Raw genomic sequence first — 143,871 nt, 5'->3', positions numbered from 1 at the left:
GAACCTGGGTATCGCTGTAACTGCAGTAGATGTACCTGGGTATCTCTGTAACTGAAGATGCTGTACCTGGGTATCGCTGTAACTGAAGCTGTACCTGGGTATCTCTGTAACTAAAGATGCTGTACCTGGGTATCTCTGTAACTGACGAAGCTGTACCTGGGTATCTCAATAACTGAAGCTGTCCCTGGGTATCGCTGTAACTGAAGCTGTACCTGGGTATCTCTGTAACTGAAGATGCTGTACCTGGGTATCTCTGTAACTGAAGCTGTACCTGGGTATCTCTGTAACTGAAGAAGCTGTACCTTTGTATCTCTGTAACTGAAGCTGTCCCTGAGTATCTCAATAACTGAAGCTGTACCTGGGTATCTCTGTAACTGAAGATGCTGTACCTGGGTATCTCTGTAACTGAAGAAGCTGTACCTGGGTATCTCTGTAACTGAAGCTGTACCTGGGTATCTCTGTAACTGAAGATGCTGTACCTGGGTATCTCTGTAACTGAAGCTGTACCTGGGTATCTCTGTAACTGAAGAAGCTGTACCTGGGTATCTCTGTAACTGAAGCTGTCCCTGGGTATCTCAATAACTGAAGCTGTACCTGGGTATCTCTGTAACTGAAGATGCTGTACCTGGGTATCTCTGTAACTGAAGCTGTACCTGGGTATCGCTGTAACTGAAGCTGTACCTGGGAATCTCTGTAACTGAAGATGCTGTACCTGGGTATCTCTGTAACTGAAGCTGTCCCTGGGTATCTCAATAACTGAAGCTGTACCTGGGTATCTCTGTAACTGAAACTGTCCCTGGGTATCTCAATAACTGAAGCTGTACCTGGGTATCTCTGTAACTGAAGCTGTACCTGGGTATCTCTGTAACTGAAGATGCTGTACCTCGGAATCTCTGTAACTGAAGCTGTCCCTGGGTATCTCTGTAACTGAAGCTGTACCTGGGTATCTCTGTAACTGAAGATGCTGTACCTGGGTATCTCTGTAACTGAAGCTGTCCCTGGGTATCTCAATAACTGAAGCTGTACCTGGGTATCTCTGTAACTGAAGCTGTCCCTGGGTATCTCAATAACTGAAGCTGTACCTGGGTATCTCTGTAACTGAAGCTGTCCCTGGGTATCTCTGTAACTGAAGCAGTCCCTGGGTATCTCTGTAACTGAAGATGCTGTACCTGGGTATCTCTGTAACTGAAGCTGTCCCTGGGTATCTCTGTAACTGAAGCTGTACCTGGGTATCTCTGTAACGGAAGAAGCTGTACCTGGGTATCTCTGTAACTGAAGCTGTCCCTGGGTATCTCAGTAACTGAAGCTGTACCTGGGTATCTCTGTAACTGAAGCTGTACCTGGGTATCTCTTTAACTGAAGCTGTACCTGGATATCTCTGTAACTGAAGCTGTACCTGGGTATCTCTGTACATGAAGGTGCTGTATTTGTGTTTCTCTGTAACTGAAGCTGTACCTGGGTACCTCTGTAAGTAAGGTAGTGGTGTAAGTGGACAGCTGTAAACTTCTCACTCATGTCAGTGCATGTGACAATAAAGTTCATTCTAATCTGAGCAATGAAAGGGAGACCATTTGGGTATAAAAGTATCAATTGTTCGAGTCATTCACTGGTTGAGAATGAGGTAATCCCACCACAGAACATTCCAGCATTGGAGGAGGCCATTCAACCCATCATGACTGCTCCAACCTTCTGACAGAACGACCAGTTAATCAAACTAACTCTGATCTTTCCCCATAAGCTGCAATCTTTCTTTGAAGTATTTATAAAAACTCTTTGTTATAACATTATTCAGGAATCCCCTTCCATCGCCTCTTGAGGAAGTGTATTCCAGATCACTGATGGGAGACAATCCTCATCATCTCCTCTCTGATTCCTCACCTTACTTCTTCACTATCCTATCTACCTGCGACTCCACTTTCAAGGAGCTATGAACATGCACTCCAAGGTCTCTCTGTTCAGCAACACTCCTCAGAACCTTACTATTCAGTGTATAAGTCCTTTTCTGATTTGCATTTCCAAAATGCAACACCTAGCTTTTATCTAAATTAAACTCCATCTGTTGCTCCATTGGCCCACCTGATCAAGATCCCATTGTAATCTGAGGTAACCTTCTTCACTGTCCATTATACCTACAAGTTTGGTGTCCTCTGCAAACTTACTAACCATTCCTCCCATGTTCTCATCCAAATCATTTCTATAAATGATGAAAAGCAGTGGACACAGCACCAATCCTTGTGGCACATCGCTGGTCACAGGCTCTTCTGAGCTATTGAAAGGATGAGCAGGGAACTTTGAGACAGTCTGCTTTGCTGTTTTTTATCTCTCAGTGAACGCCATGCAGAATGTCAGATTATCCAATTGCTACGACTCTGCTGCTTGTGGGATCATGCTGTGCACACATTGGCGGCCATGTTTCAGACGTTCCTATGGCGAGTACACTTCAAAGGCAGTTCATTGATCCTGAAGAGCTGTTAGATATTCTGCAGTCTCTAAAGATGCTGGATAATTGCTGCTTTTTCTTTTGAAAAAACCCTCAACCACAACAGAAAGCCCGAAGCTGTGTTCGAGTAATTAGCACAGTTCGCAGTTATACAGAGAGAGAGAATGATGACACATCAAAGGCAACGGTTCCTGAGATTTATTTTAAACCCACCTCCGACCAATCCCCAGCTTTACCTGTCAAAGTAAGTTACCACAGCGTTGTCCCTGCACCATTTGTTGCATAACTAGTACCACTTCCAATTTTGCCCTCGGTTTAATAATCCTCCTTCACTCTGGTTCTGTTTTCACTTGTATTTGGAAAAGAATGAACTCATTAGGGATAACGTGACAGTGCACAGTGTTGGACTGGGTTGGACGAGGTCACCTGGTTCTAGTCGAACAGATTCATTTGAAATCACAAGCTCTCAGAGCGCTGTCACCTGATGAAGGGGCAGTATGTGACTTCTGACTTTGTCCACCCCAGTCCAACACTAAGCGGCTCTGCATCATAATTGTCTCCATGGACTTTACAAAAGCATCTGACACCCTCATGGCAGGCTGGTTCAGAAGATTAAGTTGCAAGTAATCCACAGTGAGTTGGTAAGTTGGAGACAACATTGGCTTGCTCATAGAAGACAGAGAGGGTGGTTGTGGGCAGCTGCTTTTTCTGACTGGAGGTCTGTGACTGGTGGTGTTTCACACGGATCAGTGCTAGGATCTCTGTTGTTTGTTATATACACGGAAATGATTTGGATTAAAATGGAGGTGGGCTGATCAGTAGGTTTGCAGATGAAAGCTAAATTGGTGAAGTTGTAGATAGTGAGGAAGGTTGTCAAGGGATACGAGAGGAGATAGATCGGTTGGAAAGTTAGGCAGAAGAATGGCAGATGGAATTTGATCTGGTCAAGTGCATGGACAGGTTGAACCGAAGGGTCTGTTTCCATGCTGTACATCTCTATGACTCTATGAGTGCCGCCCCAACAATACTCAAGAAACTTGACACAGGGCAGCACGATGGCTCAGAGGTTAGCACTACTGCCTCACAGTTCCAGGTTCGATTCCAGCCTCGGGCGACTGTCTGTGTGGAGTTAGCACATTCTCCCCGTGTCTGCGTGGGTTTCCTCCAGGTGCTCCAGTTTCCTCCCACAGTCCAAAGATGTGCAGGTCAGGTGAGTTGGCCATGCTAAATTGCCCACAGTGTTAGGTGCATTAGTCAGAGGGAAACGGGTCTGGGTGGCTAACTCTTTGGAGGGTCGGTGTGGACTGGTTGGGCCGAAGGGCCTGTTTCCACACTGTAAGGAATCTAATCTTAAAAAAAATGTGTGGGGTGATGTATTTTGGGAAGTCAAATACAAGAGGAATGTCTACAGTTAATGGCAGGACCCTTAGGAACATTCTTATACAGAGGGATCTTGGGGTACAAGTCCATAGCTCCCTGAAAGTGTCAGCAAAAGTGATTAAGATGGAAACAACACGTCTTACTTTCATCAGTCAGAGCATTGAGTGTAAAAGGTGATAAGTCATATTGAAACTTTAGTGAGGCTGCGTTTGGAATACTGCATACCGTTCTGGTCACAGCACCATCGGAAGGATCTGGAGGCAAGGGAGGGTTACCAGGATGTTGCCGGGATTGGAGTGTGTTGGCTCTAAGGAAAGTTGGACAAACTTGGATTGTTTTCCCCCAAATGTCGGAGGCGAAGAGGTGACCTGATAGAAGTGAATAAATTTATGAGGGGCTTGGATATGATGGATTGTTGGAATCATTTTCCCAGACTGGAAATGTCAAAAAATGAGGGGCAGAGGTTTAAGGTGAGAGGGGAAAGTTTAAAGGAGATGTGCAAGGTAAGTATTTCCCACAGAGGGTGGTAGGTGCCTGGAACACGCTGCCCAGAAAGGTGCTGGAAACAGGTACAATAGCAACGTTTAAGAGGCATTTAGAGAGACACATGAACAAGGACTAGAGGGATATGGACCATGGGCATAGTTTGGAATTAGTTTGATGGGATTAGTTTGGAATGGCATCATGGTCAGCACGGAAAGGGTGGGCCAAAGGGCCTGTTCCTGTACTGTTCTCTATGTTCTACACTCTATGTTTTTTGTTCTCTGCTCTATGTTCTGTGCTCTATATTCTATGTTCTATGCTCTGTGTTCTCTGCTCTGTGCTCTATGCTCTATATTCTATGGTCTATGTTCTACACTCGATATTCTGTGCTCCATGTTCCGTGCTCCATGTTCTACGCTCTACGTTCTATGCTGTGTATTCTGTGCTCTATATTCGATGTTCTATGCTCTGTGTTCTCTGCTCTGTGCTCTATATTCTATGCTCTATGTTCTTCAGGATTCTCCTGTAACCGCTCCTGACCCCAACTCTAGCACCTGATCCCTGATCCCTGGGCCTGAGTCCGAAACCTTAACCAATACACAACCTGGTTGATACTCCCAGCACAGGACAGGCCTGAGGCCTGCAGGAGCTGAAAGCTGAAATCTCCAGGGCGGATGGCAATGATCTGATCGATTTGGGATTGGGTGGGAATAAAGGTGTTGGACTGAGCCAAGAGGAAAGGTGACATGGGGAAGTTCCAGGGATATGTTCGACTTGATTAGGTAACTCCTGGGGTTCAGAATCTGTGACTATCCAGGTCTTCAAATATGGGCAAGGGTAAGGGTAGATTATTCCCTGATCCACCTACCCCTCGTTACCCCTGTCCTTCTCTCTCCCTCTGCCACTTATATTCCCCATATCATCTCCACATCACTCCCTTCCTCATCCTTCACGCACTCCTCATTTCCCTTCCCCTATCCATAATACTCTCCCTGTCCCCCTTTTTCAAAAGGTCCTTATTCTCCCTCCCTCCTCACTTGCCTCCACCACATAGTCCCACTGCCCCTCCACATCATTGCCCCCTTCCAGTGACACTGGAAATTCTGGGTCATTGTACATCATCATTTCTTGACATGGATGATCCATGTGACACTGTGTCCAATCACAATGGGCCCCACAAAAGCTGTGACCATTTTAATGAACACCTGCATCAACCAATCTCACTGCCCCGTGGCCGAACACTATAACTCCCCCACCCACTCCACTGAGGATATGCAGGTCGTGGGCCTCTTCCTCAGTCGCCACTCCCTCACCACCCGACGCCTGAAGGAAGAACGCCTTATCTTCTGCCTCGGAATACTTCAACTGCAGGACATCGATGTGGACTTCACCAGTTTCCTCATTTTCCCCTTCCCCACCTCATCCCAGTTCCAACCTTCCAGCTCAGCACTGTCCCCATGACCTGTCCTACCTGCCAATCTTCCTTCCCCCCTATCCACTTCACACCCCACCCTTACCCCCACCTCCATCCACCTCTAGCACTCTTAACTACCTTCTCCCTAGCCCCACCCCCCCCTCCCATTTATCTCTCCACCCCTTGAGGCTTCCAGCCTCATTCCTGACGAAGGACATTTGCCCCAAACGTTGATTCTCCTGCTCCTTGGACGTTGCCTGACCTGATGTCCTTTTCCAGCAACACACTCTGCCAAATTTGAATTGATGTATCCTGGAGTAGGCCATTCAGCCCCTTGAGCCTGTCCCTCCAGCCGATGAGATCATGGCTGAAGTGTGATTTGACACCACAAAATCATGGACGTATCATATCATTGGGTCAGTCAGCATTTACTGTCGCTGTCCTGTCCCTGGACGAGGTGGGGATGAGCTGCCATCTTGAGCCATAGTCCAAAAATGGAGGGGAATGGGTCTGGGTGGGTTTCTTTCGGAGAGTCAGTGTGGACTTGTTGGGCTGAAGGGCCTGTTTCCACACCGTAGGGAATTAAATTTAATCTAATAGATACCTGCTATTCAAATGCAATGACGGAGATGAGGCAAAAGCGACTTTGTGGTGGCAAATCACACTTCAGCCATGATCTCATTGGATGGAGGAACCGGCTCAAGGGGCTGAGTGGCCTACTCCAGGATACATCAATTCAAAGGAGAGAGGGGTTCAGATGTCCTGGGCTCCTTTGCTCTGGGGACCTGATTTTATTTCCTTTCCAGTTTCCCTACCCCCCCCCCAACTCACCCCCATCCTTGCTGACTGTGGTTCCCCAGATACACAAACATTGATGTGTAAACATATATGACCACACGCAAATATGAAAGAACCAACTACATGTGCACACATAAACGTGGACACATGATCATGTATAGGACACACAAAACACCTGAAAATATTGACATGTAAAAGCACACAGACATTTATGAAGAAACACTTACATACAGTATGGCGCACAATGTGCTAACATAAACACACACGTCTACATCTTCACAAACATAAAATCACATACATACACAGAAAGTCCCTTTGAATCTCACTCAGTTCCTCAGTGATTTTTATCCTTCATGCATTATGTCATTTCGTTAAAAATTAACTGCAGGCTGAATTTAAATAAATCTTTGAACCTGATGCTCATTGTATTTTTTTCAGCTTTCCCACAGAATATCAGCCAATTGCAATTTCCCAGTTGGAGGCTGGAAGCCTTGTTCTGAATGTGGAGATTAATGAGACGATACGTTCCCTGTCTCTTTGGTTTACTGGATATTGAGGTAAAAAGGTAAACTAGTTCCTGGATATTGAGTCTGGTGCTTATCTGTTTGGAATGCTGCTGATCACCTGGAAACATCTGCTCATGAATTCAAATTTCCGAGTTTGGCAAACCCAACATTGTGGGTGGCACGGTGGCACAGTGGTTAGCACTGCTGCCTCACAGCGCCTGAGACCCCAGTTCAATTCCCGACTCAGGCGACTGACTGTGTGGAGTTTGCACGTTCTCCCCGTGTCAGCGTGGGTTTCCTCCGGGTGCTCCGGTTTCCTCCCACAGTCCAAAGATGTGCGGGTCAGGTGAATTGGCCATGCTAAATTGCCCGTAGTGTTAGGTAAGGGGTAAATGTAGGGGTATGGGTGGGTTGCGTTTCGGCGGGTCAGTGTGGACTTGTTGGGCCGAAGGGCCTGTTTCCACACTGTAAGTAATCTAATCTCGGAGCCGCTGAATCTGACTCGATTTTGGATCCACAGCTGCTTCACCCAAACTGACTCCTGAACCTTCAGTTCTTTCTAAGATATTCCAGCTCGGTTGGTGCAAACATTCCAGAATGAGGCTTTGCCAAACATCCTAGCCTGACTTCCTGGTCACTGCCCATTTTAATTCCCATTCCCTCTCCGAAACAACCATCCTCGGCCTCCAAATCTCAGATCGGAGGAACAACACTTTATCTTCTGCTTGTGCAGCCTACAGCCCAGATGACTCAACATTGAGTTCTCCAATTTCAAATAACCTCCCTTCCCCATCCCCTGACTCCCTCTCCAGGCCCCCTCCCCCTCCCTTCCATTCCACCTACTGACCCTTTCTTCCACCCACCAATTGGATCCATTCCTCCCATTGACCAACCAAGTCGTACCCTCTGCCTGTTTTCATCCCTCTCTCCCCCACCACTCCACCCCTCTCCCCACCCAAAACCCTCCCCTGCCCCCCTTCATCTGTGGCTCCCCCCACCCCTGAAGAAGGGTTGCACCTGAAACATTGACTTCCCCACCTCCTGATGCTGCCTGGCCTGCTGTGTTCTTCCAGCCTTCAGCCTGTCTACTGAAAACAGTGTCTCCTTATTTCCTCCCGGTGATATTGAACTCTTTTTAATCCCCTTCTCTGCAGTGAGTAGAACACTCCCAGCTTCTCCATTATCATGAATGTTCCACATCCCGGTTAGCTCAGGGATGTTGCTTTGGGTACAAACATTTACAGACATAAGGACTAGGATGGGGGTAGGCCGTCAGGCTCCCTCTCAAGCCCGCTCCACCACTCAATAAGATCATGGCTGATCTCTTCATACCCTCAGCTCCACCTACCCACCCGCTCACCATAACCCTTAGTCCCTTTACTCTTCAAAAATCTATCTTTGCCTTCAAAACATTCAGTGACATCTTCAGTTGACCTCAGGCGAAGCAATGCTGAAAATTTCTGCTTTCCATTTATATGTTTGGGCTTCTTTGGAAACATATAAATAGAAAGCAGGAACTGTCAGCATTGCTTCGCCTGAGGTCAACTGAAGATGTTACCAAGCATGGTGACGAAACGTCTGGAAATGAACCTTCCAGCTCAGCGAGCAAACCTACATCCAGAACCTCAACCTGAGCTACAAATCTTCTCAAAGTTCGCTAATCTCTATGACTCTAAGTAGTTGATGCTGAGCGAGGGCCAGCGATGGAAGGTCTGTGATTGGTGCTGTCCAAGGATATTAAAGGTTCTGAAGTCCGAATGCCGATGAATGAATTCACACTAATTGGTAAAGATACTCAGCAGGAAGTCTGGCAGCTTCTGTGGCGTTAACATTTCGGGGAGTCACTGGACTGCAAACATTAACTCTGCTTTCTCTCCATCGATGCTGCTGGGTCTGGTGAGTTTCCCCAGCAACCTCTGCTTTTGTTTGCTTCGTATTTCCAACAACTGTAGCTCGATGGGAACAGGACGGACCATATTGTGGAAGAATCACTCAATATTCTGTAAAAGCAATTACCAGGAGACGCAGAAAATCCTTCACAAAATTAGACTTCAATCTTGCCAAACCAAAGCTGTGACAGACAGAAAATGTCTTCCCTGTCTGCGACCTTTGTCTCTCTGCAGTTTATAGTCTTAGGTTTCCTGAGCTTGTCTGATAGTATTAGCGCAGCAGGTCAGGCAGCTTCCGAGGAGCAGGAAAATCGACGTTTCAGGCAAAACGTTCCTGTTGAAGGGCTTATGCCCGAAACATCGATTCTCCTGCTCCTCGGATGCTGCCTGACCTGCTGTGCTTTTCCAGCACCACACTGATAGAACATAGAAAAATACAGCGCAATACAGGCCCTTCGGCCCTCGATGTTGCGCCAATCCAAGCCCACTGATCTCCAGCATCTGCAGTCCCCACCTCTGCCTGATAGCATTAGCATTACCCAATCATACTGGCTTGCTTCGCCTTCCTACCCTCATCATCTTCTGCCTCACTGGTTCCCTATGTTTCACTTAACCTGTCACATTACAACACCATCGCCTTTAGTATTAGGTTATCTATCAGTGATTTAACTAGCCTATCACAGTGCACTACCATTATCCGTTACTGGAGCCCTGTAATATGATCCTGTGCATGCATTACAAAGTTAGCTACATAAAGTTAGCTACATAACTACCAAATTAACTTCCATAACCACAGATGCTGGAAGTCAGAGCCAATAGATGTAGAGGTGGAAAAGCACAGCAGGTCAGACAGCATCTGGGGAGTAGGAGAGAGGAGGTTTTGGGTTGAAATGTTGATTTTCCTGCTCCTCGGATGCTGTCTGACCGGCTGTGCTTCTGTGTTTTAGTGTTTAATTTAGTGTTTTTGCTACTGTCTACCTATTATTTACTTATCTATGCTACTTAGCTCTGTGATCTGTCTGGATTGCTCGCAAGACAAAGCTTTTCACTGTTCCTCGTACACGTGACAATAAATTCAATTCAATAATTCAGTCATTTTCAAATTGAGTAGTGGCTTAAGGGTCGCTGTAGCCTCCTGCACTTTTCCCACTGAGGCTGCTCTGAAATATTGGCAGTTCAATCATTCATGACTCTTAGGACAGATTTCAAAAGAAATAAGCAGTGGAACATTTTAGTCGGCAAGTTGAATGTATTTTTAAAAATTTATGCATTCATGAGACATGGTCTCCTGGAGCGCATCCCTAATTGTCCTGGAGTAGGTGGGGGTGAGCTGTCTTCTTGAATCACTGTAGTCCTTAGGGTATAGTTCTGCCCAGAAAGCTGTTATGAAGCAAGTTTCAGGATTTTCCCCCAGCAGCAGTGAGGGAAGGAATGGTGCTATACAGTATTTCCAAGTCAGGATGGTGAGGAGCTTCGAAGGGAACTTGCAGAACTGGTGTCCCTATGTATCTGCTGCCTGTGTCCTTCTAGATGGAGCTGAAAATATGTTGCTGGAAAAGAGCAGCAGGTCAGGCAGCATCCAAGGAACAGGAAATTCGACGTTTCGGGCATAAACCCTTCTTCAGGAATGCCCGAAATTCGGGCTCATGCCCGAAACGTCGAATTTCCTGTTCCTTGGATGCTGCCTGACCTGCTGTGCTTTTCCAGCAACACATTTTCAGCTCTGATCTCCAGCATCTGCAGACCTCACTTTCTCCTCCTTCTAGATGGAAGTGGTTTTGGGTTTGGAAGGTGCTGCCTGAGGGGCCTTGGTGCAGAGTAACTTGTAGATAATACACACTGCTGCTACTGTACACTGGTACTGGAGGGTGTGAATGTTTAAGGTGGGTGAAGTATTTGGAGGAAATAGGCTGCATTGTCCTGGATTAACTGCGTACTGTTCTGCTGTATAGATGGTATTCCCCTGCCGAGGTATTAGCTCATTAAAAACAACACAGCACGGCAGGCCAGTGGTTAGCACTGCTGCCTCACAGCACCAGGGACCTGGGTTCCATTCCACCCTCAATCGGCTGTCTGTGTGGAGTTTGCATATCTCCCCGTGTCTGTGTGGGGTTCCTCTGGGTGCTCAGGTTTCCTCCCACAGTCCCAGGATTTGCAGGTTAGGTGGAGTGACCATGGGAAATTCCCCATCGTGTCCAGGAATTTGGAAGTTAGGTGGATTAGCCATGGGAAATACAGGATTATAGGGGAGTGAGGTGGGATGCTCTTCAGAGGGTTGGTATGGGCTGAATGACTCACTTCCACACTGTAGGGTTTTGACAAACAATTGTGGATTCATCCAATAAACTATGAGCAACCATTTCCCTGTCAGTTACAGCAGGGTTGGGGTGTTTAGGATTAGAAGTTTGAGCAACTGAGATTTTCGTTTTGATATTCACCCTCTACCGGAAATGTCCGACTGTGAGTTTAGAGATAGAACGTCATTCAATCATTCCCCCCAAATTCTCTGGGACACCGGCACCAATCAACCGCACCGCCCCGTGGCTGTACATTTCAACTCCCCCTCCCACTCTGCTGAGGACATGGAGGTCCTGGGCCTCCTTCAGCGCCGCTCCCTCACCACCCAACGCCTGGAGGAAGAACGCCTCATCTTCCACCTCGGAACACTTCAATCCCCAAGGCATCAATGTGGACTTCAACAGTTTCCTCATTTCCCCTCCCCCCACCTTACCTCAGGCCCAATCTTCCAATATGGCACCGCCCTCATGACCTGTCCCATCTCTCCATCTTCCTTCCTACCTATCCGCTCCACCTTCTCCTCCGACCTATCACCTTTACCCCCACCTCCATCCAACTATTCCACTCCCAGCTCCCTTCCCCTCTCATTTATCTCTCCATCCCCCTCTCTCTTGCCTGAAACGTCGAATCTCCTGCTGCTCGGATGCTGCCTGACCTGCTGTGCTTTTCCAGCACCATTCTCTTGACTCAGTTGCCCCCCAAAATGTTCACTGCGTTTTCATGGCCTTAGTCTCTGAATTAAATTAATGCAGCCTTAAATCTCAGCATAACTTGATGAAGAAAGACAGCTACAGGAATTACAATTTAAATCCATTTGCAAATCATCACTGAAAAGTAATTGTTTATTTTCCCTTAAAGAAGAATGCGTTTGACAGTCATAATGTTTAACAAGCGTTTAATTGCCAGTACAGCCTTTTCATCCCTCAGATTTAGCTCCAAGGATGCTGTCAGAGTCAATCAGTCTCAGGGTCAATCTCCCACTCAGGACCTAATTAATGTCGCATTCAATCTGACTGGGATAATGGCTGTTTCCCTCTTAATTACAATGTTAATGAAGCGAACAAGAAACCCCTTCTCACAGGCACCAGGCTGACATAAGCTGCTTGTATAATTACAGATGAAGAAGGATTACATTTAAGTAGCACCTTTCGTGACCTCGGGATGCCCCGAAGCGTTTTCCACTCATTGAAGGACATTTTGATGTGTTAGGATATGGCCATGAATTGTGGGAGTGCCCCAGTGTTGGACTGGGATGGACAAGGTCAGAAGTCAGACAACACCAGGTTAGAGTCCAACAGGTTTGTTTGGAATCACAAGCTTTTGGAGCGCCCCCCTGCATAAGGGGAGGCAATAGCCTAGGGGTATCATCGCTGGACTGTTAAACCAGAGACCCAGCTTAATGTCCTGGGGTCCCAGGTTTGAATCCCACCACGGCAGATGGTGGAATTTGAATTCAATAAAAATGTGGAATTAAGAATCTAATGATGACCATGAATCCATAGACAATTGTCAGAAAGACCCATCTGGGTCACTAATCCCCTTTAGGGAAGGAAACTGCCATCCTTACCTGGTCTGGCCTACACGTGACTCCAAACCCACAGCAACGTCTGAACAATTAGGGACGGCCAATAAACTCTGGTCTAGCCAGTGACGCCCTCATCCTGTGAATAAAGGAAAAGCTGAAGACTTCACCTGGAGAAGGCACCAGTGCTGTGAAAACTTGTGATCTCAAACAAACCTGGTGGACTCAAACCTGGTGTCGCCTGACTTTGTGTAGAGTAAGATCCGAAAAACAACCAGCAGGTGTGATAACAAACAGATAATACAATTCTGGGTGAAGTGGCGAAGTTGTCAATGCTTTTTGGTGGTTCGGGGGAAAGGATTAAAGCTTGGGGAGTGAGGGGAGTGCTGTTTGAGAGGGTGGGGGTCTCACCGTGCTCAGTGAAGGGTCAATACTGGTTTTTGACCAACATACGGGTAGCCAATCCCATATCGCCCAAAGTCAAAGTTACTCTCCGAACCTCCACCTATAAGTGTGTGTCATTGTCAGTTACTTATTACCAAGGATGTGGAGTTGCTGGTGTTGGACTGGGGTGGACAAAGTTAAAAAATCACGCAACACCAGGTTATGAAGGGCTTCCTGATGAAGGGCTTATGCCTGAAACATCGACACTCCTGCTCCTCGGATGCTGCCTGACCTGATGTGCTTTTCCAGCACCACTCTCTCAACTCTGATCTCCAGTATCTGCAGTCCTCAATTTCTCCAACACCAGGTTATAGTCCAACAGGTTTATTTAGAAGCACTAGCTTTTGAAGTGCTGCTCCTCCATCAGGGAGCTGTGGGGCAGGATCATAGGACACAGAATTTATAGTAAAAGATCACAGTGTCATACAACCGATGCAATATTTTGAATAAACCCAAATTGCTGTTAAGTCTTTTTACCAAGGACGTTGCACAGCCCCCACTGGGTATTGGTTAGGGACCTGAGGGGTCTCACTGGATCTGCTCTTTCACTCAGTGAGAAACGCTATAAAAATAACCTCCACTCTAAACCTTCAGAACTGACCATATCACAAACAGCAAAGACACAGACCATTTTAATGACCGGAGATGGAATATTCATTCTCAGAATTGCCTCAGGCTACAGTACAGGCAGCCAGTGTGTGAGTGGATCATCTTTCATCCAATGTTTACCAGCAGCCTCAGGGCAGCACAGTCTCTATATTCCTTGGAGTGATACACACAGCACAGAAATAGGCCATTGAGATCAGCCCAATCCTCTCTGCTGCTATTGATGTTCCCCACAAACCTCACCCCACCTTCCAGCAGCTGCCAGCCAAATATTTTATCCCTTTCCTAGGGTTAGATACAGAGTAAAGCTCCCTCTACACTTTCCACCATCAATCACTCCCAGGACAGGGGCAGGATGGGGTTAGATACAGAGTAAAGCTCCCTCTACCCTGCCTCCCATCACTCTCCCAGGACAGGGGCAGGATGGGGTTAGATACAGAGTAAAGCTCCCTCTACCCTGCCTCCCATCACTCTCCCAGGACAGGGGCAGGATGGGGTTAGATACCGAGTAAAACTCCCTCTACCCTGCCTCCCATCACTCTCCCAGGACAGGGGCAGGATGGGGTTAGATACAGAGTAAAGCTCCCTCTACCCTGTTTCCCATCATTCTCCCAGGACAGGGGCAGGATGGGGTTAGATACAGAGTAAAGCTCCCTCTACCCTGTCTCCCATCACTCTCCCAGGACAGGGGCAGGATGGGTTAGATACAGAGTAAAGCTCCCTCTACCCTGTTTCCCATCACTCACCCAGGACAGGGGCAGGATGGGGTTAGATACAGAGTAAATCTCCCTCTACCCTGTTTCCCATCACTCTACCAGGACAGGGGCAGGATGGGGTTAGATATAGAATAAAGCTCCCTCTACCCTGCCACCCATCCCTCTCCCAGGACAGGGCAGGATGGGGTTAGATACAGAGTAAAGCTCCCTCTACCTTGCCACCCATCCCTCTCCCGGGACAGGGGCAGGATGGGCTAGATACAGAGTAAAGCTCCCTCTACCCTGCCTCCCATCACTCTCCCAGGACAGGGGCAGGATGGGTTAGATACAGAGTAAAGCTTCCTCTACCCTGCCTCCCATCACTCTCCCAGGACAGGGGCAGGATGGGGTTAGATACAGAGTAAAGCTCCCTCTACCCTGCCTCCCATCACTCTACCAGGACAGGGGCAGGATGGGGTTAGATATAGAGTAAAGCTCCCTCTACCCTGCCACCCATCCCTCTCCCAGGACAGGAGCAGGATGGGGTTAGATACAGAGTAAAGCTCCCTCTACCCTGTTTCCCATCACTCACCCAGGACAGGGGCAGGATGGGTTAGATACTGAGTAAAGCTCCCTCTACCTTGCCTCCCATCACTCTACCAGGACAGGGGCAGGATGGGGTTAGATACAGAGTAAAGCTCCCTCTACCCTGCCTCCCATCACTCTACCAGGACAGGGGCAGGATGGGGTTAGATACTGAGTAAAGCTCCCTCTACCCTGCCTCCCATCACTCTCCCAGGACAGGGGCAGGATGGGGTTAGATACAGAGTAAAGCTCCCTCTACCCTGCCTCCCATCACTCTCCCAGGACAGGAGCAGGATGGGGTTAGATACAGAGTAAAGCTCCCTCTACCCTGTTTCCCATCACTCTCCCAGGACAGGGGCAGGATGGGGTTAGATACTGAGTAAAGCTCCCTCTACCCTGCCTCCCATCACTCTCCCAGGACAGGGGCAGGATGGGGTTAGATACAGAGTAAAGCTCCCTCTACCCTGCCTCCCATCACTCTACCAGGACAGGGGCAGGATGGGGTTAGATATAGAGTAAAGCTCCCTCTACCCTGCCACCCATCCCTCTCCCAGGACAGGAGCAGGATGGGGTTAGATACAGAGTAAAGCTCCCTCTACCCTGTTTCCCATCACTCACCCAGGACAGGGGCAGGATGGGTTAGATACTGAGTAAAGCTCCCTCTACCTTGCCTCCCATCACTCTACCAGGACAGGGGCAGGATGGGGTTAGATATAGAGTAAAGCTCCCTCTACCCTGCCTCCCATCACTCTACCAGGACAGGGGCAGGATGGGGTTAGATACAGAGTAAAGCTCCCTCTACCCTGCCTCCCATCACTCTACCAGGACAGGGGCAGGATGGGGTTAGATATAGAGTAAAGCTCCCTCTACCCTGCCACCCATCCCTCTCCCAGGACAGGAGCAGGATGGGGTTAGATACAGAGTAAAGCTCCCTCTACCCTGTTTCCCATCACTCACCCAGGACAGGGGCAGGATGGGTTAGATACTGAGTAAAGCTCCCTCTACCTTGCCTCCCATCACTCTACCAGGACAGGGGCAGGATGGGGTTAGATATAGAGTAAAGCTCCCTCTACCCTGCCTCCCATCACTCTACCAGGACAGGGGCAGGATGGGGTTAGATACTGAGTAAAGCTCCCTCTACCCTGCCTCCCATCACTCTCCCAGGACAGGGGCAGGATGGGGTTAGATACAGAGTAAAGCTCCCTCTACCCTGCCTCCCATCACTCTCCCAGGACAGGAGCAGGATGGGGTTAGATACAGAGTAAAGCTCCCTCTACCCTGTTTCCCATCACTCTCCCAGGACAGGGGCAGGATGGGGTTAGATACTGAGTAAAGCTCCCTCTACCCTGCCTCCCATCACTCTCCCAGGACAGGGGCAGGATGGGGTTAGATACAGAGTAAAGCTCCCTCTACCCTGTTTCCCATCACTCACCCAGGACAGGGGCAGGATGGGTTAGATACAGAGTAAAGCTCCCTCTACCCTGTTTCCCATCACTCACCCAGGACAGGGGCAGGATGGGTTAGATACAGAGTAAAGCTCCCTCTACCCTGCCTTCCGTCACTCTCCCAGGACAGGGACAGTGCGGCGTTAATGTAACAGCACCATCCAGTGGCCATATATAAATACAGATACAGCAGATTACAATCGATTTTGGAGGGACATCTTTTCTGCTTCCCCTTGAGCACTGACAGCAACAAATGTTTCATTTACTCAAGTTGGTGATATGGCCAAGTGTGTTGGGTGTGTTAACCTCAGTATGAAATACTAATTCGTCTTCATCTACCTATCACCTTCCCAGCTACCTTGTCCCCTGCTCCAACCCCCCCCCCTCCCATTTATCTCTCCACCCCCTCAGCTCAGAAGCCTCATTCCTGACGAAGGGTTTGTGCCCGGAACGTCGACTCTCCTGCTCCCCGGGTGCTGCCTGACCTGCAGTGCTTTTCCAGCACCACACCCTCCACTCTGACCCTCCAGCATCTGCAATCCTATTAAATACTGATTTTTGTTGGTCAACAATTAAATATTGGTTTATTATCAAAATATTTACTTAGAGTCATAGAGCTGTACAGCACGGAAACAGACCCTTCAGTCCAACGTGTCCATGCCGATCAGATATCCCAACCCAATCTAGTCCCACCTGCCAGCCCATATCCCTCCAAACCCTTCCTATTCATACACCCATCCAGATTCCTAATTGTACCAGCCTCCGCCACTTCCTCTGGCAGCTCATTCCACACACACACCACCCTCTGTGTGAAAAAGTTGCCCCTTAGGTCTCTTTTATATCTTTCCCCTCTCACCCTAAACCTATACCCTCTAGTTCTGGACTCCCTGACCCCAGGGAAAAGACCTTGTCCATTTATCCTATCCATGTCCCTCATAATTTTGTAAACCTCTATAAGGTCACCCCTCAGCCTCCGACGCTCCAGGGAAAACAGCCCCAGACTGTTCAGCCTCTCCCTGTAGCTCAAATCCTCCAACCCTGGTAACATCCTTGTAAATCTTTTCTGAACCCTTTCAAATTTCACAACATCTTTCCGATAGGAAGGAGACCAGAATTGCACGGAATATTCCAACAGTGGCCTAACCAATGTCTTGTACAGCTGCAACATGACCTCCCAACTCCTGAGGTCAATGCTGTGACCAATAAAGTTAAGCATCCCAAACAGCTGTGTTGCACACTGTAGCTAGGTTGACTGAATACCTTGGTGATTGTCTTGTGATGTGAAGCTTGCTGCTTTGTGAAGGATCTTGTTCCAGTTTACCTTTAGGAGTTTTATCCCATTCCCTGTGAGCAAGGCCGGTTTCCCAACCCTCCCTCGGACAATTCGGAAAACACACGGCCCCTTGTTGGTGATGGAATTGTTCCCTTTCCCAATATGGCAATTTTACCCACTCTATAACTCTTATCATTCTGTGTAATTATACTTCACTGGGGCAGTGCTGAAAATCAGGCTTTGCTATTCTTAGAATCATCACAAACATTAATGATTTTGAAAGGTATGCAGAATTCCCCACTTTACCCAGGTTGACAGGTTTGTGTATTTAACAAGAATCACTATTTATTGCTAATAAATGAACCCAAACTGCAGATAAACAATTGAACTCCTGTTGGTGTATAACTGTGCTAGTTAAAGCTCAAACCCCCATTGTAAAGTTGCTTGCTACACACACACAGACTAAAACACACACAGACTAAAACACACACACACACACACACACACACACAGACACACACACAAAAGGGAAAAAAAAAACATGGGTGTTATGGATGGAGGGGAAACTGTGAAGTAGTTCGATGGTATCTGTTCCCAGGATCTGCTGGGATGGCTCTTGTGTTGATCAGAATTTCTCAGTACTCCTTCACCAGATATTTTCACTTGTTATCAGGAGGGACAGCGTGACTGGTTCACACTTTGAAAGGTCTCTGACTTACTCTTAAAAGGGAGTGAATGTTGAAGATGGTAGATGGGGAGCTACTCAAACTGGCTGTTTTGTCCTGGATGGTGTCCAACTTCTTGAGTGTTGTTGGAGCTGCCCCCATCCAGGCAAGTGGGGAGTATTCCATCACACTCCTGACCTGTGGGCACCTTGGAGATGGTGGGCAGGCTTTGGGGAGTCTGGAGGTGAGGAACTGGCCATACGATTCCTCGCCCTTGACCTGCACTAGTAGCCACTGTATTTTTTATGGCCAGTGCAGTTTAGTTTGTGATCAGTAGTAATGCCCAGGATGTTGATAGTAGAGGGTTCAATAATAGAACATAAAACAATATAGTGCAGAACAGGCCCTTTGGCCCTCGATGTTGCACCAACCTGCGAACTATTCTCAACTCATCCCCCTACACTGTCCCAAAATCATCCATGTGCTTATCCAAGGATTGTTTAAATCTCCCTAATGTGGCTGAGTTGACTAATTAGTAGGCAGGGCATTCCACGCCCTTACCACTCTCTGAGTAAAGAACCTGCCTCTGATATCTGTCTTAAATCTATCACCCATCAATTTGTAGCTATGCCTCCTCGTACAAGCTGACGTCATCATCCTAGGAAAAAGACTTCCACTGTCTACCCTATCTAATCCTCTGATCATCTTGGATGTCTCTATCAAATCCCCTCTTAGCCTTCTTCTTTCCAATGAGAACAGACCCAAGTCTCTCAGCCTTTCCTCATAAGGCCATTGAATGTCAAGGGGCGATGGTTGTTGAAGATGGTCATTGCTTGGCACTTGTCTGATGCAAATGTTACTTGCCACTTGTCAGCCCAAGGCTGGAATTTGATCAGATCTTGCTGGATCGAACATGGACTATTTCAGTATCTGAGGAGACACAAACGGTGCTGAACATGGAGCAACCATCGGCCAACATTCCCACTTCTGACCATACGATGAGTGAAGATCATTGACGAAGCAGCTGAAGATGATTGGGTCTAGGACACTATCCTGAGGAACTCCTGCAGAGATGTGCTGGAGTGAAGGTGACAGACCCCCAATAACCATAACCATCTTCCTTTCTGCTAAATCTAGCTCCAATCAATGAGAGATCCCCCAGTTCACATTAACTCCAGATTTTGCTTGGGGCTCCTTGATGTCACACTCAGTCGAACACAGCCTTGGTGTCAAGGGCTGTCCCCCTCCCCTCCCCTCCCCTCCCCTCTGGAATTCAGCTCTTTCATCCAAGCCTGTATCAAGGTTGTAAAGAGGTCAGACGCTGAGTGGTCCTAGCACAGCCCAAAGTGAGCAGGTTTTGTGCTTGCAATTCCTGCTTGATATCATTGTTGAGAATCCCTTCACCGTACTGTTGATGATCAAGAGGAGACCGATGAGACAGTAAGTGGCCAGGTTGGATATGGTCTTGCACATGTTTGATTATCTTCCATAAAGTTCAGCAGATGCCAGTGTTGTAGCTCAGCTCGGGTTGTAGCTAATTCTGGAGCAGCACAGCACAGGAACAGGCCCTTTGGCCCACAGTGTTGTGCTGAACATGATGCCAAATTAATCTAATCCCTTCTGCCTGCCCTTGGTCCATATCCCTCCATTCCTTGCACATTCATGTGTTTATCCCTTAAATGCCCCTATCGTATCTGCTTTCACTATCACCTCTGGGAGTACACTCCAGACTCCATATCACTCTATGTGTCAAAATCTTACCCCTCACATCTCCTTTGAACTTTCCCCCTTTCACCTTAAATGCATGCTCCCTCATTTTTCCCAGAAAAGGTTCTGAACATCAAACCTATCCACGCCTCTTATAATTTTATAGACTCCCCTCAGCCTCCATCATTCCAGAGAAAACAACCCAGGTTTTTCTAGCCCCTCCTTATAGCTCCTACCCTCTATTCCAGGCAGCATTGTGGGAAACCTCTTCTGCACCCCCTCCAAAGCCTTCCTGTAAAGCAGCAACAAGAATTGAATGGAATACTCTTAAGTGTGGCCTAATCGAAGTCTTATAAAGCTGCAACACGACATCCTGAGTCTTGTACTCAATTCCCCGACCAATAAAGGCAAGCACGCCATATGCCTTCTTTACCACCATATCTACTTATGTGGCCAGTTTCAGGGAGATGTGGGCTTGAACCCCAAGATCCCTCTGTATGTCAATGCTGTTCAGGGTCCTGGCATTAACTGCACCTTTATCTTTAACATTTGATCTCCCAAAGTGCAGCATCTCACACTTACACAAATTAAACTCCATCTGCCATTTCTCCATCCAGATCCAAATCCTGTTTTATCCTTTGACAACCTTCTACACGATCCACAACTCCACCGATCAATACTTCAATTATTCTTTTTTTTTGATGTCCATTCATAGGATTAGGACTTATTTGTTGCAATTCCCAGAAGGTATTTAAGAGCCAGTGTCAGAGGAACCTCAATTATCCGAAGGGGAGTATTTTGTTCGGTGGATGGAATTCCAGATAATATAATATAGCCAAGCATCGGGACTTTGCAAATCTTTTTGGGATAATCTGAAATTCGGTTATTTGAATGGCAGATAATTGAGGTTCCTTTGTAGATTGCTATGGGTTTGGAATCAATGTAGGCCAGTCTAGGTAAGGAGCACATTAATGAATCAGATGGGTTTTTCCCCAGCAATTGACTCATGGACATCATTAGACTCCTAATTCCAGGTTTGTATCAAATACAAATTCTCCCACCTGCTGTGGTGGAAATCGAACTCGGGTTGCCTGGGGACACTGGATTAACAATCCAGGGATGATACAACTGGGCCATTACCTCCCCTTAGGTTTGACATTCTTGATATTATCAAGTTGAAAACGAACATCTGTGATGCTGCGGATCTCTGCGGGAGGTTGGTTTGGATCAAAACTAAATAGGTTGGGACTCTACTCACTGGAGTTTGGAAAAATGCAAGGTGAAACTTATCAGACTCTTAAGGGGCTTGTCAGGGTCAATGCTGAGAGGATGTTTCTCCTGATGGGAGAGTCGAGGACCAGGGACTATAGTCTCAGAACAAAGGGGCCAATTTAAGGCTGAGACAATGAGGAATTTCTGCTCTCAGAGGTTGGGAGTCTTTGGGATCTCCTTACCACAGGGAGCAGGAGGGGCAGAGCTATAGAGTCAAAGAGATGTACAGCACAGAAACAAACCCTTCAGTCCAACCCGTCCATGCTGACCAGATTTCCCAACCCAATCTAGTCCCACCTGCCAGAACCCAGCCCATATCCTTCCAAACCCTTCCTATTCATATACCCATCCAAATGCCTCTTAAATGTTGCGTTTGTACCAGCCTCCACCACATCCTCTGGCAGCTCATTCCCATATACACACCAAACTCTGCGGGCTCAGACGGAGAGATGTCATGACCCACAGTCTGCGATTGGGAGCTACTGACTGAGAAGGGAATATCTGAGGGAAAAATGCAAAGTAAAGGAAACAGAGTAGGAGAGCAGAGTTTAAGGTGTGAAATTGTTCCAATCTCAAATCAAAAGATGAAGCACATTTCCTGAAGGTTATGTCGATTGTCACTGGAGTGGTGCAGCAATCAGAGGGGAGAGAGGTCAGGCTGAGGGTGAGACAACCACCAGTGGATTAGAGTCATTCCCCTCTGAATTCCCATTGCCCTCTGACCTCCCAATGCCCTCTGACCTCCCATTGCTCATGGAGCTCCCATTGCCCTCTGACCTCCCATTGCCCTCTGACCTCCCAGTGCCCTCTGACCTCCTATTGCTCACTGAGCTCCCATTGCTCACTGAGCTCCCATTGCCCTCTGACCTCCCATTGCCCTCTGACCTCCCTTTGCCCTCTGAGCTCCCATTCCCCTCTGAGCTCCCATTGCCCTCTGAGCTTTCATTGCCCTCTGAGCTTTCATTGTTCACTGACATCCCATTGCCCTCTGACCTCCCATTGCCCTCTAACCTCCCACAGCCCTCTGAGCTCCCATTGCCCTCTGAACTCCCATTGCCCTCTGAACCCCCATTGCCCTCTGACCTCCCATTGCCCTCTGACCTCCCTTTGCCCTCTGAGCTCCCATTCCCCTCTGAGCTCCCAAAGCCCTCTGAACTCCCATTACCCTCTGAGCTCCCATTGGTCTCCGAGCTCCCATTGCCCTCTGAGCTCCCATTGCCCTCTGACCTCCCTTTGTCCTCTGACTTCCCATTGCCCTCTGAGCTCCCATTGTTCACTGACATCCCATTGCCCTCTGAACTCCCATTGCCCTCTGAACCCCCATTGCCCTCTGACCTCCCATTGCCCTCTGAGCTCCCATTGCTCTCCGAGCTCCCATTGCCCTCTGACCTCCCATTGCCCTCTGACCTCCCTTTGCCCTCTGACCTCCCATTGCCCTCTGAGCTCCCATTGCCCTCTGAGCTCCCGTTGCTCTCTGACCTCCCATTGCCCTCTGACCTCCCATTGCCCTCTGAGCTCCCATTGCCCTCTGAGCTCCCATTGCTCTCTGAGCTCCCGTTGCTCTCTGACCTCCCATTGCCCTCTGACCTCCCATTGCCCACTAAACTCCCATTGCCCTCTGAGCTCCCATTGCCCTCTGAACTCCTATTGCCCTCTGAACTCCCATCGCCCTCTGACCTCCCATTGCTCACTGACCTCCCATTGCCCTCTGACCTACCATTGCTCTCTGAGCTCCCATTGCCCTCTGAGCTTCCATTGCCCTCTGAGCTCCCACTCCCCTCTGAGCTCCCACTCCCCTCTGACCTCCCATTGCCCTGAGTTGCCATTGCTCACTGAGCTGCCATTGCCCTCTGACCTCCCACCCCCCTCTGACCTCCCATTGCCCTCTGACCTCCCACTCCCCTCTGACCTCCCATTGCCCTCTGAGCTCCCACTCCCCTCTGAGCTCCCACTCCCCTCTGAACTCCCATTGCCCTCTGAACCCCCATTGCCCTCTGACCTCCCATTGCCCTCTGAGCTCCCATTGCTCTCCGAGCTCCCATTGCCCTCTGAGCTCCCATTCCCCTCTGACCTCCCTTTGCCCTCTGACCTCCCATTGCCCTCTGAGCTCCCATTGCCCTCTGAGCTCCCGTTGCTCTCTGACCTCCCATTGCCCTCTGACCTCCCATTGCCCTCTGAGCTCCCATTGCCCTCTGAACTCCCATTGCTCTCTGAGCTCCCATTGCCCACTAAACTCCCATTGCTCTCTGAGCTCCCATTGCCCTCTGAACTCCTATTGCTCTCTGAGCTCCCTTTGCCCTCTGAACTCCCATCGCCCTCTGACCTCCCATTGCTCACTGACCTCCCATTGCCCTCTGACCTACCATTGCTCTCTGAGCTCCCATTGCCCTCTGAACTCCCATTGCTCACTGAGGTACTATTACCCTCTGACTTCCCATTGCCCTCTGACCTCCCATTGCCCTCTGAGCTTCCATTGCCCTCTGAGCTCCCACTCCCCTCTGAGCTCCCACTCCCCTCTGACCTCCCATTGCCCTGAGTTCCCATTGCTCACTGAGCTGCCATTGCCCTCTGACCTCCCACTCCCCTCTGACCTCCCATTGCCCTCTGACCTCCCATTGCCCTCTGAGCTTCCATTGCCCTCTGAGCTCCCACTCCCCTCTGAGCTCCCACTCCCCTCTGACCTCCCATTGCCCTGAGTTCCCATTGCTCACTGAGCTGCCATTGCCCTCTGACCTCCCACTCCCCTCTGACCTCCCATTGCTCACTGAGCTCCCATTGCCCTCTGAACTCCCATTGCCCTGTGAGCTCCAATTGCCCCTGACCTCCCATTGCCCTCCGAGCTCCCATTACCCTCTGAGCTCCCATTGCTCTCTGAGGTCCCATTGCCCTCTGACCTCCCATTGCCCTCTGACCTCCCATTGCCCTCTGAGCTCCCAGTGCCCTCTGACCTCCCATTGCCCTCTGAGCTCCCATTGCTCACTGAGCTGCCATTGCCCTCTGACCTCCCACTTCCCTCTGCACTCCCATTGCTCTCTGAACTCCCATTGCCCTCTGACCTCCCATTGCCCTCTGAGCTCCCATTGCCCTCTGACCACCCATTGCCCTCTGAGCTCCTTGGATAAATCTGGTCTGGCCCTGGGGACTTATCAATCTTCATGTTTTCCAAAATTTCTAGCACATTATCTTCATCAGTCTTGATCTGGTCGAGACTGTATCTCAGCCCCTCTATGTTTTCATTTACAATGAGTTCCCCTTCCTTGGTGAAAGCCGAAGCAAAAAACTCATTTCGGGCTTCCCCTATCCGCGCAGACTCCACGCACAAGTTCCCTTCGCTATCCCTGATCGGCCCTGCCTTCTCCCTGATCAGAAAACCCTTGTACTCGGAAAAGGCAAACACTGCCCTAACTGAGCAAGGATCTAATGTTCTAGATAGAGAAAGGAATCTTGTAATTGATAGGGCGGCCAGTCCTGATTATACCCATCAGAATGTTTAACTTTTGAATGTTGAACTTGTAAATGTTGACATTTGTAGGGATCTTGGTGTGCTCATATATTGAGCACAGGAAGGTAACATATAGGTACAGCAAACAACTAGGAAGACAAATATCACGTGGGCCTTTAACGTCAGGTAATTAGAATACAGCCATTCCCAGTTTATGAACATTTGACTCCTACTTACAAATGCGATCTCATGTTGGAGTGTAGTTTTAAAGCTGAAAATGTGTTGCTGGTTAAAGCACAGCAGGTTAGGCAGCATCCAAGGAACAGGAAATTCGACGTTTCGGGCCAGAGCCCTTCATCAGGATGAAGCTGTGCTTTAACCAGCAACACATTTTCAGCTCTGATCTCCAGCATCTGCAAACCTCACTTTTTACTTGTAGTTTTAAAGACCAACAGATGAATATTTCCTGCTGTTCCAAACAGCTCCTTTATATTGTCCTGCACTGTGTTCTAACTCATGTCCGGAAGGAAACCTGTTCACAAGTTAGGAATGAAGAGTTCTTGTTAAAATGAGAGACAATTGATGAGACCACACCTGGGGCACGCTGGGTACTTTTCCTCTCTGTGTTTAATGTGTATAAACTAGGATCTGAAGTGGACCATTCGGCCCCTCGGACCTGTTTTGCTATTCAGTAAGATCTATTTGTGTTTTGAATTTCACATTGCCTCTCCATCTGAACACCTCCTGCCTATCAGACATCTATCCACCTTCGTTTTATAAATATTCACTGACCCCTCCTCAGCCTCCATCACCTCCTGGGACACAATTTCAAATTCTCGTAACCCTCAGGGAGAATAATGATCCCTTAATCTCTGTGCAGAAATACAGTATCCCCCACCCCACCCCCATACCCCTCTTCCCCACCCCCCACTCCCTCCCTCACTCCCACACCAAGGTTCTGGTCTCATCCCCAACAGGAAACATCTTTTCTACATCCACCTTGTCAAGACCATTCAGGATCGTACACACTTCAATCAACTTACCCCTCACTCCCTGAACTCAACTGGAAACGAGTCCAGTCCATCTAACCTTTCCCCAAAACTCAGCTCACTCATTCCAGGTCTCAATCCAATAAATCTCCTCTGAACTGACTCCAATTGATTTCTGTCCTTCCTTATACAAGGAGACTGGAACAGTACACGGTATTTGAGAAATGAGGTTAAACGTAGGCTTTATTTTCTCCAGTGTGGAGAATTTCGTTCTCAGGGTTATATTTTCAAGGTAAGCGGAGAGACATTTTAAAAGGACACAAGGGGCTGGTTCACGTGTGGAATGAATCTCCCGAGGAAATGGTGGGTCTGGGTACAATGACAATATTTAAAGACATTTGGATAAGTACATGAATTGGAGGAATATGGGCCAAGGGCAGGTAGGTGGACCTAGTTTAGTTTGGGATTATGTTCAGCATGGATGGGCTGAAGGGTCTATATGATGCAATGTCATTTCCATGCTGTATGACTCTGTGTGCTGTCACCAGTGCCCTGTATAACTGAAGCATCATGTCACCGGATATGGTCAACTCTTTGCAAGCCCCAGCGTGCATATCTAGATTTCCTATTTCCTACAATCGTTCTCCCCTACTGTTGTTAGAATTCTGAATGGACTCACAAACTCTTAATAATCCCACAATCCAGCCCATTCCAATCCCCAATCCAGCCCATTCCAATCCTCAATCCAGCCCATTCCAATCCCCAATCCAGCCCATTCCAATCCTCAATCCAGCCCATTCCAATCCCCAATCCAGCCCATTCCAATCCCCAATCCAGACCATTCCAATCCCCAATCCAGACTATTCCAATCCCCAATCCAGCCCATTCCAATCCTCAATCCAGTCCATTCCAACCCCCAATCCAGACCATTCCAATCCCACAATCCAGCCCATTCCAATCCTCAATCCAGACCATTCCAATCCTCAATCCAGCCCATCCCAATCCCCAATCCAGCCCATTCCAATCCCCAATCCAGCCCATTCCAATCCTCAATCCAGACTATTCCAATCCTCAATCCAGCCCATTCCAATCCCCAATCCAGACTATTCCAATCCCCAAATCCAGCCCATTCCAATCCTCAATCCAGACTATTCCAAGCCCACAATCCAGCCCATTCCAATCCCCAATCCAGCCCATCCCAATCCCCAATCCAGCCCATTCCAATCCTCAATCCAGCCCATTCCAATCCCACAATCCAGCCCATTCCAATCCCCAATCCAGCCCATTCCAATCCTCAATCCAGTCCATTCCAATCCTCAATCCAGCCCATTCCAATCCTCAATCCAGACTATTCCAATCCCCAATCCAGCCCATTCCAATTCTGAATCCAGCCCATTCCAATCCCCAATCCAGCCCATCCCAATCCCCAATCCAGCCCATTCCAATCCCACAATCCAGCCCATTCCAATCCTCAATCCAGCCCATTCCAATCCCCAATCCAGCTCATTCCAATCCTCAATCCAGTCCATTCCAATCCCCAATCCAGCCCATTCCAATCCTCAATCCAGTCCATTCCAATCCCCAATCCAGACCATCCCAATCCCACAATCCAGCCCATCCCAATCCCCAATCCAGACCATCCAAATCACACAATCCAGCCCATCCCAATCCCCAATCCAGACCATTCCAACCCCCAATCCAGCCCATCCCAATCCCCAATCCAGACCATTCCAATCCCCAATCCAGCCCATCCCAATCCCCAATCCAGACCATCCCAATCCCCAATCCAGCCCATTCCAATCCCCAATCCAGCCCATCCCAATCCCCAATCCAGTCCATTCCAATCTCCAATCCAGACCATCCCAATCCTCAATCCAGTCCATTCCAATCCTCAATCCAGCCCATCCCAATCCCCAATCCAGCCCATCCCAATCCCCAATCCAGCCCATTCCAATCCTCAATCCAGCCCATCCCAATCCCCAATCCAGACCATTCCAATCCTCAATCCAGCCCATCCCAATCCCCAATCCAGCCCATCCCAATCCTCAATCCAGACCATTCCAATCCCCAATCCAGCCCATTCCAATCCTCAATCCAGACCATTCCAATCCTCAATCCAGCCCATTCCAATCCTCAATCCAGACCATTCCAATCCTCAATCCAGACCATTCCAATCCCCAATCCAGACCATTCCAATCCTCAATCCAGCCCATTCCAATCCCCAATCCAGACCATTCCTATCCCCAATCCAGCCCATTCTAATCCTCAATCCAGTCCATTCCAATCCTCAATCCAGCCCATTCCAATCCCCAATCCAGACCATTCCTATCCCCAATCCAGCCCATCCCAATCCCCAATCCAGTCCATTCCAATCTCCAATCCAGACCATTCCAATCCTCAATCCAGACCATTCCAATCCCCAATCCAGCCCATTCCAATCTCCAATCCAGCCCATTCCAATCCTCAATCCAGTCCATTCCAATCCTCAATCCAGCCCATCCCAATCCCAATCCAGCCCATCCCAATCCCCAATCCAGCCCATTCCAATCCCCAATCCAGCCCATCCCAATCCCCAATCCAGACCATCCCAATCCCCAATCCAGACCATTCCTATCCCCAATCCAGTCCATTCCAATCCTCAATCCAGTCCATTCCAATCCTCAATCCAGACCATTCCAATCCCCAATCCAGACCATTCCAATCCTCAATCCAGACCATTCCAATCCTCAATCCAGCCCAACCCAATCCTCAATCCAGTCCATTCCAATCCTCAATCCAGACCATTCCAATCCCCAATCCAGACCATTCCAATCCTCAATCCAGCCCATCCCAATCCCCAATCCAGCCCATCCCAATCCTCAATCCAGACCATTCCAATCCCCAATCCAGCCCATTCCAATCCTCAATCCAGACCATTCCAATCCTCAATCCAGCCCATTCCAATCCTCAATCCAGACCATTCCAATCCTCAATCCAGCCCATCCCAATCCTCAATCCAGACCATCCCAATCCCCAATCCAGCCCATCCCAATCCCCAATCCAGCCCATTCCAATCCCCAATCCAGCCCATTCCAATCCCCAATCCAGACCATCCCAATCCTCAATCCAGACCATCCCAATCCCCAATCCAGCCCATCCCAATCCCCAATCCAGCCCATTCCAATCCCCAATCCAGCCCATTCCAATCCCCAATCCAGACCATTCCAATCCTCAATCCAGCCCATTCCAATCCCCAATCCAGACCATTCCTATCCCCAATCCAGCCCATTCTAATCCTCAATCCAGTCCATTCCAATCTCCAATCCAGACCATTCCTATCCCCAATCCAGTCCATTCCAATCCTCAATCCAGCCCATTCCAATCCCCAATCCAGACCATTCCTATCCCCAATCCAGCCCATTCTAATCCTCAATCCAGTCCATTCCAATCTCCAATCCAGACCACTCCAATCCCCAATCCAGACCATTCCAATCCTCAATCCAGTCCATTCCAATCCTCAATCCAGCCCATTCCAATCCCCAATCCAGCCCATCCCAATCCCCAATCCAGACCATTCCTATCCCCAATCCAGCCCATTCCAATCCCCAATCCAGTCCATTCCAATCCCCAATCCAGACTATCCCAATCCCATATTCCAATCCCATTCCCAGCCCTTGTCCATGACCTTGCGGGTCCCAGTGTTTCAGAGCCAGGTTCGGGTTCCCTTTGCACGGGGGGAGGGGGGGGGAGTAGGGGGGGGGGGGGGAGTGGGGGGGGAAGTGGGGGGTGGGGGGGGTTGGGGGAGACGGGTGGGAGGTGGATGGGGATTGAACGGTTCCAGTCCAGCACCGAACCGGCCGGTGAATTCCCGGTGTCCCGCCCCTCCAGGGGCCGCGGCCGGTTACACAGCAAGATCCGGTGGCGCAGTGGTTAGCACTGCTGCCTCACAGCGCCTGTAGACCCGGGTTCAATTCCCGACTCAGGCGACTGACTGTGTGGAGTTTGCACGTTCTCCCCGTGTCTGCGTGGGTTTCCTCCGGGTGCTCCGGTTTCCTCCCACAGTCCAAAGATGTGCGGGTCAGGTGAATTGGCCATGCTAAATTGCCCGTAGTGTTAGGTAAGGGGTAAATGTAGGGGTATGGGTGGGTTGCGCTTCGGCGGGTCGGTGTGGACTTGTTGGGCCGAAGGGCCTGTTTCCACACTGTAAGTAATCTAATCTAATCTAATCCCACACACCCCCGTCGTTGTCGGTCGCTGCTGTCAGGAAGGTGGCCGCCAGGGGGCGGGTGCTGGACATCTCAGCCTTCACTACTGCCCCGATAGGGAAACAGCGGCTGGGGCTGGGGGCGGGGCTGGGGGCGGGGCTGGGGGCTGGGGGCGGGGGCTGGGCTGGGGGCGGGGCTGGGGGTGGAGCTGGGGGCGAGGCTGGAGCTGGGGCTAGAGCTGGGGGGTGGAGCTGAGGGCGGGGCTGTGGGCGGGGTCTGGAGCTGGAGCTGGGGCGGAGCTGGGGTCTGGAGCTGGGGGCGGGGCTGGGGGCTGGGGGCTGGAGCTGGGGCGGGAGGCTGGAGCTGGGGGCGGGGCTGGAGCTGGGGGCGGGGCTGGGGCTGGGGCGGGGGTCTGGAGCTGGGGTCTGGAGCTGGGGGCGGGGGGCTGGAGCTGGGGGCGGGGGGCTGGAGCTGGGGGCGGGGGGCTGGAGCTGGGGGCGGGGCTGGGGCTGGGGTCTGGAGCTGGGGGCGGAGCTGGGGGTGGAGCTGGGGGCGGGGCTGGCAGCTGGAGGCGGGGCTGGGGGTGGAGCTGGGGGCGGGGCTGGGGCTGGAACTGGGGGCGGGGCTAGGGGCTGGAACTGGGGGCGGGGCTGGGGGCTGGAACTGGGGGCGGGGCTGGAGCTGGTGCTGGGGGTGGGGCTGGGGCTGGAACTGGGGGCGGGGCTGGGGTCTGGAACTGGGGGCGGGGCTGGGAGCTGGAGTTGGGGGCGGGGCTGGGAGCTGGAGTTGGGGGCGGGGCTGGGGGCTGGGGGCTGGGGGCTGGAGCTGGGGGCGGGGCTGGGGGCTGGGGGCTGGGGGCTGGAGCTGGGGGCGGGGCTGGGAGCTGGAGTTGGGGGCGGGGCTGGGGGCTGGGGGCTGGGGGCTGGAGCTGGGGGCGGGGCTGGGAGCTGGAGTTGGGGGCGGGGCTGGGGGCTGGAGCTGGGGGCGGGGCTGGAGCTGGGGGCGGGGCTGGGTCTGGAGCCGGGGAGCATCAGTGCTCAGTGGGAGAGAGAAGCGGAGGCGGCGTGGAAGGGGGAGAGTGCGCTGCATTGCGATGGCGCCGGTCCTGGTGGTGCTGCTCCTGTCTGCCTGCAGTGCCCAGGCTGCGATGGATTCCTGCTACGAGCCGGCCACAGGGACAGCGCAGAGGTGTATGCCGGAGTTCTGCAATGCTGCTTTCGGCAGGACGGTCCTGGCCAGCCATGTGTGCGGCTCTCCGGGGCCGGAGGAGTTCTGCCTGCAGACCGGGGTGACGGGGGTCACCAAATCCTGCCACCTCTGTGATGCCCACAGCAGCCACAATGCCAGCCTCCTGAATGACTTCCACAGTGAAGAGGAGCCCACTTGGTGGCAGAGTCCGTCTATGCTGCACGGAGTCCAGTTCCCCAACTCTGTCAACCTGACCCTGCATCTGGGTGAGTGAGAGAGTGAGTGAGTGAGGGACAGCACAGGGCTCCCTGCACTGCCCACCCCCTCAGCAACCCTCCCTCACTCCTTACAATCTCTCAGGGAACTCTCCAGCCACTCACTCATTTGTTGCAGCTTTGGCTCTGTAACAAGTGAGGAGAAAGTGAGGACTGCAGATGCTGGAGATCAGAGCTGAAAATGTGTTGCTGGAAAAGCGCAGCAGGTCAGGCAGCATCCAAGGAGCAGGAGAGTCGACGCCTCAGGCATGAGCCCTTCATCAGGAATGGCTCATGTCCTGATGAAGGGCTTATGCCCGAAACGTCGAATCTCCTGCTCCTTGGATGCTGCCTGACCTGCTGCGCTTTTCCAGCAACACATTTTCAGCTCTGATCTCCAGACCTCACTTTCTCCTCACTTGTTATAGTGCTGGGTAATAATTGTTTCATTTAAAAAAAGCACGGATTCTGGTGTGATGCAGCGGTAGTGTCCCCAGCTTTGAGCCGGGAGGTCTGGGTACAGGTCCTATCTGCTCCAGAGGGGTGTTACGACAGAGAATCATAGAGAGCCATAGAGATGTACAGCACGGAAACAGACCCTTCGGTCCAACCCGTCCATGCTGACCAGATATCCCAACCCAATCCAGTCCCACCTGCCAGCACCCGGCCCATATCCCTCCAAACCCTTCCTATTCATATACCCATCCAAATGCCTCTTAAATGTTGTAATGGTACCAGCCTCCACCACTTCCTCTGGCAGCTACCTCTGTGCAACAGGCTGGTTAAAGAGCGACTGTCCGAGAAACTCAGCAGGTCTGACTGCGAAGGGAGAGAAGCTGAGTTAATGTTTAATGACCAGATGGGTTCGTTTCTCTTTCTGAAATTTCTGAGGAAGGGTCACTCAGCCTAAAATGTTAACTCCGATTTCTCTCCACAGATGCTGACAGACCTGCTGAGCTTTTCCAGCAACTTCTGGTTTTGTTGTTGTATTTATCGTTAAGAGTTTCTGTGGGGAAGTCAGTTATTAAACTCTGGGTAAATTTGCAAACTTTACATCGAGTGAGCGGTTTGTGACAATCGGCAGTCCCTTGTGAAACTTGCTGGTGGCTGGGTGCTTTGTAAAATTAATAATAAACCCAGCTCACTTGCTACAATTCTTGGGTATATTGCAAAGTTTGGAAGTGATTTGAGTACTTTGTTATAACCCTGGGCATCTCGCTGCGATCCATTTGTGAAACTTATTACTGAGAGAGTATTCCAATTTACAGCAAGGACTGGGATTCCTGCACCTTCTTAGACATAAGCTCTGGTGGGATCGGGATGGACAAGGGAGATCCAGTAGATGTAGTGTACCTGACTTTAAGAAAGCTTTTGATAAAGTCCCACAGAGGAGGTTAGTGAGCAAAATTAGGGCGCATGGTATTGGGGGCAAAGTACTAACTTGGATTGAAAGTTGGTTGGCTGACAGGAAACAAAGAGTAGTGATAAACGGCTCCATTTCGGAATGGCAGGCAGTGACCAGTGGGGTACCGCAGGGATCAGTACTGGGACCGCAGCTTTTTACAATATATGTTAATGATATAGATGATGGTATCAGCAATAACATTAGCAAATTTGCTGATGATACAAAGCTGGGTGGCAGGGTGAAATGTGATGAGGATGTTAGGAGATTACAGGGTGACCTGGACAGGTTAGGTGAGTGGTCAGATGCATGGCAGATGCAGTTTAATGTGGATAAACGTATGATTATCCTCTTTGGTGGCAAGAACAGGAAGGCAGATTACTACCTCAATGGAATTAATTTAGGTAAAGGGGCAGTACAGAGAGATCTGGGTGTTCTTGTACACCAGTCAATGAAGGCAAGCATGCAGGTACAGCAGGTAGTGAAGAAGGCTAATAGCATGCTGGCCTTCATAACAAGAGGGATTGAGTATAGAAGCAAAGAGGTGCTTCTGCAGCTGTACAGGGCCCTGGTGAGACCACACCTGGAGTATTGTGTGCAGTTCTGGTCTCCAAATTTGAGGAAAGACATTCTGGCTATTGAGGGAGTGCAGCGTAGGTTCACGAGGTCAATTCCTGGAATGGCGGGATTACCTTACACTGAAAGACTGGAGCGACTGGGCTTGTATACCCTTGAGTTTAGGAGACTGAGAGGGGATCTGATTGAGACATATAAGATTATTAAAGGATTGGACACTCTGGAGGCAGGAAACATATTTCCGCTGATGGGTGAGTGCCGAACTAGAGGACACAGCTTAAAAATACGGGGGTAGACCATTTAGGACAGAGATGAGGATAAACTTCTTCACCCAGAGAGTGGTGGCTGTGTGGAATGCTCTGCCCCAGAGGGCAGTGGAGGCCCAGTCTCTAGATCCATTTAAGAAAGAGTTGGATAGAGCTCTCAAGAATAGTGGAATCAAGGGTTATGGAGATAAGGCAGGAACAGGATACTGATTAAGGATGATCAGCCATGATCATATTGAATGGTGGTGCAGGCTCGAAGGGCAGAATGGCCTACTCCTGCACCTATTGTCTGTTGTCTATTATCAGGGAGATGGAGATCTCCTTTCACACCCCCTTAGCCCTTCCCAGGACCCCGGGAGTTGGAGCAGATTTCCCTCTGATCAGTTTGGCTGCTCTGTTGGTGTGGAGAGGGGTGAATTGCTGTTTGTTTTCTGTTGTTGTTAGACTGGATTTGTGTTGGTGAGAGAGCCCCTGTTTGTTAGCTGCTCCATGTCCCTGTACTTTCTGGAAGTTGATTCCAACCAGACCCCTGCCTCCAAAGTCAAATCTAAAAAAGTTAACGTCAAAATTTTAAATGAAGTAATCCCTGGGAACATTACTGAATGCAACAAATGCTGGAGATTACCGCCAGCATGTCAGGCACCGTGCATGGAGAGAGGGAGAGAGAGAGAGCAACGTGGGCGGCATAGTGGTTAGCACTGTTGCCTCACAGCACCAGAGACCCGGGTTTAGTTCCCGCCTCAGGCGACTGTCTGTGTGGAGTTCGAACATTCTCCCCGTGTCTGCGTGGGTTTCCTCTGGGTGCTCCGGTTTCCTCCCACATTCTTTTTTTTTTTTTTTTTTTTCCCCACACTATCGCCTAACTGCGGTAGTGCTTATTTTCCCCAGCACCCATGGTGTGTGTGTGCAGGTGTGAGACACAGTGAGAGACACAAAGTGCACAAATCTTTAATTTCCACCACCAGGAAGATAGGAAACATCCAAGTGGCCTGTGACAAGCAGTGCCCTTCACATCGAAGGGCAATGCTGTGTGATCAAAACAGTGAAGGGGAGGGCAAGGACTAAATCAAAATAGCGTTGGAGGGGGAAATGATGCACTCCACTCCCTGCGGCGCCCACCTCTCCCTGAACAACTCCAGGGTGTTGGTGGACGCCGCGTGCTCCTTCTCCAAGGACACCCGGGCCCAAACGTAATCGCGGGAGAGGGGCAGGCAGTCGGCCCTAACAACCCCCTCCATCCTCCCACATTCTAAAGATGTGCAGGTTAAGGCGGATTGGCTGTGGGAAATTGTCCATAGTGTTCGGTTCATTAGTCAGAGGGAAATGGGTCTGGGTGGGTTACTCTTCAGACTTGCTGGGGCTAAGGGCCTATTGCACACTGTAGGGAGTCAAATCTAACTGCCAGACTTGAATGGACAATAAGTGGGATGGGGGAGGAAAGAGAACACAAGACATGATAACAGGAACATTACTTGATTAGGTGGTTATTTTTAAAGAATCAATTGGTGACAATCTTCAGACTCAAGAGAGAAGTTAATCAGCGTTAGACACCAAATGGCAGGCACTAGGATCCACGCGGAATACTCAAAACCCTTCACTCAATCAAGGCGGGGCTTTATATAGTGTGGCCTATCACAGAAGGGTATGCAAATAAAATCCTGGCAGTCCAAGCCAATGAGCTTGCATCCAGCAGTCACTTGGTTAATGCCAGGGTACAGGCAACTGGCTCACTGAGCTCCAGGGCCAAGTTGCCACCAGGTGCTGGGCAGTCAGGGTATGGGTGTATCTTTCATGGGAGCTGGGCATCACTGGTGAGGCCATTATTTCATGGCCATCCTTAATTGCCCATGGCTTGTGTTCTGAGAATATCTGCAGTCAGCACCTGGTTCTCAGAGGCTCCTCTTTGGAGATTTTCAGTGTCATCCTCAGCACTCCCTCAGCGCTGACCCTCCGACAGTGCGGCACTCCCTCAGCACTGACCCTCCGACAGTGCGGCACTCCCTCAGCACTGACCCTGTGACAGTGCGGCGCTCCCTCAGCACTGACCCTCCGACAGTGCGGTATTCGCTCAGCACTGACCCTCCAATAGTGCGGCGCTCCCTCAGCACTGACCCTCCGACAGTGTCCACTCCCTTAGAACTGACCCTCTGACAGTGTGGCACTCCCTCAGCACTGACCCTCTGACAGTGCTCACTCCCTCAGCACTGACCCTCCGACAATGTAGCCCTGCGCTGAGGGAGCACCACACTGTTGGAGATCCTGTTTTAAATGAAATTCACTCCATATTGTTTGACTGTAAAGTGGTTCAGATAGCCTGAAGACCCAGATTTTACGAAGGTTAATTTAATTTTAACCAGCATTTCAATAGCACTTTTCCCAAACTCAGAAAATACCGGATCATCTTGAGATCCTCATTGGTTGTCCAGCACTTGATGACCGCACTTGATGACTTGTAAGGGCAGTGGTGCTATAGTAATGCAAGTTTGACCCTTCTTCAGTGAATTAGCTACCCCCATGCTTTCTTGCCTTGGACTCATCTTCAGGTTCCCCCATGTGTCACCCCTCCCCACCCCACCCTACCTTGCTCAGTTATTGGCTACTTGGAGATAACGTGCCCTCTCTCTCCCCCTCCCTGCATCCCTCCTCCTCCCTCTCTCACTCCCACTCCTCTTGCTCTCTCCCTCCCCGGTCCCCTACCCTCTCTCTGTCCTCTCCCCTCGCTCCCTTTTCTCCTCTCTCTCTCTCCCTCTCTCCACCCCCTCGCCCTCTCTCCTCTCCCCACTCTTTCTCCACCTCCACCTGCTCCCCTCTCCCTCCCCCATCCCTCTCCCCTCCCTCTCCCCTCTCCTGGTATATAGCTGTTCTGTTTGAATGGGAAGTGTTTGATCAAACAGCAGTGAATATTCTCTGTGTCGGTTCCTGAGTGAATCCAATTGACATTCCCGGGTTTCCAGTCAGCGTGAAGATATTACCCACAGCGACAGTGAGGCTCATGAGCAAGTCAGGTTTGCTATTTTCCTGATCAGCCACTGAACTGAAAACTGACCGTCATGTAATTTATCAATGGGTCTGGGGGTGAAGGGCTTGTCATGTGAAGAGTGGTTGAGGACTCTGGGTCTGTACTCAATGGAGTTTAGAAGGATGAGGGGGGAGGGGATCTGATTGAAACGTACAGAATACTGAGGGGCCTGGATGGAGTAGACATGGCACTAGTCCGAGACACTAGGACCCAAGGGCACATCCCCGGAGCAAAGGGACAACCCTTTCAAACTGAGATAAGGAAGAATTTCTTCAGCCAGAGGGTGGGGGATGGATGGAACCCATTGCTGCAGAGGGCAGTGGCGGCTGTGTATTTAAGACAGAGATAGACAAGTTCTTGATGAGTAAGGGTTATGGGAAGAAGGCAGGATTAGGATTGGGAAACGAATCAGGAATTATCGAATGCTGGAGCAGAATCGATGGGCCGAGTGGCCTAAGTTCTGCTGCTGTATCTGATGTGGTTGGGACTTGACTGCGTGTAACTTGGCTTGTTTTCCTTCAGAAGTACAGATAGTCGGTTGGCTTGAAGCCCAGCTGAGGAAATGGACCAGGGTTTGCTCCTCTGACCGAATGTCTTGTTTAGATTGTCAATGGGAGACAGACAAACTTCCTCAGCTGTCTGAATGCTGCTTGTTTGTGTGTGTGTGTATGATAATTGAATCCGTCTTGGAGGCCCTGCGTTATTACTTTTACCTCAAGTGAATGAGCCAGCATTTTGTTGTGGTTTAGGCGGAGGGGTCTGTAGTTCAGTGGGGCAGCTGCGGAGCTGGAAGGTGCTGGGTTCAAATCCCACGCCTGATGTTGCCAGTGCTGTTGTTATTGGATGGAATCTACCTTATCTCTCAGGTAAATGACCCACTGTAGAATTTCAAATGACTCACGGTGAGTTGCCTCAGGTCCCTGCCTATCTTTCTGATGGTGTCGCCTTCTCTCGCCCTTCCATTTTGCCTCCGATATCCACCTTTCTCTGAGTTGCATTGTTCTATCTCCAACTCATCCTTCCCTTTTTCAAATTCTCGGTCTGCAATCCCGAGGATAGACAAATAACTGATATTCATTCGAAGCGTTGACTCCCACCGTTACCTTGATGACATCCCTCTTGACTCCCTGTCGTTGTTGATTCCATCTTCCTCTCTCTCTCTCCGTTGTGTCCATGTTGGTGATGTAATCTTCCCCACCAGCAATTATAAGAGGTCTTTTTTAGCCCGAAACAAGGATTTGCAACCCCTGTCCCACTCGGTTGGACAAGGCCTGGGTTTGTCACATTTCCCAAAACCCCCACCCCCCACCGAATCACAAAGGGAGTTCCTCCCTGTCCCTGCTGCCCCCTCTCTTCTGTTTCGTTAAATCATTGTCTGGGATTTCTGCCACCACCAGTGCTCCCCACCAATCACCTCGTTCCCTCCCATCCCCCACCAATCACCTCGTTCCCTCCCATCCCCCACCAATCACCTCGTTCCCTCCCATCCCCCACCAATCACCTCATCCCCTCCCATCCCCCACCAATCACCTCGTTCCCTCCCATCCCCCACCAATCACCTCGTTCCCTCCCATCCCCCACCAATCGCCTCTTTCCCTCCCATCCCCCACCAATCACCTCATTCCCTCCCATCCCCCACCAATCGCCTCTTTCCACCTCCCGTCCTTCACCAATCATCTCATTCCCTCCCACCCCCCACCAATCGCCTCGTCCCCTCCTGTCCCCACCAATCACCTTGTCCCCTTCTGTCCCCCACCAATCACCTCTTTCCACATCCCATCCCCCACCAATCGCTTCGACCCCTCCCATCCCCCACCAATCGCCTTGTCCCCTCCCGTCCCCCACCAATCACCTTGTCCCCTCCCATCCCCCACCAATCACCTTGTCCCCTCCCGTCCCTCACCAATCGCTTCGTCCCATCCCGTCCCTCACCAATCACCTTGTCCCCTCCCATCCCTCACCAATCGCTTCGTCCCCTCCCGTCCCTCACCAATCACCTTGTCCCCTCTCGTCCCCCACCAATCGCCTCCCTCCACCACCCCCCCATCTCCCACCAATCACGTTGGTCCCTTCTCAGTCACCTCCCTTCTCAAATCACCACTCTAAGCAAATTCAGGGGATGTAATATTTACAATTTTACCTCTTCCCACACTGCCCCCCCCCCCCCCCACTCTCCAAGGTCCCAAACATGCCTCCCAGTGAAGCAGTAATGTTGGATTTGATTTATTATAGTCACTTGTACTGAGGTACAGTGAAAGTTTTCTTTGCGTGCAGGACAGATAGATCATACCATTCACAAGTTTTGAGAAGATTTGTAGCTCAGGTTGAAGTTCTGGATGTAAGTTTGCTCGCTGAGCTGGAAGGTTCATTTTCAGACGTTTCGTCACCATACTGGGTAACGTCTTCAATGAGCCTCTGGATGAAGCGCAGGTGGCATGACCCACTTTCTGTTTATGTGTTTAGGTTTCCTTTGGTTGGTGAAGCCATTTCCTGTGGTGAAGTCATTTCCTGTGGTGATGTCATTTCCTGTTCTTTTTCTCAGGGGGCTGGTAGATGGGGTCTAGCTCGATGTTTGTTAATAGAGTTCCGGTTGGAATGTCATGCTTCTAGGAATTCTCGTGCATGTCTTTGTTTGGCTTGTCCTAGGATGGATGTGTTCCCAGTCGAAGTGCTGTCCTTCCTCATCCATATGTAAGGATACTAGTGAGAGAGGGTCATGTCTTTTGATGGCTAGTTGGTGTTCATGTATGCACACATGCAACATTCATACATGAACACCAACTAGCCACAAAATGACATGACCCTCTCTCACTAATATCCTCACATACGGATGAGGAAGGACACCACTTCGACTGGGACAATACATCCATCCTAGGACAAGCCAAACAAAGACATGCACGAGAATTCCTAGAAGCATGGCATTCCAACCGGAACTTTATTAACAAACACATTGACACGGATCCCATTTACCACCCCTTGAGAAAAGGAACAGGAAAAGACACCACAGGAAATGACATCACCACATGAATGACACCACCAACCCAAGGAAATCTAAGCACATAAATAGAAAGCGGGCTATAACACCAGTGCTTCATCCAGAGGCTCACTGAAGATGTGCATTAGGGTAATAGAACAGAGTCAGGAGTACAGTGTTACAGCTGCAGAGAAGGTGCACAGAGAGCAAGGTCAACATTCCATTTGAGAGGTCCATTCGGAAGTCTAGTAACAGCGGGAAAGAAGCTGTCCTTGAATCTCTTGGTACATGTGTTCAAGCTTCTGTATCTTCTGCCAGATGGAAAAGATTGGAAAAGATTATAACCAGGGTGGGAGGGGCCTCCCCAAGACAGTGGGAGGATGGAGTCCATGGAGGGGAGACTGGTTTGGCGATAGTCTGGTCTGTGTTCACAATTCTCTGATGTTTCCTACGGTCCTGGGCAGAGCAGTTGCCGTACCACACTGTGATACATCCAATAGGGTGCCTTTCTATGGTGCATCTGTAAATGTTGGTAGGAGTCTTTATGGCCATACTGAATTTCCTTAGCATCCTGGGGGGTTGTTGTACTTTCTTGACTGTTGCATTAATGTGGGTGGACCGGGACTGATTGGTAATGGTCACTCCAAGGAACCCGTCCATCTCCATCTCAGCCCCATCGATACAGACAGGAATGTGCCCATCCCCTGCTTCCTGAAGTCAATGGCCAGCTCCTTCATTTTGCTGACACTGAGGGAGAGATCATTCTCTTTACATCACACTATCATGCATTCGATCTCTCTCCTGTATTCTGTCTTGTCACCTGGTGTTGCCAGCGAACGTGTAGATGGAGTTCGGACAAAATCTGGCCACACAGTGCTGAGTGTACGGGGAGTACAGTAAGGGGCTGGGTCTGCAGCCTCGTGGGAGGGAGGGTCTGGTGTTGAGGATTATCCTGGGGGAGGTTCTCACTGTCTGCATGTCCTGCTTTCAGTCTCGTCTTCTGCTGGATTCACTGACGACAGTGCAGTCACAAACCCATTGCTTTGACTTTGAAATGGGAAAATGGAAGTATGTAAAAACCTTGGGAAGGGTGATAGCCACAATGGGCTTGTGCAGGAAAGCATCGTTGGCTTCTACTGCTCTGTGACGTTGAAATGCAAAATGAAAAACTTTGAGTTCTTTGTGAAATCTGACAGTGATACCAGGGTAAAAGCACACAGGCGAAAGTGAGGACTGCAGATGCTGGAGATCAGAGTAAAGAGAGTGTGATGCTGGAAAAGCACAGCAGGTCAGGCAGCCTCCGAGGAGCAGGAGAATCAACATTTCGGGCAAAAGCCTTTCATCAGGAATCCTGCCCGAAACGTCAATTTTCCTGCTCCTCGGATGTTGCCTGACCTGCTGTGCTTTTCCAGCACCACTCTTAAAAGCACACAGGAACAGGAGTAGGCCATTCAGCCCCTCGAGCCTGTTCCACCATTCAGTGACTGATCTGTGGCCTTACTCCACACACCTGCCTTTGATCCATACCCCTTCATACCTCCATCAAAAATGTACCTACCTCAGATTTAAAACTAACTAATGATCCTGCATCCTGCATCCCCTGCCATTTGTGGAAGACAGTTCCAAACTGAATACTAGAGGTGGACAAGCAGGAGACTGGGAGAACACAGCAAGGCAGGCAGCATCAGGAGGGACAGGCAGGAGGCTGGGGGAACACAGCAAGGCAGGCAGCATCAGGAGGGACAGGCAGGAGACTGGGAGAACACAGCAAGGCAGGCAGCATCAGGAGGGACAGGCGGGAGGCTGGGAGAACACAGCAAGGCAGGCAGCATCAGGAGGGACAGGTAGGAGGCTGGGGGAACACAGCAAGGCAGGCAGCATCAGGAGGGACAGGCAGGAGGTTGGGGGAACACAGCAAGGCAGGCAGCATCAGGAGGGACAGGCAGGAGGTTGGGGGAACACAGCAAGGCAGGCAGCATCAGGAGGTGGAGAAATCGATGTTTCGGGTATTAACCCTTCTTCACAAAACATCGACTTCTCCACCTCCTGATGCTGCCTGCCTTGCTGTGTTCTCCCAGCCTCCTGCCTGTCCCTCCTGATGCTGCCTGCCTTGCTGTGTTCTCCCAGCCTCCTACCTGTCCCTCCTGATGCTGCCTGCCTTGCTGTGTTCTCCCAGCCTCCTACCTGTCCCTCCTGATGCTGCCTGCCTTGCTGTGTTCTCCCAGCCTCCTACCTGTCCCTCCTGATGCTGCTTGCCTTGCTGTGTTCCCCCAGCCTCCTGCCTGTCCCTCCTGATGCTGCCTGCCTTGCTGTGTTCCCCCAACCTCCTGCCTGTCCCTCCTGATGCTGCCTGCCTTGCTGTGGTCCCCAGCCTCCTGCTTAGGCAGAAGTGAGGACTGCAGATGCTGGAAACCAGAGTTTAGATCAGAGTGGTGCTGGAAAAGCACAGCAGGTCAGGCAGCATCCGAGGAGCAGGAAAATCGATGTTTCGGGCAAAAGGCCTTCCTCAGAATAGAGCCTGCTGCTTGTCTACTTTGGATTCCAGTGTCTGCAGGGTTTTGTTTAGTCTCTAACCAAGTGAATACAAGAGGGAACTGTGTTACATTGCTAATGTAATTGGCACCCAGCCCTCATCCCCCATACAGGATGGATAATGCCGAATCTACTGTAAATACAGACAGTGAAATAAACATAAAAATCATAAATGTGTCCAAATCTCCATCAGGGGTTTGAAGCTCAAGCTCTGTACAAACGCTCATTGTTTAAGTCAACATGACTTTACGAGGCCTGGTAAATAAATTAATAGCTCACATCTGCTCAGATTTCCCGTTCCTTGGAAAACGGTGTACATTTCTGCACCGGTTTGAGTGGTGAGTCGGGCCCTGCTTTCTGGGAATGGACAGTGTGTGGGTAGAGGGTGGGAGATGGCTAAGTGCTCCTTGTGGGACATATCTGCTCCCTTGGCCCCCTCACAGTCTATGTCCTGGGCAAGTCATCTGCCAATCTTCCCTTGACTTTTATAACAGGTACAACACAGGAAAACCCACATTGTCTGTGCAAACTTCCTGCAAGAGAACTTCAGTGAATCCCACTGTCCCCCCCAATCTTCTCCCGGGATACTGGAAATCCCACTTCCAATCCCCCCCTCCCCACCAGAACTCCATTTAAAATGTTACAGGGGGTTAGAAATGAGACCAGCAGATACCCTCCTGAATCCATTCAAAGAAAGACATTCATCTGCTTTATAGGTAGCCCTCCCTACAGGTTAAAATTAGATGAGGTGACTAAGTAACGTCTCAAAGTGTGTCTCATAACACTCAGGTGAAAGCATTTTGACATGTTTAACTACAAGGTGGTTATTTAATGTGAGTTGTTGCAATTTGTATGTCCCACACACAAAGCCATGTTGACTATCCCTAATCAGTCCTTGCCTTTCCAAATATATGTACGTCCTGTCCCTCCAGATTCCCTCCAGCAACTTGCCCACCACCGAGGTCAGGCTCACCGGTCTATAGTTCCCTGGCTTGTCCTTACCACCCTTCTTAAACAGTGGCACCATGTTTGCCAACCTCCAGTCTTCCGGCACCTCACCTGTGACTATCGATGATACAAATATCTCAGCAAGAGGCCCAGCAATCACTTCTCGACCTTCCCACAGAGTTCTCGGGTACACCAGATCAGGTCCTGGGGATTTATCCACTTTTATGTGTTTCAAGACATCCAGCACTTCCTCCGCTGTAACATGGACATTTTTCAAGATGTCACCATCTATTTCCCTACATTCTGTATTTTCCATACCCTTTTCCCCAGTAAACACTGATGCAAAATACTCGTTTTGGTATCTCCCCCATCTCCTGCAGTTCGACACAAAGGCTGCCTTGCTGATCTTTGAGGGGAAAGTGAGGACTGCAGATGCTGGAGATCAGAGCTGAAAATGTGTTGCTGGAAAAGCGCAGCAGGTCAGGCAGCGTCCAAGGGCTTATGCCCGAAACGTCGAATCTCCTGTTCCTTGGATGCTGCCTGACCTGCTGCGCTGATCTTTGAGAGGCCCTATTCTCTCCTTAGTTACCCTTTTGTAAAAACCCTTTGGATTCTCCTTAATTCTATTTGCCAAAGCTGTGACCTGTCCCCTTTTTGCCCTCCTGATTTCCCCCTGAGGTATAGTCCTCCTACCCCGTTGAAAGCTGTTTGCCTCAAACATTTCCTGGTGACTCAGGGACTGAACCAGTCTGTCTGGGCGAAACTTTTCTCCTCGGTCTCAGTAAACATCTTGTATTTCCAGGAGTTTGTTTTCCAGAAGTGAAAACATTGAGTTTGTCAAATCCATTTCTCATCTTGGACGTTGCATCAGGTCACCCAAGTCTCTCCATGAAGAACAAAAAGCAACCATTGGTTCAGAGATTCCCGCCCTTTCCCAGAGAAGTTCCCAATTGGAATGGGACACTCTGTACCTGGTTTTAATCTTTCATAACCCTGAGGCTCCTTGTCACATGGATGTTAAAGACCCCACGGTCCATATTTTGAAGGGAAGGGGAGTTGCCCAGCTGCCAAGTTGCTCTCAAAGAACTTTGCAAACACAGACAAGTGGATTGTTTATCTCACTTCTGTTTATGGCAGCTTGCTGTGCACAACTCGGTTGTTAAGTGACTACACTTCCGAGTGAAGTCCTTCCGAGGATGTAAAAAGCACTTGATAAATACTACTCAGATCTGTAATGTTTTATGGTTAGGAATTAGTTCTATTGCTTTATCGACACTTGCGTGATCGAAGGAGATGTGTAATGTTTTACACAGAATTGTTTCTGTTTTACAAAGTCACCTATCCCTGTGTGGTGGAACCTGGGGTTCTGTAAAAACTGAGCGAATTAACATTCTGTCTCACAATATCCCCTGGGTCTGGCTGATTACCTTCCTCTTTGTTTCTCTCGTTCCCTTTCCCCACGCCTTCCTCTGTCCTCCTGTCCATCCAACTCCCTTTCTTTCCATCTTTCTCTGTCTATCGATTTTTTTTATTTTTATAGACTCCTCTACAGTGTGGAAACAGGCCCTTCGGCCCAACAAGTCCATACTGACCCTCCAGAGGATATCTGACCCAAACCCATTCCCCTATCCTATTACTCACATTTAATCCTAAGGAACACATCCCTGGACACTATGGACATTTTAGCATGAACAATCCACCCTAACCTGCACATCTTTGGACTGTGGGAGGAAACCAGAGCATCCAGAGGAAACCCACGCAGACACTGGGAGAATGTGCAAACTCCACACAGACAGTTGCCCGAGGCTGGAATTGAACCCGGGTCCCTGGCGCTGTGAGGCAGCAGTGCTAACCCCTGAGCCACCGTGTCACTATCTCTACTATTTTGTCTCTCTCTCTCTCTCTCTCTCTCCCCCTGTCTCTCTCAGTTTGTCAGTCTTTCTTTCTCTCTCTCTCTGTCTTTTTCTTCTGCATTTCTCTCTCTCTCTGTTCATCTTTCCTTTCTCTGACTCTCAGATGGAGGTCAGGTTGTTCCCAGACCAGACACACTCCCAAGTATTCACAGATGTTCCCAACGCAGAGGAAATTTAGATTGGACTTCCTGCTGTGAGAGATGAAAGACAAACACTTTGTAATTCCCGAGATCGGGATGTTACACCCACATCAATGATCATGTGTGCTTTTTAATCAGCCTTAACTGTAATGAGAACACAAAGTATAGGGGCCTCCCTCAAACCTTCCCCCTCCCAGTGCACATCCCTGTCATGACAGCGTGTGTTTGCAAATGTGATCTTTCCGATCACACAAGATTCAAACAGCAACAGCTTACCCAGAGGCTATGGCTAATTACTGCTTGAGTTTAAACCAGCCACGGTCTAACCATTGTCTCATGTCTTGGTAAAAATATCTTTAATTACACATAAAAATTACAGAAAAGTTGTTTGTCTTTGTGTTTCAAAGTAAGAGGAACAGAGTGAATGTGTTGAAGATACTTTAGCAGTTCATCTGAGCCTATGTGTGATCTCCTCCAACCCCACCACCCTCCAAGATCTCAGTGACCTTCCAATTGTGACCCTCTGGAGCACCCTCACCCCCACCCCCACCCCACCCCCACCCCACCCCCCAACTTTAATGTGGCTCTCAGCTGCCCCTGATTGAGGGTTTCGGAGGATGGGATGTGGGGAGGTCTGGGATGGAGAGAGGGCGGTGGGTGCTGGTGGAAGGGGCTGAATTTTGTGTCGCTGTGATGGGGGAGTTTGGATCTTGGGGGGGGGGGGGGCATTTTGGGAGATTGGCAGTGACAGTTAGCAGGTGGATATTTAGTTGGAAGTAGATTTTCCATAGGGAGAGGGAAACACAAAATCAGTCATTTTGGGCGGGGGGGGGATGCCGATGAGTTTTTAGGGGGTGCGGGGGGGGGGGGTGAACTGAGTTTCTGAGGGGCAATGAATTTGTCTGGACTGGTAAGATGCAGAAGAAAGTGACCCATTTCGGAAGGTCTGGTGTTCCTCTGGAGGAGGGGTGTGGCTGGGGGTTGGAGAGTTGTGTTTATTTCAGAGCCAGGGTCTGTGTCTGTTTTGTAAGGAGCTGACGTGGGGGAAGGGGAGGGTTTCAGAGGTGGGTGGGTCACCTTGTGCTGAGGCGAAAGTGGGTACTGCAAATGCTGGAGATCAGAGTCAAGATTAGAGTGGTGCTGGAAAAGCACAGCAGGTCAGGCAGCATCCGAGGAGCAGGAGAATCAACGTTTCACATTGTGTCATTCGATGAGTCAACATTTTAAGTCTGGTCTCATTAACTGTCCTGCCAAAAAAACAGACAGAGTGGGACTCAGGATGGTGAGGGGGAGGTGTTTGGGGACAGGACATTCTGTTAATCTGACATTTCAGGCGAGACACCGTCTCCCTGGAGCAGAGACCAGGCTGAAATTAAAACAAATCCAGGCAATCTTCAAATCTGGGCAGGAACCCACAAACATTCCAGGAATGCTCAGTCTGCGCTGTCCAGTACAGACACCAACCCTCAGCGCCTCACTGTCCCACTGCCATTGCCCGTTACAGGGGGCACGGGGAAGGGGCTGAATTTCGTGTTGCCATGACGGTGGTGTTTGGAACTTGGGAATTGGGGAGTATTACTGGGAACATTCGCAATCAGCTTATCTGTAATTTCCACTTCTAAATGAAATAGGAGAGTTATTAATGTTTGTGCACCACATAAAACTAGATTCAGTGGTTAGCACTGCTGCCTCTCAGCGCCAGGGTCCTGGGTTCGATTCCAGCCTCGGGTGACTGCCTGTGTGGAGTTTGCACATTCTCCCCGTGTCTGCCTGGGTTTCCTCCGGGTGCTCCGGTTTCCACCCACAGTCCAAAGATGTGCAGGCTAGGGTGGATTGGCCATGCTATATTGCCCATAGTGTTCATGGATGTGCAGGTTAGGTGGGTTAGCCATGGGAAACGTGGGGTTACAGGGATAGGATTCAGGGATGGGTCTGCGTGGGATGCTCTTCAGAGGGTCAGTTCAGACTCGATGGGCTGAATGGCGTTTTTCCGCACTCTATGGATTCAATGGGCTGAATGCAGTCCTCACTTTCTCAGAATGCATTCTGCATTCAGGAATCTTCTGGGGAAACAGGAGCAGAAATTGCTGGAAAAACTCAGCAGGTCTGGCAGCATCTGTGGAGAGAAATCAGTGTTAACGTTTCAGGTGCAGTGACCCTTCCTCAGAACTTGGGAGTCTTATGGAAGTTTGTCGTGATGGCAATAGCACAAGGATTACTTGTGGGTATGGGGAAGGGGAGGGTGGTGATGTGTTGGGCGGGGGGAGGTGGGGGGTGGGTGGGCTGGGGAGGGGAGGGTGGGGATGGGGTGGAGAAGGAGGGGGTGGTGGGGAAGGAGGGGGAAGGGGATGGGAATGAGGTGGGGGTAGTGGGATGGGGATAGGGTGGGGAAGGTGGGGGTGGGGATAATGGGGTGGGGATAGGGTGGGGAAGGTGGGGGTGGTGGGGTGGAGAAGGGGAGGGTGGGGATGGGGTGGGGTGGTGGGGATGGGGATGGGGTGGGGATAGGGGTGAGGAAGGTGGGGGTGGTGGGGATGGAGATGGGGTGAGGAAGGTGGGGATGGTGGGGTGGGGATAGGGTAAGGAAGGTGAGGATGGGGGTGGGGATAGGGGTGAGGAAGGTGGGGATGGTGGGGATGGTGGGGTGGGGATAGGGTGAGGAAGGTGGGGATGGTGGTGAGGAAGGTGGTGGTGGGATGGGGTGGGGATAGGGGTGAGGAAAGTGGGGATGGTGGGGTGGGGATAGGGTGAGGAAGGTGGGGATGGGGTGAGGAAGGTGGTGGTGGGATGGGGTGGGGATGGGGTGGGGATAGGGGTGAGGAAGGTGGTGGTGGTGGGGATGGGGATGGGGTGAGGATAGGGTGGGGTTAGGGGTGAGGAAGGTGGGGGTGGTGGGGGGGTGGATGTGGGGAGGGTGGGGATAGGTTGGGATGGATGTGGATCCAGGAATGCTGATGTTTGGAGTGCAGTGGGGAGAGGGATAAAGGGAATATTAAGGTTTAGGACGATGGTATGTGGCCCAATCAGGTGGATTTTCAGATTAAGCAGAAGGTTCCTGCTGACAAAGGGTTAAATTACAGAGAGTTTTCAATGGACTGGTCTCCAGTCCAAAAAATCCGAGGCTGATGTAATGACAGGGTTTGGAATGATTATGAAGAAGTTGATGGGGGAAACAGAGCGAAGCGATTTCCTCTCGTGAGGAAGTCTTGATCTTTACAGCACAAACCAGGCCATTCCTCGCAAAACCAGGCAACAAACTCTGGGACTTTCCCCATACAGTTGTCTTATGCCCCAATATCGAGACATTAACTCAGAAGGGAAACAGACTCTCGGAGATTTAAATTAGCACAAACACCAGTTAGATCCTTTCCCCTCTGGATCCTTTGCCTTTTGTGAATCCACCAACACCACCCCCCCCCCCCATCGCTCCCCCCACTCCACCCCACCCCCTTGAACCCTGAATTGTTTATAAACGAACCAATTACAGACCAGAACGACCCAGCGGGGGAATTCTAACGATAACCGACACAACTCATTCTGAGCCATGATGTGGAGGTGCCGGTGTTGGGCCGGGGTGGACAAAGTTACAAATCACACAACCCCAGGTTATAGTCCAACAGGTTTAATTGGGCGCACTAGCTTTCGGGAGCGACGCTCCTTCACCAGGTGGTTGGAGCGACGTTCCAAAAGCTCGTGCTTCCTATTAAACCTGTTGGACTATAACCTGGGGTTGTGTGATTTGTAACTTTAATTTGAGCCACTAAGAGTCCCCATCGACAGCCAGTCACCCTCCCAGCCTGATTGTTATCAACTCCCTTTGTCCAACTATTCTCTGTGTTTGAACTCTAGCTCCACCCATCATGGTCTCCTTACCCCCTCCCCCATCCTAACTTCTTGCCCATGGGGTGGGGGAGCCCAGAACTAGAGGGCATAGGTTCAGGATGAGAGGGGAAAGATATAAAAGGGACCTAAGGGGCAACTTGCTCGCAGAGGGTGGTATGTGTATGGAATGAGAGGATGTGGTGGAGGCTGGTACAATAACAGCATCTAAAAGGCATCTGGATGGGTACATGAATAGGAAGGGTTTGGATGGCTACGGGCCGGGTGCTGGCAGATGGGACTAGATTAGGTTGGGATATCTGGTTACACCGAAGAGTCTGTTGCTATGGAGTACATCTCTCTGACTCTGTATAAACCGACCGTTTCCAAACTACCATCCATTCTGAGGAAGGGTGACCGGACCTGAACCATTAACTCCGGTTTCTCTCCATAGATGCTGCCAGACCTGCTGAGCTTTTCCAGCAATTTGTTTTTGTAACAAAATGGAAGACAAGGATACAGGGTCGTTCAGCTATGACCCGCGTTTAGTTAACGTGAATTCATTGTAACGCAATTGACGAATTGGGGACACTATTTCTAAAGCGCGAACTTTTAAAACGTGTGTTGGCTGTAACGCGATTAAATCACGAGCAGTTTAAGCGTTGGTTCTAAAGCGCGATTTCTCTACAACGCAGGGTTGCATAACAATGCAACCATCTGTTATAGAAGACCTTTGGATGCACCAACCCCTGCAGTGCCCACCATACTGAAAGACCTTGAAGTGAGCAATGGTGTACTTGCTCCCTCAGGGCACCTGGGCACTGACCTAGCCATGAAAGAGAGGCAGGCAGTTGGGAAATTCGATCCCTTCCACCTCCGCTTCCTCGGGCCCATTGGTGGACCCATGAGTGAATCCTGCAACCTGGGGACAGTGAGGTCTGCCGATGTTGGAGATCAGGGTTGAGAGTGTGTTGCTGGAAAAGCACAGCAGGTCAGGCAGCATCCGAGGAGCAGGAAAATCGACACATTCCTGATGAAGGGTCCAACCCGAAACGTCGAATTTCCTGCTCCCCGGATGCTGCCTGACCTGCTGTGCTTTTCCAGCACCACATTCTCAACCCTGAATCCTCCAACCTGCCTGTCCCTCTCGGTACCAGGTTCTGTGAAGTGCAAGCAAAGATAAAGTCAAAGAGTTTTTTCAATTAATTAAAGAGGGCTGCAAAATCCTGCACCCTATATAGACACTGTCAGTCGTGTCCACGTGAGCCAATGACTCATCTTACCTTCCAATTGTAAAGTTCTGCTCCCCACGTCGTCCAGCCCAGTTACCCAGGAGAACTTAGGTCTTTTATTTTCAAAATTAACTGCCATCAAATCACTGAATTAATTCGTTCAACCAATAACGGTCAGCCCTCGCTGCCCACCAGGAATAGTGTCACAGTAGAAAAAATCAAAAAGTTAGGAGTGATGGTGGGGACTGAATCAAGATGGAGTTGTGGGGGATGTAACACACCCAGCCCCTGCTGGGACCCACCTCTCTCGAAAGGCATTGAGAGTACTCGTGTTCCCTGTCCAAGGACATCCAGACAGGAGCCTCATCGTGGAAAAGAGGGAGAAGAACTCATTACATTGATGGGGATCCATGGGTTAGCAACTCCCACTGGGAAGGAGGTCCAAGGGATATCCCAGGGATCCCTGGCCAACATTCCTTTCTGAAACCACCACGGTGAGAGAGGAAAGTGAACCAGGAGAACTGACTGTTCATCTCATCGTGGGATCTTGCTGTGCAGGGATTGGTTGTTGAGTTTGGTGTTATTGCAGCAGTTGCTGCTTCTCTCCTGAGTCACTAAGCATGGAAACAAACCCTTCGGTCCAAAGCATCCAGGCCAGGTGGATATCTGAAACTAAGTCAATACATATGATAGGTCCAGAGACGTTGAATCTGATCGAACGTTCAGCATGCTGGAAGCCATTCGGCCCATCACACCTGCACTGAAAGAACGGTCCAATTAGTCCCCACTCCCCTGTCCTTTCCCCACACCAGTGTCGATATTTCCATCAAACATATTCCAATTCCAATGGTTCCCATTCAACTGCCTCCCACTGCCCCGTTCCCAGACCTTTCTCTCCATGATCTGAAATCTGCGTGCTGGCCCTGTTCAGTTTCTCTTTCTTAACCCCCCCCCCTTCCCCATCATGGTTTGACCAGCGCGGTTATTAATGGGCAGCAGTTGTCAGATCTGGGGCCAAGCACTCTCTCAAGTAGTTGGCTCCTCAGTCGAGATTCTTGTCACAACTCAGTGTAGGAGCTGTCGGAATTCTGCTTTTTTTTTACCTCTTAGAGATGTGTCAGGAGGAGTTCAGACTTGAAGCAAAACCAGAAGGCCGTTTCAGTGGGGGACTGGTTATTGGTGTTGCAAACAGGCCTTGGAGTGAGGTTCTATACACAAGTATCAGCCCGCACAGGGTCAGAGACTTCAGTTCCCTTCTTAGGAATTACCAGAATGTGGAGGTGCCAGTGTTGGACTGGGGGGGTCAAGGTCAGAGGTCACACATTCCAGGTTATAGTCCAACAGGTTCATTTGAAATCACAAGCTTTCAGAGCGCTGCCCCTTCATCAGGTGACATGGTTCATCAAGTGACAGCATTCCGTAAGCTTGTGATTCCAAATGAACCTTGTTGGACTACAACCTGGTGTTGTGTGACTTTGGACTTTGTCCAGAAGCAGTGGCCATGGGTGGGGCATATCAAAATATCGGGACATACATCTGAGCAGAGGCTGTTTCTAGGCAACAGTGGCTGAGTGTTCAGCAGTCTCCTGTCTGAGTCCATTCCAGAGTTTAAGGATCATAATACTGTCACTCCACTCCAAATGCGGCACTGAGGGAGTGCCACACTGTCAGAAGGTCAGTGCTGAGGGAGTGCCACACTGTCAGAAGGTCAGTGCTGAGGGAGTGCCACACTGTCGGAGGGTCAGTGCTGAGGGAGTGCCACACTGTCGGAGGGTCTGCACTGAGGGAGTGCCGCACTGTCAGAAGGTCAGTGCTGAGGGAGTGCGGCACTGTCGGAGGGTCAGTGCTGAGGGAGTGCCGAACTGTCGGAGGGTCAGTGCTGAGGGAGTGCCGCACTGTTGGAGGGTCTGCACTGAGGGAGTGCCGCACTGTCGGAGGGTCAATGCTGAGGGAGTGTCGGATGGTCAGTGCTGAGGGAGTGCCGCACTGTTGGAGGGTCAGCACTGAGGGAGTGCCGCACTGTTGGAGGGTCATTGCTGAGGGAGTGGGCATTGTCGGATGGTCAGCGCTGATGGAGTGGACACTGTTGGAGGGTCAGTGCTGGGGGAGTGCTGTACTGTTGGAGGGTCAGTGCTGAGGGAGTCTCGAAGGTTCAGTGCTGAGGGAGTGTCGGAGGGTCAGTGCTGAGGGAGCGCCGCACTACCGGAGGGTCAGTGCTGAGGGAGCGCCGTACTGTTGGACGGTCAGCGCTGAGGGAGTGCCGCACTGTCGGAGGGTCAGTACTGAGGGAGTGTTGGAGGGTCAGCGCTGAGGGAGTGTCGCACTGTCGGAGGGTCAGTGCTGAGGGAGTGTTGGAGAGTCAGCGCTGAGGGAGTGCCACACGGTCAGAGGGTCAGTGCTGAGGGAATGGGGACTATTGGAGGGTCAGCGCTGAGGGAGTGCTGTACTGTTGGAGGGTCAGTGCTGAGGGAGTGTCGAAGGGTCAGTGTTGAGGGAGTGCCGCACTGTCAGAGAGTCAGTGCTGAGGGAGTGGTCACTGTCACAGGGTCAGTGAGGAGGGAGTGAACACTGTTGGAGGGTCAGTGCTGAGGGAGTGTCGAAGGGTCAGTGCTGAGGGAGTGCCGCACTGTCGGCGAGTCAGTGCTGAGGGAGTGCCGCGCTGTCGGAGGGTCAGTGCTGAGGGAGCGGGCACGGTTGGAGGGTCAGTGCTGAGGGAGTGCCGCACTGTCGGAGGGTGGGCACTGCTGAGCACTGTATTAGCTGACCTAGAATTACTCCCAAGTCCAGGATTTTCACTCATTGAATCCCAACAGTGTGGAAGCAGGCCATTCAGCCCATTGTAACCACACTAACCCTCTCAAGAATATCCACCCAGACCCAAACTATCCCTGTAACCCTATATTTCCCATGGCTAATCCATCTAGCCACATCCCTGGACCCTATGGGCAGTTTAGCGTGGCCAATCCGCCCTAACCTGCACATCTTTGGACTGTGGGAGGAAACCAGAGCACCCCCCACACAGACACAGGGAGAATGTGCAAACTCCACACATCCTGAGGCCAGAATCGAACCTGGATCTCTGGCGCTGTGAGACAGTGGTGCTATGTAAAGCCTATATGAAGTCTTGAAAGGAGTTAGTGAAGCAGAGGGGTGATTTGTCTCCCCTGTTAGGTATGCTTCCTTTTATTGGTCAGAGTATTGAGTACAGGAGTTGGGAGGTCATGTTGCGGCTGTACAGGACATTGGTTAGGCCACTGTCGGAATATTGCGTGCAATTCTGGTCTCCTTCCTATCGGAAAGATGTTGTGAAACTTGAAAAGGTTCAGAAAAGACTTACAAGGATGTTGCCAGGGTTGGAGGATCTGAGCTACAGGGAGAGGCTGAACAGGCTGGGGCTGTTTTCCCTGGAGCGTCAGAGGCTGAGGCGTGACCTTATAGAGGTTTACAAAATTATGAGGGGCATGGATAGGATAAATAGACAAAGTCTTTTCTCTTGGGGTCGGGGAGTCCAGAACTAGAGGGCATAGGTTTAGGGTGAGAGGGGAAAGATATAAAAGAGACATAACGGGTAAAATTTTCACACAGAGGGTGGTGTGTGTATGGAATGAGCTGCCAGAGGATGTGGTGGAGGCTGGTACAATTGCAACATTTAAGAGGCATCTGGATGGGTATATGAATAGGAAGGGTTTGGAGGGATATGGGCCGGGTGCTGGCAGGTGGGACTAGATTGGGTTGGGATATCTGGTCGACATGGACGGGTTGGACCGAAGGGTCTGTTTCCGTGTTGGACATCTCTAGGACGAGAGATTTTTATTGAATTCACATTCCACTGTCTGCCATGATGGGATTTGAACCTGGATCCCTCGAACATTTCCTGGGTTTCTGAGCGAAGAGCCCAGCTGTAATCCCACGATGCCATCACCTCCCCTGTAACGTGCTGCAGGAAACACAATCACCACTTTGTTGACCAGGGCACTGCCTGGACTCTGGGGAAAGATTGGGGAGGCTGGATGGTCAGGATGGGGAGGGGACTAGAGAGAGGTGGAGAAGGTCACGAGGGATGTGGATAGGAAGGCACGTTTTCCATGAGTAAAAGATTTGTGGCCAGGAGTAGGGGGCCGGGAGGGAGTGCAGAGACTTGACTTCACTCACTGTGATGGGAGTGTGGAACTCACTGAAAGGGTGGTTAGGTCCGAAATCCTCCCAACATTGAGGCAGTGTTTGGACATTCCATATTCCATGTTTGACACTGCATTGCCATAGCCTCCAGGTCTATGAGCCAAGAGCTGGAAAATGGGAGTTGTATATTCAGATCTTTGTTGACCAGCACAGACTCAATGGAACAAATGGCCTTCCGTGCTGTAAGTGTCAATGTATCTACAGCAGGGTCTCCCACATGGAGAAATCTGATAATTAGACCTTAAGATAGCAGAGCAGAACCAGGCCATTCGGCCCATCATATCTGCTCCACCATTCAATCATGGCTGATATATTTCTCCATCCCATTCTCCTGCATTCTCCCTGTAACCCTGGATCCCCTTACTCATCAAGGACCGACCTATCTCTATCTTAAACACACTCACTGACTGCAGCAATAAGTCCCACAGATTCCCACCCTCCCCCCCCCCCCCCCGGCTGAAGAAATTCCTCCCCATCACAGTTCAAAAGGGCCGTCCCTTCACTCTGAGGCTGTGTCCCTCAGGTTCTAGTCTCTCCTGCTCATGGAAACATCTTCTCCATGTCCACTCTATCCAGGCCTCTCAGTATTCTGTGTGTTTCAATTGGATCCTCCCCCCCCAAATCTTTCTAAACTCCATCAGAGCTCTCAGCTGCTCCTCCCATGACAAACTCTTCATTCCCCAGGATCATTCTTGTAAGCCTCCTCTGGGCTCCCTCCTACACCAGCACTGTGTGTGAGAGAGGAGACAAAACATGTGGGGGAGAGAGACAGACTGAGAGAGTGTGGGAGAGACAGAGAGAGTGTGTTTGAAAGAGACTGAGAGAGAGAGTGTGTAAGAGAGAGAGAGAGACATAGTCCATGTGGGAGAGAGACAGAGAATGTGTGTGTGTCTGTGTGTGAGAGTGTGTGTCTGTGTCTGTGAGTGTGTGTGTGAGAGAGAGAGAGAGAGAGAAAGAGTCCACGTGGGGGAGAGAGAGTGTTTGTGTGTGTGTATGTGAGAGAGAGAGGAAGGGTCCATGTGGGAGAGACAGAGCATCTGTGGGAGAGAGAGAGAGCGAGAGTGTGTTTGTGCCTGTGTGCGTGAGAGAGAGTGTCTGTGTGGGAGAAAGCATGTCTGTGTTTGTGTGTGAAAGAGACAGAGACTGTCTGTGAGTGTGTGTGTGTGTTTGTGTCTATGTGTGAGTGTGTGTGTTTGTGTCTGTGTATGTGAGTGTGTGTGTCTGTGAGTGTGTGTCTGTGAGTGTGTGTGTTTGTGTCTGTGTGTGTGTGTTTGTGTCTGTGTATGTGAGTGTGTGTCTGTGAGTGTGTGTGTGTGTCTGTGAGTGAGTGTGTGTCTGTGAGTGTGTGTCTGTGAGTGTGTGTGTCTGTGTGAGTGTGTGTCTGTGAGTGTGTGTCTGTGAGTGTGTGTGTGTGTGTGTGTGTGTGTGTCTGTGAGTGTGTGTGTGTTGCGGGGGGGTTGCAGTGGGTTAGAGACGAAGGGTTGGTGTATAGGACAGGTCAACAGATTTTTCCTGTTTCCAGCTCCAACTATGAGCTGTCATCTCCTTCCTGTTGTATTTGAGCAGACTCTCACCCTGTCAGACCCCCCAGTGTGTTAGAGTGAGCCAGGAGGGCTGCGAGTCCTGTTTGTGGCCAGACCCTGTTGGAGGAGTGATGTAAAGAGGGGTCAGGGATCAGAGGGCACTCTCTCAGTGCCCACCCACTGTCATCTCCTCATCTCCACTTCCCCATCACAGTCCTCCAGCCCCCTCCCCCAATGGGATGTGTGCAGTGTAGACCCATTGTTACAGCACCAAAACAGGCCATTCAGCCCAGTGTGTTCCTGCCAGCATTTACGCTCCACACAAATGATGAGGCCATATGATGTTGGGAAAGAAACAGGCCGCTCGGCCCATCGGGTCTGCTCTGCCATTCCCTGTGGCTGGTCTGATGTTCTTTGAGTCCACTTTTCTGCCATTTTGCCCACAACCTCCTGGGATCCTCCTTCAGCTCCCTCGACAATCACATCCTTCCATTCCTTTCTCCCAGTCGGGTTTATCCAGCTTCCCCTTATAGCTTCTGCTGGCTTCTCCATTCAGCTGCACCCCATGGGACTGAGCTCCACACTCCCCCGGGGAATGCAACAACATGGGGTGGGGAACGAGGAGCTGGGGGTGGGAGGGGAGATGACAAGACCTTGGAGTGCAGGGTCATAGCTCCTTGAAAGTGGAGTCGCAGGTCGATAGGATAGTGAAGGCGGCGTTTGGTATGTTTTCCTTTATTGGTCAGAGTATTGAGTACAGGAGTTGGAAGGTCATGTTGCGGCTGTACAGGACATTGGTGAGGCCACTGTTGGAATATTGTGTGCAATTCTGGTCTCCTTCCTATCAGAAGGATATTGTGAAACTTGAAAGGGTTCAGAAAAGATTTACAAGGATGTTGCCAGGGTTGGAGGATTTGAGCTACAGGGAGAGGTTGAACAGGCTGGGGCTGTTTTCCCTGGAGCGTCGGAGGCTGAGGGGGTGACCTTATAGAGGTTTACAAAATTATGAGGGGCTTGGATAGGGTAAATAGACAAAGTCTTTTCCCTTGGGTTGGGGAGTCCAGATCTAGAGGGCATAGGTTTAGGGTGAGGGGGTAAGATATAAAAGAGACCTAAGGGGCAACATTTTCACACAGAGGGTGGTACATGTATGGAATGAACTGCCAGAGGAAGTGGTGGAGGCTGGTACAATTGCAACATTTAAAAGGCATCTGGATGGGTATATGAATAGGAAGGGTTTAGAGGGATATGGGCCGGGTGCTGGCAGGTGGGACTAGATTGGGTTGGGATATCTGGTCAGCATGGACGGGTTGGTCTGAAGGGTCTGTTTCTGTGCTCATTCCATACACAGACCACCCTCTGTGTGAAAAGGTTGCCCCTTTGGTCTCTTTTATATCTTTCTCCTCTCAGCCCTCAACCTATGGCCTCTAGTTCTGGACTCCCTCTCTCTTTCTCTCTCTCCCTCTGTCTCTCTTTCTCTCTCTCTCCCTCTGTCTCTCTTTCTCTCTCTCTCCCTCTTTCCCTCCCTCCCTCCCTCTCTCTCCCCCCCTCTCTCTCTCCCTCTCTCTCTCTTCCCCTCTCTCTCTCTCCCTCTCTTTCTCCCTCTCGCCCTCTCTCTCTCTCTCCCTCCCTCTCTCCCTCTCCCCCTCTCCCTCTCTCTCTCTCACCCCTCTCTCTCTCTCCCCCCTCCCTCTCCCCCGCCCCTCTCTCTTGCTCCCTCTCTCTTTCTCCCTCTCTCTCTCTCTCTCTCTCACCCCCTCCCTCTCTCCCTCTCCCCCTCTCCCTCTCCCCCTCTCTCTCTCTCACCCCTCTCTCTCTCTGCCCCTCTCCCCCTCCCCTCTCTCTTGCTCCCTCTCTCTTGCTCCCTCTCTCTTTCTCCCTCTCTCTTTCTTTCTCTCTCTCTCTCTCACTCTGCGCCTGCAGCCTGACCCACTGTGACCTGTAGTGTGTGTTGCTTCCAAATAGATGGAGAGGTGGACCATGCTTGAAGGGCCGAAAGGCCAACTCCTGTTCCATTTACCCTGGAACATCCTGAGCTTGAGAAAGGCTCCATGTAAATTCAGTTTTGGCCACTTCACATGAAGTGGCCTCAGGTTTTGTGGGACTTGTGGGTGCTGTTTGCTGTTCTGACATTGACAGCTAGGAGGTGCAAGAGAGCAACTCCACCTCCCAGCACCACCGCAGCCCGACCCCAATGTCAACTTTCCAAGGAGGCTAACCTCATGACTTGGAAATAGTAAAAGCCGTGAACTATCACAGACTGAGCAAGGCTACAGATAAAACCAGCCGGCATCAATCCAACCCCCCGCCCCCGCCCCGGGAGATAATTCAGTGATTCCACATGCAGAAAGGATTAAAGACAATGGAAAGTTCCAGACTCATTGCACTCACTTCATGTCCGAGTTACAATGGATGCAGAGAAACTGTGCAGCATGTTTGCTCAGTCTCTGTGTGTGTCTGTGTGTGTGTGTGCCTGTCTGTCTGTGTATGTGTGTGTGTGTGTGTGTGTGTGTCTGTCTGTCTGTCTGTGTGTGTGTGCCTGTCTGTGTGTGTCTGTGTCTGTGTGTGTGATTTTGTGTGTGTGTCTGCGTCTGTGTGTGTGTGTGTTTGTGTGTGTGTCTGTGTGTATGTGTGTGTGTGTCTGTGTGCGTGTGTGATTTTGTGTGTGTGTCTGTGTGTGTGTGTGTCTGTGTGTGTCTGTGTGTGTCTGTGTCTGTCTGTGCATGTGTGCCTGTCTGTGTGTGTGTGTCTGTGTGTGTGTCTGTCTGTATGTGTGTGCCTGTCTGTGTGTGTCTGTGTCTGTGTGTGTGATTTTGTGTGTGTGTGTGTGCGTCTGTGTGTGTGTGTTTGTGTGTGTGTGTGTCTGTGTGCGTGTGTTTGTGTGTGTGTCTGTGTGTATGTGTGTGTGTGTCTGTGTGTGTGTATGTGTATGTGTGTCTGTGTGTGTCTGTGTGCCAGGAAAGGTCACTGTTCAAATCTCAACAGAAACTGCCTGCTCTCAGACTCTTAACCAGAAAAGAAGCCAAACTCTCACTTTGTCCTGAATTTTCCGAACTGTCTGATAATCATCCCACGTTGTCTCAAAGGTCACTCCCTTGGGATAGCGACCAATATTTCAGAACTTATCCCAGGTTACTGTTGAACACTGCTTCATGTCATTGTTGCTGACTTCTTGTCAGTCTGAAGTTAGACGATACCAGGGTTACAGTCCAACAGGTTTATTTGAAATCACAAGCTTTCGGAGCACTGCCCCTTTGTCAGGTGAAGTGGTTCATCAAGCTCCGAAAGCTTGTGATTTCAAATAAACCTGTTGGACTGTAACCCTGGTATCGTCTGACTTCAGACTGACAAGAAGTCAGCAACAGTGACATGAAACAGTGTGACTGTGGTCACGTCCAATTCTGCCAAGGTCACTGTGATGTGCCAAGGAGACATTAAATCAGCTGATCCAAATCACCTTCAAATATGTAGGTTTTAAGAACAGAGGCCTTTTGGCACAGTGGTAGTGTGTCTACCTCTGAGCCAGGAGACCTGTGTTCAAGGGATTATCACTCAACTGGTATTATCACTCAACTAGAATCCGGTCATTCCTGATGAAGGGCTTATGCCTGAAACGTCGAATTTCCTATTCCTTGGATGCTGCCTGACCTGCTGTGCTTTAACCAGCAACACATTTTCAACTAGAATCCGGAGACCCCAGGTTTGAGTCTCTCCACGGCAGGTGGTGGGATTCAAATTCAATTACAAAATAATTTGGAATCTGTAGTTAAATGATGACCATGAAAACCTTTGCCAATTGTTGGGATCAACCCCACCTGGGTCACTGATACCATTCTTACAGGTGACCGCAGACCCCCAGCAATGTGGTTGACTCTAAATTGCCCTCTGGGTAATTAGGGACGGCCAATAAATGGTGGCCCAGCCAGTGACACCCACATCCTGTAAGCCCCACTGATGTGTGAATAACATTCCTGAGCAGGCTCTTTAGAAAATAGTTCAGTTTTAAGAAGCCGTTAGAATGAGGGGATGGAGGTGAACATCATATTGAATCATTCCATGATTGATTATGAGAGTCTGCTCACTGATCTATGCCCTCTGTGCTTGACTGGGTTAGGTCTGGGTGATGACTCAGAGGGGTTACTCAGAGCTGAGCTCAGCTCTGTTCCGAATGTGGACGTCTCGTGATTGAAGAGAGATTTCAAAGCCCTTGGAAATAAATTTGTTGCACGTGTAGGAAGGATTGTCATCGCTGCAGCGCTCTGAGGCAAATTAAACATAAACAGGCCTGAGAAATCGTAGAATCCCTACAGTGTGGCAACAGGCCCTTCGGCCCAACAAGTCCATACTGACCCTCCAAAAAGTGACCCATTCCCCAACCCTATTATTCTACATTTACTCCTAACTAACATCCACATCCCCAAACACTATGGGCTATTTAGCATGACCAATTCACTCTAACCTGCACATCTTTGGACTGTGGGAGGAAACTGGAGCACTTGGAGGAAACCCACGCAGACACGGGGAGAATGTGCAATCTCCACACAGACACCCGAGGTGGGAATCGAACCTGGGTCCCTGGCGCTGTAAGACAGCTAACCACTGAGCCACTGTCCCAAGATCAAGGTGAAGTAGCCTCTGTCTCAGCCAGGGTACAGTCTGTCCTGAAAAACCAAACCGTACCCCCACTGTGTTCGCATGACCCCTATCCTTCACCCCTCCCGCTCCCTCCCCAGACTGCTCTTAATGTTCAGCCCTCCCCCCACCCTCTCCCACCGGGCTAACAAGTCCAACACACTGCCCTAGCAATTAGCTGCCTTGCTCAGACTCCAGGGGAGGTGAGGGCACGGTAGCCAATGGGATGGTCGAGTCTGTAGTGAAGGCCGGAACTGGTGGTAGGTGGATTTCTGAGTGGATTGTGAGGCTGGAGGAGGAGGAGGAGGAGATTAGAGACACAGAGAGAGGTGGGGGGAGGGAAACAGGCATCCGTGGGGGGCGGGGGTGGGTATTTGAATGGGGGGGATTTGGATTTCAGATGCTCCAGTCAAAGCAGTAGCTCATTGCTCAGTGAAACTGGGACTTTGACCGGGTGGCCCTACTGCCTCACAGGGACTCGGGTTCAATTCCAGCCTCAGGCGACTGTCTGTGTGGAGTTTGTCCCCATGGCCTGTGGGGAGCTGCTCCGGGTTCCTCCCACTGTCCAAAGATTTGGGTGGGTTGGCCATGGGTAAATTGTCCAGGGGGATGTGTGGGTTGGCCATGGGAAATTGCCCCATAGTGCTCTGGGACGTGCAGGTCAGGAGAAATGTAGGGTAGGGGGTGGGTTGCTTTTGGGTGGGACTTGTTGGGCCGAAAGGCCTGTTTCCACGCTGTGGAGATTCGATGATAATAACTGAGCAGAGACCATTGTTACTCCTGGCATTTGGCAAACAGCTCCGAGGGAATTCTCACTTTCTCTCCATTGTTTCCCTCTCTCTGTCTGTCTCTCCCTGGCTCTAGGCAAGTCGTTTGAGATTACCTACATCCGGCTGAAGTTTCACACCAGCAGGCCTGAGAGCTTTGCTATCTACAAGAGGACCCATGAGGATGCCCCCTGGACTCCCTACCAGTATTACAGCGCCTCCTGTCAGCAGACATACGGCCAATCCACCGGGACCTTCCTGAGGGCAGGGGATGAGGAGCGGGTCCCGTTCTGCACTGACGAGTTCAGCGATATCTCCCCCCTGACAGGGGGGAACGTGGCTTTCTCCACCCTGGAGGGGAGGCCCAGTGCGTACAGCTTTGACTCCAGCCCTGTGCTGCAGGTAACTCCTTCCCCATACACCCCACCCCCTACCGCAGTACACCCCCACACGCCAGCTGGGTAAGTCATCAAAACGAGAAACCTGCAGACGCTGGAAATCCGAAACAAATACCGACATGGCTGGAGAAACCCGCAGGTCTGGCAGCCTCTGGGGAGAGGGAATCGAGCGTTAACGTTTCCACCGTGCTGACTGTCCCTGGGAAAGACCAACAAACCACTGAAGATGCTGGAGAGCAAAAACTAACAAAGACAGATTGCTGGAGAAACTCAGCAAGTCTGGCAGCTTCTGGGAAGAGAGAAACAGAGTTAACATTTTGGGTGTGAGGCAGGGTCACTGGACCTGAAATGGTCACTCTGCTTTCTCTGTGCACAGATGCTGCCAGACCTGCTGAGTTTCTCCAGCAGCTTCTGATATCAGCTGTGGTTCAGGGAGGTAGCTCTCCCTCGTCTCTGGTCCCCATGCCACGGGAGGGCACTGTACTGGGGGAGGGCTTTGTACTGGGCGAGGGCACTATACTGGGGAGGGCACTGCACTGGGGAGGGCACTATACTGGGGGAGGGCACTGCACTGGGGAGGGCACTATACTGGGGAGGGCACTATACTGGGGAGGGCACTGCACTGGGGAGGGCACTGTACTGGGGGAGGGCACTATACTGGGGAGGGCACTATACTGGGGGAGGGCACTGCATTGGGGAGGGCACTGCACTGGGGAGGGCACTATACTGAGGGAGGGCACCACTGGGCGAGGGCACTGTACTGGGTGAGGGCACTGCACTGGGTGAGGGCACTGCACTGGGGGAGGGCACTATACTGGGGAGGGCACCACTGGGCGAGGGCACTATACTGGGGAGGGCACTATACTGAGGGAGGGCACTGGGAGAGGGCACTGCACTGGGGGAGGGCACTGTACTGGGGGAGGGCACTGCACTAGGGAGGGCACTGGGGAGGGCACTGCACTAGGGAGGGCACTGGGGGAGGGCACTGCACTAGGGAGGGCACTGGGGGAGGGCACTGCACTGGGGGAGGGCACTGCACTGGGGGAGGGCACTGCACTGGGGAGAGCACTGGGTGAGGGCACTGCACTGGGGGAGAGCACTGCACTGGGGGAGGGCATTGGGCGAGGGCGTTGCACTGGGGGAGAGCACTGGGTAAGGGCACTAATGGAATGCCTTGACAGAGCTCTGTCGATGAGATGGGCCCCATCTGCCCATTGAGGCCCCATGCTGAAAATGTGTTGCTGGTTAAAGCACAGCAGGTCAGGCAGCATCCAAGGAGCAGGAAATTCAACGTTTCAGGCATAAGCCCTTCATCAGGAAGGGCTGATGAAGGGCTTATGCCCGAAACGTCGAATTTCCTGCTCCTTGGATGCTGCCTGACCTGCTGTGCTTTAACCAGCAACACATTTTCAGCTCTGATCTCCAGCATCTGCAGACCTCATTTTTTACACTACATTGAGGCCCCATGGTCACTATTTTGACGATGGACAAGTGATGTCTGTCCAATGTACTGGCAAATACTTTTCCCACTGTCAAAATCCCTCAGTCACCGATCACATTCCAGTCTGTGGGTGCTGCCCGGGCTCCAGTTTCCCATGTTATCACATTGATAACATTTATGAAGAGCTGCAGTAATTGTAAAGTGCTATGTGATGTCCTAAGGCTGTGAAAGGTGCTATAAAAATGCAAGTCCTTTATTTTCATTGGTTCTCATTAAATAAAGATGGACATCCCAGCAGGGGATTGGTGTGTTCACCATCTTAAACCTCAGTGTTGGCATCACTGCAGCACTCAGTCAGGTATGACACTGTTCACCTAGATACAGAGTAAAGCTCCTACACCAGAGAGCTGCCGTCCCGAACCGCTGCCGTCCCTGTGCTGTGGGTTGCCCCACAACGCCCTTAGGGAGGGAATTCCAGGATTCTGACCCAGCGACACTGAGGGATGGCGATATATTTCCAAGTCAGGATGGGGAGTGTCTCTGAGGGGGAGGTGCAGGGGGTGGTGTTCCCATGTATCTGCTACCCTTGTCCTTCTAGATGGAAGTGGGCGTGGGTTTGGAAGGTGCTGCCTGAGGATCTCTGGTGAATTTCTGCAGCGCATCTTGTAGATAGTACACACTGCTGTTACTGAGCGTCGGTGGGGGGAGGGAAGGGATGGTACACACTGCTGTTACTGAGCGTCGGTGGGGGGAGGGAGGGGATGGTACACACTGCTGTTACTGAGCGTCGGTGGGGGAGGGAGGGGATGGTACACACTGCTGTTACTGAGCGTCGGTGGGAGGGAGGGGATGGTACACACTGCTGTTACTGAGTGTCGGTGATGGAGGGAGGGGATGGTACACACTGCTGTTACTGAGCGTCGGTGGGGGGAGGGAGGGGATGGTACACACTGCTGTTACTGAGTGTCGGTGGGGGGAGGGAGGGGATGGTACACACTGCTGTTACTGAGTGTCGGTGGGGGGAGGGAGGGGATGGTACACACTGCTGTTACTGAGCGTCGGTGGGGGAGGGAGGGGATGGTACACACTGCTGTTACTGAGCGTCGGTGAGGGAGGGAGGGGATGGTACACACTGCTGTTACTGAGCGTCGGTGGGGGGAGGGAGGGGATGGTACACACTGCTGTTACTGAGTGTCGGTGGGGGGAGGGAGGGGATGGTACACACTGCTGTTACTGAGCGTCGGTGGGGGAGGGAGGGGATGGTACACACTGCTGTTACTGAGCGTCGGTGGGGGAGGGAGGGGATGGTACACACTGCTGTTACTGAGTGTCGGTGGGGGAGGGAGGGGATGGTACACACTGCTGTTACTGAGTGTCGGTGGGGGAGGGAGGGGATGGTACACACTGCTGTTACTGAGCGTCGGTGGGGGGAGGGAGGGGATGGTACACACTGCTGTTACTGAGCGTCGGTGGGGGAGGGAGGGGATGGTACACTGCTGTTACTGAGCGTCGGTGGGGGGAGGGAGGGGATGGTACACACTGCTGTTACTGAGTGTCGGTGGGGGAGGGAGGGGATGGTACACACTGCTGTTACTGAGTGTCGGTGGGGGAGGGAGGGGATGGTACACACTGCTGTTACTGAGCGTCGGTGGGGGGAGGGAGGGGATGGTACACACTGCTGTTACTGAGCGTCGGTGGGGGAGGGAGGGGATGGTACACACTGCTGTTACTGAGCGTCGGTGGGGGAGGGAGGGGATGGTACACACTGCTGTTACTGAGCGCCGGTGGGGGAGGGAGGGGATGGTACACACTGCTGTTACTGAGCGTCGGTGGGGGAGGGAGGGGATGGTACACACTGCTGTTACTGAGCGTCGGTGGGAGGGAGGGGATGGTACACACTGCTGTTACTGAGTGTCGGTGATGGAGGGAGGGGATGGTACACACTGCTGTTACTGAGCGTCGGTGGGGGAGGGAGGGGATGGTACACACTGCTGTTACTGAGCGTCAGTAGGGGGGAGGGAGGGGATGGTACACACTGCTGTTACTGAGCGTCGGTGATGGAGGGAGGGGATGGTACACACTGCTGTTACTGAGGGGGAGTGGGGGAGGGAGGGGATGGTACACACTGCTGTTACTGAGTGTCGGTGGGGGAGGGAGGGGATGGTACACACTGCTGTTACTGAGTGTCGGTGGGGGAGGGAGGGGATGGTACACACTGCTGTTACTGAGCGTCGGTGGGGGGAGGGAGGGGATGGTACACTGCTGTTACTGAGCGTCGGTGGGGGGAGGGAGGGGATGGTACACACTGCTGTTACTGAGCGTCGGTGGGGGGAGGGAGGGGATGGTACACACTGCTGTTACTGAGCGTCGGTGGGGGAGGGAGGGGATGGTACACACTGCTGTTACTGAGCGTCGGTGGGGGAGGGAGGGGATGGTACACACTGCTGTTACTGAGCGTCGGTGGGGGAGGGAGGGGATGGTACACACTGCTGTTACTGAGTGTCGGTGGGAGGGAGGGGATGGTACACACTGCTGTTACTGAGTGTCGGTGATGGAGGGAGGGGATGGTACACACTGCTGTTACTGAGCGTCGGTGGGGGAGGGAGGGGATGGTACACACTGCTGTTACTGAGCGTCAGTAGGGGGGAGGGAGGGGATGGTACACACTGCTGTTACTGAGCGTCGGTGGTGGAGGGAGGGGATGGTACACACTGCTGTTACTGAGGGGGAGTGGGGGAGGGAGGGGATGGTACACACTGCTGTTACTGAGTGTCGGTGGGGGAGGGAGGGGATGGTACACACTGCTGTTACTGAGTGTCGGTGGGGGGAGGGAGGGGATGGTTCACACTGCTGTTACTGAGCGTCGGTGGGGGGAGGGAGGGGATGGTACACACTGCTGTTACTGAGCGTCGGTGATGGAGGGAGGGGATTTTACACACTGCTGTTACTGAGTGTCAGTGGGAGGGAGGGGATGGTACACTCCGCTGTTACTGAGTGTCGGTGGGGGGGAGGGGATAGTACACACTGCTGTTACTGAGTGTCGGTGATGGAGGGAGGGGATGGTACACACTGCTGTTGCTGAGCGTCAGTAGAGGGGAGGGAGGGGATGGTACACACTGCTGTTACTGAGCGTCGGTGGTGGAGGGAGGGGATGGTACACACTGCTGTTACTAAGTGTCGGTGGGGGGAGGGAGGGGTTGGTACACACTGCTGTTACTGAGCGTCGGTGGGGGAGGGAGGGGATGGTACACACTGCTGTTACTGAGCGTCGGTGGAGGAGGGAGGGGATGGTACACACTGCTGTTACTGAGTGTCAGTGGAGGAGGGAGGGGATGGTACACACTGCTGTTACTGAGCGTCAGTAGAGGGGAGGGAGGGGATGGTACACACTGCTGTTACTGAGCGTCGGTGGAGGAGGGAGGGGATGGTACACACTGCTGTTACTGAGCGTCAGTGGAGGAGGGAGGGGATGGTACACACTGCTGTTACTGAGCGTCGGTGGGGGGAGGGAGGGGATGGTACACACTGCTGTTACTGAGTGTCGGTGGGGGGAGGGAGGGGATGGTACACTCTGCTGTTACTGAGCGTCGGTGGGGGAGGGAGGGGATGGTACACACTGCTGTTACTGAGTGTCGGTGGAGGAGGGAGGGGATGGTACACACTGCTGTTACTGAGCGTCAGTGGGGGAGGGAGGGGATGGTACACACTGCTGTTACTGAGTGTCGGTGGAGGAGGGAGGGGATGGTACACACTGCTGTTACTGAGCGTCAGTGGAGGAGGGAAGGCGGGAGGGGATGGAGGTGGATGTGGTGTCAATCAAGCGAGGGCTGCTTTGTCCTGGATGGTGTTGGCTGAGACAGTCTCAGTGTGGAGCTCTGTGTTCCCTGTCCGAGGGAGTGTTCAATGGGAACGGTTTTGGGGAGAGGTTTTACTGACATTATTCTTAAATAGTGGAGCAGCCTGTGCATGGAGCTGGATGGGAAAGATCCCTTGGCTCTGTTTTGCAAATGTCTTGTCGAATCAGTGAATCAAAAACATGGAAAAGTAATAGGGAAATGGTGGGATCTGAAGTCACCAAAATATAAGAAGTGACTTGAAACAAGTGTTTTTCTCTCTCCACAGAGTTAAAAATCACACTACACCAAGTTATAGTCCAACAGATTTATTTGGAAGCACTAGCCTTTGGAGCACTGCTCCTTCAGGTGGCTGATGAAGGAGCGACGCTCTGAAAGCTAGTGCTTCCAAATAACCCTGTTGGACTATAACCTGGTGTAGTGTGATTTTTAACTTTGTCCACCCCAGTCCAACACCAGCTCCTCCACATCATCTCTCCACAGACACAAGAAAATCCCAAAGTTAAGATCCTGAAAATGCCCTGAACAATCATCCTTTGAGCTGTTAGGTCTCAGTATTGACCGCGGGGTGAGGGAGGCAATGATCTAGTGGTATTATTGCTGGACTGTTGATCCAGAGTCACGGACAATGTTCAAAGGTCCTGGGTTCAAACCCCACCACGGCAAGAAATGGAATTCAGAGTCTAATAACCATGAAACCATTTTCCACTGTTAGGAAAACTCATCAGGTTCCCTTTAGGGAGGGAAATCTGCCATCCTCACCTGGGTCTGGCCTACATGTGACTCCAGACCCACAGCAATGGGGCTGACTCTTAACAGTCCTCTGGGCAATTAGAGACAGACAATCCCAGCCAGTGACAATCTCACGCTGTGAATGAAGAAACAAAGTGACTCTGGGACGGTATTGGGTTCTAACCCATGACCCTTTGGGTTTGCTTCAAGCAGTGACTTGACCCAATTCAGAGGTCACCAGCTCTGATTGGACACATTCGTAGTCTTCAGCACATGACATCCAGCCAACCATTGCCTGCCCTCACTCTATCACCATTGGTCACCCAACATGTCCATCATCGCTTTCTCAAAGCCGATTGGATGATTCTTGATTGTCCATCAAACAACCTTTATCTCCCAATCATCAAGAAGTGAAAGAGATCATGGAGGATGAAACAAAAAGTACGTTTTAGTTGTGATGATTTTTTTTTTGGTGGGATTTTCACTCAGACAAATGGTGAAACAAGGAGTGGGAAGAGAGACAGTAAACGTGCAGATGCTGGAATCCAAGTAGACAGGCCGGAGGCTGGAGGAACACAGCAAGGCAGGCAGCGTCAGGAGGGAGAGGGACATAGCAAGGCAGGCAGCATCAGGAGGGAGAGGGACACAGCAAGGCAGGCAGCATCAGGAGGGAGAGGGACACGGCAAGGCAGGGCAGCGTCAGGAGGGAGAGGGACACAGCAAGGCAGGCAGTGTCAGGAGGGAGAGGGACACAGCAAGGCAGGCAGCTTCGGGAGGGAGGGGGACACAGCAAGGCAGGCAGCGTCAGGAGGTGGAGAAGTCAACGTTTTGGGTCAAGACCCTTCATCAGGACTGGATGCAGGCCATTCAGCCCCTTGTGCCTGCATCCTCCATTCCTTCCAACTCAACTTGACCTTCCTGTTCTAGCCCCATATCTCTTAGTCATTGTGCCCAAAAATCTAGGTGAGCTCTGTCTTGAATGTACACAATGATCTGGCACTGATAGCACTCTGGGAAAGAGAATTCTACAGATTCATAACCATTAGAGTCAAGAGGTTTCTCCTCATAGAGTCATAGAGATGTACAGCACGGAAACAGACCCTTCGGCCCAACCCGGCCATGCTGACCAGATATCCCAACCCAATCTAGTCCCACCTGCCAGCACCCGGCCCATATCCCTCCAAACCCTTCCTATTCATATACCCATCCAAATGCCTTTTAAATGTTGTAATTGTACCAGCCTCCACCACATCCTCTGGCAGCTCATTCCATACACATACCACCCTCTGTGTGAAAAGGTTGCCCCTTAGGTCTCATTTATATTTTTCCCCTTTCACTCTAAACCTATGCCCTCTAGTTCTGGACTCCCCCACCCCAGGGAAAAGATCTTGTCTATTTATCCTATCCATGCCTCTCATGATTTTATAAACCTCTATAAGGTCACCCCTCAGCCTCTGACGCTCCAGGGAAAACAGCCCCAGCCTGTTCAGCCTCTCCCTGTAGCTCAAACCCTCCAACCCTGGCAACATCCTTGTAAATCTTTTCTGAACCCTTTTAAGTTTCACAACATCATCCCAGTGTCTTCCCTCTGAAACTAAAACCCTGTGTTTCCCACCCAGCGGGAGTATGTTTACTGTCCTGTCAAACCCTTAAGAATTGTATGTTTCATTAAGATCATATCCCATTGTTTAAAATGTCATGGAAATATAGAGACTGCCTCCTCAGTCCCATCTCGAAGGACAGTTCCCTCATCCCAGGAATCAGTTCTGTGAACTTTCATTGCACTCCCTCTGGGACCAATGTGTTCTTTCCTGTGGTCCTGAGGATTAATCTTCCGTTTGTGTGTGAGATCCTGGGGGGATTGGCAGACTAGAGCAGGGATTTGGATTCCTGACCTGACCTGCTGGTCTCGTTTCTAACCAACCAAACAGAAGACTGTGTTGCACTCAGTGTTTTTGTTGGCAGTCTAACCCCAGTCTCCATGTGTACTGAGTGTTTCTGAGCGATGTGAAGAGGTTGTGTGAAGGTCAGTCAGTCCGTCTGGCAGCACACACCATCGTATAGTAACCCCATGGTCTGTATTCCCATCCACCAACCCCCCACCTACCTGTGGCTAGTCCACCTTCTCTGTATGTGGTTATCCACAGTCAGTGCCCACACACTCCCCACTGTACCTTCTCAGGAGGGCTCTCTGTGTTGTTGTTGTACCTTTGGGATTGAGTTGGGATTATATTCCGGGTCCTTTGCCCTGATGCAGGATGGTTTCTTGCTCAGCTTTTGCTGAAGGCCTTGTTCCCTCTGTTTTATTTTCTTTTTATGACTCAATTTCTTCTGTCACTCTCTCTTACACACACAGTCTCAATATCTATTTCTACATTTCCCATCTCTCCCTCCCTCTCCCTCCCTCTCCCTCCCTTTCTTCACTGATTTCACTCTCTCTCTCTTTCCCATCTGTGCTGTCTTCCCTTCCTCCTGCTCTCTCTCCCCCTCTCTCTCTTTCTCTCTCCACCTTGTACTTTCACTCTCTCACTCTCCTTTGCACTCTGTCCCTCTGTCTCGCATCTCTCCCTCACACTCTCTCTCTCTTCCCCTCTCTCCCTCCCTCGCTCTCTCTCTTCCCCCCTCTCTTCCCGCCTCCCTCCCTCCCTCTCTTCCCCCTCCTTCACTCTCTCTTGCCCCTCTCTCCCTCACACCTTCTCTTCCTCCTCTCTCCCTCACACCTTCTCTTCCTCACACCTTCTCTTCCTCCTCTCTCCCTCACTCTCTTCCCCCTTCACTCTCTCTTGCCCTTCTCTCCCTCACACCCTCTCTTCCCCCTCTCTCCTTTGCTCTCTCTCTCTCTCCCCCTCCCTCTCTCTCTTCCCACCCTCCCTCTCTCTCTCCCCACCCTCCCTCACTCTCTCCCTTCCCTCCCCCTCCCTCTCTCTTCCCCCCTCTCCCCTCATTCTCTTGCTCCATCTTCCTCCCTCTCTCTCACTCTACTGTTGCTGCTCTACCACAAATTTTCTCTCTCATTCTTTGCTTCTACCTCTCCTTTCTGTTTCCCTCTTTCTCTCGCACCCATTCCTCGCTCCCTCGTTCTGACACGATGTTTGTTCTGCCTAGGACTGGGTAACAGCCACCGATCTGCTCATTTCCCTGAACCGACTGAACACCTTTGGAGACGACATCTTCCGGGATCACCGGGTGCTCCGTTCCTATTATTACGCCATCTCCGACTTATCAATCGGTGGCAGGTAATACTCCATCGCTGCCTGGCTTCCTCTACAACAACAAATTACATTTATGTCGCTCCTTGGATAATATCCCAAGGTACCTGACAGGTTACTAACCGAGATTGAGCTGGTTTCTGGCAGGTGGCCTAAAGCTTTGTTGAGCTTATGTTGAAGGAGTGTTATAAAGGAGGAAGTTACGATTGAGAGATTTCCGGAGGGAATTCCAAATCTCAAAGCCCAGGGCAGCTGAAAATAATTGGCTTCACCTAATCTTCCGATCTGCTGAACAGTCTAATCTGAGGCTTTTCTCTAACTTTGTTCAAACACAGTCTCGACAATCGAAAAACTGCGCACGTCTTTTTTGCAATTCACAGGATTTAGATAAATAATTCTTTGAGGTTTCTGTCACATGTATACAGAGGGGTTCAGAAGGCCTTTAGCATGTTTGCCACCATTGTTCAGAGCATTGAATACAGGAGTTGGGATGTCACGTTGAGGTTGTACAGGACATTGGTGAGGCCTCGTCTGCAATACTGTGTCCAGTTCTGGGTCCCCCCGTTATAGGAAGGATATTATTAAACTGGAGAGGATCCAGAAAAGATTTACCAGGATGTTGCTGGGAATTGAGACAGAAAAAAAGACTGGGACTTTTTTTCTCAGGAGTTGAGACGGTTGAAGAGCGACCTCATAGAGATTTATATAATATGAGGGGCATTGATAAGGTCAATGACAAGGGTCTTTTCCCTAGGGGGTGGAGTTCAAAACTAGGGGGCGTATTTTTAAGGTGAGAGGAGAAGGATTTAAAAAGGGCAGTTTTACACAGAGGGGGTGTGTGTGTTGGGTGTTGGGTGTTGGTGGGTGGGTGTGGGTGTATGTGTGTTGGTGTGTGTGTGTGTGTGTGTGTGTGTGTGTGTGTGTGTGTGTGTGTGTGTGTGTGTGTGTATGTGGGGGTGTGTGTGTGTGTGTGGGTGTGTGTGTAGGTGTGGGTGTGGGTGTGTGTGTGTGTGGGTGGGTGTGTGTGTGTGTGTGTGTGGAATGAACTTCCTGAGGAGGTGGTGGATGTGGGGACAGTTACAACATTTAAAAGTCATTTGGATAAGGATGTGGATAGGAGAGGTTCGAAGGGATATGGGCCAGGAGCAGGCAGGTGGGACTAGTTTAGTTTGGGATTATGGTCAGCATGGACTGGTTGGGCCGAAGGGTCTGTTTCCGTGCTATATGACCCTATGACTCCAATATGGGTGACAGTGTGTGAACCCACACACTAACAGGACGATGGTAAATTCACTGGGATAATCCCAGGATTGAGTTTGGAACTGTCAGGAAAAACTGAACAAATTGGAGGTCACTTTGTTCTGGAAAGGGAAGAATGGAGGATGACCTACTCGATGATTATAAAAGCTTTGTAAACAGTGAATATCGAGAAAGGCCTTCCTTACAGTTAAACCCAAACTAGGTGAGAGACCCATGTTAATCTAGTAATAAGTTCAGGATAAACCCCTTTATCCAGCGATGAGTGAGAATCTGGAATTGGCAACATCTCCGACAGTAACTGAGAGGAATAACATCGATGCATCTGGAGGGAAGCTAGATAAATGCTGGAGGGTGAAACAAATAGAGGGATCTGAGGAAATGGAGGAGACTGAACATGGTTCGTTGAAGAGATTGGTTTTAAGGAGTATTTCAAAGGAGCAGAGTGCAATGGAGAGTAAGATCAGGTCTGGATAATCTGCAGGGATCAATATTGGCTGGGACCCATCTCAGCACAGACCCTGGGAGAGTCCGCAGCTGAACAGGGAGTGTTGGCACAAATCAGTTTCCACACTCTCTCCTTCTCTCCTTCACATACTCTGTCCCTCATTTATTCTCTCCCCCTCACCCTCTCTCTCTCACACTCTCTCTCACCTCTCTCACTCCCTCATCCTCTCTCTCACTCTCTCCCTCACTCACTCTCTCCATCCCTCACACTCTCCCTCACTCACTCTCTCGCCCTCACTTTCTCTCTCACTCTCCCACTCTCTCTCAATCTCTCATCCTCTCTCTCACTCCCTCTCACTCTGTCTCTCTCTCACCCCCTCACTCCCTCTTACTGTTGGAGGTTCGGTGCTGAGGGAGCACTGCACTGTCGGAGGGTCAGTGCTGAGGGAGTGCCACACTGTCAGAGGGTCAGTGCTGAGGCAGTGCTGCACTGTCGGAGGGTCAGTGCTGAGGGAGTGGGCACTGTCAGAGGGTCAGTGCTGAGGGAGTGGGCACTGTCAGAGGGTCAGTGCTGAGGGAGTGCCACACTGTCAGAGGGTCAGCACTGAGGGAGTGCCGCGCTGTTGGAGGGTCAGTGCTGAGGGAGTGCCACACTGTCGGAGGGTCAGTGCTGAGGGAGTGCCACACTGTCAGAGGGTCAGCACTGAGGGAGTGCCGCACTGTTGGAGGGTCAGTGCTGAGGGAGTGCCACACTGTCAGAGGGTCAGTGCTGAGGGAGTGCTGCACTGTCGGAGGGTCAGTGCTGAGGGAGTGGGCACTGTCAGAGGGTCAGTGCTGAGGGAGTGGGCACTGTCAGAGGGTCAGTGCTGAGGGAGTGCCACACTGTCAGAGGGTCAGCACTGAGGGAGTGCCGCACTGTTGGAGGGTCAGTGCTGAGGGAGTGCCACACTGTCGGAGGGTCAGCGCTGAGGGAGCCCTGCACTGTTGGATGGTCAGTGCTGAGGGAGTGCCGCACTGTCGGAGGGTCAGTGCTGAGGGAGTGCCACACTGTCAGATGGTCAATGCTGAGGGAGCGAAACACTGTCAGAGGGTCAGTGCTGATGGAGTGCCGCACTGTCAGAGGTGCCTGATCTAACCAGTGCCCCAGCTGTCTGTTTGTGTGGGGTACATGATCCTGTGGCATTGAACAGGGTATCGGATGGTGATGTAAAGGGGAATAATGTGCAGGGTCACGGGGGAAAGGCAGGGGAAAGGCACTGAGTGAAAATGCTCATGGAGCTGGTGCAGGTTTGATGGGCTGAATAGCCTCTGTGTACATTGTAATGGTTCAGTGATCCTGAGCAGCTTTGAAGGAAAAGCAGGACAGCTCTCTCTAGTGACCGAGTCAATACTGATCCCTGTGGATTATCGAAAGCTGGTCCAATCACAGTTAGTGGGATCTTGCTGTGCAGGCACATTAACTGCTGTTTTTTCCATTTCACAACAGCTCAATATAAATAAAACCTCATTTACTGGAGACCCCTGGAGACATGCAGTGATTGTGAGTGTGGAAGTACAAGTCTCTTCACCCATTCATGCTATCTTCAGTCTATTGACATCGAATCAGGGAGAGTCGAGCAGCACAGAAGAGGCCCTTTGGCCCATCAAGTCTGTACTGCCAAACCCACACCAAACCTACATTAGTAACCAGCTTCCCACATCAGGCCCAGAGCCCTCAATGTTATGCCATTTTAACCCTAGTTCCCTCTTGCTCCCTCCCTCACCTTCTGTCTCTCACTTGCTCTATCTGTCTGTCTACACCTACATCTCTCTCTCTCTGTCTTACCACGTCTTGCTGCGTCTCTCTCTAAGTCCACCTCTTGCTCTCTCTTTATGTGTCCTTCTCTCTCTCCCTCTCTCATTATATCCTTCTGTCATTCATTTCTTTATCTCTCTTTCCTTCACTCCATCTTTTCGCTGTCTTTCCCTTTCCGTTCTCTTTCTCCATCACTCCCTATCCTTTGCTCCATCTGTTCCCCCCTCTCTCTTTCTGTGTTGCTCTCTCCTTCACTCTCTTTCTGTGTTGCTGTCTCCCTCACTCCATCTTTTCCCTCTCTTTCCCTCTCTTTCCCTTTCCCTCTCTCTTAGCCCATATCACAGCAGCTGTGTGACCCATGGACAGGAGCCTCCATTCCCGTTCTGCTGACCCCTGGACACTGAGACAGGCAGAAGGGGTCAGGCCCCACGGGAGGGACGCTGAGCTGCTGTTTATATTCAGGACACTGTCACGTTGTTGATTCAGGGGGCAGCCTGGGTAGGAGCCTCTCGTTTCCCCTGGGTTTCGGAGTTTGAGCTGGTGAGCGGTCTCCGGGAAGGCCTTTATGAAATGCCCACCTTTCACCTGGTGGAACGTAGAGCTGGCTCAGGGAGGGTAATCTCACCTAACTCAGTAACACACAGCCGAGTCAAACACTGGGGTGCATAGGTTCAAACCCCACCATGACAGCGGGTGAAATTTCAGTTCATAAAATTCAGCAATTGCAAATTGGTCAAGCTCTCATTGTAAAATCTCACCCGGGGGGTGGGGGGGTGAAGGTGGCATTTGGTACATTAATCTTCATTGGTCCGAGCACTGGGTTCAGGAGTTGGGAGATCATGTTACAGCTGTACAGGACGTTGGTGAGGCCACATTTAGAGCTGAAAATGTGTTGCTGGGAAAGCGCAGCAGGTCAGGCAGCATCCAAGGAACAGGAGATTTGATGTTTCGGGCATAAGCCCTTCTTCAGGAATCCTGCATTCCTGAAGAAGGGCTTATGCTCGAAACATCGATTCTCCTGTTCCTTGGATGCTGCCTGACCTGCTGCGCTTTTCCAGCAACACATTTTCAGCTCCGATCTCCAGCATCTGCAGTCCTCACTTCCTCCTCAAGGCCACATTTAGAGTACTGTGTAGAATTCTGGTCTCCCTGCTATAGGAAGGATGTTATTGAATTGGAAAGGATACAGAAAAGATTCCCAGTGATGATCCCAAGATTGGAGGGTTTGGGTTACAGAGGCTGGATAGGCCGGGACTGTTTTTCCTTGGAGTGTAAGAGTTTGAGGGGTAACTTTATAGAGATTTATAAAATCATGAGGGGCGTGGATAGTGTGAATAGCCAAGGTCTTTTCCCCGAATTAGAGGGCAAAGGTTGAAGGTGAGAGGGGAAAGATTTAAAAGGGACCTAAAGGATAATTTTTTCACACAGAAGGTGGTATGTGTATGGAATGAGCTGCCAGAGGATGTGGTGGAGGCTGGTACAATTACAACATTTTAAAGGCATCTGGATGGGTATATGAATAGGAAGGGTTTAGAGGGATATGGGCCAAATGTTGGCAAATGGGACTAGATTAGAATGGGATATCTGGTCGGCATGGATGAGTTGGGCCAAAGGGTCTGTTTCTGTGCTGGACGACTCTGTTTGGAAATGAATGTCCTGGAAGAAAACCAGAGATCGGATTGGTGAACACTCCTTCCGGACAGACTCTGTCTGGGAAGGAAATCTGCCATCCTTCTCTGGCCTGGCCTACACGTGACTCCAGACCCACAGCAATGGGGCTAACTGCCGTCCAAAATGGCTGAGCAAGACACTCAGTTCAAGGGCAACTAGGGACAGGCAACAAATTCTGGCCCTACCCTCGACCCCCACGTCCTGTAAAAGAACTCAGAAGGAACGTGCTGTGATGGTCTGTTCTGGGACTGGGATTCGGAATGGTGTGTTCCGGAATGGTGTGTTCCGGAGAGTGTCAATAAGACCCTGGGAAGAGAGGCTGGAGGGAGGGGTTGCGAGTAGGGAGTGGGTTTCTGGAAGGGGGTGTTGGGGATAATGGCTGCTGCTTTCATGAAGGACCTGCCTCTTCCCCTGTGCTTTGACCTCCCCACCTACTCACCCTCACCTTGGGCTTGAGCTAGTCTCCTGGTGGTGGATGGAGGAAGAGCCACATTGTCCCGAAATGTGGGATATCTTGTGGGATATCTCCGTCAGAGCGGGAGAGAGAGTGGAGAAATATTGAGGAATTCCTGTTCTCTGTGGGAGAATTTCTCAGAGGATCGGAATTGTCAGTTCGGCCTGAAGGCAGTGAGACATCATCCGTCCAAGGCCTCCTTGGGACAGCACTGTGGCACAGCGCCAGAGACCTGGGTTCAATTCCCGCCTCAGGCGACTGTCTGTGTGGAGTTTGCTCATTCTCCCCGTGTCTGCGTGGGTTTCCTCCGGGTGTTCCAGTTTCCTCCCACAGTCACAAAGATGCGCAGGTTAGGTGAATTGGCCATGCTAAATTGCCTGTAGTGTTGGAGGAAGGGGTAAATGAAGGGGAATGGGTCTGGGTGGGTTGCTCTTAGGAGGGCTGGTGTGGACTTGTTGGGCCTGTTTCCACACTGTAAGGAATCTAATCTAAATCCTCCCTATTGACTCCTCGACATTCCTGGCTTCCTTTGCCTGACTGAACACCCCTTTAGATATCAATATCGTGAATCAGACATTCCCATTTCCTGGAGAAAGTGAGGGCTGCAGATGCTGGAGATCAGAGCTGAAAATGTGTTGCTGGAAAAGCGCAGCAGGTCAGGCAGCATCCAAGGAGCAGGAGAATCGACGTTTCGGGCATTCCTGAAGAAGGGCTTATGCCCGAAATGTCAACTCTCCTGTTCCTTGGATGCTGCCTGACCTGCTGCGCTTTTCCAGCAACACATTTTCATTCCCATTCCCACTCAGAGCTCCAGCTCCACAAATCCCATTCTCTGCCTTGAGGGTCAGTTCCTGTGTGGCCAATAGTAACGCGCATCAGCAAATACCTTCCCCCCCACCCAGTGAATGTGTTGCAGTGTTCACCAGACAGTAGAACCAAGGTTGAAAATGTGTTGCTGGTTAAAGCACAGCAGGTCAGGCAGCATCCAAGGAACAGGAAATTCGACGTTTCGGGCATAAGCCCTTCATCAGGAATGAGGGAAGTGTGTCCAGCAGGCTAAGATAAAAGGTAGGGAGGAGGGACTTGGGGGAGGGGCGATGGAGATGTGATAGGTGGAAGGAGGTCAAGGTGAGGGTGATAGGCCGGAGTGGGGTGGGGGGCGGAGAGGTCAGGAAGAAGATTGCAGGTTGGGAGGGTGGTGCTGAGTTGAGGGAACCGACTGAGACAAGGTGGGGGGGAGGGGAAATGAGGAAACTGGAGAAATCCGAGTTCATCCCTTGTGGTTGGAGGGTTCCCAGGCGGAAGATGAGGCACTCTTCCTCCAACCGTCGTGTTGTTATATTTTGCCGGTGGAGGAGTCCAAGGACCTGCATGTCCTTGGTGGAGTGGGAGGGAGAGTTAAAGTGTTGAGCCACGGGGTGGTTGGGTTGGTTGGTCCGGGCGTCCCTGAGGTGTTCTCTGAAGCGTTCTGCAAGTAAGCGGCCCGTCTCCCCAATATAGAGGAGGTCAACCAAGGGACAATATCTACACCTTTGATGACAGAGTTGTCATGGGAATGTGTTTTGGTGTCAGGTGTCACGGTGTGAATAGGTTGAAGTGTGCAGTCTTTTTAATTTTCGTTGTTGTTCGATGGGTCGCAGAGCCAGGAGATGGTGAGTTCAGACCTCCCTGACAGGGCAGCACTGTCTGAGGGGGCTGTGTTTGAGATGAAATGTGAAACTGAGGCTTCCTCAGGTGGTTGTTAAAGATCCCGTACTGGAATTCCAGGGAACTATGAGGGAGTTCTCCCAGGGCCAAACTTTATCCCTCAGCCAGAAAAACAGAAAACATTCAATGGTCACAATCACCTTTGTGGGATCTTCCTGTGTAGACCATTCCCTGCATTACAGCAGTGGACAGGCTTCAGAAAGACTGTGTCATACCATCTCTGGGATGCCCTGAGGTTGTGAAAGGCACTACAGAAATGCAAGCTTTCCCTTTGAAGTGAGTGAGGTTCGATTATCCTAATGTTGATCCATGAGGATTCCACTGAACAGCTCAGCGTTCCCTCTGACATCAAAAGGCAGCTGTACAACATCTGGACCTTCCCATTCTGATTTCAGCCTTGAAATAATTTTAACCACAACAGCTGGAACTGATCTCCTCTCTCTTTGTTTTATCCATCTCTGCCGTGCTCGCTCCCCTCTCTGCCTCTCGCTCCCATCTCACTCTCTCAACCCCCTCTCATACTCTGGCCTCCCCCCTGTTCTCTCGTTTCCCCCCTTCACTCTCTCACCATCTCATTCTCTCAACCCCTCTCGTTCTCTCACTCCCCTTTCTCTCGCCATCTTGTTCCTCTCTCACTCTCCCTCTGTTCCTCTCTGCCTCGTTCCCTCTCCCTCCCACTTGTTTTCTTGCCCCCTCTCCCTCTCATTCTCTCACCCCTCTCCCTCCCTCACTCACTCCCTCCCATTCCCACCCCCTTTCCCTCTTTCACTCCTTCATGCGCCGTCCCACTCCATACCCCTCCAGCTCTCTCACCTCCTCTCCCTCCCCCTCACTCTCCCTCTCTCACTCCATCTTGCTCCCTCCCACTCACGGTCTCATTCCTGCCCACATTTTATTGTCGGTGTTTCCTGTGAAGGTGTTGTTTGAGCTGGAGGAGGTGGGGAGGGAAATGCATTTTATTCAGGATGACACGGACCAAGAGTCACGAACCAGTATCAGAGTCAAAGGTGTAGGTTCAGTCGATACAGAGGGGTCCCGCCATAGGCTGTTGGCTCTACTTGACCATATCTATGTATAATCCTGGCCACTCAGTACTTTAGCCCGTGTTCCTAACTCCAAAATGAGCTGCCGTTGGGATTTTGTGAGCCAGTCATAACACTTTCTCAGATGGAACCGCCACATATTCAATGATTGTTCATTCTTCATTGGGTGGTATTTGAGGTGGTTTCCAATTTCTCATTCAGACTTTGTCATTCAAATAATAACACTTGGTTATTGGTGTTATGGATCAGACCAACTCCCTCAAAATATACCAGGAGAAATCTTAGCCCCTAACTTTTATTTTATTTGAAGGCAAGTGTTAAGGGAGGGTGTTCCAGATGTGATTTGAGTGGCCACACCATTAGGCTTTAAGCAAAACACACTTTATTCTGACACTGTGGTTAAAATACAAACCAAACAAGGAGGAATTGGCATAACTTTAACTTTATCGAAAAACTTAACACACTGGTATCTTATTTAACTGCTATAACCAACTGTTCCAATAGAGCAGCATCTCATAAACACACCCTTCCCTCACTTGCGATCTCCCCCCAGTCCGGGGGAAGGAACACTGACGGAGCGAGTCCAGCAGCAGCAGCAGCAGAGAGAGAGCTGTGTGTAGCAGCTTCAACCCCAATACCCCAACTTCAACAGAAAGCAAAAGCTCAGACCCTGGGGCTGTGTGAGCCTGACCCCACCCACTCACACCTCTTTTATTAAACACCCCAAAGCTATTTACTCAGCTTTCCATGGGGCAGACACCTCGGTACCAGGGCCACAACGACTCTCTTCAAGAGAAACAGGACAGAACAAATCTCTCTTAAAGGCACATCTCATCTCATTGGTTCTGGCTCAATATCTCAGTAGGTTGTTTGGTGTAATCCATTTGTTCCATTTCCGTTAAAGAAGATTGGCTAAACATATAAACATCGTCTTTTCCTTCATCTTTCTTACTTACGTTTTCAAAAAGTTTGATAATAGAATTTACAAATCATCTGCTTTTCACAGACTTCATCCCTTCCTGTCTAATTCTGCAGGCCTGAGATCTAGTCACAACACGGTCAGCACCCCGCATTATTATCCTGTAGCCTCTCAGTGTTCCTTTTATTTCTACGGGCTGTTCCACCAGCCTCAGTGAATCTCTGAACCAGCCTGAACACTCACCAAGATAAAATCAATTCCTTCTATCGAGATTTGTTTTACCCCTCCAAATGATTCCCTCTTTAATCCAACTCTGTTCAATCAGAGCTTGTTTGACCTGGAGATGTCTTGCTAGTCCTGACAGCTACGAAACATCTCTAAACCAAACTCTCACGCTCTGGAGAGTTTTACGAAAGCACGTGCCCTGCTGCTGAAATGGAAGTGTTCTTCTGAACAGAAACCTGATACAATTTACTCGTGACGTCTGACAATCTGTTTTTCCAAGAAGACAGCATTGTAAACATTAGCATTTAATTCCCCGAGTCTCTGATTGAGGTATTTAACTTAAACCTCATGTTGTTTTCGAAAAGTGTCTTTCGTTCCCTGCTCCAAAAGACTCTCTGACTTCATTTAAAAGAAAATTGAAATCTCCTTGACAAAACTGAAACCATAAAACCCATTTACCTCTAACAGCTGAATTCCCAAAAGGTGATAATATATTGTGAACCTTAGTGAGTTTAGCCCTTTCGTCTTGGAGCTGGAAAGTGTTTGTTATGCAGGTGTTGACAACCCAGACCCTAAACTGTGCAATTCCCTTCCTAAACATCTCCACCGCTCCACCTCCTCTCCCACTTTTAAGAAACTCCTTAAAAACTTTAAAAGCTTTGATAAATATTCGGGTCACCTGAACTAATATCTCCTTACGTGGCACCGTGTCAGAGTTTGTTTTGAAAGTGAAATGCTGACATTAGAAGCACCATATAAATGTCAGTTGTTGTTGATTGTAAGTTCAACTGTAAAGCCTTGAGTCTGTAATGCAGAGTGATAATCCTACAGCAGTACTGCAGGAGTGCTGCACTGTCAGAGGTGCCTTTTTTTTTTAGATGAGGCATTGAATTGAGGGGAGGACTGCACCGTCAGGAGATGGGAAAGATTCCAGGGTGTTATTTGAATATAAAGGGAGTTTACCCAATGTCCCTTAACCAATATCGTTAAAATCTGGTCGTGATCACATTCTGACATCTTGCTGTGTACAAACAGGCTGCTAAGTTTCCTGTATTAAAATGATGATTGCGTTCCATTGGCCATGAAGCACCAGAGGTGATGACTGGTGCTAGCAAAATGCAGGTTCTCATTGTCACTGGGTTGTGTTCTCAGGTGTAAATGTAATGGCCATGCCAGTGAGTGTGTGACCAACGAGCAGGGCAGGCTGGTGTGTGACTGTCAGCACAACACATCGGGCGTAGACTGTGAGAGGTGCCAACCCTTCTACCACGACCGGCCCTGGGCACGGGCAACTGCTGAGGCAGCCAACGAATGTCTCCGTAAGTTTCCCAACGTCCTCTTCTGTTTGTTAGTGAGTGCCACCAGCCTGGTGTGCTTTGCCTAGTCAGTGGCTCCTATATATTGACCCTTTGAGACTCCTCGTCACCTCCCTTTCCGACAGGATGGAATAATATAGCTGCATCGAAAACAATCAAATCCGTCAATCCTTATCAACACCTTGATCAGAGCCCACTCCAAATTCATAATAAAGGGTTAAAAAAACAGGAGCAGAATCAGGCCATTCGGCCCATTGAATCTTCTGCACTGTTTGATCATGGCTGATCTGTTTCTCCAGATTCTAGATCAGAGTGGTGCTGGAAAAGCACAGCAGGTCAGGCAGCATCCGAGGAGCAGGAAAATCGACGTTTCGGGCAACAGCCCTTCATCAGGAATAGAGGTTTCTCCAGCCCATTCCTCTGCCCTCTCCCTGTAATCTATCATCCCCTTACTCATCAAGAACCTACTTCTGTCTTAAGTACACTCAGTGTTTTGGCCTCCATGGCCCTCTGTGGCAATGAGTCCCACAGACTCCCCTCCCTCTGGCTAAGGAAAGTCCTCCTCATCACAAAAGGGTCATACCTCCTCATCTCAAACCTCTAAAGGGTTGACCCTTCACTGTGGCCTCGGGTCATAGTCTCTCCTGCTCATGGAAACATCTTCTCAACGTCCACTCTATCCAGTCCCCTCAGTATTCTGTAGCTTTCAATCAGATTCCGCCCCCCCCTCCCCCCACCCTATCCTTCTAAACCCCATTAGAGTCCTCAGCTGCTCCTCACATGACAAGCCCTTCATCCCCAGGATCATTGCTGTGAACTTCCTCAGGACCCCCTCCAACACCAGCACATCCTTCCTGAGATACAGGGCCCAAAACTGCTCACAATATTCCAAACGTGGTCTGACCAGAACCTTCTACAGCCTCAGCAGGACATCCCTGCTCTTGTATTCCAGTCCTTTGGAAATTAATGCTAACATTGGATTTACCTTCCTGACTGTTAACTGAACCCTCATGTCAACCTGAAGGGAATCCTGATCCAGGATCCCAAGACCTATTGTGTTTCAATTTTCCAAAACCTTTCCTTGTTTCGAAAATAGCCTCTGCCTCCGTTCTTCCGAGCAAGATGCATAACTTCACATTTCCCCACAAGCTTCTCCATCTGCCCACTCTCCCAGCCTCCTCACCTCCTCAACGCTGCCTGCTCCCCCACCTGCCTTTGTGCTGTCTGCAAACTCAACAACTCCGTTCCTTCACCCACTCCGTTAATGTTGAAAATGTGTTGCTGGAAAAGCGCAGCAGGTCAGGCAGCATCCACGGAGCAGAAGAATCGAAGTTTCGGGCATAAGCCCTTCTTCAGGAATGTCGAATCTCCTGTTCCTTGGATGCTGCCTGACCTGCTGTGCTTTTCCAGCAACACATTTTCAGCTCTGATCTTCAGCACCTGCAGACCTCACTTTCTCCAATCCATTAATGTATCACGTGAATAATTGTGGTCCCGACACTGACCCCTGTGGGACTTGTCCAGTCACCAGCTGCCATCCTGAAAAAGACCCCGCTATCCCCACTCCCTGCTCTCAGCCAGTCAGCCAACCCTGTACCCATGCCAGCACCTTGCCCCGAACACCAATGGCCTCTTATCTCATTGAGCAGCCTCCTGTGTGGTATCTTGCCAAGGGCCTTCTGGAGATCCAAACAGATCCCATCCACTGGCTCTCCTTTGTCAGATTTGCTTTTTACCTCCTGAAATTATGGGGAGAAGGCAGGAGAACGGGATAGGGAAATGTATCGCCCAGGATCGAATGGCAGAGCGGACTCGATGGGCCGAATGGTCTCTAATAATGCTCCACTTTTATCGGAGAGGGAGGGGGTTGCGATCTCTGGGTTCTTCGTGGAGATTTGATCACTTCAATGGTCCACCTTTCCTCTCCAACCATTGGTTGCCTGTGTTGCTGTACATTCCAGCCTGAAAGCTAATGGGATTTCCCTCAGCTGTTATAAGTCATAGAGATGTACAGCACGGAAACAGACCCTTCGGTCCAACCCGTCCATGCCGACCAGATATCCCAACCCAATCTAGTCCCATCTGCCAGCACCCGGCCCATATCCCTCCAAACCCTTCCTATTCATATACACATCCAAATGCCTCTTAAATGTTGCAATTGTACCAGCCTCCACCACATCCTCTGGCAGCTCATTCCATACACATACCACCCTCTGCGTGAAAAATTTGCCTCTTAGGTCTCTTTTATACCTTTCCCCTCTCACCCTAAACCTGTGCCCTCTAGATCTGGACTCCCCAACCCCAGAGAAAAGACTTTGCCTATTTATCCTATCCATGCCCCTCATAATTTTGTAAACCTCTATAAGGTCACCCCTCAGCCTCCGACGCTCCAGGGAAAACAGCCCCAGCCTGTTCAGCCTCTCCCTGTAGCTCAGATCCTCCAACCCTGGCAACATACTTGTAAATCTTTTCTGAACCCTTTCAAGTTTCACAACATCTTTCCGATGGGAAGGGGACCAGAATCGCACACAATATTCCAACTGCCCTTTCCTGAACTTTAAATGTTTAGCGACGAATAAACAGAAGTGAAATTGCAGGGAGCCAGTTAGAATAGAGCCCTGGGCATTCTGGGGTAATCCTGGGGCAGTGTTGTCACCTCGGGCTGAGAGTCAGGAAACGGCTCTCCTTTGTCATCCATGGGAATTTGGGACAAACGGGAAGTTTTTGGGTTATTGGGAGTGTGGGGAGGGGGGGAAACGGACTGATTGATTAGTCCCTGCCTGTTGTTCCCCCACCTCCTCTTCAGCCTGTAACTGCAGTGGGAAATCGGAGCAGTGCATCTTCAACATGGAACTGTACCGCCGGACTGGCCATGGCGGGCAGTGCCTGAACTGCAGGGATTACACAGCAGGATCCCACTGCGAGACGTGCAAGGAGAACTTCCACAGGAGTACTGCTGATGAGATGTGCCAGCCGTGTAACTGCAGCGTTGTGGGTGAGTGTCGGGTAACTCAGTCCCAGAGACATCCAGAGGGGACCGGGTGGGTTCGGGGGAGGGAATTGAAGTATCCCAATCCCAGGTGGGCCTGAACTGGAAGAGCCAATGAGAGATTTCGGATTGGGTGGAGGAATGTTGGAGTTTGAATTCTGGCTGCTGGGAGGATATATCAAGAGGCATTTAGCTGCAAGGTTTTGACAGACCCTTTCTCCAGACCTGAAGGTCAGGAATATCGAATCCCTATAGTGTGGGAAAAGGCCATTCAGCCCATTCAGTCCACACCGACACTCCGAAGAGCATTCAACCCCCCCCCCCCCCCGCCCACCCTATCCCTATAACCCCTCATTTCTCTTGGCCAATCCATCCAAACCTGCACATTTTTGGATTGTGGGATGGACAGTACGATGGCTCAGTGGTTAGCACTGCTGCCTCACAGCACCAGGGACGTGGGTTCGATTCCAGCCTCGGGCGACTGTCTGTGTGGAGTTTGCACACCTCTCCGTGTCAGTGTGGGTTTCCTCTGGGTGCCTCCCACAGTCACAAAGGTGTGCAGGCTGGGTGAATTGGCCATGGGTACATTGTCCAGGGGAACGTGCAGGTTAGGTGGGTTAGCCATGGGAAATATGGAGGTACTGGGATGAGTCTGGGTGGGATGCTATTCAGAGGGTTGGTGTGGACCTGATGGGCAGAATGGCTTGCTTCCCACCATAGAGATCCCATGAAACCGGAGCACCCGGAGGAAACCCACGCAGACATGGGGAGAATGTGCCAATTCCACATATACAGACACCCGAGACTGGAATCGAACCTGGGTCCCTGGCGCCGTGAGGCAGTCATTAATTAATCAAACAGGGAATCCTGGAAACTGATACCCAGAGATAGTGAGAGAGTGGGACTTGCAATCGGAGGTGAACGTTGAAGGTTGGATAAAGACATGAGGACATAACTCAGCCACATTAGGGAGATTTAAACAATCCTGAGAGAAGGACATGGATGAGTTTGGGATAATGTAGGGGGACAAGCTGAGAATAATTCACAGGTCAGCCCAACATCGAGGGCTGAAGGACCTGTTCTGCGCTGTATTGTTCTATGTTCTAAAGCAAGGGAACAGGTCGGGTGATGGATGAAACAAAGAGGATGTGAGCAGAGATTCACCTCGAGCTGGCCTGTCTCTCTACCGTCCATTTCAGTTCCTGGAACCTTCACTAACCTTCACATTTGGGGTTCTCAGCACATTGTAAATCCCTCCTTTTCTCTCTCTCTCTCGCTCCATCGTATGGATGAGCATTCATACAACATGACAGCGCAGTACAGGCCCTGTGGTCTTCAATGCTGCGCTGACCTGTAAAACCCATCTGAAGCCCATCCAACCTACACTATTCCATTGTCATCCTTATGTCTCTCCAGTAACCATTTAAATGCCCTTAAAGTTGGTGAGTCTACTGCTGTTGCAGGGCCCTACTACTCAATGAGTAAGGAAACTACCTCGGACATCTGTCCTATATCTAACACCCCTCAATTTAAAGCTATGTCCCCTCATGCTCACCATCACCATCTAAGGAACCTCCGAGGCCCTGAGAGACTCTTTCTTGAGAAAGGTTTGACTGGATGGATGTGGACGTGCGGTGTGGAGGGTGTAACTGTTGAGGGTGAACAATGAGTGCTGTGTTTTGTTGGGCTGGGGGGAGTGTAACTCTCACGCGGTGTTCCTTGCACCCACAGGGTCACTGAGTTTACAATGTGACCACGATGGAGATTGTGTCTGTAAAGCAACTATCACGGGGAAGAAATGTGACCAGTGCCAAAAGGGCTATCACTCTCTGTCGGAGGGAGGTTGCAGGTAAGGTGGTTGTATTGGTGAAGGTGAGAGCACAAAAGGAGCCTATTCTGCCCAAAGTATCTGCACGTCATTCCTTAAACGGGCTGTCCAATTCCCTCCCACTCTCTCCCCAGAGCACCGCAAATTTTTACTATTCAATTTGACAGTTTATCCAGTTCCCCTTTGGAAAGTTCCAGTTTTTTTCCCCCATTGCTGTTTAAAGCAGGACATTCCAAATCACAGCATCTCAATCTATCTTCAAACTCTTCTCCTTTTTCCATATACCCAACCCCTTTCACACCATCAATGGTACAGTCCACAGTCACCTCCCCTCCCGTACTTCAGTGGTGCAGTCCTTAGTTATCTCCCCTTTCCCCACCTTGAATGGCACAATCCATGCTATTTCACGCCCCCCCCCCCCCCCCCCATTCAGTGGTACAGTCCTTGGTTATCTCCCCTTACCCCACCTTGAATGGTACAGTCCAGAGCCTGCAGCCCTCCCCCTCCCCCCCCTTCAGTGGTACAGTCTATCATTAACTCCCCCACCTTCAGCAACACAGTCCACAGTTATCTCGCCCCCCCCCCCGAAAAAACCTTCAGTGGTACAATCCATCGTTCCCCCTCCCCACCTTCAGTGGTACAGTCCATGGTTTTTTTTCTCCCTACCCCCAATATTCAGTGGTCCAGTCCATCTCCCCTCCCCCCTGTGCAGAAAGAGGCCATTTGGCCCATCATGCTTGTGTCAACTCTTTCAAAGAGCCATTGAGTTGGTCCCACTGTCCCTTCCCCACCCTCACCAGATGCTGTAGCCCAGTTTTAATTTGGCGGGGGAGTGTTCTAGACCAGAGAACCTCGCGTTAATGGGAACATGATGGGGAGAGAATGTTGTGTGGGAACGGGCTACACCAGCGCGGTCAGTCTGTCAATGGCACCCAGTAAAAGTGGTCTCTTTCCAGAAAGTGTGGGTGTCATCCTGAAGGCAGTATTGGTGATTGTGATCCGACCAACGGAGAGTGTACCTGCAAGCGGAATGTAGAGGGAGCCCTGTGCCACAGGTCAGTCAGTAAGAGACGGTAAAGCCCTTCCTGATGAAGGGCTTATGCTCGAAACGTCGAATTCTCTATTCCTGAGATGCTGCCTGGCCTGCTGTGCTTTGACCAGCAACACATTTGCAGCTGTGATCTCCAGCATCTGCAGACCTCATTTTTTACTCGAAGAGACGGTAAACCCCTGTTCAGAAAGATTACCCCCCAAAAACACCCCAAGCCACTCAGCTTGGAACAAGTGAATCCATGCATTTGCTGGAGATTAATGGGATCCTAGAGGAATCACGTGTGGAGTTTGCACATTCTCCCCAGTGTCTGCGTGGGTTTCCTCCGGGTGCTCCAGTTTCCTCCCACAGTCCAAAGATGTGCGGGTCAGGTGAATTAGCCATGCTAAATTGCCCGTAGTGTTAGGTAAGGGGTAAATGTAGGGGTATGGGTGGGTTGCGCTTCGACGGGTCGGTGAGGACTTGTTGGGCCGAAGGGCCTGTTTCCACACTGTAAGTAATCTAATCTAATCGAATCCCATCCCATAACGTAATGAAAGAGCTGGAATAGGTCCTTATTGACTGATTATCCTGCATTGTTTCATGTTGTCAGCTGATTTTTCATGTTTGAATGTTTGTCTCTTGGAAGGACAGAACTTGGGAATATTGAAAAGCAGCAGGTTTGCATCCTGCATTCATCAGGACACCAGCAAGAATGCCAAATTCCAAAGGGTATAACAATTTGGATCATACAAGTAACTACTGCTGATTGGTTGAGGCATTGCCCTGGACATTGTGTCAGGAGCCCATTGTCCCCATTGTGTTGACACCAACACAGATGTAAAGCTTGGGTAGGTTCCTGTCCCCTGCACAGGAGAGGTCCCTGTGTCGGAATGTATGTTGAAGATACCTTTGTGAACAAAGTTTGTGTAATGAGTGATCTTTGAGCCGTTTCTGCATGGTGCAGTGCAGACTGGAAACCTCACAACTGACCTCTCAGATGTTACTGTTCTTCCCAAACGGGTAATTCGTTACAGTCATCATAACAGTCAGAAACACAGTCCTGCCTGCGTTCCTTCTAATTGCTAACATTTGGCAGTTAATCATCTTTTACACATTGAACAATAATTTGGCCACTCCCTTCTAAACACCTCCAAACGTAGCAGCTCCAGGTGAGGAGTGATGAGAAAAGACAGTCTGACTCTGAGTGTTGACGGTATCGAGGGAGTGACCAGGTGATGTTCTGTGTGAAGCTGAGCCCATGCTGCTTTCCCTCAGTGAGGTCACTGGTATCGAATTGGAAAATTGACATAAAATCTGATCTTTTTTGTGAAATCTGCAATAATCCTGTATTTTGTTTGATCAGATGCAAGTCAGGAACGTTCAATCTACAACCTCACAACTCTGACGGCTGCAGGCACTGCTTCTGTTACAGTCACTCCGCAGCCTGTACATCAGCCTCCCACTTTGCTGTTCATCACATCGTCTCCAGCTTTCAACAAGGTACCCCTGCCCTCTCCGACACAGCGACGGCAGAGTCAGACCGAGGGGTGGGATCTGGGACGTTTGTCAGTGTCTGCTTGGATCAGTGGGAGCACTCTGCCCTCTAGGGGCTTCATAACTCATTGCACAAGGGAAGCCTCTCCGACAGTGCCCACTCCCTCAGCACTGACCCTCTGACAGTGCCCACTCCCTCAGCACTATCCCTCCGACAGTGCCCACTCCCTCAGCACTAACCCTCCGACAGTGCCCACTCCCTCAGCACTAACCCTCCGACAGTGCCCACTCCCTCAGCACTAACCCTCCGACAGTGCCCACTCCCTCAGCACTAAACCTCCGACAGTGCGGCACTCCCTCAGCACTGACCCTCCGACAGTGTGGCACTCCCTCAGCACTGACCCTCCGACAGTGCGGCACTCCCTCAGCACTGACCCTCCGACAGTGCGGCACTCCCTCAGCACTGACCCTCCGACAGTGCGGCACTCCCTCAGCACTGACCCTCCGACAGTGCCCACTCCCTCAACACTGACCCTCTGGCAGTGCGGCAGTCCCTCAGCAATGACCCTCCGACAGTGCAGCACTCCCTCAGCTCTAACCCTCCGACAGTGCCCACTCCCTCAGCACTGACCCTCTGACAGTGCGGCCGTCCCTCAGCACTGACCCTCCGACAGTGCGCAGTCCCTCAGTACTGACCCTCCAACAGTGCCCACTCCCTCAGCACTGACCCTCCGACAGTGCGGCACTCCCTCAGCACTGACCCTCCAACAGTGCCCACTCCCTCAGCACTGACCCTCCGACAGTGCGGCACTCCCTCAGCACTGACCCTCCAACAATGTGGCATTCCTCCAGCACTGCACTGGTACCTCTGTCCTCAAATTTCTCTCAAATACCTTTCGAGCCCTGATGCCTAGGCCCTGCCCACTGGGCTCGGGCTCTGTCTCTGTCTGATTTGATGGTAGTGAAGCTGATCTCACCTTGAGGTCACACTCAGTACACCGAGATGCTGTCCAATGTCCAGCCCATCTCTTGTGAAAGTAAAGCTGTGATCAGGTGATTGGAGTTGATTATTGTCACATACAGTGAAAAGTATTGTTTTGTGTGCTATCCAGCCAAACCATACCTTACATCAGTACGTCAGGGTGACAGGTCAGACTGCAGAATGTGGTGTTACAGCTACAGAGAACAATCTATATTACTGAGGCCACCTCTGGTCTCCCTGCTATTGGAAAGAGACCTTGGGGTGCAGGTTCATAGCTCCTTGAAAGTACAGTTGCAGATGGACAGGATAGTGAAGAAGGCAGTTGGTATACTTGCCTTTATTGGTCAGAGTATTGAGTATAGGAGTTGGGAGGTCATGCTGTGGCTGTACAGGACATTGGTGAGGCCACTGTTGGAATATTCCGTGCAATTCTGGTCTCCTTCCTATCAGAAAGATGTTGTGAAACTTGAAAGGGTTCAGAAAAGATTTACAAGGATGTTGCCAGGGTTGGAGGATTTGAGCTATAGGGAGAGGCTGAACAGGCTGGGGCTGTTTTCCCTGGAGCGTCAGAGACTGAGGGGTGACCTTATCGAGGTTTAGAAAATTATGAGAGGCATGGATAGGATAAATAGACAAAGTGTTTTCCCTGGGGTGAGGGAGTCCAGAACTAGAGGGCATAGGTTTAGGGTGAGAGGGGAAAGATATAAAAGAGACATAAAGGGTAAAATTTTCACACAGAGGGTGGTGGAGGCTGGTACAATTACAACATTTAAGAGGCATTTGGATGGGTATATGAATAGGAAGGGTTTGGAGGGATATGGGCCGGGTGCTGGCAGGTGGGACTAGATTGGGTTGGGATATCTGGTCGGCATGGACGGGTTGGAACAAAGGGTCTGTTTCCGTGCTGTACATCTCTATGACTCTGACTCTAGTACATGCGAGGTCCGTTCGTTAGTGTGATAACAGCAGGGAAGAAGCTGTTCTTGAATCTGTTGAACGTTTTGAGGTGGGGCAGTGACCTTTAACCCTGTCTGGATGTTTGTGCAGACCCAGATGGTTGGCGGAGACAGAGCCTGGATGGAGAGGAGTCCTCAGTCTCCTGGGAGAAGGGTCGGATTAGTCTGATTCCAGAAGATGGGGAATGGGAATATTTTGTTGCACCGGGTGAGTACTGATCAAACTTCTGGATAATACATGGCTTCAAACAACGGACAGTCAATCTGCTGTGATGGTTTGCTCATTGGGATGGTACACTGATGTTCTGTCCCTTTAAATCTGTTTCTTTGGAATTTTCAATGGGATAGAGGGACGTACAGTTGAGGGGTAGACCATTCAGCCCCTTGATCCTAGCTCTGTCATTCCCTCAGGTCATGGCTAATCTGATTGGAAGTTCAAATCCACCCAACACTGAGAATCCCTCAGCCCCTTGCTTGAAGTGAAGCACATTATAGCAGTCCAGCCGGGGAGGTGACTGAATGGTTGAGTTTAAACGTAGCGCAGGCCTGAAGAAAAGGCCCAGTCGTTGAAGGGGCTGAGCTCAAGGACAGAGGCAGCTCCAGTCTGGGCTGACCGGGACTCTCACGGTGACGGGGTGAGTGTGTGACCACACATCCTTTCTCACACTCACAGGAGAGACCAAGCTTTTGAAGAACTTGCTTAAATCTCAGCCATTGCCTGGAGAAAGGGAAGAAACTGGAGGCTAGTGAATGGAGTTTGTGATGAGGACTGAAGGCAGTGTTTAGTGGGAGAGAGAGAGAATTTCTACCCTGCCCAATTAGTCCCTGTCCCCCTCTGCCTCCTTCCCCTCACCCTCCCTCTTGCCGAGTATCTACTGTCTCTGTTGGGCCCGGTGTGGGTCTCTGGTTTATCCCTCTGTGCTCCCACCTCAACGGAATTTGGGCGCAACATTACAACAAACTCTCCTTCCTTCTTTGGAAAGGAGTCCCCTTCCTGTCCCACGTAGACTTCACCCACCTCCATCACGCTGCCTCCCTCCACTTCTTACCCGCACACAATACCTTCTTTGAGAACTGTGGTCACCTTAATTTCCCCTCCCCCCGTCCCCCCAGACCAACCTCCCTCTGAACTGGCTGCACTCCGTGCTTTCAGATCCAGCCCTGCCTCTGTAATGACCCGACCATGGGGGTGCTGTTACAGCCTGACAATTGCCTTTTCACCTCCCTGTCAACCATCCCACTATCCCTCTTCCTCTCCCTCTGGGCTCTGTCTCAACCTGCCCGCTCGCACCTCTCCACCCCCTCCAACCGCCCTGTCATCATCAGGACCTGAGATGTTAACTCTGTTCGTCTCTCCGCAGACCTGCAGAGTTCCTCCAGCGTTCTCTGTCTGTGAGGGTCCTGCTCCTTTAAGGAGGTTGGGTTGTCCTTGGTTTTTTTTTGAGGAGGTCGTAAAGACACAGACTCCGAAAGGTCTGGGGCTGATCAACATGAGCATGCTATCAGGTTTTTAAAAAATACACGTGTACAATGAAAGGGGAATGGCCAGTTCTCCCAGGTCAGCTTCTCTCTGGTTTGGTTTAGTCTGGCTGTTCACAGAGGCAGGCAGGCAGCTGGGGGGCTGCTGGTCCACAAAACAGCTCCGTGGAGGAGGTGCTCCATGCTGAATCTCCCTGCCATCTCTCTCTCTCTCGCTCTCTCTCTCGCTCTCTCTCTCGCTCTCTCTCTCGCTCTCGCTCTCTTGCTCTCTCTCTCTTGCTCTCTCTCTCTTGCTCTCACTCGCTCTCTCACTCGCTCGCTCTCTCTCGCACTCTCTCTCTCACGCGCTCTGTCTTGGTCTCTCTCTCGGTCTCACTCTCTCGGTCTCGCTCTCTCTCGCTCTCTCCCTTTGCTCTCTCTCTCTTGCACTGTCTCACTCGCTCTCTCGGTCTCTCTTTCTCGGTCTCTCTCTCTCTCGGTCTCTCTCAGTCTCTCTCTCTCTCTTGGTCTCTCCCTCTTGCTCTCTCGCTCGCTCTCTCACTCTCTCTCTCTCTCGTTCTCTCTTGCGCTCTCGCTCTCTCACTCTCTCCTCTGATACCCTGCGGTTTGATTTTACTGTTTGTGCCAAGGGGTGTTTCTGGGAATGTTGCAAGTATTTGGAACAGCATCACGAGGTGGGGCTAGTCTGTTGGGTTTTCAGATAGTTGAAGTTATTCAGTATTCTGTTCTCTTTTATTTGTGTTTCATTTAGTAATCTTGTAAATAAATTGTTTTGTCTCAAACTCAGTGATTTGACCAGCTGCATCCCTCATGGAATATCCACTGTACACCTACTTAAAACAGCAGCAAGGTTAGGGGCTGGGCTTCTTTACTGAGGTGTTTTGAGGGGGTCTGGCTGGGTCGGTAACATCTCTCTGTTTCAGCCCTGATCCTGGCTTTTGCTCTTGCAGCTCAGTGACTCCTCTCATTCCATCCCATTTCAGCCAAGTTTCTGGGGAACCAGCTGCTCAGCTACGGCCAGAACCTCTCTCTGCTTCTGCACGTAGAAAGTGAGGATCTTCCCTCCTTCACCATAGTTCTGGAAGGTTCCGGAATCCAGGTCTCTGCTTCAGTTTCCCCAACGGTGCCGAACGAGACATTGCCCTGGGAATGGGCAGTTAACGTCACGTGAGTGATTGTGAATTCTTTCGGATATGGCCTGGAATTTCAGATTGGGGATTAATATAACAGTTTTCAGATTTTTTGGAATGCTTTGACGTAATTTCTTACCTACAGCCCCAAAGATGGGCAAGACAACGCATCCACCCCATTCATTAAAGCTCATGGACAAATTTCAACAAGATATGGATAGAGTTTGTCCCAAGGAAGGTCCTGAAATGTTTGAAAGGATCTGGAATGTTGGGGAGTGGGGAATATTTGGAATGTCGCCGATGATCTCAGTTGCTGTTGGCCACAGCTGGCAAACTGTGGGCAGAGTTTTCAGAGCAGGTTTGTTGGAGACGGATTGGCTCGAAGCCTCCTCAGAGAGACGGAACGCTCTGGGTAAAAAGATTTTTTTATTCCCAGCCGTGTGGTCAGATGTTTGACCAAGTTGCTTCAAGGAAGAGGTGTATCATTGGAGTAACGCTGACCCCGAACAATGTGGGGCGCCATTTGGTGCTGTGAGTGGCTGTGTCATTTATCGAAATGCTGTGCCTTCCAGAAAAATAAAGCATTTTTGTTGCTGTCTTTCAGTGAATTCTAGAGTGCTGAAGGAGGCCATTTGGCCCATCGTGCCAATGCCAACTGTTTGAAAGACCTGAGGAATGAGCATTCCACCTATTGTGATGGTTCTGCTGTTCACCTCGATCGTGGTTGATTTTCTCCTTGAATGTAATCTTCCACACACTATTCCCACGTCCCTGATGTCTTTAATATCCAGAAATCGACTGACCTCTGTTTCAAACATGCACTGAGCTCCTGCATCCCTCTGGCTAAGAAAATTCTATAGATACACTGAGGAACTAATTAACTGCACATTTCTGCTCCTTTCTCTGTAGCCTTGAAATGCTTTTCTTTTCAATTCCTTTCCGGAACTTTCTACTGCATGTGTTTTTAGGTCTCTGCATTTTAACAGACGCCCCCTCTCGCCAATTCCCTTCAGGTTGGTGTCCCTCTGGTGACTGAACAGCCTCCAGCCCCCTCACTGGTCCCTCGCCATTTACTCCGTGATGTTGAACAACCCCACTAAATCTCCCCTTAACCTGAAGGAAAACAACTGTAACTTCTCCACCGCTGTGTTGGAGCAGCTTCGGAAATGATGAGACGTTCCCTCGCGCAGCACATCGAGGGTCACGTCCTTTCACCTCATGACCAGAAGAGCTCAGCAGGTCAGGCAGCATACGAGGGGCAGGAGAATCGACGTTTCGGGCAAAAGTCCTTCATCAGGAATTCCTAACGATGGGCTTTTGCCTGAAACGCCGATTCTCCTGCCCCTGGGATGCTGCCTGACCTGCTGCGCTTTTCCAGCACCACTCTAATCCTGACTCTAACCTCCAGCATCTGCAGTCCTCACTTTCACCTTTCACCTCACTCCCAACCTTTAGTGGAATCGATGCTCCCTCCTTATTGGCTGCAGCGAGAGGGAGTTTCGTAGCTGAGGACCTTTTTTGTTTGTTGGGACATTGGGTTCTTGGTATCTCTCCTCCTGAGCCATTGGTGACCGAATCGTGCAGACTTCGCCCTTGTGCGGTCAGAGCCTGGTTTCGAAACGTCGGACTTACATCCACCCGTGCCTGCAAACACGATTCCACTCAGGGAGGGAATTCCGAAAACCCAACATCGGAACATTTCCTGTCGCTACGGTCAGGTCCTTTATGTTGTCCTGCCCTGCGTTCCGACTCGCGAACAAATCACCGGGTGAGCAGAATGGAGCCCACGGAAGGCCCATCCTACTGGAATCAAGTTCACAAGAAGATGGATTAGAGAGACCAATGTTGCAGGGGTTGAGACAAAAGCATTAGATTCAGAACATGAATCAAACTAATTTGAGAGTGAGTGAAGCTTTCTGTCTCACTCCCAACAGGACAAACAGAAGAATTCCCTATTCCCAAGGGAATAAGAATTTATCCCACAGGAGATGACGGTGTTAACGCCTGCCCTCATGGCTCAGACTTTTCCAGATAGGAATTGCGACGTCATGTTTGATCACGTTTCACTGGGATATGAGGGGAGATGGAATAATTCAAGAAACAAGCGTCGGTTTCCTCCGGGTGCTCCGGTTTCCTCCCACAGTCCAAAGATGTGCGGGTCAGGTGAATTGGCCAAGCTAAATTGCCCGTAGTGTTAGGTAAGGGGTAAATGTAGGGGTATGGGTGGGTTGCGCTTCGGCGGGTCGGTGTGGACTTGTTGGGCCGAAGGGCCTGTTTCCACACTGTAAGTAATCTAATCTAATCTAATTGGTTAACCCTGGGATATCGCTGAATGTGAGGCCGGTTTGTTTTTAACCCGGAGTAACATGATTTAAGGGATTTTTTTATTTCTTCTTGGCAGACTGCACGAGGTACAGGCTGGCATCCAACGTGAAACGGTCTCCAGTTTCCAGTTTCAGCAGCTGCTCTCCAACCTCACTGCTCTGAAACTGGGTAGCAACAGGAGCATTCCGAGTAAGTGACCCTCCCCGTGACCCTCACCCTGCAGCGGGTCATACCCGCGTGTGTGTGTGTCTGTGTGACTCTCACCCTGCAGCGGGTCATACCCACGTATGTGTGTGTGTCTGTGTGACCCTCATCCTGCAGTGGGTCTTACCCACATGTGTGTGTGTCTGTGTGACCCTCATCCTGCAGCGGGTCATACCCATGTGTGTGTGTGTCTGTGTGACTCTCATCCTGCAGCGGGTCATACCCGCGTGTGTGTGTGTCTGTGTGACTCTCACCCTGCAGCGGGTCATACCCGCGCGTGTGTGTGTGTCTGTGTGACTCTCATCCTGCAGCGGGTCATACCCGCGTGTGTGTGTGTCTGTGTGACTCTCACCCTGCAGCGGGTCATACCCGCGCGTGTGTGTGTGTGTGTGTCTGTGTGACTCTCAACCTGCAGCGGGTCATACCCGCGTGTGCGTGCGTGTGTCTGTGTGACTCTCATCCTGCAGCGGGTCATACCCGCGTGTGCGTGCGTGTGTCTGTGTGACTCTCAACCTGCAGCGGGTCATACCCGCGTGTGCGTGCGTGTGTCTGTGTGCATGTGTTAGTGTGTCTGAGGGTCATACCACCCAGAAACAGACCCAACCAGACCATGCTGACCATCTCCACCAGGTAAACTAGTGCCACCTGCCTGCTCCGGACCCATTTCCCTCCAAACCTCTCCTACTCCCGAACTTATCCAGAAGTCTTTTAAATGTTATGACTGTACCTGCATCCATCATTTCCTCTGGCAGCTCATTCCACACACAAACCACTCTCTGTGTAAAAAGAAAAGTTTTCCTCCATGTCTTTCTTAAATCTTTCTCCCCTCTCCTTAAAAAGACGCTCCCTAGTGTTGAAACCCCATATCCCAGGGAATTGACCCCTGCTATTCACCTTCACCTTCCCGATGTGTCTGTGTGTGTGCTCCCCCTCATGGGAGAGTCTAACCCCAGAAGGTACAGCCCCATTATAAAGGGGCAGCAATTGCAGACAGAGATGGGGAGGAATTTCTTCCCGCAGAAGGTTGTGTGCCTTTGGACCCCCTTGTCACAGACAGCTGTGGGGGCAGGGTCCTGCTGTATATTGAAGACTGAGACAGATTCTCGATCAGTCGGGGAATCGAGGGGTACAGGGAAAGGGCAGGAAAATGGACGTGAGGAGCATTGGATCAGCCACGATTCTGTTGAATGATGGAGCAGGCTCAAGGGGCTGAACGGCCTCCTCCTGTTCTTATTTCTTTGTGTGTGAGAGAGAGAGAGTATGTGTGAGTGTGTGAGTGAGAGAGAGAGTGTGTGTGTCTGTGCAAGTGTGAATGTGTGAGTGCGTGCACATGTGAGTATGTGTGTCTGAGTTTGCGTGCGCGTGTGAGCGAGTGTGCGTACGTGCACAAGTGTGTGTTTGTGAGTGTCTGAGTGTGTGTGTGTGCAAGTACGTGTGTGTCTGTGCAAGCACGCGTGTGCGTGTCTGTGATTGTGTGCATGCATGTGCGTGTGTCTGTGAGCGTGCGAGTGTGCGTGTGCGCGCACATCCATGGTAAACTCCAGCCTGACACCAACTTTAAGTACATTTAAGTTGTCATTGGAAAGGCATATGGAGGTACATGGAATAGTGTAGGTGGGATGGGCTTCGGATTAGTATGACAGGTCGGCGCAACATCGAGGGCCGAAGGGCCTGTACTGCGCTGTAATGTTCTATGACGCTCTGCAGTGCCACCTTGTTGGAGATGCCATCTTTCTGGTGAAACCTTTAACCTATGCCCTGCCAGTCCAGTCCAACAGGACTCGGAAACCCTCCCCCCGTGGTACTGTCTTGCCAAGAGGATGAGTGGTTGAGGGGTTATTCCTGCTGCTGAGTGAGCTGTAACCATTTTCCTAGGAGCTATCTGTGGGAATTTGCTGTGCACAAATTAGCAGCAATACCACGTGGATCAAAATGACTATTAGTTTGGGATGTCTGAGTAAAAGGTGCTATACCAATGCGAGTCTTTATTTTTGACCCACACCCTGTCTGCTTTCTGCTGTCTGTGCTACAGTCCACCTAATGGATGTTGCCCTGGTAACAGCACAGGCCGGCCTATCGCCCCGCGCAACCTGGGTGGAGGAGTGTGTGTGTCCCGAAGGCTACATCGGACAGTTCTGTGAGGCGTGTGCCCCGGGTTACAAGCGGGAGATACTATTTGGAGGGCCACTCAGCCCCTGTGTGGCCTGTACCTGTAACCAACATGGAAGCTGTGAGCCGGAATCAGGTCAGTCTGGAAATCGCGAGAGCTGCAGCTGGGCGCTGGAGACCCGAAACAGAGAGCGCTGGAGAAACTCAGCAACACCCACAGGGAGAGAAGCAGAGCTAACGTCCCAGGGCTGCTGACCCTTCTTCAGAACGGCTGGCAGCTCGGAACAGCCTGGTATTTACACTAAAAACAAGGCCTGGGTGGAGACTGGGCCCAGAGAGAGAGAGAGATGTGTCGGGATGGGGAGGCAAGGAGATTAGAGGTAGCAGGTCGGGACAGAAGAAAGCGATAATAGAATGGCTAAGCTCAAGTTACAGCAACGGTTTCTAATGTGATAAAAGATCTAGAATCCTAGAATCTCTTCAGGGTGGAAGAGGCCAGTGGGTCCACTGAGTCTGTGCTGACCCTCCAAAGACGCACCATCACCCATCCAGCCTGCACACTATAGGATTATTTACCCGATTATTTCCCATGGCCAACCCACCCTGACCTGCAGATCTTTGGACAGTGGGAGGAAACTGGAGCAAACTCCACACAGACAATCACCCGAGGCTGGAATCGAACCCAGGTCCCTGGCGCTGGGAGGCAGCAGTGCTAACCACTGAGCCACCAGTCTGGGGTGGGGTGAGAATGGGTGACTGTAGTAAAAGCAACAGGACTGGGTGTGGGGGATGGGTAAAAAAAACCCCAGGAGGATGGAGTCCAGCTGTAAGGTTGTCGAACTCAGTATCGAGTCCTAAAGGCTGCAGGGTCCCCAAGCAGGTAATGAGGTGCTGTTCTTCCAGCCTGCACTGAGCTACACTGGAGCACTACAGCCAGCCTGAGACAGAGAGGCTGGTCAGGGGACGGGGGTGGGCAGGCGATGGGCAACTCAGGGTCATTCTTGTGGGCAGAGTGTAGTTATCCTGTGAAGTGGTCACCATGCCACGCTTGGTTTCCCCAGTGAAGAGGAGGCCACATTGTGAGCAGAAGACTGAAGGATGGATTAGGGTGACATGGTGGCTCAGTGGTTAACACTGCTGCCTCATGGTCCCAGGGACCTGGGTTCGATTCCCGCCTCGGGCGACTGACTGTGTGGAGTTTGAACATTCTCCCCGTGTCTGTGTGGGTTTGCTCCAGTCTCCTCCCAAAGATGTGTAGGTTAGGGTGGATTGGCCATTGGATATGCAGTGTTACAGGGATAGGGTGGGTCTGTGTGGCATGCTCTTAAGAGTGTCAGTGTGGACGTGATGGGCTGAATGGCCTGCCTCTGCACTGTAGGGATGCCATGGTTCTATTCTATTAAATGCCATTGAAAATGGCCGTGTCCCTATCTCTGAGCCAGGAGGCCAGGGTGCATGTCTCACATTTTAACCAGAAAATAGATGAGTGCTACTGAGCAGTTTGTTTGGTAAATTAGGATTCTGAGAGGGTGAGGGAGAGGGTGAGGTCCCTGCAGGGTGAGGGAGAGCGTGAGGGACAGGGTGAGGTCCCTGCAGGGTGAGGGAGAGGGTGAGGGACAGGGTGAGGTTCCTGCAGTCTGAGGGAGAAAGTGAGGGAGAGGGTGAGGTCCCTGCAGGATGAGGGAGAAGGTGAGGGTGAGGTCCCTGCAGGATGAGGCAGAAGGTGAGGTTGAGGGAGAGGGTGAGGTTCCTGCAGTCTGAGGGAGAACGTGAGGGACAGGGAGAGGTTCCTGCAGTCTGAGGGAGAAGGTGAGGGAGAGGGTGAGGCAGAAGGTGAGGGTGAGGGAGAGGGTGAGGTCCCTGCAGGGGCAGGGACATAGTGAGGGTGAGGTTCCTGCAAGGAGAGTGAGAGGATGAGGATCCTGCATTGCGAGGGTGTCTCCTGGTAGTTCACTGGTTATGGTGTTGGGGACCAGTGTTTCCCGGAAAGCTCACTCCCTGCACAACGATAAAGCTGGTGAACCGTGAAATCTGTGCCTCCCTCCCTCCCTCTAGTTTACCTGTGTGTCGTTTACCGTTGTAGGTATTTGCCAGTGTGTACACAACACTGTCGGACCGTCCTGTGAGTACTGTGCGAGTGGTTACTATGGCAACCCCTTCCGCGGCAGATACAACGATTGTAAGCCGTGCCCATGCCCGGCTCAGTCTAACTGCACCGTGTTGGAAGAGAGAAATGAGGTGGTCTGTACGGATTGTCCAGATGGACAGACAGGTAAAGAGCTACCTCGGAGTCACGCTCCACTCCAGGCACATGGTGTTTGAACTTCCTCTGGTTACCAACTCTACACTGAGTGAGACAGCGTTGACTCATAGGCTCCCTCACTCACCCCGGGCTGTACTGCGATGGTACCTACCTGAACGGCCACTGACTGTGCTTCACAAAGGGGAGAGAATGATGAAAAGGTTTACTGTTCCCTCCACACAGGCACACGCACAACACACGCACAGACACACACACACACACACACACACACACGTCCCCACGCACAACACACGCACAGACACACACAGACACACACACACACACACACACACACACACGTCCCCAAGCACAGACACACACACACATCCCCACGCACAGGTACACACACGTCCCCACGCACACGCACGCACACACGCACAAACACACACATGCACAGACACACACGGCCCCACGCACAGATACACACGGACACATGTCCCCACGCACAGACTCACACGGCCGCATGCACAGATACACACACACACACACACACACACACACACACACGTCCCCACGCACAGACACACACACACACGTCCCCATGCACAGGCACACACACGTCCCCACCACAAACACACACAACACACGTCCCCACGCACAGACACAGATACACACACACGTCCCTATGCACAGACACACACACGCGTCCCCACGCGCACGCGCACACACACAAGCACACACACACACACATGTCCCCACGCACAGGTACACACACGTCCCCACGTACAGGCACGCACACGCACGCACACACACACACACACATGCACAGACACACACGGCCCCACGCACAGACACACACGTCCCCACGCACAGACTCACACGGCCCCATGCACAGATACACACACACACACACACACGTCCCCACGCACAGACACGCACACACACGTCCCCACCACAAACACACACAACACACGTCCCCACGCACAGACACAGATACACACACACGCGTCCCCACGCGCGCGCGCGCGCGCGCACACACACACACACACACACACACACACACACACACACACACACACACGTCCCCACACATAAAGACACACACACAGACACATAGTGTGGGGAGGGGAGGCAAGGGGAGAGGTGTGGAGGGGAGGTGTGTGAAGGGGTGAAGAGACGTGGGGAGAGGAGGAGAGTGTTCAGGTGGAGAGGGGAGGGGAAGAAAATGGAGGGGAGGGAAGTGTTGAGATGGGAAGGAGAGGGGTGAAGAGGGGAGTGTTGAGGTTGGGAGGGGAGGAGAGGGGTGCGAAGGGGAGCTGTGTAGTGAGATCAGCCTGAAGGACATTGGTGACCCAGATGGGTTTTACAAAAACCAAAGGTAGTTTCATGGTCACTTTTACCGAGGCTGACTCTCAATTCTGAATATTCAAATTAATTTAAACTCCTCCAGCTGCTGTGGGGGGGTGCGAGATTCAGACCCATGACCCCAGGACATCAGGCTGACTCTTTCGATTACTCATCTCCAAAGGACCCGCCCCATCTCATTAAAACTCCCTGTTGGTCAGGCAGAGGTAAACTCTCAGTGTAACCTGGTCTAGTGTAGACATGAACCGCATGGTCAGAGAGTGTGCCTGTCTCTCGCTTTGTCAGAAAACTGTGTCCTGTGGGCACTTCAGAGAACATAGAACATTACAGCACTGTACAGGCCCTTCGGCCCTCGCCCATCTAACATACACTATTCCATTCTCATCCAATGACTATTTAAATGCCCTTAAAGTTGGCGAGTCTGCTACTGTTGTAGGCAGCACGTTCCATACCCTACTACTCTCAGAGTAAAGGAACTCCCTCTGACATAATCTGTCCTATCACCCCTCAGTTTACAGCTATGTCCCCTCGTCCTAGCCATCACCATCTGAGGAAAAAGGCTCTCAGAAGGTTTATCGGAGCGGGGTGGGGGACATCCTGAGAATGAAGGAGCAGGATCTGATCCCGATTTAAAAACAGAGCATGATCCACACTCGGATTCAGCTTCCAGTTATTACTGGCTTTAGGTTTCTGGATCGAATTCAGTGAGGCGGAGTAAATGACTGAGTGGACACAATCTGAGTAAACCCACTAGAGGGACTGAGCGGTCTCAGGGATACTGTTGGGTGATCAGGAGGTTAGTGACCATGGGCCATATTCCTGACCCGGTGAACTGGATTACCTCATCCTGCTCCCTCCTTCCTCCCTTCCAGTTTTCCCCTTCCCCCTCTCCCTACCCCCTTCCCCCTCCCCCCTCTCCCTACCCCCTTCCCCCCTCCCCCCTCTCCCTTCCCCCCTTCCCCCCTCCCCCCTCTCCCTTCCCCCTCCCCCCTCTCCCTACCCCCTTCCCCCCTCCCCCCTCTCCCTTCCCCCCTTCCCCCCTCCCCCCTCTCCCTTCCCCCCTTCCCCCTCCCCCCTCTCCCTACCCCCCTTCCCCCTCTCCCTACCCCCTTCCCCCCTCCCCCCTCTCCCTACCCCCTTTCCCCCTCCCCCCTCTCCCTACCCCCTTTCCCCCTTCCCCCCTCTCCCTACCCCCTTCCCCCCTCCCCCCTCTCCCTACCCCCTTCCCCCCTCCCCCCTCCCCCTCTCCCTACCCCCTTCCCCCCTCTCCCTACCCCCTTTCCCCCTCCCCCCTCTCCCTACCCCCTTTCCCCCTTCCCCCCTCTCCCTACCCCCTTCCCCCCTCCCCCCTCTCCCTACCCCCTTCCCCCCTCCCCCCTCCCCCTCTCCCTACCCCCTTCCCCCCTCTCCCTACCCCCCTCCCCCTCCCCCCTCTCCCTACCCCCTTCCCCCCTCCCCCCTCTCCCTACCCCCTTCCCCCCTCCCCCCCCCCCCCCCTCTCCCTACCCCCTTCCCCCTCCCCCCTCTCCCTACCCCCCTTCCCCCTCCCCCCTCTCCCTACCCCCTTTCCCCCTCCCCCCTCTCCCTACCCCCCTTCCCCCTCCCCCCTCTCCCTACCCCCTTTCCCCCTCCCCCCTCTCCCTACCCCCTTTCCCCCTTCCCCCCTCTCCCTACCCCCTTCCCCCCTCCCCCCTCTCCCCCCTCTCCCTACCCCCTTCCCCCCTCCCCCCTCTCCCTACCCCCTTCCCCCCTCCCCCCTCTCCCTACCCCCTTCCCCCCTCTCCCTACCCCCTTCCCCCCTCTCCCTACCCCCTTCCCCCCTCCCCCCTCTCCCTACCCCCTTTCCCCCTTCCCCCCTCTCCCTACCCCCTTCCCCCCTCCCCCCTCCCCCCTCTCCCTACCCCCCTTCCCCCTCCCCCCTCTCCCTACCCCCTTTCCCCCTCCCCCCTCTCCCTACCCCCTTTCCTTCCCCTTCCCCAACGCACACGTAAACCGAGGTTAAGGAACCAATCAGTGTCCAGGGACTGCGACCCTTCACCTGCTTCACGGGAAATGAAAGAACCAGTTGTTAAAGCAATGAAATGTCTCTGATGTTACCCCTAGAGTTGTTTACACAGTGACCTGGAATTACACCTGAATTCCTGGAGATTGGCTGATCCTTTGTTAAACTGTAAAATCCTGAAATTATTCTCTCATTGATTGTTGGGAACTTCTCAGATTTAAAACTGACTTTTCTGAGTTGGTGCCCTGGTGATTTTCATTTAATGTTTTAATCATTCTCCTGATCTTCTCCCCCCCCCCCCCCCACCTCCCCCTTCCCTGTCTGTCTCTGTCAATCACTTGCATGCTCTCTCTCTCACTCTCTACCTCTGTCACTTATTCCCTATCTGATTCTTTATCTTTGTGTTTTTCTCTGTCTGTCTGTCTCTCTCTCTTTCTCACACTCTCTCTTTCTCTCTCTCACACTCTCTCTTTCTGTGTCTCTCTCTCTCTCTCTGTCTCTCTCTTTCTCTCTCTCTGGCACTTACTTTCTCTTTCTCTCTCTCTCTTTCTCACACTCTCTCTGGCACTTCTTTTCTCTTTCTCTCTCTTTCTCACTTTCTCTCTTTCTGTCTCTCTGGCACATCTTTTCTCTTTCTCTCCCTCTCTCTCTCTCTCTATTTCTCTTGCTCCCTCTCTTTCCTGTGCTCACTTTTTCGGATGAGCTCTCTCTTACTCTCTTTCACACTTCCTCTCTCTGTCCCTGACTCTATGTCACTCTCCCTCTGTCTCTCCCTCTCTCCCTCCCTCCCCAGGCATGCGTTGTGAAACGTGTGACGATGGTTTCTATGGTGACCCACTGGGCCTTTGGCAGGGGTATGTCCGCCCATGCAGCCGGTGTCAGTGTAACGGGAATACCGATCCGAACGCCGTGGGGAACTGCAATCCGGTAACAGGACAGTGTCTGAAATGCTTGTTCCACACAGTGGGCCATTACTGCGATACGTGTGAGGACGGATTCTATGGCAATGCTCTGGCCCCCAGCCCAGCTGGAAAGTGCCAACGTGAGTGAGGACTTTACACGAGGCTTCTAGAATGTTCTGCAGGCGAGGGAGCGAGTTACAGTAGCTGCAAAGTGTTAGCCCAGATCCTTGTGAATTGAAACAATGAGTGTATTGTTCCCTGAGTGTGAGAGTGAGAGTGTCTGTGCATTAAACAAGGTTCAAACTGTTATTTGAGTCAGACAGCATGGAAACAGGCCGTTCAGCCCAACTCATCCATGCTGACCAGGTTACCTAAACTGAACAAGTCCCATTTGCCAGCACCTGGCCCATGTCCCTCCAAACCCTTCCTATTCATATACCCATCCAAATGCCTCTTAAATGTTGTAATTGTACCAGCCTCCACCACTTCCTCTGGCAGCTCATTCCATACACGTACCACCCTCTGCGTGAAAAAGTTGCCCCTTAAGTCTCTTTTTATATCTTTCCCCTCTCACCCTAAACCTATGCCCTCTAGTTCTGGACTCCCCGACCCCAGGGAAAAGACTTTGTTTATTTATCCTATCCATGCCCCTCATCATTTTATAAACCTCTATAAGGTCACCCCTCAGCCTCCGACACTCCAGGGAAAACAGTCCCAGCCTCTCCCTATAGCTCAAACCCTCCAACCCTGACAACCTCCTTGTAAGTCTTTTCTGTATCCTTTCCAATTTAATAATATCCTTCCAATATTGTTGTGACTCTTTCTAACTATGACATAACGTTTGTTCATCGTGATGAAAGAGAGGCAATGTTGTCAGAAATTCGCCTCTAGCATTCATCAGGACCAATGCAAGAATGCCATGTTTCAAGTGGATGTTATGATAGGTCAGCCGGGTGGACCTCATAGAATAGGAGTTGCCTGACTGGACCAGATTAACAGCCCCAATCAGGGAGCCCTGGCTGACAGATATAAACAGGAGTGTCAGAGGTTCTGTTCCCTCTGAGAGCTGGCCTCTCAGTGTCCAGGACACGTCTCAAGTAAGTAAAGGGGGACTTGGTGATGGGATACCGGACACTGTGGAATGATGAGAGAAAAAGAATACGCTCCTGAAGAAAGTCACTCACAACAGCCATCTTTGAGTTGGGACATCATGCTGTTATTTGGGAAGGTTTTCCCGATCAATCCTGCCACCGAAGATTGGCCTCAGTATTTGGAAAGAATGCGTTATTCTTTTCTGGGCAAATGACTTTCGGGCAGATGAAAGGCAATGAGCCAATCTTCTGACGGCTTGTGGATCCACAGCTTTTTTGGTTATTAGGAGCTTAACATTCCCTGACGCACCAAATACTAAAATCTGTGCACTAGCTCTTGCGGCACAGTGGTAGCGTCTCTACTTCTGGGCTAGGAGCCTCAGGTTCAAGACCACCCCCACCGTTCCAAATGTGTGTCTTAATATTGCTGAACATAGAACAGTTCAGCACAGTACAGGCCCTTCGGCCCTCGATGTTGTGCTGGCCTTTTATCCTACTAAGATCAGACTAACCTACATACCCTACATTGTACTATCTTCCATGTGCCTATCCAAGAGTTGCTTAAATGTCCCTAATGCATCTGACTCTACCACTACTGGCAGTGCATTCCACGCACCCACCACTGTATGTAAAGAACCTACATCTGACATCTCCCCTAAACCTTCCTCCAATTACCTTACAATTATGCCCCTTGTGACAGACATTTCCGCCACGGGAAAAAGTCTTTGGCTGTCCACTCTATCTATACTTCTCAATATTGCGTACACCTCTATCACGTCACCTCTCATCCTTCTTCGCTCCAATGAGAAAAGCTCTGGCTCCCTCAACCTCTCTTCATAAGGCATGCTCTCCAGTCCAGCCAGCATCCTGGTAAATCTCCTCTGCACCCTCTCTAAAGCTTCCACATCTTTGCTATAATGAGGAGACCAGAACTGAACACAACATTCCAAGTGTGGTCTAACCAGGGCTCTATAGAGCTGCGAATAACCTTGCAGCTCTGAAACTCAATCCCCTAATAAAAGCCAACACACCATACGCCTACTCACCACCCTATCAACTTGGGTGGCAAATTGCAGGATCTGTGGACATGACCCCAAGATCCCTCTGTTGCCCTGTAGTCTGCATTCAAATTCACCCTTCCAAAGTGAATGACTTCACACTTTTCCTGGTTGAACTCCATCTGCTACTTAGCCCAGTTCTACATCTTATCAATGTCCCATTGCAAACTACAACAGCCCTCACACTATCCACAACTCCAGCAACCTTTGTGTCATCGGCAAACATACTAAACCACCCTTCCACTTCCCTGTCCAAGTCATTTATAAAAATCACAAAGAGCAGAGGTCCCAGAACCGATCCCTGTGGAAAACACCACTGATCACCGAGCTCCAGGCTGAATACTGTCCATCCTCTGTCTTCTATGGGCCAGTCAATTCTGTATCCAGACAGACCGGTTTCCCTCTGTCTCGTGCCTCCTTACTTACTGACCGAGCCTACCATGGGGAACCTTATCAAATACACTGATAAAACCCATGTACACCACATCCACTGCTTTACCTTCATCAATGTGTTTTGTCACATCCCCAAATAATTCAATCAGGTTTGTGAGGTATGACCTGCCCCTCACAAAGCCATGCTGACTATCTCTAATCAAACTATGATTTTCCCCAATAATCATACATCCTGTCTCTCAGAATCCCCTCCAATACTTTTCCCACCACTGATGTAAGGCTGGCTGGTGTAATTCCCAGGATTATCCCTATTCCCTTTCTTGAACAAGGGGATAACATTTGCCACCCTCCAATCATTAGGCACCATTCCAGTGGACAGTGAGGACACAAAGATCTTCACCAAAGGTGCAGCAATCTCTTCCCTCGCTTCCTGTAGGAACCTTGGGTATATCCTGTGTGGCCAAGGGGATTTATCTATCATTATGTTTTTCAAAGTATTCAGCACATCCTCCTCCTGAACATCAACCTATTTGAGTATATCAGCCTGTTTCACTCTGTCCTCAGAAACACCAAGGTCCCTCTTCATAGTGAATACTGAAGCAAAGTATTCATTAAGGACCTCCTCCAACTCCAGGCAAAGTTCCCTCCACTATCCCTGATTGGCCCTACCCTCACTCTAGCCATCCTCTTGTTCCTCACATAAGTGTAGAATGCCTTAGGGTTTTCCTTAATCCTACCTGGTGGACCTTTTTCATGCCCCCCCTTCTAGCTCTCCTAAGTCCATTCTTCAGTTCCCTCCTGGCTACCTTGTAACCCTATAGAGCCCTGTCTGATCCTTGCCCCCTCAAACTTAAGTAAGCTCCCTTCCTCTTGACTACATGTTCCACATCCCTTGTCACCCAAGGTGCCTTCACCTGACCATCCCTTTCTTGCCTCAATGGGACAAACCTGTCCAGCACTATCAGCATGTGCTCCCCAAACAACCTCCATATTTCTGTTGTGTGTTTCCCTCAGAACATCTGTTCCCAATTTAGGGCCTGCCTGATAGCATTGAAATTCCCCCTCCCCCAATTAAATGCTTTCCCATACCATCTGCTCCTATCCCTCTCCGTGGGTATAGTAAAGGTCAGGGAGTTGTGAGCGCTATCACCGAAATGCTCTCCCACCGAGAGATTGGATACCTGGCATGGTTCGTTACCAAGCACCAAATCCAATATGGCTTCCCTCTAGTCAGCCTTGCTGCATATTGTCCCTTCCCCACCCCCATGTACATTCTGTATCACCACCAGTGATACATTGTCCCTCCCCACCCCTATCTGCATTCCATACTCCAACTGCAATAAGAACAGAACCCCCAGTCCTCACCAAACTCCGTGCACATCGTATCATCCTCTGCCATTTCCGCCACCTAAAAACGGACCCCACCCCCAGAGATACATTTCCCTCCCCATTCCCTATCCACTTTCTGTAAAGACCATCCTCTTCGCAACTCCTTTGTCAGGTCCACACCACAACACACAGTTCCAAGTACTGCTCCATGCTCTGAGTTTATTCCCTTTATTGCTGATACTTGTTCCTTTAGAATAGTCACACATCAACCCATCACACTGACTGTAACGTTGCCCTATCAAGTGCCTATCCGTCCCCACAGACTCGCTGCACGCTGTATCTGGCTGTTCACTAACTACTCCATCATCTGATCTGTAGCTCAGCTTCCCAAACCCCTGCCAATCTACTTTTAAACCCCCCCCCCCCCACACACACACACACACACACACACACACAGAGTTGTAGGAAACCTCCTGCCCAGGATATTGGTGAACAGATTGATTGTGACATTAAATATACCACCTCTGGTTCTGTTCAATTCTTTCAGACTGGATACAAGTCCCACCCCATTCACAAACCACCCCGACACTGACTGGAATGGGATTTCAGTCAATCTGATTCACTGGACGAGACAGGCACCTGTTCTAGAAATGTTTTTGTTGGTTTGTTGAAGGGGGTTTCAAGGTGCTGATGATAGTCTCAATTTAAATTGAGAAAGCACAGAGTTATAAAAATAAATCCAATCGGCAATTCAGGGAGCACAGCGAGAAGGTGGGAGTTCACTGGCTCATGGTGAGATTAGAATCTCTACGGCACTGGAACAGGCCATTTGGCCCACTGAGTCTAACCCACTCTCTGAAGAGCATCCCAAGCAGACCCCATTACACCACATTTCCCATGGCCAATCCACCTAGCCTGTACATTCCTGGACACTGTGGCCAATCCACCCTAACTTGCACACTTTTGGACTATGGGAGGAGTGCACACAGACATGGGGAGAGCGTGCAAACGTCACACCGACAGTCACCCGAGGGTGGAATCGAACCCAGGTCCCTGCCGCTGAGAGGTGGCAGCGCTAACCACTGAGCCACCATGATCAGAGTCAGTTGTGTTAATGTTCTCCAGGGTGAAAGCTGTATTAAACACTGCCCTGAGGGCAGAGGTGAGGTGAGAAGAGCAGTGTGGGACAGGAACACTGTGTGAATGGTCTTTAGCCACACTGTGAGTTGGATGTTATGGCTCCAATGTGTTACTCAGAGTCACTGGATCTCCATCTTCTCTTGTTCTTTATGTTTGTCTGCAGCATGCGCCTGTGATCCCATTGGCTCAACCAATGGGCTTCAGACCTGTGACCCTGGGCGTGGCCAGTGTGAGTGTCTGCCCCACGTGATTGGCCGAGATTGCAGCCGATGCGAGCCTGGTTACTATGACTTGCGACCCACAGTGGGGTGCCTCAGGTAACCAATAGGAAAGAGGATTGGGGGGAAGGTCAGTGAGATTTCAGGTAACCAATCAAAAAGAGGACTGGAGGGGGGATGGGGTGGTGTGTGGGCGATTGGTCACCTCTCAGTGATCCTTGCAGCAACCAATGAACTATCTCTGTGATATTGGGACAACGTTACCATGGAGATAGATAGATTACTGGATACACTCAACTGATTGTCCATCTTGTGTCAATGCCAAAAATTTGCAACCCTTTCTATTTGCCACCCAATCTCTGTCACCAAGTGAACCCTCCCCCTCCCTGTTGAACCCCCTCCTTTGCTGAGAGGTTTATTTTATTGTATCCATGGGACATGGGCATCGCTGGCTGGGCCCAGTATTTATTGCCCATCCCTAGTTGCCCCTTGAGAAGGTGGGGGATGAGCTGCCTTCTTGAACCACTGCAGACTATGTGCTGTGGGTTGCCCCACAATGCCCTTAGAGAGGGGATTCCAGGATTCTGACCCAGCGACACTGAGGGATAGCGATGTATTTCCACGTCAGGATGGGGAGTGTCTATGAGGGGAACTTATAGGGGTGGTGTTCCCTTGTATCTGCTGCCTTTGTCCTTCTAGATGGAAGTGGGCGTGGGTTTGGAAGGTGCTGCCTGGGGATCTTTGGTGAATTTCTGCAGCGCATCTTGTAGATAGTACACACTGCTGTTACTGAGCGTCGGTGGGGGGAGGGAGGGGATGGTACACACTGCTGTTACTGAACATCGGTGGGGGAGGGAGGGGATGGTACACACTGCTGTTACTGAGCTTCTGTGGGGGAGGGAAGGGATGGTACACACTGCTGTTACTGAGCGTCGGTGAGGGGAGGGAGGGGATGGTACACACTGCTGTTATTGAGCGTCGGTGGGGGAGGGAGGGGATGGTACACACTGCTGTTACTGAGCGTCAGTGGGGGGAGGGAGGGGATGGTACACACTGCTGTTACTGAGTGTCAGTGGGGGGAGGGAGGGGATGGTACACACTGCTGTTACTGAGCGTCGGTGGGGGGAGGGAGGGGATGGTACACACTGCTGTTACTGAGCGCCGATGGGGGAGGGAGGGGATGGTACACACTGCTGTTACTGAGCGTCGGTGGGGGGAGGGAGGGGATGGTACACACTGCTGTTATTGAGCGTCGGTGGGGGAGGGAGGGGATGGTACACACTGCTGTTACTGAGCGTCAGTGGGGGGAGGGAGGGGATGGTACACACTGCTGTTACTGAGTGTCGGTGGGGGGAGGGAGGGGATGGTACACACTGCTGTTACTGAGTGTCGGTGGGGGGAGGGAGGGATGGTACACACTGCTGTTACTGAGCGTCGGTGGGGGAGGGAGGGGATGGTACACACTGCTGTTACTGAGCGTCGGTGGGGGAGGGAGGGGATGGTACACACTGCTGTTACTGAGTGTGGGTGATTACCACGGGGACAACGTCTCCCCCACATTAGGAGGAGGAATAAGAGGCCCTTCAGCCCTTCGAGGGCTGGTTGTTGCCTTAACTCCCCTTTCCTGCTGATCTTATCCAATAACCCCATAACTCTTTTGTTAATCAAAGCTGTGTCTAACTCTGTCTTGAACATACTGACGCGCCCTCTTTGTCTATCTGTCTTTCTCTCTCTCCTCCTCTATGTCTTTGTCTCTCTCTCTGTGTCTCTCCTCCCCACACACCCCTCCCCACCCCTCCACCTTTCTCCCTCCCTGTCCGTGTGTGTGTCTCTCTCTCACGGATGTTCCTGTTTTTATTCCAGCTGTGCCTGCCACCCCCTGGGATCACGGAACAGTTTCTGCCAGGGACAGACTGGGCAGTGTAACTGCCGGCCTGGTGTTGGAGGCCGGGCATGTGATCGATGCCAACGGGGTTACTTTGACCTCTCAGAGTGGGGCTGTCAAGGTAATGAATCCAACGGGTGTTTAACCCTCCCTTTCCCGTTACTGGTGGGGGTCTGCTCAGCCAGCAACTCCTCACAGCTGAACCGAGACTGTTTGACTGTCTGGGGCATCACTGTTGATCTCCCCGCTGTCCAGAGGGTTGACTCCAGAGGGATTGGGAGCTGGGGAGCGCCCCCAGGGACCAGCCTGGGGATGGGGGGATTGTGGAGACGTGTCAGGGTCTGGCCCATCATCAGTCTGAGCTGGTAGCCTCTGGCCTGGAGCCTCTCCCACCCCCGGTGGGGTTACTGCCAGGGCCAGGGCCTGACCTCTCGGTGTCTCTCTGGTGCCCGACCCCTCCCCCCACTGAGAGTTCCCTGTGAATTTTGGTTCCGGCCTCCGCGTTGTGCCGGCTGCTCTCATTGGATTTTGCTTCGAAACTCTACACCAGGCTCTAACCAGCAGCAGGCCGTGAGGAGGGGGCAGGGAATTGGGGAGGGGGTGAAGAGGTGTCGTGGGGAAGATCCAATGTGGGGAGGGGGGCTGCCTTGGGATATCCAATGGGGGTCACGTTGGGAAGGCCAAATTTTGGGGGCGTGGGGGGGGGAACTGTGGGGAAGGTCCAATGGTGGGGCAGGGGAGGGAATCCATTGGTGGGGGGGAATGTGCAGGCAAGGCCCAGTAGGGGTGAGGGGAAAGGGGGCGTGTATGCATGTGGGGGGATGGCCCAATGACGGAGGAGAGCGGGAAAGACCCATTGTGGTAGGAGGGACGAGGGCATGAATGGGTCACTGGTAAACCATGTTTAATTGGAGTCTTCCACCTCGTCAATGACCCCCCCAGCTCCCAGAGCGGCCTCCCTTACCTCAGTGTCTCTCTCTCTCTCTCTCTGTCCTGCAGCGTGTGACTGCTCTCCCCTGGGATCCGTGGGGATGCAGTGCCTGGGGGACGGCTCCTGTCTGTGTAAGACTGGCTTCGTGGGAAGGAAGTGTGAACAGTGCCAGGAGAATTATTACTACGAGGCTTCGACCTTTCACTGCCAGCTGTGCCCGACCTGCTACAACCTGGTTCAACTTGAGGTACAGGAATGGAGCCCCCAGACACAGGCCGGAGGGAGAGAGAGAGGCCCCTCACACAGGCCAGAGGGAGAGGGAGAGAGAGAGAGAGAGAGACCCCTCACACAGGCCGGAGGGAGAGAGAGAGAGAGACCCCTCACACAGGCCGGAGGGAGAGAGAGGCCCCTCACACAGGCCGGAGGGAGAGAGAGGCCCCTCACACAGGCCGAAGGGAGAGAGAGAGAGAGACCCCTCACACAGGCCGGCGGGAGAGAGAGGCCCCTCACACAGGCCGGAGGGAGAGAGAGGCCCCTCACACAGGCCGGAGGGAGAGCCCTGACATAGGCCGAAGGGAGAGGCCTCCCTCACACAGGCCGGAGGGAGAGGCCCCCCCCACACAGGCCGGAGGGAGAGGCCTTGCACAGGCCGGAGGGAGAGCCCTGACATAGGCCGAAGGGAGAGGCCCCACACACACAGGCCGGAGGGAGAGGCCCCACACACACAGGCCGGAGGGGGAGAGGCCTCGCACAGGCCGGAGGGAGAGCCCCTCGCTTCCTGTTGAGGTACTGCCCAGCCCCCCCCGTACCCCACATTGAGCTTAACAACAACTCCAGACTGCCTGCTCCCGCTTCTGTTTCCAGATCGTTTTGTTTTCATTCTGAGAGTAAAAAGATGGGAGTGATGAGGAGCTGAATGGAGAGACTGGAGGAGCTGATGTTGACAGTGAGTCTTGTAGGAGCTGGATCGGGAGAGTCCTGGCCAATGGAGGGGGTTTTACAGGTCCAGTGTTTCAGGGATCTGAGAGGATTAGAAAAATAAAAACATCTTTGAGATGGCACGGTGGCTCAGTGGTTAGCATTGCTGCCTCACAGCGCCAGGGACCTGGGTTCAATTCCTGCCTCGGGTGACTGTCTGTGTGGAGTTTGCACGTTCTCCCCGTGTCATGTGGTTTTCCTCTGGGTGCTCTGGTTTCCTCCCACAGTCACAAAGATGTGCAGATTCGAGTGGATTGTCCATACTAAATTGCCCGTAGTGTCCAGGGATGTGCAGGTTAGGATGGATTGGCCGTTGGAAATTGTCCCCTAGTATCCAGAGATGTGTGGGCTAGGTGCGTTAGCCATGGGAAATGCAGGGTTACAGGGATAGGGTAAAGGAGAGGATCTGGGTGGGATGCTGTGTAGAGTGTCAGTGTGAACTTGATGGGCCGAATGGCCTGCTGCCGTACTGTCAGGATTCTATGTGGGAGTTGCTGGGTGTAACCACAAAACTATTATTATTTATAATTCATTCAAGGGATGAGGGCAATGTTGGCTAGTCAGCATTTAGAGTCGAGAGTGTGGTGCTGGAAAAGCACAGCAGGTCAGGCAGCATCCGAGAAGCAGGAAAATCGACGTTTCAGGCAAACGTCCTTCATCAGGAATGACTTATGCCATTAATATCAATTCTCCTGTTCCTCGGATGCTGCCTGACCTGCTGCGCTTTTCCAGCACCACACTCTCAATTCTAATCTCCAGCATCTGCAGTCCTCACTTTTTCCTAGATCAGTATTTATTACCCATCCCTAAACGCCCAGAGGGCAGTTAAGAGTCAACCCCATTGCTGTGGGTCTGGAGTCACATATAGGCCAGACCAGGTAAGGATGGCAGATTTCTCTTCCCTAAAGGACATTAGTGACCCAGATGGGATTTTCAGACGATCAACAATGGATTCACAGTCACCATTAGATTCTTAATTCTAGATTTTATTGAATTCAAATTCCACCATCTACCCTGAAGGGGTCTCTGGATTAACAGTCCAAAGATAATATCTTTCAGTCATCACCTCCCCTGTCCATCTATTGTTGACAAGCCCCCATCAGGTTCACTCTTGCCCTTTAGGGAGGGAAATCTGCCGTCCTTACCCAGTCTGGCCTCCACGTGATTCCAGACCCACAGCAGATGGGGTTGACACACAGCCACCCTCTGAAATGGCCGCTCTGTTAGGAACGGGCAGCAGGTGCTGGGTATGGAGGATTGGTCTGGTGGAAAGGATTATTCACAGGAGAGTACATGCGATGGTCGCCGAGGGCTGGAGTCAGAGCCGCAATTAGCTGCGGGTCACTCGGCTCATCGACTGCAGAAACCTTCATCTACGTTTTAATTGCCTCCTGGAGTGTGGTCTGGAGCTTCATAACCATCACAACGTCTGAGACTCTGCCTCTCAAATCTTTAGTTATCCCCCCCCATCCACACACAGTGCTCACTGATCTACGTTGGCTCCTGATGTTCAAAGCCACATCCTTGTGGTTGAGGACCTCCCTCCCCTCCTCATTGTTGTGTATTCTCTGTAGTTCCCTCCGGCCCCTGAACCCACCAGGATGGACCTGCTCTCCTTTCTGATCAATAAAGGCCGTGTCCTCAGGGCTCGAAGCTCCAACATTTCCTGGGGAACCCTCTTCACTGTCTCCCATCTTTAATGATGCTCCTCCCCTCCCCTCCCACCCCTCTGTGTGGTTTGGGCCCACCGTTCAGTGACGCGGCTGAGGTCGAGAATAGTCTCTGCCCCAATCCCACGCGTGAGGAGGGGTTTGGTGTCCGAATGCTCAAGTCTCAAGACATTATTTTCCCCCATTCTCTCCTCCCCCTCTCTCTCCCCCTCCCCCCCTCCCTCCCCCCCTCCTCCCCCTCTCTCCCCCCTCTCTCCCCCCCCTCTCTCTCCCCCCTCTCTCTCCCCCTCCCCCCCCCTCTCCCCCCTCTCTCTCCCCCCTCTCTCTCCCCCCTCTCTCCCCCCCTCTCTCTCCCCCCTCTCTCTCCCCCCTCTCTCTTCCCCCCTCTCTCTCTTCCCCTCTCTCTCTCCCCCCTCTCTCTCCCCCCTCTCTCTCCCCCCTCTCTCTCTCCCCCCTCTCTCTCCCCCCTCTCTCTCGCCCCCTCTCTCCCCCCCTCTCTCCCCCCTCTCTCCCCCCCCCTCTCTCCCCCCCTCTCTCTCCCCCCCTCTCTCTCCCCCCCTCTCTCTCTCTCCCCCCTCTCTCTCCCCCTCTCTCTCGCCCCCCTCTCCCCCCCCTCTCTCTCCCCCCCTCTCTCTCCCCCCCTCTCTCTCCCCCCCTCTCTCCCCCCCTCTCTTCCCCCCTCTTTCCCCCCTCTTTCCCCCCTCTCTGTCTCCCCCCTCTCTGTCTCCCCCCTCTCTGTCTCCCCCCTCTCTGTCTCCCCCCTCTCTGTCTCCCCCCTCTCTGTCTCCCCCCGCTCTGTCTCCCCCCTCTCTCTCTCTCTCTCCCTCCCTCCCATCCCCCCCCCGTTTCCCAGGTGGAGCAGCTGAAACACCGGATCCGGGAGCTGGGTGAGGCCCTGACCAGGTTCAGCCATGACCCTGAGCAGCTGTACCAGCTCTACACCAATCACCTCCAGTCATCCCTACAGGACATGGAGGCACAGGCCGTGCAGGGTGAGTGAGGGCCTCAGGGAACACGGGTGGGGGGGTTGGGGGGGAAGTGAGGGAATTGGGGATTGGGGGTGTGGGTGTGTGAAGGAGATTTGGGGGTTGGGGTGAGGGGTGTGTGAGGGACTTTGGAGGTGGGGGTATTGAGGGATTGGGGGAGTGAGGGCCTGGGGGTGGGGGAAGTGAGGGACAGGGGTTGGGGGGAGTGAGGGACTGGAGGGTTGGGGGGAGTGAGGGACTGGAGGGTTGGGGGGAGTGAGGGACTGGGGGTGGGGGGAGTGAGGGACTGGGGGACTGGAGGGGTGGGGAGAGTGAGGACTGGGGGTGAGGGATGGGGGTGGGGGGGAGTGAGGGACTGAGGGGGTTAGGGTGCAAATGGGGCCTGAGGGAGAGGGAGAGTGAGGGCCCCGGGGTGAGGGGTGCAGGTTGTTGGAGCACATTGGGGATTAATACTGAATACTGCGCCGCATCGTCATCACAAAAATATCCAGCTCAGCTTCACAATTACATGAGGTAAGGGCCAATCTATCTTCTTGTCGTCACGTCCCATGTTTTAATCTGGCCTGCTGTATCTTTCAAACTCACTCAAGTTCTAGAATGTTCTAACTCTGTCCACACTGTGCTACTTATACCATGTGATGTGCAGCTCCGTGACACCACCATGAGATTGTTCCAGGGTGAGGACACCCGGACACAACACTCCCCCTCTGCACCACCCACCGGCTTGACTTGGAAATATATCGCCTTTCCGTCAAGGTCAAAATCCTGGAATTCCCTCCCTCAGGGCATTGTGGGTCTATCTACAGCACGTGGACTGCCGCGGTTCAGGAAGGCAGCTTCCCCCCCCCCACCTTCTCAAGGGGCAATTAGGGACGGTCAACAAATGCTGGCTTCTCCCATTCTCATCCCTCTATTTCAATCCCTGTGTGGCATAATCCACTGTCTCCGGAACCTTCTGAAGCCTCTCAAACCCCCAGGATCTCGGGCTCCTGACCATCCTGATTTCCAATGGGATATCCCCAAGTGAATTCCTTCTCTCATTGGAGACCATGCCTGGACCCAAAGCTCTGGGCACCCCTGCCTATTCTGCCCCCCCTCTTTGTCCCCTCCTCTAGGATGCTCTTCCCAATCACACAGATTAATCAGCTGGTCACTGAGCCACAAGAAAGTATTCGGGACAATGTCGAAAGCTGTTCCAGAGTCACCGCTATTGGAGAAGAGAAGGTCAGTGAGAGGGTCAGTAACAGGCAGTAACTGTGAGGGGTCGGTCAGTAACAGGCAGTAACTGTGAGGGGTCGGTCAGTAACAGGCAGTAACTGTGAGGGAGATTCAGTAACAGGCAGTAACTGTGAGGGAGATTCAGTAACAGGCAGTAACTGTGAGGGAGGAGTCAGTAACAGGCAGTAACTGTGAGGGGGAGTCTGTAACAGGCAGTAACTGTGAGGGAGGAGTCAGTAACAGGCAGTAACTGTGAGGGGGAGTCTGTAACAGGCAGTAACTGTGAGGGGTGTCAGTGACAGGCAGTAACTGAGAGGGTCAGTCAGTAACAGGCAACAACTGTGAGGGGGGGGGGTGTCACTAACAGGCAGTAACTGTGATGGGGAAGGGTCAATAACAGGCAGGAACTGTGAGGGGGGGAGTCAGTAACAGGCAGTAACTGTTATGGGGAAAGGGTCAGTAACCGGCAGTAACTGTGAGGGGTGTCAGTGACAGGCAGTAACTGAGAGGGTTGGTCAGTAACAGGCAACAACTGTGGGGGGGTGTCAGTAACAGGCAGTAACTGTGAGGGGGGTCAGTAACAGGCAAGAACTATGAAGGGGATTGGTCAGTAACAGGCAGTAACTGTGAGGGGGGTGTCAGTAACAGGCAGTAACTGTGAGGGGGAAGGGTCAGTAACAGGCAGTAACTGTGATGGGGAAGGGTCAGTAACAGGCAGTAACTGTGAGGGGGGTGTCAGTAACAGGCAGTAACTGTGATGGGGAAGGGTCAGTAACAGGCAGTAACTGTGAGGGACGGACAGTAACTAAGGTGCTGTGTTTTTTTTCACAGGGTCTGGGGCTCACTCTGTGGAGCTCGTGGGTGAGGTCGAGATGACTCTGGCCCGAATTGGACAGGAGCTGAGTAACATCAGTCGCAGTCTGGACTGTGAGGGCAGTGAGCTGAAACGCTGCATTGTGGTAGCTGCCAGCAAGAGGATTGTCCAGAATACCCTGACCCAGCTCCAGGCAACGAGAGACATCCTCAACACCAAGGTACAGTCACCCTGACACCATGCTATCCAATAGTACACGGCCATCCCCAGTCTCAAACCACACAGAATTTCTCCTCATTCTTAATTTATCATCTCTCCCTCTCGTTGTCTCGCTCTCTCGCTCGCTCTCTCGCTCGCTCTCACTACCTCGCTCTCACTCCCTCTCGCTCTCTCTCGCTCTTTCTCGCTCTCTCTCTCTCTCTCTCTCGCTCTCGCTCTCGCTCTCGCTCTCTCTCTCTCTCTCAGGCCCATGTCACTCCCTGTGGCCAAACCTCTTCAACTATAAGAGGCATCACAGGTTAGCACGGGTGATGTGCGCACACACTTCCGCCCCCATGCCCCTCCCCTCCCTGTCCCTTCATGCCCCCCTCAGATCCTTATACTAACCCCTCTCCTCTGCAGACTCCCCTCCACCCACTGTCTCACTATCCCCTTTCTCTTCACCCTCAAACTCCCCCACTCCCCGATCACCACTGAGTGGGGGAGGGTCTCCCTCCTTCCTCTCCCACCCTCGCATTCAGGTAGTTACACATGCTCTGGTTAGTCACTCCTGTACCCAGGCTGTGTACAGTCAGACTCTCACACTCACACTCATGCAGTTATCACCCTCACCGTCAATTTTGTCGCTCACACTCACACCTGGGACTGTAAGCAGGAGATCCAGGGATCACAGGGAATAATTACCCCATTAGGGGGTCACTGTGTTCTTTGTGCTGTTAAGACTGAGGTGCTGGAAAAGCACAGCAGGTCAGGCAGCATCCGAGGAGCAGGAGAATCGACGTTTCAGGCATAAGCCATTCCTCAGGAATGAGGCTTGTGCTGTTCCCTGTTTCCATCGAATGTTATCCTGAAGAGTGTCAGGCAGTGACTCAGAGAGTGAGGGGAGCAGGCTGTTACTGACTGGGCGATAGTGAGAGATTAAACATGCTGCCTATCTGGTGTTGCTCAGCAGTAGCTCAGGCCTGGATGTGACAGGGATACTGCTATCTGTGCCGTGACAGCGTCTCTTTCTGGTTGAACAGATGCCGTGGTTGATTCATCGCTCCCCCAGTGAGGAAGGGCGGAACTGGACAGGACTGGTTAAGGAGTCTCGTTCTCTCGCAGAAAGGTACTGTCTGTGACTGTCAGCTCATTCCCAACCACCGTCTGGGTGAAGGTGCAGAGGGAGTCAGCCACCTCGCTGGTCATCTCACTCTCCAGCTCCCTCTCCCCCAACAGGAATTCACTGACCCTTTTGGTGCGCTCCCTCTCGCTGAGACCGTGGTTCGTCTGATTGTGGCCTCAACTCTACATGTCCACTACTCCGAGGAGAAAGTGAGGTCTGCAGATGCTGGAGATCAGAGCTGAAAATGTGTTGCGGGTTAAAGCGCAGCAGGACAGGCAGCATCCAAGGAACAGGAGATTCCCACTCCCACTCCACCAAGGACAGCAACACATTTTCAGCTCATGTCCACTACTCCCCCTGCCCCCAACCGACTCCCTTGTTGGAAAGAATCCATCACGCTCTGCTTTACAAGCACTCCCTGACCCTCCCTCCGTTGCTGTCTAGGTTAGAAAGCCATGGTGAGCTGGTGCTGGAGGAGCTGGTGTTGGCCTGGGGTGGACAAAGTTAAAAATCAACTCGGTGGAAGTGGGTACTGCAGATGCTGGAGATCAGAGTCAAGATTAGAGTGGTGCTGGAAAAGCACAGCAGGTCAGGCAGCATCTGAAGAGCAGGAAACTCGACATTTCGAATTCCTGATGAAGGGCTTTTGCCAGGAATGTCAATTTTCCTGCTCCTCAGATGCTGCCTGACCTGCTGTGCTTTCCCAGCACCACTCTGATCTTGAAAGTTAAAAAAAAATCACACAGTACCAGGTTATAGTCCAACAGGTTTATTTGGAAGCACTAGCTTTCGGGGCGACGCTCCTTCATCAGATGGTTGTGGGGCAGGATGATAGGACACAGAATTTATAGCAAAAGATCAAAGTATCATCCAACTGATGCGATATATTGAACAAACCCAGATTGTTGTTAAGTCTTTAATCATTTAGAATTGGGTTGCAGGTTTCAATTCATTAGTAGGTAAACCCTAGAACACTTTTCAACCCAAAGTCCTGAGACAACGTCAAGTTATCTCAGTGTAATGAAAAGGTGATATCTCCACTTAGACCATGCATTAAAGGGGTGAGGTTAGTCTCTCTGTATCCCACCCTGGAGTCAGACTGGTTCTGTTTCCAAAGTAGGAATTTATAAATGCCACACGACTGCCCACAGACTGTGTACTTTTTGAACAAAATAGTATGCATGTGCAAATACAATTCTGCAAATTCAAATTCACCCCATAGACTTAGGGGTGTGTGTGTACATGAGGGAGAGAGAAAGCCTCACATTCTCTCCAGCCTCTGAGAGGAACATCCTCCCCACCGCGATCCAGTTTTCAAACGGTCTCCCTTCCTCCACGAGATGGGAGCAGTCCTTCCAGTTTTACGTCAACACAAACTTCAATCCCAGCCTCACCTCAAGGTCAGTTCCTACCCAGGGGGCAAGACCAACATTGTGGCCATTGTAAAGACCATCCAAGGGGGGAGGGGGAACCATGTTGGAGCTGGTTCAGAGCTGGAGTTTATGGGGAAAGGTTGGGCTTGTTTCTACTGGAGAGTGAGGGGTTTGGGACTGAGCTGAGGAGGAACTTGTTCACCCAAAGGGTTGTGAATCTGTGGGATTCCCCGCCCAGTGAAGCAGTTTGAGGCTACCTGGGTGAATGTTTTTAAGGCAAAGATAGATTTTAGTAAAAGGATCCAGGGTTATAGTGAGAGGGCGGGTAAGTGGAGCTGAGGGTATGAAGAGATCAGCCATGATCTTATTGAGTGGTGGAGCAGGCTCGAAGGGCCAGACGGCCTCCTCACATCCTAGTTTGTATGTTTTTATACACGATTGAAGTGTGAAAGACCCTGAGTGGTCTAGATGAGGTGGATGTGGAAAGGATGCTTCCTCTTGTGGGTCAGTCCAGAGGGAGCTCCCTTTTAAAATGGGGTTGGCCCTTCGGGACAGAGATGAGGAGGGATCTTTCCTTTCGGAGGCTTGTGGGACTTTAGGACTCTCGCTGCCTCAATAAGTGAGTCAGTGAATACTTCTAACAGGGAGGTGGATGGAGTCTTGTTTGTCGGGAGATTCCAGGGAGTAGACGGGAATGTCGAATTTGAAATGCAAACTAATCTGTCATGGGCAAACAGGAATGGCCTCCATCTGTCCCTGAGTAAGTTTTGGTAGAATGTCATTCGTAGTCTCAAGATAGTCAATGGAAATCAATATCTACTTTCACCATGCACTTGCATTTCTCAGAAGGTGTCAGTTGGAGGACCCTTTCACCCCTGAATGCCCCCTCTGGGTGCTGAGGCCAATTGGACAAGTGCAGGAAATTCCTGAAGGCAATCTCTGGAGCAGGATGGGCACTTCCAGGGCAGTGCTCAGAGTCACTTTGTGGCCAGTTTGACCCATGGCCACAGTCATGCCCAGCCAGGAAGGCATGCTTTGTCCTGTTCACTGCTTTTCATGAAAAGGTGCCTGATATAACGAGAGAGGTTCCAGGTGGCACAGTTAACAACAGATCCTGTAGTGCTATGTTTATGGAAGAGTGGGGAAATTCCACATGGTCTCCTGGAAAATATTTATCCCACAATCAACATCGCTCTGTCATTATCCCATTGCTGTTTCCTCCATTAACCTACAGCTGATTGGCTGGTTCCTCCATTAACCTACAGCTGATTGGCTGGTTCCTCCATTAAACTGCAGTTGATTGGCTAGTTCCTCCATTAACCTACAGCTGATTGGCTGGTTCCTCCATTAAACTGCAGCTGATTGGCTAGTTCCTCCATTAAACTGCAGTTGATTGGCTGGGCCCTCCATTACAGCTGCAACCGATTGGCTGGTCTCTCCGTTACAGCTGCAGCCGATTGGCTGGTCCCTCCATTTTAACTGCAGCCAATTGGCTAGTTGCTCCACGTTAACTGCAGTCGATTGGCTGTCCAGCACGTAGTTTTAAAAAGCAAAAAGTTAAATATCACATATCACCAGGTTATAGTCCAACAGGTTTATTTGGAAGCACTAGCTTTCAGAGCACTGCTCCTTCGTCAGGTGGTTGTCTACTATACTACTGTGCAAACGAAATTAAACTTATTACAAATCATTAAATAAGTAAATAATGCTGCTCAGTTCAACAAGGCCTCAGCTCTCAGCCTTCGAGAACATCAATTATTAAACCCACATTTGTCTGAAATTCTTCCTCCGTTGGATTTATGAAAACAAACCATCATCGCGAGACAAAAGCCCGAAACAAAATGGCGGGCAGATCAGATTGGCTTCCAAGTAATTCAAACAGGGCTGCCATGTCTTGTAAACGTTGTCCATTTTCTGGTGCACCATGTTTGTGAGAAAGACCAAAGGACTGTGTTCCCTAATTAACCTACACTACCCCGACAGACCCAGGGGGTTCTCAGACACCCAGCACATCAGAATATTCTTCCTCGCACAAAAAGTGAGGATGTTAAAAAGCTTTCTCCCGTGTACGTCTAAGGGAGGTAAATCCAGCAAACCCAGGAGCAGAGAGACCGCGTCCACCTTGACGTCAGTCCCCAAGACCCTCTCTATTACTCCTGTCACAGTGCGCCAATACGCACTGGGCCTGTGACAGGAGCACAGGCAATGAGTGAGGGTACCCGTGTTTATTTTACATTTGGGGCACTTTGAAGACTCACCCTGCTTACATTTTGCAAGATGGTCTGAGGCAAGTTTCTGGAGTGATCTCCACCCCAAACTCTCCCTCCCAGACCTCATGTAGTCGCTTAATGTCACCCAAGGAACCTCCCCCCAACAAATGATACAGCGTACCCACTGAGAGTGTGCTCTTAGCCTGGAATACCCTCTTCTCAGTATCAGATCCAGAACGCTCAGTCAAGAGTGTGGTCTCTTTTCAGGTAAAATCACTGATCAGAAAGAAATGGAGGAGGTCCCTGTTTGACAATCCATATTTCTGATTTACTTGATCAAGTGACATCAATGTTTCACCCTCAAACATCAACCAAATAAGAGACTCCTCTATCCCCACAAAGTTTAAACCTGGGATCTATTGTCCCTGGTGGAAACCCAACATGCCAACTGAGGGGTAAGAAAAGATGTTTTAGACATATTACACACCCCACCCCCACCCTGTCTGCCTCATTGCCATCCATGCTTTCACTGTGTTAGTAACTATTGCCTCTGTTCTGCAACTGCCCTCATTTTATCTAAAAACAACAGATTGATAAGAGGACACTCATCTGGGAGGTCTCACTGTCCAAGCATGTCGATGCTGAGTCCCCACAGACCCAGTCACTTACAGAAGGTAGGAGGGAGCTCAGGTGATATTGTCTGATGTCAGGGGGGAACAGCCTGGGACAGCTGCAGTTTTGCGAGCTCAATCAGGGGCCGCTTATTACGCCAAATAAAAGAACGAAACCAGCCACTCAATTTCCGAAATGTTTGCTGAGGAAAAGGGCTCATCTGCAAAGAGTACAATAACTGAGGACGAACGTTTATTTTGATAAGAACCATAATATTGGAAGGTACCCCATCATTGAAGGTCATGTTTAATCTTGTCAAAAATTAGCCTTGAGTAAATGACCAAAGCTAGGAGTAACAGAGAGGCCCAAATAAAGAAAACCTCCCTGTGCCCACTTAAAGGGCATCCCACTTTCCACACCAGGTATTCCTCTAAGACATAGGCATAACCTCCGACTTGAAAAAAATTGATCTTGTAACCTGAGAAAGAACTAGATGAATTAACATGCCACATCAAATAGGGCTCTAAGACTGCCAGGTTCAGGAGGAAGACGAGAACATCATCTGCATACGATGTAATCTTACACACTTTCAACTCCACCTGTAGGCAAGTATAATAGGGTCCCCACGAATGGCCTCCGCCACCCGCTCAATCAAAGTCTTTTTAACGGAGACGCAATTTCAGGATCATTAGGGTTCATAATGATCTTAACAAGTAACATTTTTAGTCTTGGAACTTGTGCATCGACTTTTCTGGAATTAAGATTAGATTAGATTACTTACAGTGTGGAAACAGGCCCTTCGGCCCAACAAGTCCACACCGACCCGCTAAAGCGCAACCCACCCATACCCCTACATACACCCCTTTACCGAACACTACGGGCAATTTAGCTTGGCCAATTCACCTGACCCGCACATCTTTGGACTGTGGGAGGAAACCGGAGCACCCGGAGGAAACCTACGCAGACACGGGGAGAACGTGCAAACTCCACACAGTCTGTCGCCTGAGTCGGGAATTGAACCCGGGTCTCAGGCGCTGTGAGGCAGCAGTGCTAACCACTGTGCCACCGTGCCACCCTTAAATCAATTTAGCTCAGGCAGTAATGATCGTGTTGGACCCTCTGTTTCCTTACAGCACTGTCACTGTAGATTATTCATAGTAAATGGTGAGGAGCGACTGTCTACAAAGGCAGCCCTTCCTGTTCGGGAGGGGGAATCGATCCTGCATACCTTGAGGAGGGTGTAACGTGAGGAGTCAGAACTTTGAGTTACCACAGGCAGGACAGGAATTGAACCCAACTTGGTTTGATGCTAGACCACTCTCTGGTCATTTCACTGACAGAGCTAACTGACCCTGCCCCAGAGTGTCAGGGTACAATCCCACTGTGTCATGGGTGTAAGCTGACTGCTCCAACCTTGCTTACCTGGGATTGCTCTGGGGGGATTGCAGAGGAGATTTACCAGGATGTGGCCTGGGCTGGAGCGATGAGAGGCTGGAGTTGTACCCCTTAGAACAAAGAAGGCCAAGGTGGGAGGACCTGATTGAGATGTACAGAGTTCGGAGGGACATAGATAGGGTAGATAGTGTCATACAGCACAGAAACAGACCCATCGATCCAACTCATCCATGCCGACCAGATATCCCAACCCAATCTAGTCCCATTTGCCAGCACTTGACCCATATCCCTCTAAACTCTTCCTGTTCATGTACCCATCCAAATCCCTTTTAAATGTTGTTATTGTACCAGCCTCCACTACTTCCTCTGGCAGCTCATTCCATACACACACCACTCTCTGTTAGGTCCCTTTTCAATCTTTCCCCTCTCACCCTGAACCTATGCCCTTGAGTTCTGGACTCCCCCACCCTGGGGAAAAGACCTCGTCTTTTTACCCTATCCGTGCCTCTTGTGAATTTATAAACTTCTGCAGATGAAACAGTTGACCGTGTCCAGTGCCACGCCTTTCCGGAATCCCACTCTCCGGCCTGCTGCGGTTTGCAAATGGGTTCAGAGCGTTTGTGTTCACTCATGTCCTTCAGGGAGGGAAATCTGCCATCTTTACCTGGTCAGGCCTACACGTGACTCCAGGCCCACAGCGATGTCATTGACCCACAGCTGCCCTGTGGGCAATTAAAGAATGGGCAGTGAATACCAGCCTGGCCAATGACACCCATATCCTGTGGACAGATTAAAACAACCACTGACCTTTGTAGTTAACTTACTGCTGATGGCTGACCCTGGGTATCCCGCTGTTTGCTGTTATTACCACAACCCCCTCTCTCTCTCTCTATCTCTCTCTGTCTCTCTCGTTCAGCCAGGTCAGAACCGCGATGGAGGTCGAGTCAATAGTGAGAGATGCCTTGGCTACCTCGAACCAAAGCTACATCCTCCTGACGGGCATCATCCAGGACGACTCCATAGCCGCTGACATCATGGAGGCCGAGCAGAGGTGAGTGAGGCCCCAGGTCTCAGTCATTCCCAACTATGTCACCCGGAGGCACCGGGAAGGGTGACCGACCGGTCAACATTTAAAGAGCATCTTTAGTGGAGGAGAGTGAGGAGGGGCAGTTTCAGGAGAGTATTCCCATGCCTGGGGGCCTGGAGAGCTGAAGGCACCATTGCCAAATGGTGGAAGATGGAAACAAGGATTGCGACAGAAGGCGGAGTGGGAGAAGTGAGAGGAACACCGAGATCTCAGGAGATCAGTTGTGATCTATCCCCACGCTCCTCAGGAATGAAAGGATTTGGGAATGGACATTAATAAGACTTGGCTGACATCATTGCGCCAAAGATGTGGTGATGTCTGGTTGGCAAATCTGAAATGGAATGGGCTAGACCCCACAGTCAACATGATGAACATGTTCCAGCCGCGCCCCCCCAACACACGGACTTGGACACACAGACACGCACACAGACACACACAGACACGCACACAGACAGACAGACAGACACACACAGACACAGACACACACACACAGACACACACACACAGACACACACACAGACACACACATGCACACAGACACACGCACACGCACACAGACACACACACCCACAGACACGCGCACACACACAGACACATGCGCGCACACACAGACACAGACACACACATCTCACTGCATTAACAGTAATGGTGACTTCACTTTGTCTGAGGGAATGCAATCTCAAAACGTACATTGGGCTGCTTGTGAGAACACTTAATTAAGACAAATCCCTCTGAGTCCCTGACTATTCAGCCTTGAGTTAGAAACTGGTTCTCTCCATTCCTACCCGAGAGACTGGAGCACACAGTGTCGGCTGGATACTGCGGGAGCACTGCACTGCCAGGGGAGCTGTGTTTCTGACGCGCTGTTAAATGGACACCCTCACCTGGATTTCGAGTGGTGTGAAAATCCCAAGGCAGGAAATCAGCTCTGGCCTCAGCGGCCAGTCTATAAGCTGATGCTTCTGAAAGGGTTAACGTTGATATTACCTTCCACTGATGCCAGTCTCAGCCAGTGGGCGGAGACCTGATCATCTCCACCTTTCAGAGGGAGTGGGTCCATCTGTCCCAGCTCCATCATGTCCTCCTCATTCAACCTGACCGAATGTAGTTCTATTTGTTATCATGCAGTAAAGCTTCCTGGGTATGGCCTCCACCATGAAGCACACAATAAGGCCCAGGAGCAGCCAAACAGAAAGGGGGACAGCTGGCCGAGAACTACCCGGTACCACACATCTCTGAGTATCAGAAAAAATATCACACTGGCCTCCCCCTGTTCGTGTGTTCTTGTCCCAACATCGAAAACAGATTAGCACCTTCCAGAACATGTGACCACCATTCCTTGGAAGGACAAGGGAAGCAGGTACATAGGAATACCACCGCCCTAAAGCTCCCCCCACTCACCATTCTGGCTTGGAAATATATCACCATTCCTTCAGTGGGTCAGAATGTTAGAACTCCCTCCCTGAGGGCATTGTGGGTACCCGATACCCCATGGACTGCAGTAGTTCAGGAAGGTTCCTAACTACCTCACTCCCAAGGGCAATTCAGGATGGGCAATGGGCACTGGCCCTGCCAGTGACACTGAGAATCCCCTGGTCATTCTTGTATTTGTGCTTGCTGTGTGCAAATTGGTTCCCCTCACAGTGGTTACGTTTTACAGAAACGTCTTTGCCTGTGAGGCAGGGTGGGGTTTCCTGCAGTGGGTGAGGGGAGGGGGGTGGGGGCGACAGAAACCTAGCTCTCCCTGGTCAGTGTCTTTTCTTTTCCAGCCTCCAGTCCCTGCAGAGTCAGATGGAGGAGCTGGCCGAGGAAGCGGACAAGGCGCTGAAGGAGGCCAAGAGGTTGTACGTGTCTACCCATCCAACCCGGGGGGCAAACCTCACTCTGCCTCCAAGCCTCACCGAGCCCCAGCCTGAGGTTTGTACACTGGCTAAACCATAGACCTTCCGCGCAATGCTCAATGGAGTGAGATGGTCGCTCGTCTCCTGTGAAAGGCCAGTGCCCCTCTCGATGGGGGTGTGGGGGCAAGTTAGATGGGCATGGCCCGTGTCCGATTGCGCTCATGTCCTCTACATTGACAGCACTTATTCCCGTGTCTGCAGCTTTCTGTAGAAACCAGCAAGAAATAGCTAGCTTTCTTTCTCTAAGGTGAAGCTGTCTTTGCTTCCAGAAGTTTCTACGGTTGTGGCGAGGGAAATGGATGTTTGTTGCAGTTGCGTTGGTGAGGTCACACATGAAGTACGGGGCACAGTTGTGGTCTCCCTATTTTGGAAAGGGCAGCACGGTGGCACAGTGGTTAGCACTGCTGCCTCACAGTGCCAGGGACCCAGGTTCGATTCCCACCTCAGGCAACTGTCTGTGTGGAGTTTACACATTCTCCCTGTGTCTGCGTCTCCCGGGTGCTCTGGTTTCCTCCCACAGTCCAAAAATATGCAGGTTAGATGAATTGCCCGAAGGGGTAAATGTAGGGGAATGAGTCTGGGTGGGTTGCTCTTCGGAGGGTCGGTGTGGACTTGTTGGGCCAAAGGGCCTGTTGGGCCTGTTTCCACATTGTAAGTAATCTAATAAAAGGCATTGGAAGTAATTAGTCTGCTGGCTACGGTGAGGGGGGTTACCTGCTGAGCAGTACCTGGATTGGTTGGGCCCATGATCAAGATGAGAGTGGTGCTGGAAAAGCACAGCAGGTCAGGCAGCATCCGAGGAGCAGGAAAATTCGGAATGCGAAACGTTGATTCTCCTGCTCCTCTCCAGCATCTGCAGTCCTCACGTTTGCCAGGTCGGGCCCATCTCGGGGCCATTTCAGAGAATGAGCAGTGATCTCATTGAGACTGAGATGATCCTGAGGGATTTGGACAAGGTGAATGGTGGAAGGATGTTTTCCCGAAAACTAGGGAGGGCTGTTTAAAGACATGGAGTCTGCCACAGCACCAGGTTATGGTCCAACAGGTTTATTTGAAATTGCAAGCTTTGGAGCACTGCTCCTTCATCGGGTGAAGAGACTTTGTGACAATCGATGATGCATTTCCAGTGTAATACCTCATATAACTGCAGCAAATGTGGCGACAGACCTGCACACAATGCTCCTGTTGTGATCTGCCCAGTGTCTGATACAGTGAGGCAACAGGCCCTTCGGCCCAACAAGTTTACACTAACCCTCCAAAGAGTAACCCATCCAGACTCACTCCCCTACCGGAATGGGACTATTTGGTGCAGCTGTTTTGGTGCTGATCATTTGGCCCCGCCGTTTTGGCACAGAGCTGTTTTGGCGCCAATTCACAACACAAAAAAGTCTTATTTGGTGAAAGAAGAGAGGATGGCTAACGACCCGACGTAGTTTCCTCAACTATCAACTCTTGCTAGATGAGAAAATTACATCGGGTTGTTAATCATCCTCTCTCTTTTAACCAAACAAGACTTTTATTTTTGTTCTGAATTGGTGCCAAAACAGCTCAGTGCCAAAGTAACGAGCAACAAAACAGTTTAGCGCCAAAATGTACCCGACCCTTCCCTATACTTACCCCTGACTAATACACCTAACCTACACATCCCTGAACACTGTGGGTAATTTAGCATGGCCAATTCTCCCTGACCTGCACATCTTTAGACTACGAGAGGAAACCGGTGGAAACCCACACAGACTCAGGGAGAACTTGCAAACTCCACACAGACAGTCGCCTGAGGCTGGAATCGAACCCGGGTCCCTGGCATTGTGAGGCAGCAGTGCTAACCACTGAGCCACTGCGACAGACCATTCTGTGTTCTATACGTCTGCCGATGGAGGAGAGCAGTCCACCTGCCTTCTTTATTTTTTTTTATTTCAAAAATATACTTTATTCATAAAATATTTGATACACTGTACATTTGGTAATGCCATACATATGTCAACATTTACATACACAGCTCAGAATTTTCATTATTAAATACAGATCTGTGTATTTCTCACTCACATATTGAGCTGAGGCGTCAGCAGAGCCCAAATGACTGCAGGGCCCCCTGATCTTCTTTAGGCAGGCAGATGTTACACGGTGGTCTTTCCCCACCGCGCCTTGGCGGCAGCTGCCCCAAGCTCCAGCGCGTCCCTCAACACGTAGTCCTGGACCTTGGAATGTGCCAGTCTGCAACACTCAGTCGGGGTCAACTCCTTCAGCTGGAAGATAACCTTACCAAGTGTGCTGCTTCCTTTCGGAACTTGTGCACTCACACAGCAAGATCTCTCGCTTGATCTACCCCTCGCCGTACACTGTTCTCCCTTGTTCTGACTGTTTTGTCTGATATTTCACACTGCTGCTCTGATTACTATATCCGCATCGTCTCTTTCCTTTGTGAAATCGGAGACAAAAAGTTAATTTAAAATTCTTCCAATACCTTCTCCATCTTCACACAAGTTCCCTTCTTCATCTCTGATAGGCCCCACCATTTCCTTAGCTGTCCTTCTGCTCTGTATATACTGGCCAAACATCTTTGTGTTTACCCTTCTGTAGTTTGCTAATATTTTTTTCTTGCCTTCTCTTTGATTTCACTTGGTCCCTGTAGTTTCCTGTCCCCTCGAGTGCAATGTTGAGTTATTTTTTAATATGACTCTGATCGTTTTGCCTTTAATTTTACCATAGGGCTGGAACAATTTCACAGCCGAAATTGAGAATTTGGAAAGTGCTCTTCAGGTCAAAGACCAGCAAATTGAGAAGCTGCTTCTGGAGGTGGAACCCCGAGTTAAGGCCTTCCAGATGGGAATGGAAACCAAGGAGATGTACGACGAGGTGAGCACGGGGCTAGTATCAGGCCATTCAGCCCCTTGACACAGCTCTACGATACCTCAGCAGGCTCAAGGGGTTTTGCTTATTTTTTTTTTGTTGAGGGTCATGAGAGTTTGGAATTCCTTCCTCAGCAAGGAGTGGAAACTGAGCCATTGGAGGGTGAGTTAGACAGTTTTGTGACCAGCGAGGGGTCAAAGGTTATCGAGGGGAGTTGGAGCTGAAGCTTAGCTGTGCCCTTATTGAACAGTGAAGCACATCCCAAGGGCCCAACTGTCTCCCCGTGCTCCTGATTCGAAAGACCTAATCATATTTCTCTCCCTTTTAGCTTCTGAGTCGTGTTAAATCTTCCAGGGCCACTGCGAGAGCATCAGTTCAGAAAGTCAAACAGATCAAAGAGGAGGGAATCTCTCTGCTGAAAATCTTGGAAGGTATGGTTCCCATCCCATTCACACCAGGGAGACGGTTTATTAGCCAATCGGAAGGCAGGGTGCTGTGGGATTGAGCACCAGGCAGCCAATGGTGAGAGTGTGTGGGTTAACATTGGCACAGATGATACTGGGATGGCTGACACTAAAAGTGATGGGAAAATTAGCTGCAATGATGATATAAGAAATATCCAAATGGATATGGTTAGGTTTGGTGAATGGGCCACAATTTGGCAGATGAGGTTTTAACGCGGGTGGCACGGTGGCTCAGTGGTTAGCACTGCTGCCTCATGGTGCCAGGGACCTGGGTTCGATTCTAGCCTCAGGTGACTGTCCGTGTGGTGTTTGCACGTTCTCCCCGTGTCTGTGTGGGTTTCCTCCGGGTACTTCGGTTTCCTCCCACAGTCCAAAGATGTGCAGGTTAGGGTGAATTGGCCATAGTACCAGGTGCATTAGTCAGAGGGAAATGGGTCTGAGTGGGTTACTCTTCGGAGGGTCGGTATGGATTTGTTGGGCCAAAGGGCCAGTTTCCACACTGTAGGGAAACTAATCTAATGGACAAGTGTGAAGTTATCCATTTTGGTCACAGAAATAGAAAGGCAACTTATTATTGAAATAGACAGAAACATCAGAACGCTTCAGTCCAGAGGATCTAGGTGTCTTTGTGCTTGAATTGAAGAAAATTGGTATCCAGGTGCAGCAGGTCAATGGAAATTTTGGCATTTATCACTGAAGGAACAGAATATAAAAATCAGGAAGTATTGTTGTAACTGTACAAAGTATTAGTGAGATTGCACATGGAGTGTTGTGTCCAGTCTTGATCTCCTGACTTGGGGAAGGATGTAATTGCATTGGAGGCAGTTCTGAGGAGGTTCACGAGATTGAACCCAGAGATGGGGGGAGGTGACGTCCAACTTATGAAGAGAGATTGAGCAGTTTGGGTCAATACTCTCTGCAGCTCAGAAAAGTGACAGGAGATCTAACTGCGTTATATAAGACACTAAAGGGGATTGATGAAGTAAACCCAGCGAGGATGTTTCCCCTTCCGGAGAAATCTTTTAGGATAAGGGGCAACAAATTTAAAACGGATGAGGCAAAATTATTTCTCTCAAAAGGTCATGAATCATTGGAATTTGTGACCTCAGAGTGCAGCGGAGGCTAGGATACAGAATAGATTTATGGAGGAGATAGATGGATTTTTATTAGTAACGGGTTAGAGGGTTATGGAGAGAGGGCAGGAGGGTGGAGTTCTGGTCAAGATAAGATCAGCCGTGATCGTGTTAAATGGTGGAGCAGGCTCAAGGGGCTGAATGGCCCAGCCCCACCCCCACCTTGCTCCATACTCTCCTGTCAAATGGCTAATGGTGAACGGGTGGGGGGCATGGGGTGGAGGTGGGCAGTGTTGTGATGGTATCATGAGGGACAGACACGGATTGACACTGGGCGGAGGGTCTTTGTGCGGTCTCTGTGGGGTCAGCACCATCTGGAAAAACCCACCAGGGCTGTTGGCCGTCGAGGAGGTGGGGCTAGGGGGGTGTGTGGGATTATTTGGTTCAGGCTAAGCCATGTTGGAAAGTGGCCCTTACCACGACCCTCCGAGTCAAGAAATGTTTCCAGACAACACTCCCAGAAAGTCTGCCTTGAATTGGATTCCTTCATCTGCACAGCCTCCTGTCTGTCTACCTTGGACTCCAGCCTCTGCAGTTTATTTTGGTCCCGAGTCATGTTTGTTCCACTGCGAAAACCTCTTCAGAGGAGGCCCACTTTGGAGAGGTTCTCAGCCTCCCTCAGACGAGCACTCAGTGAGTCCCTATCTCACTGTCACGGCACCTCCTCTGCCCTCCAGCTCTTAAACCACACCATGGAACAAGCTCACAACCAGGACGTACCCTCTGCCTGTCCTCACCTATCCCCGAGGAGAAAGTGAGGCCTGCAGATGCTGGAGATCAGAGCTAAAAATGTGTTGCTGGAAAAGCACAGCAGGTCAGGCAGCATCCAAGGAGCAGGAGAATCGACATTTCGGGCATAAGCCCTTCTTCAGGAATGAGGAGAGTGTGCCAAGCAGGCTAAGATAAAGGGTAGGGAGGAGGGACTTGGAGGAGGGGCGATGGAGATGTGATAGGTGGAAGGAGGTCAAGGTGAGGGTGATAGGCTGGAGTGGGGTGGGGGCGGAGAGGTCAGGAAGAAGATTGCAGGTTAGGAGGGTGGTGCTGAGTTCGAGGGTTGGGACGGAGACAAGGTGGGGGGAGGGGAAATGAGGAAACTGGAGAAATCTAGGTTCATCCCTTGTGGTTGGAGGGTTCCTAGGAAGAAGATGAGGCACTCTTCCTCCAGCCGTCGTGTTGCTATGTTCTGCCGGTGGAGGAGTCCAAGGACCTGCATGTCCTTGGTGGAGTGGGAGGGGGAGTTAAAGTGTTGAGCCACGGGGTGGTTGGGTTGGTTGGTCCGGGTGTCCCAGAGGTGTTCTCTGAAACGTTCCGCAAGTAGGCGGCTTGTCTCCCCAATATAGAGGAGGCCACATCGGGTGCAGCGGATGCAATAGATGATGTGTGTGGAGGTGCAGGTGAATTTGTGGCGGATATGGAAGGATCCCTTGGGACCTTAGAGTGAAGTGAGGGGGGAGGTGTAGGGGCAAGTTTTGCATTTCCTGCGGTTGCAGGGGAAGGTGCTGGGAGTGGAGGTTGGGTTGGTGGGGGGTGTGGACCTGACAAGGGAGTGGTCTTTTCTCATCTATCCCCACTTCACCACTCTCACCTCCCCCCGCCAGCACCCCCTTTATCTGCATTTCCCCCCACACCCACCCCCCAGCCCTGAAGAAAGGTTACACCCGAAACGTTGACTTTACCTCCTGGTGCTGCCCTGCCTTGCTGTGTTCTCCCAGCCTCCTGCCTGTCTGCCTTGGATTCCAGCATCTGCAGTTTTACTGTCTCTATAAATGTGAATTTTATCTGGGCAGTTTCAAGGTACAGCTCCTCATTATGGCCTCCCCTGTGGAGGGAGGTGGGAAATGAACCTTTGTTTTGTTTGTTATTGTTTCAGACAATAAGACACCAGCTGGCAAGCTCCGAGGTAAAGGGAGTTTGCGGAAGATGGGTGCGATCAAGGGGAAGGTGATGCCAGAGGCCAAGAGGAAGACCGCACTCGCCCGGAGAATATTGCGAGTTGCTGGCTCCAGTTCTACCATCAGTAATACCACCGCCAGCCGGGCTTGGCACATCAACCAAGGCATCGCAAAGGTCAAAGGGCAATGCCATTACCACCCTCCAAACCCATAGATTCAACCCATTCCAAGTCAAGCCCCTCTCTGTATCCAATAGCTTATCGGGCCTGTGCTAGAGCAGCAAGGCAGCAGGATGGGGAGCACAGTGGCTCAGTGATTAGGACAGCTGCCTCACGGCGCCAGGGGCCCGGGTTCGATCCCACCCTCGGGCAACTGTCTGTGTTGAGTTTGTACATTCCCCCCACTTTTGTTAAGCAAAGGGATTATGCTCCAAAAGCAGGTACGGAGAAACCGCGATTATCCGGCATTCAACTAACCGAGTTTTGGATGATCCCAACAAGATTAAAAGGTCCCGATGCCGGATAACCTAGTTAGCCACGCATCGATTATTCGGCATTCAATTAACCAAACACAATACTCCCCTCCTATACCCTTTGGATAATTGAGGTTCCTCTCTCCATGGAGGTGGGCCATAGATCAGCTGTGAGCCAATTAAATGGTGGGACAGGCTTGAGGGCTGAATGGCCTACTGCTTATGAAACCGGTAGAAAGCAGAGAGTGGGAGTAACGGGGCCTTTCTCAGGTTGGCAGGCTGTGACCGGTGAGATCAATACTTGGGCCACAGCTGAGCCCGATCAGTTTGGATGTGGGGCCAGTTGTAATATTTCCAAGTTTGTAGGGGCTCTTATGAAAGAATAAGACCTTGCTGCAGTCGTATTGGACACAGAGAGTGCACCAGGAAGTACAGTGTGCAGGTCCAATCCCCTTGCCCAAGAGGGAATGCAGTGAGGGGCAGAGACTGACTCTAGTCGAGAGGGACTGTATCAGAAGGAGAGATACAAAGAGACTGGGCTTGTGTTCTCTGGAGCTTTGAAGCATGAGAGGCAATCTCATTAAACTCTGGCTTACACGTGACTCCAGACCCACGGCAATCTGATTAGAGTCATAGAGATGTACAGCACGGAAACAGACCCTTCGGTCCAACCCGTCCACGCCGACCAGATATCCCAACCCAATCTAGTCCCACCTGCCAGCACCCGGCCCATATCCCTCCAAACCCTTCCTATTCATATACCCATCCAGATGCCGTTTAAATGTTGTAATTGTACCAGCCTCCACCACTTCCTCCAGCAGCTCATTTCATACACGTACCACCCTCTGTGTGAAAAAGTTGCCCCTTAGGTCCCTTTTAAATTTTTCCCCTCTCGCCCTAAACCTATGCCCTCTAGTTCTGGACTCCCTCACCCCAGGGAAAACACTTTGCCTATTTATTCTCTCTATGCCCCTCATAATTTTGTAAACCTCTATAAGGTCACCCCTCAGACTCAGATGCTTCCGGGGAGACAGCCCCAGCCTGATAGATTCTTAGCTGCTCCAGAAAGCTCTGCTCAGGGCTAGGCCCCAGGCCTTGCTTTGTCCCCCTGAGAGAGTGAAAGGAACAACGAAACTGACTGTGGCGTCCTTCTGCCTTCCAGGAGGCCCAAAAGCTCAGGAGACGAGCCCAGGACCAGGCCACGCAATCAGGCTCACTCCGCACTCGGCTGGACATCACGCAGGGTCAGCTGGCCACCCAGGAGGAGCAGGCCGCAGCCTTCAAGGTGAAACTTCAGGAGGACGGCACAACAGCAGCCAAGGTAAAGCTCAAATAAAAGCCTCCCTCCTCAGCGGGTGGCACTCTCATTAACCTGCATCTGATAAACATGTGACGTTGGAAAACCACAGCAGGTCAGGCAGCATTGGAGGGGCAGGAGAGCCAATATTTCGGCTAAGGACCCTTCATTGGGAATGAGGGAGGGGGCTGGGAGCTCAGAAATAGATGGGGGGGGTGGTGCGGTAAGGCTGAGGGTAAGGTAGATGAGATGGTGATACCCCCCTTCCTACAAACCAAGTAGGTGGGCTATGGGCACGCACATGGGTCCGAGCTCTGCCTGCCTCTACAGACAACACATGGAACAGTCTCTCTCCCACAGCTCCTCTGGCACCATCCCTCCCCCCCGGTGTACCTGCCACACTGCGTGTTTAAATTCCTATATTCAGCAAAAGAACCGTGAGTCGACTGTTTGAAACAATAATATTCATTTATTGAACACAATTAATATTAGAACAATAAGAATAATATACTATAAACTAACTGCTTGACCTGCTGTGCTTTTCCAGCACCACACTCCTGACTCTGAACCCCAGATCTGCAGTCCTCCTGTTCTCCCCCTCCTCCTCTATCTTATACTTTGATTGTATCCCCCTCCCCAGCCCCGACACTGGAACGTGGCCAGGCTCTGCATGCTGGTGCTGCCTTCTCCCGATGGTCTTGGGGGTGTCTTCTCGATTGGTACTTATTCTGGAGTTACCGCCCTGAGTGGGGTTTTGTGGCAATTCTTATCCTTCCGAGTCTCCACGCCCTTTTGGGAGGGTCTTGAGGATCTGCCAATGGATTGATCAGGTTCCGTTACCCTGAGCGATCAGACCCAACCAGGTGTTGGCACGTTGATAGCAGGGTGGCTCTTAGGTCTCCATTACAGTAGACGCTGGGTGCATGTAACCTCCTCCAAATAAGGGTGCCAGGCCCCTCCGTATCGAGCGAATGTCTTGCTGCTCCTGATTGTCCCGATGGCGATATTCCGTTGTCCCATTCCAGTCTAACTCCCAGGTATGTATAGCAGGATCTGCAGCTGTCAGATTTGTGCGTAGCTGCAGTCTGGATTCTGCAGCATGGGGATCAACACAGTCACTTTGGTCAGGCCTGGGTTTGATTTCCCAGCATGCTTTAGTCATTATCCATCTATTATTCATCCAGGGTAAGTTTATTGTTGTCCATCATAAGTTCATTATTTAGGGTGGCCTCATCTGGCCACAACCTTTTCTTCCACTACATCGATGGACCACTACCCGCACCCCCCTATCACCATCCCACCTACCTTTCTCCCTGTTCCCCTCCCCCCATTTATTTCTGATTTGGAGACGCCGGGGTTGGATTAGATTAGATTTACAGTGTGGAAACAGGCCCTTCGGCCCAACAAGTCCACACCGACCCGCCGAAGCGAAACCCACCCATACCCCTACATTTACCCCTTACCTAACACTACGGGCAATTTAGCATGGCCAATTCACCTGACCCGCACATCTTTGGACTGTGGGAGGAAACCGGAGCACCCGGAGGAAACCCACGCAGACACGGGGAGAACGTGCAAACTCCACACAGTCAGTCGCCTGAGGCGGGAATTGAACCCGGGTCTTCAGGCGCTGTGAGGCAGCAGTGCTAACCACTGTGCCACCGTGCCGCCCACCTAACGGAGTGGACAGAGGGGTGGACAGAGTTAAAAAAACACACAACGCCAGGTTATAGTCCAACAGGTTTATTTGGAGACACTAGCTTGCACAGCGCTGCTTATTTCTGGCCTCCTTTCCCCCTCCCCATTCTCAATGAAGGGTCCTGACCCAATGGGCTGACTCTCCTGCTGCTGCTGCTGCTGTGCTTTCCCAGCTCCACACTTTATCGCCTCTGACTCTCCTGTATCTGCCGTCCTCACTATCTCCAACTCCCACTGACCTTCTGTGAATGATCCAGGCCTGGCTTTCACCATGGTTGCCATGGGTTACCACATCGCCGAGTTGACCTGGCATCATCATAAATCTCTAACAGGTTGCATACACGACAAAACCATAAGAGTGTTTTAAAACAGGTCAGGTTTCTTCTGACACCCCTAGTGTTTGTTATAAAAATATAGATCATTAGGGATGACTATGACTATCACTGACTATGGCGAATCGCCCAATGAGAGCCTGAATAGCTCTCTTTGCTCTCCTGATTGGTTGTGGGATGATGGAATATCACAATGATTGATATGTTAGGTGACCAATGGTGGGTGAGTGGAGGCGGGCTGTTTGGAGGTCAGTCCCATACCAACCCAACCAGGAATGGATGGCATCAGAGTCGGCAAATCCTATGGGAAGTGTGAAAAGGTTTGGATCCCCTACCTAAGGGAAGATGTACTGCCATTGGAGGCAGACTGGAGAAGGGTTATTAGATTAATCCTGGCTATGGCCTCTGGCATCTGTCTGTGTGGAGTTTGCACATTCTCCCCGTGTTTGCAAGGGTTTCTTCCCACACTCCAAAGATATGCAAGTTAGGGTAGATCCAGGGATGTGCAGGTTAGGGTGGATTGGCAATGGGAAATTGCCCATAATGTCCAGGGATGAGCAGGCTATTTGTGTTGGTCAAGGGAAATGTAGAGAGTAATAGAGTGGGGGAATGGGTCTGGGTGGGTTACTCTTCGAGGGTCGGTGTGGACTTGTTGAGCCGACGGGCCTGTTTCCACACTGTAGGGATTCTATGATGTTGATGATGGAGGGACTGTCTCAGGAGGACAGGTTGAGTAGGAACCTTACTCATTGGAGTCTAAAAGACTGAGAGACAACTTTCTTGAAACATACAAGATACTTTGAGAATTTGACAGGGTCGATGTGGAGAAATTGTTCCCCCTTTATAAAAGATTCTAACACAATTCTAAAAAGATTTGTGGGTGGCACAGTGGTTAGCACTGCTGCCTCACAGCGCCTGAGACCCGGGTTCAATTCCAGCCTCAGGCGACTGACTGTGTGGAGTTTGCACGTTCTCCCCGTGTCTGCGTGGGTTTCCTCCGGGTGCTCCGGTTTCCTCCCACAGTCCAAAGATGTGCAGGTCAGGTGAATTGGCCATGCTAAATTACCTGTAGTGTTAGGTAAGGGATAAATGTAGGGTATGGGTGGGTTGTGCTTCGGTGGGTCGGTGTGGACTTGTTGGGCCGAAGAGCCTGTTTCCACACTGTAAGTAATCTAATCTAATCTAAAACCAGAGGGTATCATTTCAGAACAAGGGGTCACCTGTTTAAGACAGAGATGAGGAGAAATGTCTTCTCTCAGTGGGGAACTCTGTACCACAGTGGACTGTCAGGGCTGGGTCAGAAAGTATATTCAAGGCTGAGACAGATTTCCAATCTGGCAGGGAGTGAGGGTTATGAAGAAAAGGCAGGAAAGTGGGGATGAAGATTATCAGAGTAGCCATGATCCCATTCAATGGGCTGAATGGTCTACAACTCCTTCTAAGTCTCCTTGGCAGTGTTTTGACATTTCAGGAGATGCCATGTCCCCGCCCCCCGGCCATTCACACGCTCAGCCTGAACAGGGATTGATAGATTCGTAACCAGAAACCATCTCTGTGAGCAGGACAATCTGATCATCTGCAGAGAATCCAGGCAGAGGTGAGGGACTAGAAGGAAAGGAAAGAACCTGCATTTGTCTAGTGCCTGTCAGAACGTCCGAACCCACTTTACAGCCACCCCCATATCTACAAAGTGAGATCACTGGCTGGTGCATTTCTGACCATGTGTACTCAGCAAGCTCCCACAGACAGCGCTGCGATGATGCGAAGGTCAGCGATTTTTGTGATGAGGGATAAACATTGTCCAGGGCACTGGGGAAAACTCCAATAAAAGCAGAGTCCTGTGGATGCTGGAGATCGGAAATAAAAACAAATGATTGGAGAAACTCAGCAGGTCTGGCAGCTTCTACAGAGAGAGGGAGAGAAACAGAGTCAACATTTCACATTTCAGGCTTCTCTTCAAATTCTCTCAGAGCGGTAACACACAGGACAGGCCCTTCGGCCCTCGATGTTGTGTTGCCCTTTGAAACCAAAACACTTACTCTGTTTCTCTGTCCCACAGCACCTTCTAGTTCTTATTCCTTCGGAGCGGGAGTTGGCCATTCAGCCCATCACGCCTGCCCTCCTATTCAGTGTCTGGTGAACAATTCAATACCTTATACGAACGCTAAGCCCACAAACCTGAAATTCAGGAAGCTGTCAATCCCTGCCTTAAGAACATTCAAAGCCCAGCCAAGAATACAAAGTCTCTCAACCCCTCAGATTCAAAACGAGGAGAAGTGATTTTGTCAAGGTGGGATCCCCTGGTTTTGACATTACCCCCCCCCCTGGTGTTACACTCCTCAACCAGGGAATACCTGCTTATTGTTCTTTGTTAAGTGCACTGGTGAGTTTTAATCCAGTGGAACCTCGGTTAAATGTCTCATCAGGAGACGGCACCTCCAACTAGAACATAGAACATAGAAAATACAGCGCAGTACAGGCCCTTCTGCCCTCGATGTTGCGCCGATCCAAGCCCACCTAACCTACACTAGCCCACTATCCTCCATATGCCTATCCAATGCCCGTTTAAATGCCCATAAAGAGGGAGAGTCCACCACTGCTACTGGTAGGGCATTCCATGAACTCACGACTCGCTGAGTAAAGAATCTACCCCTAACATCTGTCCTATACCTATCACCCCTTAATTTAAAGCTATAATTTAAACTGTGCAGCACTCCCTCAGTACCACACTGTCCTGGACCGCTGCTTTCAGACTGAGAGGTCACAGCGACATCTCAGGAATGGGTCAAAAGAGAACGAATCCTTGGCGGCCTTTAGACTGAAGCTCCCGGTGATGTGGTGTTACACCAGATGATCCTCTCCCTTGAGGTTAAAGCACACAAGGCAGCTGACTCAGACAATGAAAGGTCACAGCAGGAACCAAATGTAGAATCCAGTTCAACATGGAGGCTGAGGGAGTGCTGCGCTACGCAACCCCAAAACAAGTGTTGAACCAATGGTTCAAATGTGCATTGTCTCAGGCAGGAATGTTGGCTGAGGCAGTCAGTGATGTTCCTGGAATCTTTCCATGCACAATCTGGATTCCCCTCCAGGCCAGAAGCCAGCGGGAGACAGGGCTGTACTTTAACACTCACCTGCACGCACTCACTCTCCCTCAGCACTGCTGGGGGAGAGTGCTCAGGGCGGTCTCTGTTACTTACTGAGCCACGTTGCCAGGGTTACCTCATAGCAGTTTCTGTCTCCATGACAGGTCCTTCATGAAACACTGGCCATGGGCAAGGAGGTGAAGAAAGCCAGACAGTCCCTCGATCGTGACCTGAAGCAATTAACTGAGTTACTGAAGACAGTCGGTATGTTCATGGGCGAGAGGCTGATGCTACCCAAGAGGGGTCCAAGAATCCACAAGGTCATAGGGTCCCATGCGGCTTGGCCATAGGTCATGGGGTCACTGAGCCCTGGGTTATAAACCACTGAGTCCTGGTCATAGGTCATTCAGCCCTGCATGATTAGGTCACTGGGTTGTAGGGTCACTGTGCCCTGGGTCATGGGTCACTGAGCCCTGGGTGATTAGGTCACTGGGTCATGGGTCACTGAGCCCTGGGTGCTAAGGTCACTGAGATGTAGGGTCACTGAGCCCTGGGTGATAAGGGCACTGGGTTGTAGGGTCACTGAGCCCTGGGTGATTAGGTCACTGGGTCATGGGTCACTGAGCCCTGGGTGATAAGGGCACTGGGTTGTAGGGTCATTGAGCCCTGGGTGATGAGGTCACTGAGCCCTGGGTCGAACGTTGGAGGATTGCTAAACTCTAAACTGAAGGGTTGCTGATTCTGAGGCCATCAAGCAGTGGGCTGACTGAGCTCCCAATGTCCTGCAGACCCCACTCCCGGAGACAGGTTGGTGTCTCTGTATGACGCCCCTTTTCTGTTTGCTCTTTCCCTGATAGAGAGCCTTCAGGTTGACCAGGTGACGGAGGAAATGCTGAATACAACCAAGGCCGAGATGGGAGCCCTGAGGTGGGTGATCGATCAGACCCTGGACCAGAAGCTGCGGGAGCTGGAGGCTGCCTCCGACTTACAGATCCTGAAGATGAAATCAATCGAAAAGGACATGGAGGACATTGAGGCAGAGAAGCTTAGCCTGGAGGACATCGTTGAGAACCTGCCTCATGGCTGTTATAACCGAGTGGGATACTAGAGGGGGAAGGCAGGCTGGAGAAGAGAGAGGCGTTCACTCTAGGTGTCTTTGTGTAATTATCTCGAGATGGTTGCCGTTGACAACGTAGTAATTTGATTGGGCATTTAATCCCCTTTGACCCATTTTACTCCATTCTCCTAGCCTCTTATAGCTTGAACTGGGTCAAGAACTGGGTTTCACCCTCCAGTATATCATTGACCGTACCTCCCTCATGTTTGTTGGACAACGTGGTGCCATTGGGACAATGATGGCATCTCATTGTTCACACACAGCCCACCTGGAGCCTAGACTCCATGGACTCTGGATCCATTGTGGTCCGCCAGACTGCCCTTTCATCAACTGAGTGGCGAGTGAGCCGCGCCTGTGTTGGTCAGAGAGCCATGTTGACCAGACTGAGGAAGGCTGGCAGATTGCCAGACTCGAAAGGCCATTAAAGAACCAGATGGGGTTTCACAGTCTCCCTGACTGAGAGATGCTTTTTATTTTATATACCCAGAAGTCCTATTGTACAGAACAACGGCTTTCCCACCACCCAGTCACCATGACTTTTTTTGTTTTTGAATCTTTCTTTAATCACAACTGAATGACCTTCCACCACCAAATCACTGTGACTCTTTTGTTTCACTATTTAACCACCATATAACCTGTTGAATATTTATGCTCAAAGCCCATTATGGGTAATACCAACCTTTGAAAGTGAGGGAGGGATAGGGAGAGCGGAAGGAGGTCATGAGCACTCTATTATCCCCCACCGTGCCCACTTCTCTCTGGAGGCATCGAGCGCATTAGTGGAGCTTTGGACTCTCAGAAGTAAATATCTCACTTAACGTACGCTGTCCTGTCATCATGCCAGGGTTTGAGGTCTCTGAATTGCTAGTCCAGTGATATTCTCACTGTCCACTATCCTCACTTACCTTATTACAATGCAGACCACACTGGTTCCAGGAAGCCACTGCTGTAGGCCGTGGGGAGTAGTAAATGATGGCCTAATCCGTGCTGCCCTGAGATAGAATTCAA

The 143,871-nt window shown here is 51.1% G+C and overlaps 1 protein-coding gene across 1 annotated transcript; it reads left to right on the top strand.

Moving 5' to 3' along the window:
• Positions 1-31,086: 31,086 nt before the first annotated feature.
• Positions 31,087-143,456, top strand: LOC132825932 (laminin subunit gamma-3-like). The gene is made up of 28 exons (XM_060841582.1): positions 31,087-31,491; positions 61,499-61,803; positions 70,932-71,062; positions 81,706-81,872; positions 84,676-84,864; positions 86,590-86,707; positions 87,643-87,741; positions 89,083-89,219; positions 91,243-91,359; positions 93,614-93,797; positions 96,162-96,274; positions 98,322-98,534; positions 100,482-100,670; positions 104,801-105,049; positions 110,084-110,237; positions 112,002-112,144; positions 113,023-113,201; positions 116,456-116,594; positions 118,638-118,840; positions 119,862-119,947; positions 126,451-126,585; positions 128,391-128,538; positions 131,232-131,378; positions 131,701-131,803; positions 134,840-135,036; positions 136,496-136,654; positions 141,911-142,010; positions 142,604-143,456. Exons 1-28 carry the CDS (start codon positions 31,131-31,133, stop codon positions 142,852-142,854), a joined length of 4,716 nt encoding a protein of 1,571 aa, XP_060697565.1. The 5' UTR covers positions 31,087-31,130; the 3' UTR covers positions 142,855-143,456.
• Positions 143,457-143,871: the final 415 nt, after the last annotated feature.

This window comes from Hemiscyllium ocellatum, chromosome 21, assembly GCF_020745735.1.
Source record: "Hemiscyllium ocellatum isolate sHemOce1 chromosome 21, sHemOce1.pat.X.cur, whole genome shotgun sequence".
Taxonomy (NCBI): domain Eukaryota; kingdom Metazoa; phylum Chordata; class Chondrichthyes; order Orectolobiformes; family Hemiscylliidae; genus Hemiscyllium; species Hemiscyllium ocellatum.
Note: the sequence above shows the minus strand (reverse complement) of the source record. Positions and strands in the feature narration are given on the sequence as shown.

Excerpts from the sequence above, each read along its gene's own strand:
- LOC132825932 (XM_060841582.1), top strand. The coding sequence starts at position 31,131 with ATGGCGCCGGTCCTGGTGGTGCTGCTCCTGTCTGCCTGCAGTGCCCAG. Across the intron at positions 100,671-104,800 it reads TTGTCCAGATGGACAGACAG|GCATGCGTTGTGAAACGTGT; the intron begins GTAAAGAGCTAC and ends CTCCCTCCCCAG. Across the intron at positions 112,145-113,022 it reads CTCAGAGTGGGGCTGTCAAG|CGTGTGACTGCTCTCCCCTG; the intron begins GTAATGAATCCA and ends TCTGTCCTGCAG.